We start from the raw sequence: 141,406 nt of genomic DNA, 5'->3' as shown, positions 1-141,406 counted from the left end.
GTTTAGATTTTCGCGTGCATACTTACGAACTACAAAGACTGGTAGATGATCTGCTAAGCCAATGTCTGCACTGGTGACCAAATTTATTCGCTGTGGTTGATTACAGTACACATGATCAAGACAGGTTTTGCTTGCACAGCTAAAATAGGTTTGAAACTTCTTGCCTTGATGACCTATGGAATCTCGGTCTTCCCTCTTTGGTCCAAGTTTAGAACCAGTGTACTTCTGTAATTCAGTCAGTGTCAGCGAAAAGCCCTCTAGTTACGGTCAAGACTCCATACACAGTCCATAATTTGTACTTTGCAGTGTTTTCGATCAAGATTTGCTTTTTGCTTGTCAGGTCTTTTTGTATTACAGTTTTATCAACTTGGGTGCATTTGGTACTTTTAAGTACCAAATAGAAAGCAGTATTTACCCTTAAAAGCCACATTATTGACTACATCTGAAGTTAGCTTTTACTATGACTGAGGTAAAATATCAATTAACCGCTTTTTTAACATTCGACCACACCTCTGTACTTATCAGTCAACCCGTGCATATGCGGGACTTTGCATTTGAAAAAAAAAAAAAAACACTAAGCCCCGAATCCCTACAACAACACAGAATGATTTAATTCTTTTCTCTCTTTTCTGATATATGAGGCACAAATAATTCAATATTTTTTTATTTGCTACGGTTCAATATGATTGTGAGGGTTTGCTGACAAAATTTTTTCTTTCTGAATATAATAGGAAGAGAATTCCAGTTATGAATCCGAACCAAACAGCCCAGGGAAGGTTTTTGTTTGATATAAAGATAATCGGATCAAAAATATTATGGCGGAGATCTAGATCTCAGAATTGATCGAAAACACTGCAAAGTACAAATTATGGACTGTGTATGGAGTCTTGACCGTAACTAGAGGGCTTTTCGCTGACACTGACTGAATTACAGAAGTACACTGGTTCTAAACTTGGACCAAAGAGGGAAGACCGAGATTCCACAGGTCATCAAGGCAAGAAGTTTCAAACCTATTTTAGCTGTGCACCCTACATTTCATTTGTGATGCCAATTGATTGGAAAGTTTTAGCGGTGAGATAAACTCAAACAAGTAAACCTCTTCCGCCACGATAAAGCCGGAGGATCCCTCTTCCATGTAAAATGAACCTAAATGCCACTTAGCCCAGCTGGAGTCTTTTGTGTTGAGTAGATGTGTTTTATTAATTTTTATGTTTCTTATACATTACTGTTGCAGGTATAACACTAACGACACACCATGGAATAACGAAACAGCCCTTCCGCAGAATTCCAATGAGGTAGTCCCTGGCGGATAATGTAAAGGATCAATCTCTGCAGAATACGAACATTGATTAAAAGAATTAAAAGAGAACTGACTTGCTTGGCCCAGCGGTTTATCTTTGCCGGCTTAATTATTTTTCCCACTAATCTTATTTTGTGTGTGTGTGTAGGTACCTTGAGTACTCTAATCTCTAAAATGTCTTGAAAAGCTCAAATCACCAGCTTTGTACATGTAGAAGTGTACATCGGTAGCTCGGACAATGATAAAACTGTAATTGTGACACGAATAACGTTAGGATTAGTTAATTTCCCTGTCTTTTTAGGTAATTTGCAAAAAAACCCTACTTCCTTAATCAGTCCCTAAGGCTACAAACAAAAAATACTTTTTATGTAAACGAGATTTTTTTTATCGCAAATTGAAGTTTTATTACAATGCAAACAACATTGCAAGGTTTATAGTTTAGTAGAATTGTATATATTTTAGAGCCAATCTTTTTGTGAACATAGAAGCAGTAGTTTTGCAACCTTGCATTATGAAATAAGGTTTGACGACTCAATTAAGTCAAATAAAAGCCTAGCGAAACCAATTTGTCCTAACTCCAAACTAGCCCAATTGTAAACTAAAGGTTATTTCATTGTATAATGCTCATACCTGAGCATAGGTTAGTATGTTAGTATAGAAGAGTAGTATTTGCTTTAAGTATGATGCAAAGATTTGGTGGTCCAGTTTTCAGTAGTGCTTTGAGTAGAAAAACTAATTTTAGTAGTTTGAACAGCATGTCGCGTATCCGAGAAGGTCGCACATGGTGGTTTGATTGTAATCTGTATATATGTAATCTCACCAGGTTTTTTAAAATAAAGCGTATTTGACATAGCAAATTCAACGACGAAACTTTATTGAGCCTTTCGTTATTAAAACCACTAGTGTTTATCCTTAATTATCCATTTGCTCTTTAACAAAAAATATTTGCTATAATATCAGAGAGATTTAGAATCCATTCAGGTCAAACGGCAACGTCAATTTTTACGTGACCAAAGGATCATTCTAAAAAATATAAATAAATAAAATTGTAATTTGTAGTTTGTTTTCCCACGGAGCAATTAGAAGTTGTTAAGAACTCGCTTAAACGTGTCCGTACGTTGCGGATCGACTTGGAATTTGAAAAGGTTGGTTTTTGGAGAGAGGGGAAAACCGGAGCACCCAGAGAAAAACCTATCGGCAAAGAAGAGAACCAACAACAAACCTATCCTTTCATATACCTGAAGGAAGAAAAAGGTACCCCTTTCGGACGGAGCCTCCCCACAAAGGCCATTATAGGGAGTAACCCCGCCCCCGCGGGGTAAGGGAGGCAAGAGCCCTCACCACTGCGCCATCCTTGCGCAGTTTTCGTCAGAAGCCGATTCAGTTGTTGTATCTGCACAAAAAAGTTAGTAGTTTCATGTCGATCAGTCTCATGAGGAGACACAAAGGGCTTGCACTGTAAGTATCCCGGAAGGCTCTATACAATCCTTATAATTTTGTTATAAGGAATTGTATGGAGCCTTCCAGGAGACTTTTCTTCATTGGCTTAGGGGCGGCGGATTTTGTCACGTATGATCAGCGCGAGGTGTTTTTCCCGACACCCTCCTGTCAGGAAAATGTCATCATATGAAAGCAAACCAGACACGATCGCGTCGGCAGGCCGAAGCCGGCAAAAATAAAAGGCTTTTCTTCTTCCATTTCAGAGGCCAGTTTTGTTTCGATGTGGTCAAAATAAATCAGGTTTGTAGGTTGTAGGTAATAAAATATTATCTTATTCAGTTCTCAAGGACCTTTAGAAAACGAGATAATTGACTAGAGAAAGAAGCGTGAAAACGCTTTTCTGGAAGAAAATATTTTTTAATTCTCGCAGCAATTTTGCTAAATCGCGAAGCGCAATATATTCAGTTTCTTCCAAAGCCGTCATGATTAAGCAGTGTAATGCCATCACAACTAAAAATGAATTTAGTTTGTATCGCAAAAGCCGCGAAAATAGAGATGAAACAAAAAATGGATCGGAAAAATTAATAAAATTACCAAAAAACCGTCTCGCGGGAGCTTTGTCAAACAAACCGTTGGTTTATTTAACCTAACCTGGAAAAGGAGACGTCTGCACGCAGAATACATTTCATACTACATGTAGTTGTGATTTCGGGAACGGACCTCGGGAGCCTCATTGCCGTAATATCTTCTACATTGCAGAAACTACAGCAGAATCGCCCTGCTCGCGTGCTAACTTTCCGTTCCAATTATGACTATACAGTACCAGTGAATTGTTTCGAAATTTAAAGGGGCGAAATTTATTTCCATCACCGCGTAGTTAGCTAGTTAAGCAATAATAACGCACAGCACTGTAAATAACACGGTTCTAGAATATCTGACGGCTTCGCGTTTTGTTCGTCGCTGCATGCGATTTAATCGCTTATAACCTAACAGAAAATGCATGAATACAAACAAGCTCGCTGTTCCACAACCCCGCACTGAATTTTAAAAGAGAAGGCTTTCTTATAACGGAAGACTGTTGTAGAACAGCTTGTCTCTGAAGGTGCGGCAATAATTATTTTAAAGGAAAATTAAAAAACCTTAATTTAGATATATGTATCTTTACACAAGGCCTAAATGTAAAGCAGGTTTTTTATTGTTATATCGTTATTATTTTAGTTTTTATCTGGTTATATTTCTATACTTGAATGTAAATATACCTAAGGGAAATACCGTGTATTACCTTACCTTACCTCTGTGATGTGTGTAAATTTGTCTTTTGCTATGGTTTTAGACAATACGACTTCTCCTGACTATCAGTTGTGCGTCAAAACAATGTATCAACCGCGCGATAAAGAAATTGTCTAAGTGCCACGGTGTAGCACTTTATGACAAAGTTTTAACTGGAAAACTTGTTGCCATCTGATCTATACCTGTATAATTTATGTTTGTAAGCTCTACCTAAAATAATCATTGGTTACACTGCACCCATGGGTGTGCCACCTAAAGTGCAGTCTATGTTTGTTAGCTCTACCTAAAGAATCACTGGGTTACACTGCACCCATGGGTGTGCCACCTAAAGTGCAGCTTATGTTTGTTAGCTCTACCTAAAGAATCACTGGATTACACTGCACCCATGGGTGTGCCACCTAAAGTGCAGCCTATGTTTGTTAGCTCTACCTAAAGAATCACTGGATTACACCGCACCCATGGGTGTGCCACCTAAAGTGCAGCTTATGTTTGTTAGCTCTACCTAAAGAAACACTTGATTACACTGCACCCATGGGTGTGCCACCTAAAGTGCAGCCTATGTTTGTTAGCTCTACCTAAAGAATCACTGGGTTACACTGCACCCATGGGTGTGCCACCTAAAGTGCAGCCTATGTTTGTTAGCTCTACCTAAAGAATCACTGGATTACACCGCACCCATGGGTGTGCCACCTAAAGTGCAGCCTATGTTTGTTAGCTCTACCTAAAGAATCACTGGGTTACCCTGCGCTCTGTGACGGACGTTTGCCTCGCGCTCTCTTCAGAGACAAAAAAGCTATAGTCTGTTTGGCCAAAAATCAACCTTTGTTCCCCCTAAAAATTTGACACCATATTGGGCCCCGAAAGACGTTAAAAGTTCCTCCACAATAGAAGAGTGTTTTGCTAGAGGTTAGAAACGTTTGGCTTACATGAGCTTCAATATAAAGGTGCAAAAATTTATCAGCATAATTATAGCACACAAAACATTGTCATCAAACTCCTGGCATGTAGCCTGAATAAGCCAAGCAAATATAAATAAAGCATATATCCAGAAATATTCGTCAAATGGTCTCGTTAAGTAAATTATACTTCAATTTGCGAAAGAAGTTTATCTCTTGTATCGGTGTTACGCATCGAAAAAGCGAGGAGTCATCGCATGACATTAGGTAACAGAGGTAATACCCACGGGTTTCACGAATTCCAATTCCACGATTTTTCGCCGAGTAACAAATTTAAAACTTCAATTCTTACCTTACAGTTGTCGGTTCATTTACCTTACATTCGCCAACACTAGTAAACATGGACAAAACGATGAAATCCGGCACTCTTCTTTCAGAATTAGCAAGCCGCATGAAGTAAAATCCACCGATATGCGCTGCATTCTCACCACAAATATAAACATTTGTTGTGGAGAAAATACGACGAGGAGGAAAAAATGCCAGCTCAGGTAAATTAAGGCATGGGTCCACAGCCATTTTCCTGTAAAAATGAGGGGGGTGGTCTATAATATGAATGGTTTATCATGAAGCAGAAAATACCAAAAAATATTACACAACACCAAAATTGATGCTTTAAAATAGACCAAAATTATGCAAATTAGGTCACGTGACCTTACAGCTCCTCAAAGTTTCAAAATATCTTTAAGAAAAAATGGGCACACTTTTTAGCTAAAGTTATCTTACTTTACTACCCTAAGAAGATACAAAATATAAGCCGCTACAAAACTGTGCTTGGCAACTTTCAAATATCTCATCTATTTTGAAAATAAACGGGTTTTTCGACTAGTACCCAGTCTCCCAATACAAATGTATCATTTTAACATGCCTTTCCTTTGAAAACTCTTGACATTGCCAAGCGCAGAAATGACATACTTAACGGCCTTAAAATTATGAAACTAGTAGAAAAATGAAGGAAACAAGAAAAAGTGTGCCCATTTAAGTTCAAGGGTTTTATGGGTGTGGCGTGTCATGTGACCTTATTTGCATAATTGGAGCATACCAAATAGATAAAAACTAGCCTTTTATGTGTCTGACAAGTTTTCAGCTTGCCACTGCTAATGTATCGAAAGATAGACCACCCCCCTACTTTTTGACTTAACACCTGGGGACCCATGCCTTAATTACCTTGAGAGATCTTCGCCTCGGCAATGTATTTCAGCTACCAAGCCGGCGTATCTCCAGAAGGTGGACTCCAAGTGGGACAAACCTTGTGATTTTTTCGGGAACGCTTTGCGCGCAAACTAATTTATTCTGGCGCGAAATGAAGATTAAAAAAATGTATCTGAAATCTAATACACGACAAGAAAATTTTCGCACTTTCGAGGAGCGCGACATATTAAATGGGATTAAGTTTGATTAGCTGCCAGCGGAGAAAACATCCCTGCGTGGGATTGTACTTCCAGTAAAAAGCCTCTGTGTCCTCTCATGTGATCCATAACAATTATTTTGCAAAGTTTGTACCTGTTCATTTCCTAATTCAAGAAATCGAAATGTCACCTTGGGTCTAATGTTTGCCGTTTGCCGTAAACGCGACTCTAAATCTCTCGATTTTCCTTTCAACGACTGGAATCCATAAATTTGGTCTCATAAAAGTTACTGCCGCGATCACTCCCGTCTATTTGGAATAGTAGAATTACGTTGACGTCAAAGTCGAAACATCAGATTCAAGTATTACAGTTACTCAAGTTAGGAAATCAACAGATAAAAACTGAGAAAATTAAATTATCATTACGGATAAACCTGGCATGAATGTCTTTATTTTGGGGTAGTAAAGATGAAGAAACAGAAAGCTTACCAACATGTTTAAAAATGGCGTTAACTGTAAACGTGATTCTAAATTTCTAGACGCCTGCGTTTGCATCGAAGTTCTCCAACGAACCAATGGGGCAGGAATGGTGACAATTCTTTTCGGTCCGTTTTACCATCCCTGCTTTACTTCCAAAAATCCCTATCTGATCGTTTTTTTTAACTACCGTTCATCCTTTGCACAGATACCAGGAAATAAATTTAAGACTTTTCCAGACTTTTTTCCAAAACAATAATTTCTTTTTCCAGACTCAAGGTTATCAAATAGGTCAGTGATCAATAGAGACCTTAAAAAAACGCAGGAACAAAGATTTTTTCATGATAGGCTGCAAACATACGGGCGAAATTAAATAAGATTTGACCAAAACGAAAAACATTTCACTAATAAAGCACTATTTTTTTGTAGCTTTGAAAAAAAAACTCAAGGTTTTTTTACTATTTTTTCAGACTTTATCTCCATTTTCGAGACTTTTTTCAGGTCTGGAAAATTGCTGAAAATTGATGCTCTGTACGATCCCTGAGTTTTGTACAAGGTATTTCACTCCATAACTTGCACGTGTACACCACCGTACAGAGAGCTACTTCGGGTCCACTCGGGGATGGATTTTGATTTTCGTCACTATCCAGATCTTGGTAGTACTTCTGATTGGTGAAGGCAAATTTTTAACCAATCAGAAGAGCACTACCCAGATATGGGTAGTGACACGTCATCAGTATGGAATTTCTGAGCTCGTTGGCCTCAGACGTCATTTCGCGGGGAAACCAGTGGTGGCGTCGCGAAATGTTGGTTGTTTTCTCAGGCTAAGCTGGGTCATTTACGAGTGGAAATGCCACACTTGATGCGCGTATCATGGCACAAAGGCTCTACGTATATACGCGTGACAGAAATTAATGTGCAACGATGCTAAAGTAAGGTGATTATTGGCCTCAACAATGTGCACAAAACCTTTTAGCTAGGTGGGAATGAGGGAAGAAAAAGCCTCCTTTGAAGCTTCATTCTTTCTGCAGGGGGTGGGGAACGAAAACTAGATTGAACACTGGCTTACAGGAGCTGTGGCACGAAAGAGAGAGAGCTGCCAGCAAAGTAAGTAAAACATAAAATAAAGCTTCAAAACACTAAGACAATGTATGAAAACACAGCAAATACAAAAGGACGCATGGATTGACAAACAAGAAGAAGATTGAAACGAAGTATAATTGTGGTTTTTCAAAACAGTTTTTCAAAGCTCGATTTTGTTGTTTGCAACGTTTGATATACATAATGCCTTTTTTTTGTGGGGATATCTCATTGTTTGATACAAAGCTGTGAATTTGTCATCTTCAGGAAAAATCCTGGCTATAATGTCAAGTTTCTATAAAGCGTTGTAGGCAAAAACAGCCGATGAACTACCTAGCTTATTTTCACCGCGAGTATTACACTGTAAATTTCGCAAAAAATCCGAACCTCAGAACAGACGAACAGTAACAACAGAATTAATAATTTTATCGCAAACAACAACAACAACAGCAAAGAAGGATCAACAGATGGAAAGTTTGACGACTTCACAAGCGAGAGTTTGAAGAATCAGTTAACAACGGAGGACGGTTCGGACAGCGAGAGTGTTGCGGTGGAAGGCTGATGGACAAAATCAAACCAAATACTCTTAACTGAGATTTGTCAGTGGAATAACTAAAAAAACAACACTAAATTTGGTTATTTTCTGGATATGCATATGTCTGGTAATAAAAATTTCGCGGGTATTAAATTTCGCGATTTTTCCCAAATCGCGAAAATCACCAAATTTAGCGAAATTTAATACTCGCGAAATTAGAAATTAAGACTGCATTAATTATGTGTACTACAAGAAGTGGGGGGAAAGGGTGAATTGGCAGAAGATTTTTTGGGGGTTTTAAAATTTTTTGAAGGGAAAAGGGGGGATGGTAAAAATTTCTGAAGGCAGGAGAGGGGGATGCTAATTTTTTTAGATGCTATTGAAATATTAAATATTTGTAACATTATTGAAAACCACTGCACAAGTGAAGTTCCTTATTTTTTAGTTCAATGAAGCTCGGATGTTTTTATTATTAATGCACTAAACTGTACTGTCTTTTACTTTGCGCGGTAATCAGCTCTATCTACATAATCATTATCTCCTTTACTTTTATCCTGCTTTTATAACGTCACCGATTGTTTTCATTGTCATGAATATCATTATTATCATCATCACCATCATTAGTAAGTCTAATCAAACGGTGACGAGTGAAATTAGTCCCTAATCTCACGAGTATACCATTACCTATTAATATCATGGGTCGCGAATTACGTTAGCAATCGTGAATTTTTGACATATTTATCCTGGATCGTATCGATCGAGAACTCCACTCACTCACATGTTTAGACCTTAAAATTTTTTGACAAAATACCTGTTAGAATCCTTCTTGATGTGCTCTTTCGTGTGTTCAGGTTTTCTAAAGCGTCTTTTTGTGCCCTGACATCTTCATTCACGGCATTTTAAAACTTCGTCGCCATCTTGATACTGAGACGTACGGAAGGCTACCAAGATGGCAATTTTGTAATTTCACATGTGAAATTACAAATTAACGCTTAAATTTCGCACCAAAATTAAGGAGTAATTCGTCACCTTTGATATTATCATCAAAATTAACCCACCTTTCTCACTATCAAAGCTGTTAAAGTTATGATTACGTCCTCAGCTTCTATGTACGCAAGATTTAAATCAACTTTCGCAGCTCAGAAGCAGAGAAAAGGATCAGGGTTTGTTGGCTCTGCAGTTTAATACGCTGCAATCAGAATGATATACTTGACTACGGACTGTGCACCCTTCTATAATCAGGAGTGATCATATGCAAATTCCCATCAAGTTGACGGCAAATCTTTAGAAAGCTTCTTCGATTTACATCAAGGATGGAATTTCTTAGGATAGAATTTTCTTACGATTGCGGTGTCATTAAAGGATGTCGAACGAGGACTACAATGTCTGAAGAAAGCTTTTCCTCCATTAAGCCACATTCGGAGGCTGGCTGAGAATATGCTTGTTTGAGTCAAAAGACTCAAATTATATTTTCCATTTGTAAAAACTCATTTTCATAGTCCTTACAATTCCCTGGTAAAAGAAAAGTAAAATTGAACCAAGGTAAATTTTGACCTGATGCATGACAAATATCATATTCAGTTTTTTCTCTTTTGACGCAATACTCTAGGTGGCAATTTGGCCTTAATAATTAAAAATAGTGAATTAACTTCCATCTCCTCTTTTGGAGAGATTTGTATTTCATTGCATTATGAATGTAAAGTATGTGGACCTTTCTTCAGAGGTAGGCCGACTTGCAATTCCCTTTTCTTTTTGTGCTTAACTGATCAGGCCATTCAATCGTCGCTCCACAGAGTAACCAAGAAAGGACAGATGGTAAGCCATCCTGCCTTTACTCAGTTTGAAAAACCAATTGAAACTTGAAAAGTAGTAAACTTATTATTAAAAAGTGTTTTATCAGTGAACACCAGGTTTATTTGTGCATGAACCGAGACGACTTTTACTGAACGTTCCGTTAGTTCTTTTCTTTAGACACAAGAAGAAATGAGGACCTTTTGCCTGAGGTTCCAACAACACAGTTAACAGTCGTAAGATATGAAGGCTCTAGTCAAGGGCTCTGGGGGTCGAGATTGGTAAAACCTGTACCAAACGGTAATAATTAGGCACTTGAACAAGAGCTTCTCCCCCTTTATTTCTTCCCCGACCCAGGGCCCCCCCGTAGAGCTTGTTCGTAGTCTAGATGAAGTTTAACCTGTTATTTACACATAATTACAACAACTTTTTAAAGGTTCCACTACTTTGAAAGTTTACGACGCAACTGATACAGATAATTAACAATTACAACTTGTTTATATTATAAATAATATTCTTCTTTAGTTTAAAAACGTAACTGTGTTTTATCAACACTCTTGACTATTACAAACAATGGTACCTATTAACTTCTAACATTCTTTTTACTCATATATTATTTTTATCTTTAGCGAGAAAGAACCGAGGATTGGTGGATTGGAGAAAGGTCAGTTAAGCAACAACAACGGCAACAAGAACGTCAAAATCAAAAAATAGTTAAGTAAGCAAAACAACAACTCTGTACGTGCAAGTCACTTTTTAGTACATTTCCTTGCCGTCACAGCACGACTACGAAATGAAACTTCCTATTGCCACTCAGACGACCAACTTCGAATTTTTCTTTCTTTGTATAAACTTGATAGGGCTGTAACACTGAACTAAACTCCAGAAAAGGTAGCCTATATTTAAAAAGCGAGGTTAAAAAACGCGATAAAACTTAAAAGCGAATAACCTTGATCAGCGACAGGACAGTTTTGTCCCATCAGCTCTTGCTCACTTAATGAACTTTTTGTATTTAACTATTTAAATTATCCGTTATAAATATAACGTAGTTCAACGCTGGCTAGCTGGCTGTCTGTCTAGCAACAACCACCCCGTCACTCTCGTGTAACTAACTGAAGTATTTCCAGACAAAGGGGGAGTATATGTGTATTGGTGGAAAAAGCAAGACTTCAGTTAAGATGTGCTCCAGGCCCTTGTTTCCCTCTTCGTCAAAGTTGCTGCTGCACAACTCGAAAAGGTTGTCTCTGGGCGCGGCGTTTAATGGAAGAAGTTCCATAGTAAAGCTTCTATTTTTCTTTACATAAACAGCCCACCTTAAAAGAGAAGGCAAAATAAATATGAAATCAAAACAGAAACGTACCCTCACAAATGGCCAATGACCCTTATTAGCATGTTTACGTCAGACGAGCAAATTTCACCACCAAGCCTCGTTTTGAAGTTGAAAAGTTGCTACGTTTTGGATAAATAAATTCCCAAGGCAGAACAGTTGAAAAGAATACCGTAAAATTCCGAAAATAAGCTTTGGGGCTTATATTTTTCAAAGGCCCTTAAAGAGGGGCCTATATTCGGAGGGGCTTATCTACGGAGAGAAAATTACGTTTCAAAATCGATTGGGCTAGCCTTTTAGTTGGAAGGAAATTTACCGTTTTTGCTTTGTATTAGGGCAATTTCCAATTACAAGCCCCCCCCCCCCCCCGGGGGGGAGGGGCTTATAGTCGGAGGGGCGATTTAACGGAAGGTTTTTTTGCGTTACGAGTTTGGGCGGCTTATTTTCGGAATTTTACTGTATTCACACCCAAAGAGTGCAAATGCGAAGAGTTTTGCTTACAAACGGGGCTTGGTGGTGAATTTTGCTCATCTGACGTAATCATACATTAGGGTCATTATCCAAGTTGTCCAAAGCCTCAGTTTCAAAGCGAGGCTAAGTGCAAAGCCATTGATATGCACTCTCGTGCAAATAAAACTCATTTTCACAAGAAAGGTTTTGCACTGAGCCTCGTTTTGAAAGGGAAACGTTTTGGAAATCGGAGATGGTCTCTTGCCAAAATGTAGGCCCTTTTGCGTTTTTAGTTTGTCTTATTAGAGATCTTACAAGATCGAGGTTTGGCCATCTTACCGCAAACGGCAAACCGCGGTTTTGAGGTTAGCGGTTTCACGTTAGCCGTCTGCCCATTTTTGGGACTTACGTTCATTCATTCGTTGACGTTTATTTCAGCTAAAAAATCGTCTTGCAAAATTATGTTTCAATGAAAAAGAATTCGGTAACTAATAAGCAAAAGAGTTCTAAAAGGCATTATGTCCTACGTTTGGCAAACATGGGCTTGTGATGTTATAGGTCACATAAGACCTTGGGATACTTCACTAACCTCAACAGCGTTGTCTCGCCGTACAAACGTGAACCTCAAACAGCGAAGCTGACGGCAAGGCACTAGTCACGTGACTTCTTGACGTTAGCGATTTGCTGGAACTACCGAAAAACCTCGAGTCTCAAGGTCTCTATTGACATATGAACCGTACCTGTAACTTCAATGCTTGCGCCGGTGATGTAACTGCTTCTGTCAGATGCAAGGAAGGTAACCACATCAGCTACGTCTAAGAAATTCATCAACGGAAAAATTCACCACCAACAAAAGCAAAAGAAATAGAAAAAAGACAAAGTTAAGTCCTTTTTGAACTGTTTCGTCAACGTTTATGAAAGCATATCATCTGTATCTCTCTCTGAACTAACAAAGGGTAAAGGTAGAACGCAAGAAGAACGCGTACTCAAATCCTACACAGAACAAGAATTTTGGCGCTGTTTCGCAGACGGACTTAACCAGAGTTTAGTTTCATCTGTGGCACAGGCTGCAAAGACCTGAGTGTACCATCAAAATTTACAGAGGTGCCCCGGGTTGAATTAAGTGGTAACTAAAACTGTCGTTGACAGAAAGTTGTCAAATAAGATGAGAGGCTCAAGTGTCATTTCAGTACTATAAGGACAGATAAGCCATCCTATACCAGTGCACCAAGTTAAGTTCATTTGTGTATGGCCTTTTATGGTCTGTAAAGTAAAACACGTGGAAACAAAGAAACTCACACATCACAAACTCTTCAAATCAAAGGTTCACTGTTCTAACCTGATGGTTGGCCAAGTCTGAACATAGGAATCTGTTTCTTTAACTAGAAAAATGAAATAGAATACATCAGGAAACATTTTGTTAAATCAAAATTTTTGGTTAACTGCTTTAATTTGTCACTAGAAACTCATGGGACCGAACCCTTTTCAACCAGAATGACCAATGAAATCTTGTAAGGTGTTTCTCACTTTCGAGTTTGTGAATGAAATCCTATGGTGTTACCATTCAAATGAAACCTCTTCAGCAATACTTTCACATGGTACTATTTATTTAGTATGTAGTTCCAACTTTTGAGTTTGTGAACGGTTTGTTGAATTTTGAGTATGACCACTTTTGGGAGTGAAAACGTTAAACTGATCCAGTGGTCACACACCTTTTCTATGATTTTTTCAGGGACAGCTTCAGTCATCGGAGTTTCAATGAAACCAGGTAGAACAGCATTACATCTAACACCAAACCTGAGACACACACAAAGCAAAAGCAGTGTAAACTGTTAGCAATTTGTTAAAATTACATCAGTTGGTAACAGCACTTCATTGAAAAACAAAAATAGTATTATTATGTCTTTAATACATGTAAGTAACACTTACTGTCCAACCCAGAGAATAGTGAACACCTGAAATATTGCAGGAATGTTTATGGTACTGTAACCAATCACAATATGATCAGGAGATGGAAACAGGCCACAAGACCACACACTAATTACCGTTTCTACTTGCAGCTAAAGTTTTCTCATGCCTGATTGGGTTTTCCTTGCAACACAAAAACAGTCCAGAAATAATTTCAGGTGTTCATGGTTCCCTGAATCTCACAGCAAACTATTAATTTATGCCACTGACTTATTGTGGAATTCACACTCTGGTCAAGATAGATTAATCTTCAGGGCTAGTTAGGGGAATACACCCACACTCCCAAAGAAGAAAATACTTAGAAGACCCAATGACCCTGGGAACCTAAATTGCAGAGTTAAAAACCATTAGCAAAATTCAACAAATCCAGTAAATAATTAAAACTTAGGGTACTACAGGCTGGTGCAGTGTAGAAGGCAAAACATACAAATACTCTCCTTTCTGCAACTTTCCTGCTACCCATCCAAAATCAATATGAACTATGAGACACATACTTAGCAAGTTCTTTGGCACATGACCTAGTGAGTCCCTCGACACCAGCTTTAGAAGCAGCATAGTTAACCTGACCAAGATTTCCAACCTGGTATTGTAAAGGAAGAATGTTTTCAAAGACATGATCATATTGATGTAGTTGTAGGATAAGTTGAGGACTGGAGTTTTGGGTTACTCATGGTGGAATTGTGGTCATGTTGATCAAAAGTCAACTTGCATGACAGCAGTTTGCCCAATTACCTGGATTATTTCAGTTGATTACGACTCCATGAAGCTTTTTTTTTGTTATGGTTGCAGAAAAAAGGCCAGCAGTCTGAACTTAGCAATATGGCAATGACCATATGGAAAATATCCATAAGACAGAACTGAAGTCTACCTCAGTAATTGTAAGGATCATTATGTTGATCATTGAGAGAGATTGTGGTAAATTTTTACTAGAAAAATTAAGCTGTTAATCCACATAGCTGTAAAGTCACTGTCTTTCCATCCTGTGACAAATACACATTGCAAACATGGATTTACGAGTCGTGTTATTAATGGCTTTGCTTGGAAATAGTACGGTTTGACAGTTCTGTGTGAACAATGCAAAAATATTGAACAGCTTAGTGAAAACAAAGTGTCCAGTCAAATTTTTCAACTGATTGAAAATTCGAGCAGTACTGTGTGAACGTAGCCTGAATTAAATTGTTACTAGTAAATAGGGAGTTTTAGCAATGGCGACGGCTATGGCAATGAAAACGTCACTTTTAAAATGAATAAATGAAAATGTCTAATGTAGGCAAATTTCCCTAGAGTTGATTCCTTTGGGACCACACTCAAGCTTAGAAAGAGAAAGAAAATTTCCTCGTCACTTGTTACATCCTTGATAAAACGTGAAATTAGGCATTTTCCATGGCAGTCATGCAGCAACGGCAAAGAAATGTACAAAAAAGCGTGATCCTTCCTGTTTTGATGTTCTTGTTGCCGTCACGGTCGTCGATGCTAAAAATCCCTATTCACTTTCAGGCAAAACGATGGGATTCCATGATGGAGCTTGGTTCCACTGCACAGCACACCACATAAATTTTTCTCACCTTGCCTACTATACTCGCCAAATTCACAATAGAACCATTTTTAACACCTTGATCAACCATAACTTTTGCAACAGCTTGAGTCATCAAAAATGTCCCCTGGAAAGAGAGGCAGATCAGCCATGTAAACAACAGGAGGAGTCAGTTTTTTAAAAAAATATTACAGGAGCCAAATATTATTCTATTTTTACAGTTTGCTTGACGTTAGTTTTGTCATCACTTTAAGTCTGTTCACCGTAAACATTGAAAATGGTGTCAAGTTGACACCAAAACATCATTCTTTCTTATCCACATTATTTTTTACTTGTTTCTGATCCATTTTTAACCTATATAATAGCAAGAAATCCCCAGAATTTTAATGGCTGATGTTATTAAAAGAAATCTTGGGTTATATAGCATAAAAATAGTAAGATGCAAGCATATGCATAAACACACTTAAATGTTTTGGTACATGTAATTATTAATGTTGGCACTAAAGAACTGAAAAAAAAAAGATGAATCCAACATAGCAGCACGTTTTTCCTGCTTGTTCTTATGCTTTTCTTTGCATCATTCCAGTTTAGTTATAGCTTTCTTGTGCTTAGAAGTATGCTTATATCTAAGATATATAAGCCAGCAGTTCTGCACATCAACTGAAATCAAGTAGATCAGTCTTTAACAAAATGAGTGAAGAGTAAATGTTAATTTTTTCAATGCCATTTGCATGGATGGTTAAAGCCACTCACCTTGAGGTTGACTTTAATGACCTTATCAAACTTTTCCTCATCCATTTTCAGTAAGAATTCATCACTAGTGATGCCAGCACAATTGACTAAAATGCATGGTGGCTTCTTATACCCACTTATAATATACTCCAACACCTTATGTATTTCCTCTCCACTTGACACGTCTAAAGAATAGTTTTTGTGTTTTAAGCTGGCATGTTGTGATAAGCTGTCTACTGTTTCCTGAGTCCCTTGACTGTTAAGATCTGTTACAACGACACCGGCTCCTTCTGTGGCTAAAGCTTGACAGACAGCCCGACCAATTCCACTGGCACCACCTTCAAAACCAAATGCATCGTTAATAATTTTTTAATTTGAAAAACAATAAGCCTGCGTTGTATACATAATCTAAACCTGGACAGTCTTGTTACTGGCCTCTAACAGATTCAACAAATTACTGGAAATTCGTTTCAAATTTCCTTTTAATCTGATTGGCAAACTGACAATGGCTATTTTAGCAGGCCAATAATGGCGGAGGGTGTAAATTGCAGGTTACAGGCAGCAGGTTAGGGTTGCAGGTTGCAGGTTGCAGGTCAGAATTTGTTATAATGACACAAGGTCACACTGTAAGTTAATACCACGCTTTTAAGGTATTTGCACAGGCAAATTTTCAACATTTTATTTTGCCCTCAAAATCTTTCTACAGTAAGTTCAGATGATGTAATATGCATATCTGGTGTTCTTTTTTGAATATACCTTGGCATTTAAGAGAAAATCTACTCAAAAGTTGACTGATTTACCGGAAGTTAAAGAAAAATTTTCATTTCCGTTACTAAGGAAAAGGACAGCAGGAGCGCAATATTTGACTCCTCTTTCCAGCATCAAGTTCTATTGATGCGCTGAACAAAATCTATTCACTGCTTGGATTCATTGACAAACTACAGCCGCTGTGTGTCCAACTTGATTTTTCTTGCTTCTGTTAAAGCTGTGATGACTAATATTACTTGCTTCTTGTCAAAATTTGTTATGTTCTTGAAATACACTCCGTTTTCCAGGGCTTATTATTGTTTTAAATTTACATGACATTGGTGTGTCTTCTCACCTGATATTTTCTGACAATTTTGCCGGGAGAGTAAAACGTTTTCTTGGCCCCTAATCCTCTGGTCTGTTTTTCTGCCAATTTCTTTCACTTTACAGAAGCAATTCTTTTCAATTTTGAATAAAACTCTTCTTCAATCTTCATACTTCGGCGCGCTGACACTGAGTAACGCATCTTCCGGAAATGCGTCACACCTAGCAACTGGTCACGTATCAAAATCCAAGGGGGCTATAGAGAGGTCATTTGGCATTTTCTTAGGCTTCCACGAGCATTTTACACAGCGGTGATTCAAAATGGCGGGCAAGAAGGTCTGTAATGGTAGTATCGAGGAAAAACAGTTGATTTTGAGAATTAAGAAAATAAGCTTTTTCACACTGGAAAAACGTTAATTACCGCGTGACCGATTTACCTTGACTTACGGGAACCAGTTTTTTGGAGGAATGGATCATTATTACTTCGTGAAATTTGGCAAATACACAAACAGCATGTTAATGAACAGATCTGTGTTTGACTAAAGGTTAGAATTGCCGTACAGCTGAGTTATTGATGTCAAAATATGGGTCAAATTACAAAATAGCAAATTGTGCCCTAGAGGCTGGATTAATTGGAGCTGTGTCGTGGTCAAACACAGAATTATTCTATCTTACGTCCTTATTTGTCTTACATTTATTTTTTAACAATAACTCTAAGGATTCTTCTGAAATTTTGATTTTTCTCTTTCCGTGCCACCCTAGGGGTAATTAAATTAACACCTTTTGGGTGACATAACATAGTTTATTTTGATATATTCTAGTTCCTCAAGAACTGAGGAATACTGTCAATGTAGTGACATATAGATATTATCCATAAAACAACCACTAAAAATGATGCAAAAATGTGTAAAATTTGCCTGTGCAGATACCTTAAAAGGACAAAACAAAAAGAAGGTATCCCAAGAGAGCAATGCATACATTCACTGATGGGCCAGTGATGTAATTTGGCACAAAATCTGCAATAACATATGCGTGACACTGTGACGATTGGTTACTGGAAATGATTCATAAGAAGTCTGTGAAAATAGCATCTTCTCCCAGAAAAGACCAGTTCCCCATCACTATCGCTACTGCCATACCTACACAGGAAATCATACAGCCATGGTGTCACATATTTATCTGTGCAACTCAATTATACAAAAAATAAAGTGTCATATTAGTTTAACAGGAAAAAGAAACAAACAAGGCCAGTTCACGTACCATTAAAAAAATCCATGTTGGGTCCACGCCATGGATAGCCAGCATGAGGAAAGTAGATCATTAACCACCAGAAATTTCAACATCCAGTTTTTTATCATTCATATTTTCTTTTTTGTGAAGTGACGAGACAAAACAAAAATATGATAACGAGTTCTGGCTGCACTTGAATTTAGAATTCTGATAAAGAGGGTTACGAAATCTAATCCCCTCCAAAAAATTTTAGAACCTTCCTTCTTGTCTCGAAAGATCTGGGAATCGATGTAAAGAACTGAGATCTGATATTTCAGGTTTTGCGCATGCGTGTGACCCAGTGAAGACACCTACATGTATGACATCACCAAAACATCATTGTAATGTCCTGTTTTAGGGGAGGTAGCCAAACATCAGCCATAAACCTTTTTAAACCCTGACCTGCAACCTGCAAATTACACCCTTCGCAATAATGCTGCGTACTCAAATTCTGGTACCCAAGTGGCTCAGAACAAGGATTTTCTGTGCTGTGTCACAGATGTACTTAACCAGAAGTTTGGTTCCGTCTAAATTAATAATTATATTTCTTGTATATTCTTTTAGTTGTCTACAGTGGAAATAAAAATGTTGTTGTTGATGTTGTTGATGAACTATTAATTCATGCAATTTTTATAGAAAAAATCACGTTTACATTAAATTCTTCAGGAGTAGACCCATAATTTATGGAAGTCTTCAGGGGTGAATGCATTGTTATTTAATTTTGCAGGCCTAGAGGGTAAGAAGAAATTAGGTAAGTCCTCAACAGAAGCCTGGCTAGGGTATGGATGTTATTAAAATGCAATAGCCCTATGTGAGTGCAAGCCCTAAAAATTGCCTCTGTGAAGAACAAAGATGAAGGAGACCTTAAAAATCTTTCTCTCCATTTATTAATCCTAAGAGAGACCTTATTAGCATCACAAAACAAAAACTTACCTGTAACTAATGCCAGACGCCCAACCAAACTTCCAGCAACTGCCGCCATATTGTAGAAAGGCTTGGAGGCATAGTTTTCTTCATGTAAAATTACTGAAAAGTGGCCATCATTTTGTTTGAAGGGGTAGGACGAGTGCAAGTGGGACGAATACAACGGCCCGGGATGGGGGGGTGGGTTACTCAATATAGTTTTATATGGGGAGGCTCCATCCCTTGCTGTTTGAAAAGGTCGTCATTAACTTTTCAAACTGCAGGGGCGGATCTAGGGGGAGGGTGCAGGGGGTGCGCACCCCCCCCCCCCCGAGATGACCTGCGGTTTTCTAATACAACTGGTATTCTGCAAAAAAAAAAACTAGGTGGTTTATTGGTGTTGAAGTAGAGCCGCAGAGACGAGTGCACCCCCTCCTATAAAAAATCCTGGATCCGCCCCTGAACTGATTTTCGGGAAGAATTTCATCTAGCTTTTTGTAAATGGTAAACAACCACCATTACCAAAAAAAAAAACACTTCTTTGGGTTTTCAATGAATTGGAAGAACATTTTATCAAGCGCGCGGGGAACAGGGGCCGCTGACTAGTAAATCCACAGGATAGGATTTTTTGGAATACAAAGTTATACCATCGTTAAAAGCTTTGAGCTCAAAAGAATAAAAAATGCGAAAGTAGTTCCAAGGATGCACTTTTAGGCGTCCTATATGCCCACCGTGGAAAGAAGTACCATGACTTAATTTAATTGTTTTTTGTATTTGTGGTAGACGTAAAAATAATTCTCCTGATTAGAAATTCACAATGTTTCTCCGGTTCTGAATGGATCAAATCCCCCGACTAATTCTTCATAACCAGGCTTGAAACACTTGAGATATTCGATAAAATGACGTCAATAGTACAGGCTATCGCCAGAAAAAGGGAGGGGAACAGAGAGGCTATGGAACGAGATTGCGTGAGCTCTGTTGTCTTGGTAGAGCTAGAGAAAATGCCGGGAAATTTCGCACCTTTTGACAAAAAGAAATAGCCAACCTTTCTTCAAAAAGCATAGAAGGAAAAAAAGCGAAAATATATATATTTAACGGATGACAACTTCTATTAGAAGATCTCGAATATCCGCTAGGCTAGCCTGTTCCAGGCGTTCAAATTGTGGGGATAATTAAGAGATCAGGGGCGGATCCAGGATCCAGGAATTTTTGTGGCAAATTAACACTTTCAGACAGAGACGACCACGTGTTTCTTCAATCTGTGAACGCCGGTCGCCGTTGGCACGGCAAATACGGCTTTGCGAGCAGAGGAGAACAGATCATAGGAGGGTGCCCAAAAACAATTACATTTTTTAGTATTCCTGGAATTTAGTTTAGTGGTAGGGGGCGGGGGGTCCGGAGTTCCCTGGACCCTCCCCCTGGATCCGCCACTGGAGATAGAGGAAAGAGAGAGCTCTCCCTCTCCCTCCTAATTTAAACCTCGCTCTCTGACTTCGCACCGTTTTCCACTATCTAAACGCCTCGAACAGGCTACCACTGGGCTAAACATCCTTTTATTATCCTGAATTCACCGATAACGGGCAAATGAAGCGGGCAACTTAAAGTGATTCGGGGGGGTACTCGATCAATATTTGGATATAGGCTGAGGGTTTGAAACCCTGACCCTGTTTAGGATAAAAAAAAGAAAATCCTAAATACATACACAGTTTGGGACAACAGTCTGAATTTTATCACCCTGTTTAGGACAAACGACAAAGTGCACGCCGTCCTGTTTTTTAAGCCATTTATTGGCAATTGCAATGGAGCAAATGCACGTTACAGTCATTGCTTTCGTATAGTTTGAGTGCAAAAAAATTTCATCCTATTTATAATTAGGACAGACTTGCACAAAATCTTATACCCATTAAAAGACAGCGAGGTAAAAAAACTGCCTTGTCCAGTGGCACAAACCTGAATAGGCCATATAAGGGAGTACCCCCAGGACAACCACCACCAGAGCGCCCCGGAGAGCTTGCTCGCAGGCTGGAGTAGCTATTGTTTTCAACCTCTTGGAGAGTAGACCATTGTTTGGATGGACCCCAGGTTTCATTTCGATAGTTAACGAAGCAAATGGCACAGGTAACAGTCACTTGAAACTTGCTTTGTTTAGTCACCGAAAATCCAAAATGTAATGACTAATATATCTTTACGGTGGATCAACTGAATTTGCAACATAGGCATAATTCCGCATAAAGCTGTCGTATATACTGCCCTTTGGAATGCTTTACTGTTTTTAAGCTGCAAGTAAATCCTCCCTTTAGTTTAACGTCTCGTCCACACGAATCCGGATTTTAAAATCTGCGGTTTCAAAATACAAATGTACGTAAAACCTAGTACGTCCCAGGGGAGGGGGTACTCCTGAGAATTCTTGGCGGGGGGCTGCCGCCCGGTTCTCCAAATTCTGACCCTATTTCAGACCAAAAAATGTCATTCTTCACACCCGTTTTCAGACCTGGTCGCTGAAAAATTATGCCATTATTATTACTTAGATTAGAACAGCAACAAAAAGAATTTCTTAACATCCATTTCGAATTCGCATATTTATCTTTCTTTCGATAAACGATAAATATGTTCATACACTCCCGTAGTTCCCTCGAAAACCATACCAGATTCCAGACCAAAATAGGCAAAGTGTATACCCGTTTTCAGACCAAAATGGCGCAAAACCCCCCACCCTTTGGGGCGCCCCCCCCCGGGAAGTACGGTGGTTCAGTGCTAAAATTGATATTGGTTTAAAAAATATCGGGATTCGTCTGGACGCTGCTTTAAGCATAACTTGACCGTATTACACATTATAAGCGTATTGCCATAAGCATTACTATATACACAATATTGGCGTATTGCTAAGACTACTAGACACAGTAGGGAGCTTTAGCAACAACGACGGCGACGGCGACGGCAACGGCAACGGGAACGTCAAAAAAGCAATGGGCTTATTAAGCAAAACAACATCTTTGCAAGTGCATCACACTTTTCTTGTACATTTTTCTGCCGTCTCCGCACGACTACGACGTAACAATGCCTAATTTCACGTTTTATGGAGGACGTAAACAATGGACGACAAATTTTTCTTTCTCTTTCTAAACTTTAGTGCGGTACCCTAGAAATCAACTCCAGGGAAATTCGCCCACGTTTGACATTTCAAGCGAGCTGGAATAAACGCGGAAAAGTTTGTAAAAGCGCGAATTCATTCTTCAAGTGATGTTTTTGCTGCCGTCGCCGTTGTCGGTGCTAAAGCTCCCTATTATCAGAGAGTGTGAGTGCGAGTGCGAATGTGAGTGCGAGGGGCGGGGAAAGAAAGCCCCCCCCCCCCCCCCCCCCCGAGTTCGTCGAGAAAGTTGGGACGAGAGCCAATAAGGGGAATGAAGGGGGGAGAGGGGAAAGGTTTCCTCTTTCCCCTTCCCCCTTCCCCAGGCCCTTCTTCATTTGTTTTTGGCTGTTGCTCCAACGTTCGCGCAATATTATGAAAATAACTCAATTAAAAACGCTGGTTACGCAGGTCACTCGCAAAGTTACTGTTGCAAAGTTCGAAAACTTTCCAAAGACCGAAGCTAGTCTTTAGGCACGGCGTTTTGTCAAAGAAGACTCTTCAGTCAGTTACTTCTTTACGCTTAGAAAACAGGCCACCTAGAGAGAGAAGACAAAATGTACAGGACGGGTCAAAACCAGATTTTTTTCTTCAGAATTAATTTAATTACGACGTTTTTAGCTTGGCTTGTCTGTCGCGTATTAACCTGCAGTCAGGCGTTTTTCTTTTTCGTACTTTTTCCCTCGTCTCCAAAACAAAAAGGGAAGGACACCTGATCGCCGGTTAGTCGCGTAATTGATTTGTTCACGCCCCGTGTAAACAAACCAACTACGCCACAGACAAGCCACGCCGCCACGCGAATGACTTCGTAAAAAGCCATGCAAGAGAGAAACCTCTGTTCGCAGGGTATCCCATACTGGTGTCATGCCTGGAATTTGGAAAAGTATCTTTTATCATTAAAAATAAGTCCGCCTATTATGAAAAATCTGATTGATTTTCGTAAAATGGTGTAAATTGGTGTGGATCGGCGATCCGCGTCTGCAACGGATTACCCAATGGAGAGGTTCAAGGGGGCTCTGAAAAAAATCCATATTTTGGGGGTAAGAAAGTTCTTCATATTTACGGTTGGCAAAAACGTACCAAAATGTTTGTACTGTAGGAGAAAAGTAAAGTGTTCTTCATTCAATTTAAAAAATGGGTCAGTTCATTTTGGGATGACCCATTTAAAGGATTGATAAGGAAGATATATAGACTGAAAGTGACTAAGTTGGGATCGCGAAAATTACATATTTGTGTCTATAATTGGCCACAGAATAGATTGTAAGGGGGTGGGGGCTCTGAGAGGCCAGCAGCACATACCCAAGAAAAATTAACCCAAATACACCCCCCCCCCCCCCCCGGGTGGTTTCACACGAATCGGCCTTCTTTCCACTCGAGAGCAGTGAATCCACTCACCGAAAATTCTAATAAAACTATTGAAAATGCGACCCCATTACCAGTCAATCCAGTCGGGAAAAGGCGACCCCATCTAGTGGCACATCCCCATAAGCCTCTTGTAAGGAAGTACCCCCGCCCCCCTCCGCGATAGCCTCCCACGCAGGCCTTTTATTTTTTGTCCCTAAAAAAGCCTGCGTGGGGGAATAGTATATAATAGGCAGGCGCAAGAAAGGAAGAAGAGCGCAAAAGGGAAAAATATCCGAATTTGAAAGGACGGGGCCTTAATTCGCCCGCATATCAACTCCATACTGTTTTGTCTGATAAAACTAACTGGAATTCGCTCAGTTTTCGAAATGGAAGCTTCCGACATTTTGCCTAGCAAATGAGATATCCATTGGTGTTACTTTTGTAATGGTTGTCAGATCCAAAATGGAGAAAACGCCGGATCATGATCGTTGCAAGGTCAAGCACATCCACCCGCTACTACAGGCCTTGCAGGTGCTGCTCGGTAGCCTCGGACAGAATATTACTTTAGATCGTGAAATTTTTAGTAACCTTTACGAGATCATTAGCGTTTTTTTAAATTTAGGCCATTTGTTGAGATATTCGTATCTAGGTTTATCCGATTCCCAAATTGCGCGCCTTTTTTCAGTGTATTCTGCGAAGCAAAAAGTTCAAGTCTATTTGAACTTTGGCACGGGTATCTTTAATTAGTAAAATCCAACTAGTGGTCTATTATCAATGCTGCCTTCTGATTGGTTGAGCTACTACTAGGCTATATGTTATAGCCCACTAGTAGCGAAAAGCGCGGGCTTTTTGGCGGCAAAAAGGATTAAAGTCTAGCTTTAACCAGCTAAAATTTTTTTATTCTCGATATTTTTGACCAACTAGTTGGATTTTACTAAAACAATTATTCCTCTCGCCCTCATGGCCTCTGACTAATGACTCAGAGCCCATTCGGGCTCGAGGAATAATTGTTAAACACCATACCTGTAACTGCAATGCTTGCACCCGTGACATAACTACTTTTATCAGATACAAGGAACACAACCACATCAGCTACGTCTGAGAACATTCATCCCCAACGACAGTAAAACATGTAGAAAAAAAGGAAATGGTCAGTCAATTTGAAATGTTTTATCCCTATTTGTAATAGAAGAGATGAAAGAGACTATTTTCCCCAAAACTTCGGGTTCATATTAAGGGCAAAAAAAACTCGCCATATGGCAAGTTTCATGGGTTTTTATTTCCACTTTCTGGCAAATTTCCAGACCTAAACTTCGCCCATATGTTCAATAAATTATATTAACTCATCTTACATGAAACCCACACGTGACACAAATAGTGAGCCTGGGTTTTGTGGGTTACCTGTGCTCTAGCTATTTCCTGCGTGCTTTACGGAAAAACATAGCACAGTTAGGGCTTCTTTATTTGTTAATCATGAAAGCATATTTGTGCCTCAATCCACAGCAATACATGGAGAAGATAGAACGGAAAAGTGGGGAAGCAAAAAGATCAGAAGAAAAAAGGTGGAGAACATACCGTAAAATTCCAAAAATAAGCCCTGGGGCTTATATTTTTCAAAGGCCCTTTTTGAGGGGCTTATTTTTGGAGGGGCTTATCTTCGGAGGGGCTTATCTACGGAGGGAAATTTGCGTTTCAAAATCGATTGGGCTAGCCTTATAGTTGGAAGTAAATTTACCGTTTTTGCTTTGTTTTACTTTGTATTTGAGGGCAATTTTCCAAGTACAAGCCCCCGGGGGCCTTATATTTGGAGGGGCGATTTAACGGAGGGTTTTTTGCGTTACTGGTTTGGGGGGCTTATATTTGGAGGGGCTTATTTTCGGAATTTTACGGTATCTGCAACTCCTCAAACTGAAAGTCTACAGTTCGTACCTGATGGCTGACCAAACCTCTGCAAAGGAATCTGTTCTTTTATCTTTAAAAATGAAATAAAATAAAATAAATATTGATAGCATAAGCGGGTTGGAACTAGCCTGGGAAAATAGAGATATCACATTCAGGATTAAACTCTCTCACCAAAATTTGCTTGCAATATTTGTTCGCATTTTAAGCAAAAACGCTTCACAACTCCCAAAATGTTTTCAGACACCAAGTTAATGGCAAATACCATAAAACCTCTGTTAATCCCCCCAGGGACTTATTTATTTCAAGCCCATTAGAGGAATGGACTGTCTTGATAGAGATGGGGGCTTACTCTAATTTAGAAAAGACAATGGTATCAGTTCTCCATAAAGAACTAGAATACAAAGTGGAAAAGCTCAAGAACAAGAAGGTTGCAGGTCATGCAGCCGAGGATCAGAATCAAATCCGAACTTCCAGTTGGTAAATAAACCATCCTGGATTAATCCACACAAAGTTTTACAGTCGTTTACAGTTGTGATTGACTGATACAGTCTTTCATTTATTAGTGAGGAATAATTTTTTCTTTCTTCCCCTGACAAGGCGGGGGGGGGGGCCCTATTAGAGGGAGGGGGCTTATTTGGGAGGGGGGAGTAGGGGCTTGAGATCTGATTTACGGTATCGCAAGGAAACAAATTTCACAAAAGTAAAGACTTACAAAGAAACGGCAAAGAAGGCCCTCGAGAAGGTCGCAAATTTAGCAACAATTGCAAAAGTAACAAAAACCTTTCGTTGTAAAAAAAAGACAAGTAAACAAATATCACCCTGCCCAAGGAGCCCCCTGCCAGTGGTCGCATACTGGTCACATACCTGTTCTTTGACTTCTTCAGGAATGGAATCTGTTGTCGGAGTTTCAATGAAACCAGGTAAAACTGTGTTATACCTTACACCAAACCTGTGTCACATAATGGAGAAAAAAGTTCAGATTGTTCAAATTTAATCAGCAAATGACAGCACTCTAAAAGAATAACATCTGTTTTTAACAGGTAACACTGACTATTCCCAATCCATTGGCACTGCTGCCAAGTTTGAAAGTGACATGTTGAAACTAACGATGATGATGCTTCACAAAGTCATGAAATTTTCAGACTCACCGTTGTATAGTACGTTACAGTGTGAAGGGGGGGGGGGTACCCTTTCAGCAAAGCTGTTCAATCGCTTACTGGAATCTAGCCCAAAAAAATGTGCATAAAGCAAGGAAGATTTTTGTTGAGCACATGCTCCTTGTTGCTAGAATTTTTGTTTTAAAACCAGACACATTTATTTCTGCAAAGGTGATTGTACAACGTGAAAATTAACTTTGTAAGAAATCAACATGATACCAAAAGGACCTGGGGTTGTAGCTGTAGACAGCTGTTTCGCCGTTCTGGGGCTCATCAGTACGGCACAATAAACAGAGAAGCTCTGTTTTCGGTTTTTTGTTGTGTTGATGTCTTGCAAAGTTAATTTTCATGCAGTACAATCACCTTTGCAGAATTCAATCATGTGTCTACTTTACATATTTTTGCTGATCAGGGCTTCTATGGATCCTACATTCTACGGCATAATCGTTTGCGGTCCTTTTCGAAACCAGGCCTAATAGCTGTGAGCTTGGTTTAGTGGCTCAGTTGTGACCTTTGCTTTATTAATAAATGGATGCTCGTACTCAAGAAACCAGTTTGAAATGAGAAAACAAGAGGGCAAAGGTGTGTTCATCAAGAAACTCTCCCTCGATCTGCCACTGTTTTAGAGGAGATGAAACATCTGTGTGAGAGGAGAGGTACTCTCCACAATAGCCTTCACAATGAGCCTCCATCGTAACTAACTCCTGTCAGGAAACATCCCTGCTATTCATGCAAATATAGCGCAGCTTTCACGCACATGCATAACCCAGAGCGAGCAACTTCCATGTGCTTGTGTCACAGCGTTTCTGATGGACCAGTTTATTTTTAGAGCGGTTTTGGCACAAATTTTCAATATCTTTTTAAATTCCACAAACCAGTTAGTAAAAATATCTACAGACCTAAAAATAATATTTTTTGTCCTTTAATAACGTTTAGTTTTCCTTTTTGACATATTATACTTTAAATGAGCTCATAGACATGTTGAAGGTTCTATTTTTGGTGGAAAAAAGTGCCCTAAAATGTGTCTAAAAATAAACTGGTCTGTAAAAACACCATGACATAGGCCTAGTGTGGGAGTTGCTCGCTTCAGGTTATGGGCTCCCGGTTATCTATACAACCAAGAAAATTTTGTCCGTCTGTACTGCAGGCAAACCAATGTAAAATGTCACATTTTTTAGCGACTGTAACATGCATTTAACTTGATAATAGACGAGGTTTGTCCAATACCGTCTACTTGAATCCAGTCATATCCCCTTGCTTTCCATCGGAAAACCGGAAGTCATAATAGACATCCATGTTATGGGCAATTGACAGCTTTTAAAACAGGGTATCCGCTGACCAGAACTACATGACCATATCACAGGCTCAAGTCTTAACTTTTCGAAGTCACATGCTTTTTGAGCTTGTCTGCTGACCAGTTATTAGCTTTTGAATGATCACAGGCTCAACTGCACGTTTTTCAGCTAGTTGTTAAAAGTCATATGGTTGTCGTATAAACATAACAACTTTCTTTAATTTTTTATGGTCGTAAAGTTAAGTATAGATTTGTGGATTTCTTTGCAAATGGTTCTAAGTTCACTGTCTAAAACAAATTATAAATGCATAAATGGGAGCTTCGCTTTTATTTCTGGCTAAATCTATATATTTACCAATATAATCTATATACTTTGAACTGTGAAAAACAATGTACATACTTTCCAAGTCCTTCAGAAATTAACCGTGTTAGAACGTTAATTTCAACTTTGGAACCAGGAAAATTTGCTTCACCAACATCTACAACACGCTATTTTAAAGAAGAAATGATAATGTTAATGTCATACTACTAGAAATACATGTATCGCAGAACCTCTCAATACCCAGGGGAGAACACCCATAAAATGTCAGGGATAGGAGGGCAGGAGAGAAATAGAGTAAATTGTGTATCTGGGGCAGGCGGATTTTAACACTGGCTCTAACACTGGACAGTACGATATACTCAATCTCCTTTTGGTTGGAGTAAATTTGAACCCAGTGCTCTAGCGTTCAAAAGGATCTGGGACATTAAATGTGGTTGCTGTTATTAGGGAAGGGTGGCCAAAGCTGCATAGGTCCCTTGCTTGCACTGAAATTCATGTTGACAAGCATTCTCGCTCCATAGGAGTCTCAGTGAAATATCTTTCGTTGAGGATTTCCAGCCACTTGGTGAATCCAGCATTGTTGTGCTCGCTGTTGTGTGTCATTTGCATGGGAAAATTCTCATGATTCACCCACAGACAATGAATAAACGCATCAGCCCTTCATGAATGAATCGACAGCAAAGTCTATTAATGTTGCCTGCACACACAAAATGCTCCACAACGTTACCCTACATGATGTCATGGCAGACACCAAGAGATATATTCATAAGTAGTAAGAAATATGGGGCATCAGATTATGCAGTTTGCTAAGACAACGCATGTTTTGTGTGCGAGGAGATAAGACCACGTGCTCTTTGCGTGCAAAAAAAATTCAAATCATCATCATCATCATTATTATCACTATAATCAACATTAGATCATGTAAATTTCTCTCACCTTTCCCAAAAAATTAGCATGTAAATTCACAACAGAACCATTTTTAACACCATGATCAACCATGACTTTTACAACTGCTTCAGTTATTGTAGTGGTCCCCTGGAAAAATAATATGCCACAGGAATATAAACAACATTGATTATTAATTTTAAAAATAATTTATCCAGAGCATATCTGATTACACAGTCATATCTAGTAAATATATCAGGAAGTCAGTTTGAAAAAAACACAGCAGTAGGTCATATGATGAAATATTTACTGACTGAGTTAGGTTGGGCCAGATGGGATTTATATTTGGGTCTCCTTGATCTGTAGTGTACGTCCTGACCTCGAGCCAAACATTTTCCTCTCTGGTCCTCCCACTCATTTAATAAGTCCTAAGAGCATAGTACCTTGAGATTGAGTAAAATGTTACCAGACTTCTCTTCATCCATGTCTAGTAAGACGTTATCACTGATGATGCCAGCACAATTGACCAAAATACAGGGTGGTTTCTTGTACACACTTATGATGTTCTCTAACACTTTAGAGATTTCCTCCTCACTTGACACATCTAAGGAATAGTTTTTGTGTTCCAAACTGGCACGTTTTGGTAAGCTGTCTAGTGTTTCCTGTGTCCCTTGACTGTTTTGATCTGTTACAATAACACCAGCACCCTCCGAGGCTAAAGCCTGACAGATGGCTCGCCCAATTCCACTAGCAGCACCTTAAATATCAAACAAATTTTAAGAGATACATGTAATTAAATCAGAAACCCATAAGGGGTTGAAACGTGTAACTCGCGTTCAATGCTCGTAAATATTCGTTTTGACCATATTTGGAAACCTTAGTGACGGATACCCATTTTCAACAAAATGGCTACTGCGCAATCACCATGCAGATGTTTTAAGACAAGAGTTCTGCATTTCAAGGTTAAAAATACACCGTTAAAAGACAAAAAATGGAAAGAGAACGTTCAAAAGAATGCTCAGCTTTCTTTTTGTGGAGAAAGGGAAGCTTTTCATCAAGAAATCGTCCTTCGAGGAATTCAACCTTGTTTTCTTTACGGCGGAGCCCATGGTCTGTTTTGAAATGCAACCAAGTCAGAGAAGTTTTTGCTGAATTTTCAGGTACATTTTGCACTCTATGGCCAAGACAATTACGTTTTTGAAAGGGAATTTATGTATTTTTAAATGTTTCATAGACGTTTTATAAATTTTTCTCTTCGGCGCTAAAGAAAAATTATAAAATGTGCCCCGATTAATTGAGATGGATTTTGAGTTGAATTTTGCCATGTGCTTAGCCGATTTCACTTGCGTGAACGGATCCACGATCCAGATAGTGTTTTCCGAATTGCTTTAAAGGATTAACTTTTTGGACTTTGAATAAAAATTTTCAAGAAACGCCTTCTCTGTCTATTGTTTTGAGTTTGCTCATTCATAAAATTAGCTCAAACACGATCGTGACTACAACATCTAAGTTTAATTTAAGCTTTTAAAATGCTTCTCACATTCATTACAAGCATCACTTTTTGCGAAGATGTCAGGTTCAGGTTTTGGACACTTTTCGATAAGCAGCTAATGAATTTTATTCGAAAATATTTTTCACTGTTTATTCTTGACTTTTAACATAAGAATTTTAAAAGCCTATTTGCAGTATAAGTTTACTGTGCAGAGGGTCAACGAGGCATCATATTTTGAAGTGACAACTTCAAGAAGTTGCGAGGCCGTCAATACGTTTCATAATGTTACGTTTGGCCCGGGTGGTAAGGCAATAATATCCTGCTCAGTGTTTCAGTAATATTCCTGGTTTTAACCTTTGAAAGCTTTCTCGGCTTTCGGGAGTTTTTCTCCCGTTTGTCGGCCATTTTTTTAAGCGGGCGCGGGAACCTGAAGGAAAATTACATCACGTTGTTTACAAAGTTTGATTGGTCAGTTATCTCTTCTTCTCGTTCCAAATATGGTACTTTCTAAAATGAATAATCACGAGCATCGGACAAAGCAAACATATGAGAGTTACACGTTTCAACCCCTTATGAGTTTCTGATTAAATCCAATCAGCAGTGTTCTAGCAAGAATAACACTTAATTAAAGCACAAATTACAGAGGAATTTTTAGTCACTTTTATCATCAATAACACTGTTTTAGTTCCTTGCATCTTGGGTTGACTGCAATAGCAGGAATTTCCTTTAGTACTCAATATAGGCTCCTTGAAGGGCCCTTGTGTTTCTGGAACAATTTAAAGATGGCTGCCGATCAAAAAAACAAATGCATCACAGCTTTGAACATATTAATTCAGTGGTAAATCACCTTTAGCAATAACTTGGGAGAAAACACACAAACAAATGCACCAGACAATGTTTCATCAACTTTATTGAGTGATTTTGTCTTTGAAATACCTGTTGCTCCGCCTAGCCTAGGGAGAACACTGATTCAGAAGAATGGTAGCCTGCATCACAGTATCTGCTGGGCCCACAGATAACCCAGGTTCACTATTTGTGTCACATATGGGTTTCATATAACATGAGTAAATATAAAGAACATATGGGGTGAAGTTTAGGTCTGGAAATTTGCTGGTGAATGGAAATAAAAATCAATGAAACTTACCATGTGGCGAGTTGTTGTTGTCCTTAATATGCACACGAAGTTTCACCAGTACGTGACACAAATAGTGAGCCTGTGTTACCTGTGCTGGGCCTATATCCTTTATCTGGGCACCCAATGGACTGAACAAATAATTGGAAATACATTGCAAATTACTCTTCAGCCTGATTAGCAAATCGTCAATGGCATTTTAAACAACAGGCCAATCATGAATCATCTTGGGCATGCAAAGCGAGGTGCTGAAGGTGCCTTGCCTCAAGAGGTTTATCATCTTGTTACGCGTGAAGTGCGTGTACTGGGCGTGATGTTAGTGACCTGCAAAGTCGGCCAGCCAATCTGTCGTATGTATCGTGATGGTGTTCTTTAAATGCCATGTAATGGTTTACGTAAAGTTTTCACCATCAAAACAGCAGTCATTCTTTGAAAAATATCTTTGAATTTGTGTTTAATAGCTCTCAATCAACATTATACAGGGCGCGCTGGTGGAAGTTCAAGGGGAAAGGGTTTTAATGAAAATTTTCGATACCTTCGCAGTGTGTTCCACGTGGCATAGTGGTAACGATACGACCGAGGGTTGTCCAATACTCACAAATAGACTCCATTGGTGTTAGTGGTGATGAGAAGGGTCTCCATTGGTACCAATGGTACGATTGGTACCAATGGAAAAGCACCCTACTCCATTGGTTCTATTGGTGAATATGCATCTCATTAAGGGGACGTAGATTATTTTCGGATGTGGTCTAGCTGGGTACAGGGCAATTCCAATGGTCCATTGGTACCAGTGGTACGATTGGTACCAATAGAAAAACACCCTATTCCAATGGTTCTATTGGTGAATATGCATCTCATTAAGGAGACTTAGAGTATTTTCTCGTGTGGTCTAGCTGGGTACAGGGCAATTCCAATGGTCCATTGGTACCAATAGAAAAGCATCCTATTCCAATGGTTCTATTGGTGAATTTGCATCTCATCAAGGGGACTTAGATTATTTTTTGATGTGGTCTGCCTGGGTACAGGGCAATTCCAATGGTCCATTGGTACCAATGGTACGATCGGTACCAATAGAAAGCACTCTATTCCAATGGTTCTTTTGGTGAAGATGCATCTCATCAAGGGGACTTAGATTATTTTCTCATGTGGTGTGCCTGGGTACAGGGCAATTCAAATGGTCCATTGGTACCAATGGTACGATTGGTACCAATAGAAAAGCACTCTATTCCAATGGTTCTTTTGGTGAATATGCATCTCATCAAAGGGACTTAGAGTATTTTCTCATGTGGTCTAGCTGGGTACAGGGCAATTCCAATGGTCCATTGGTACCAATGGTACGATTGGTACCAATGGAAAAGCACCCTATTCCAATGGTTCTATTGGTGAATATGCATCTCATTAAGGGGACTTAGAGTATTTTCTGATTTTCTAGCTGGGTACAGGGCAATTCCAATGGTCCATTGGTACCAATGGTAGGATTGGTACCAATGGAAAAGCATCCTATTCCAATGGTTCTATTGGTGAATATGCATCTCATTAAGGGGACTTAGAGTATTTTCTCGTGTGGTCTAGCTGGGTACAGGGCAATTCCAATGGTCCATTGGTACCAATGGTACGATTGGTACCAATAGAAAAGCACTCTATTCCAATGGTTCTGTTGGTGAATATGCATCTCATCAAGGGGACTTAGATTATTTTCTCATGTGGTCTAGCTGGGTACAGGGCAATTCCAATGGTCCATTGGTACCAATGGTACGATTGGTACCAATGGAAAAGCACCCTATTCCAATGGTTCTATTGGTGAATATGCATCTCATTAAGGGGACGTAGATTATTTTCTGATGTGATCTGGCTGGGTACAGGGCAATTCCAATGGTCCATTGGTACCAATGGTACGATTGGTAACAATGGAAAAGCACCCTATTCCAATGGTTCTGTTGGTGAACATGCATCTTATTAAGGGGACTTCATAAGAATTATAGCGCGCTTTTACTTGGAATACTTGGAACGAGGAATATTCATAATAATTATTACCGCATTTCCACTTGGTGTAAACGAGGAATATTCATAAGAATTATAGCGCGCTTTTACTTGGTGTAAAAGCGAACTTGTTTTGCGTGGTTGGCTTATAGAACGAGGAATATTTATAATAATTATTAGCGCGTTTTTACTTGGCTTATAGAACAAGGAATATTCAAAAGAATTATAGCGCTCTTTTACTTGGTGTAAAAGGGAACTTTTTTTGCGTGGTTGCCTTATAGAACGAGGAATATTCATAATAATTATTACCGCGTTTCTACCTGGTGTAAACGAGGAATATTCATAAGAATTATAGCGCGCTTTTACTTGGTGTAAAAGCGAACTTGTTTTGCGTGGTTGGCTTATAGAACGAGGAATATTCATAATAATTATTAGCTCGTTTTTACTTGGTGTAAAAGGCAAACTTGTTTTGCGTGGTTGGCTTATAGAACGAGGAATATTTATAATAATTATTAGCGCGTTTTTACTTGGTGTAAAGGCGAACTTGTTTTGCGTGACTGGCTTATAGAACGAGGAATATTCATAAGAATTATAGCGCGCTTTTACTTGATGTAAAAGCGAACTTGTTTTACGTGGTTGGCTTATAGAACGAGGAATATTCATAATAATTATTAGCTCGTTTTTACTTGGTGTAAAAGCAAACTTGTTTTGCGTGGTTAGCTTATAGAACGAGGAATATTCATATGAATTATAGCGCCCTTTTACTTGGTGTAAAAGCGAACTTGTTTTGCACCAATAGAACCATTGGAATGGCATCATTTTCCATTGGTACCAATCGTACCATTGGTACCAATGGACCATCGGAATTGCCCTGTAACCAGCCAGACCACGTCAGAAAATAATCTAACTCTCCTTAATGAGATGCATATTCACCAATAGAACCATTGGAATAGGGTGTTTTCCATTGGTACCAAACGTACCATTGGTACCAATGGACCATCGGAATTGCCCTGTACTCAGCCAGGTCACATGGGAAAATAATCAAAGTCCCCTTAATGAGATGCATATTCACCAACAGAACCATTGGAATGACATCCTTTTCTATTGGTACCAATCCTATCATTGGTACCAATGGACCAACAGTTTGACGAATCGTATCCGTTTGTGTATATTGGACATGTGTGATACGACCCGGTGCTGAAGGTTCTGAAATTCGATTACGGGTAGCACCTGTTTTTCTTTTTCTGTTCTCTTGTCTTCTCTTCTTTTTTTTTTTCTTTTCATTTTCGTTTAGTTTTCTTCTTAGTTATTATACTTTTGTTTTGTTTCTTTAAATAGCTTATGTTTTCTTAAATTTATAAATTTTCTTCCCTATTGCCTCATTTCCCTTTCAACTTCTTGCCCTTCCCCTGAAGTCCTTCTCGAGGTCCTGCGCGCGATTCACGTATTTCTAGTATAAAATATCTTTCTCCCCTTTTTAAATTCCTTAGGGATAGCTCATTGGCATCTATATAATGGGAAACCGTTACAGATTAAAGTTGTAGATGTAGATCACAAAACAAAGGCTTACCCGTAACTAATGCCAGACGCCCAACCAGACATCCTGAAGCCGCCATGTTGGAGGAAAGCTTGGAGGTATAGTTTCTGTTCATGTAAAATGACTGAAAAATGACCATCACTGGCCCCCTGACAATTTCATTGGTTTTCAGCCCCCACTGTGAAAACCATTAATCCCCACTATCTAGGCAATAAGCCCCCGATATGAAAATCGATAAAAACTAACCTATGTTACCGGAGACAAATATGATCGGTTGTTTCATTAATTCATTAGGTACCACAAATGCAGACCTTTTTATAGCCAATCCAACCTTCATGCTCTATTCAAGGCTTCCGGCCCAAAAAAGCACCAAAATGTTTAAGACGCTAAATAATGAAATTGCCTGACCCTGTTTGACTTAAGACTCCGAAAACCATACCCTGTTCAGCGGCACTATACCCGTTTACTCAAAAAAAGATAGTGGTAATGGCTCCCAAGGAGGGTCACCTCTTGACGAAAACGAACTGATGTTTGTTTTGTCCGTTTGTTTGTTGTTTGCTTTTTAGCTGTTCTTATGGTCGATTATGTTTAAAATGCTGGCGAAAACTGTGTATCGTGCTAAGTGTGTATAAAATGTGAGCAATGCAGTCCATTGAAGACTCATTGAAAAAAAAGTACAAAAAATCGAAAACAGTAGTATGGAAAACATAAACTAAAAGCTTACCGTTGAAAATGAGGGTTAAACGCTAAACAACGCTTAATCCTAGCCCTAAAATGAGTGCTTAACCCCAATCCGTAAAATGAAAGTTTAACCCTAATCAGTACATGAGTGCTTAACCCGAATCAGTATAATGAGTGCTCAACTTCTTAATGTGTAAATTTGCAGTTTTAACTTGTTTTTTGTTTATTTTTACCGATGGCTCGCGTGACTCGCATGTCTCGCTGGTAGGCAGTTTGTCAAGACCCCATCGTGCTACCGCTCTATTGCCAGCTTGGGCAAAAAGTGAAAGTTTTAATTGGAATTTGTCCATCAGTCGTTTAAACCGCAGAAATTCATAGGAATAACTAAGAGAAAGACCTACATAAAAGAAACAAGGGGATTCCTTTTTCTGTGGACTGCACATTTTGGTGTACTGTACATTTTGGCTCACTGCCATTTCACAACTTTTTGTATGAAAAACTTTGTTGACTTGTTGAGAAGTTTGAGTGCGCTAGACATGCTGCGTGTGCGAGACACAACCAGAACCGACGAGAAGCACTACGGTCATCGGAGAAATAAAACTGAACCGCGGAAAGATGAATATTTAACTCTTCTCTTAAAGCACACAGTCAAGCTGGGCGTTAGTCTCGTTCCCAGATCTCTTGTCACGAAGAGATCTGTGAACCGAGAGCTGCGAGAGGCCGATTTTCCAGTTCGATCCGAGGGCAAGCGAGCCAAGCACACAAATGCTCTGAGTTATTCTAAATTACTTCACCATTTTACACCGCCAGCAGATGTTGATTAAATTATTCACACGAGCACCAGTAGTTGGTATTGACAAGATGTCCGATTTTTTGACGGTTTTGACAAAGGTTACCACCAATAAAAGTAAAATATGGAATGCAAGGCGGATATGCACGATTAGTATTTACTCATGTTCTTTGCTCGCTATATATTTTAGCCAAACGAGGGCCTGATTTTAGCCTTAAACAAAGCTCATAACATACTCTTCTTTGTAATATTCTTCAAACAAAACTTTGTAACACTCAGTTTGAGAAGTTTATGAGCTTTGTGCCGTCGCGTTTCTGGCACTCCCTTCAAGCGCCCTTTTAGCTAATTACATGCGCAGTGAGGACATAATTTGGCCTAGCTTGCGTGATCTTCCGCAAAACCGAATGGAAAAGCACATTTGACACGTCAAATAATATTTAAAAATAGGATGGCTTCATTGCGATTGGTTAAATTCACTTGCATAAAATTAAAGCTGAATTTTAAGCGAAACGGAAAATCCTCTGGCTCACATCTGAAACTACGGATTCGAAGCTGGAGACCGTTGCCTTTCTCCCTCAACAAGTTGTTCATTTGCTTAACGTTAGCTCACTTTGATTGCAAGTTCCACTCAAAATGGTAATTGAAATATTAGCGCTGTCTTATTTGACTATATTTTGTGTATATATTTACTTTAGAACCAATGAATTATAGTATTGTTATTATCAGGATTTCATCCACAGCATAGGACGTCAACTTTGTACCACCTGAAATACCAGCTCAGTTAAGCTTCCCTTTAAATAGTGTACTGTATTTGGGAATTCATCCACAGAAAGGCTCAAAAACTACTAGCTCCTTAAATATATCATAATAAAAAGTTTTCGTCCATCTTGCAAGCCGTTTTTGGTTGCTTTTGTTTCAGTGATCGGCGATAACAATTTAGCATTTCAGTCGACACAGACGCAAAAATTGTAAAGACTCTTGAAAACATTGTAAACACTGTCTCTACTGAAATGAAACCGGCTAAGGACTTGAGAGCCCACTTTTGATTGTGTTTAGGGGCGCATTACAGTGAATTCGATGAATGGAAAGTACTCCGCATTGTCTGTTGAAACAAGACTAAGGAAAATTGGACTAACATTCAAATCCGTGACTACTGAGCCGAATACCGCGTTTTCAGGCTACTGAGGATATTGTCGGATCTTTGTAGGAAAGAATTCAACACGATATGAGACTCCACAAAAAACGCGATATAGTTAAAATAGGATCATAGTAAATAGTTATCTTTAATAAGTGCCTCATAGCAGCTTTGAACTCTCGGTAATTGAAACAGTAGACCTAAGATGAGCTATTTCTACTCCCAGTTTCTATTATTCTACCTATCTTTTACTTTTTCTGTATTTAGTTGTGTAAAACCAAGCGATCTCAGTTTTTACTGAATCTTTTTCATTTTAGCGTGAATGTATTTCAATACACGTTGGCCAAGCTGGATGCCAAATTGGCAACTCTTGCTGGGAGTTGTATTGCCTGGAACATGGAATTCAGCCCGATGGCCAGATGCCGAGCGATAAAACAATTGGTTATGGAGATGATTCTTTCAACACGTTTTTCAGCGAAACTGGAACAGGAAAACATGTTCCTCGAGCGCTTTTTGTCGATCTAGAGCCCTCTGTCATAGGTAGGCTTTACGTGTTTATAAAGTACATCTTATATGTATGATTTTGCAAGCCAGATTTCATCAAGCCACTTTGCATGCAATAGTGTTTGCTTTAGATTTCAACTTGGTATACTTGAAACAAAAAGAATTTCAAAACTACTAATCAGCTTCCCAAATGCAGTGATTTTCAGTTTTGGTTTCGAACAAAAATTAACGCAAGTTTTTATGTATGTGCGTGGATTCGTAAAGGGATACTTTTAGGCCACGTGACCTCTGCGTTTAAACATGCTAGTTTAAACTAAATTTAAATGTAAAAATTTATATTGTACTTCTTTTTAAAGTAGTTATTATAATCACGCTGTCATTGCCCTCCCATGAGATAACGCATTTGTTACCTGCAAAAAATGCTTGTCACCTTTAAAATTCATTGCGTAGTAATTTTTTTTACAATTCTCTATCTAATATATCTTCGCCTGAGTATTTCACCCAGTGGAGGAAAAAAAAAGGTGAAAATTCATTTGAATTTTATATTTATGGATGAGCAACTGACAACTGAGGTTGATTCGTTGTTACTGTCATATACTGTTTAGGATCAGTGCCCACAGGGCCCTTTTACCGAAAAGACTTTGTTTGTGCAAACGGAAGATCCTTCTTTTGATTTGCATCTATACTACCGGTTCATTCGGTTCCAAAAACATTTTTGACAGCTGGTTATATTCATCTGCTGTGATGCTTTTTTCGATATATCCTTGGTAACAGTAGTTTTGCTAAAATATTTTATGCTAAAAAATTAGCTCATGTTAAAAGGTTGCCTTATAATTACTTGCGACACTTTCTCCAAACGGAACGAATTCAATTTGCAAGTTGCTCTCACCACCGCTCTTGGCGGAATACCAGCTAGCTTCTCCCGAAAACTCCCTAAAATAAAATAATGTTAGGGCTCTGCATTCTTTATTAGAAATATCCTATTTTGTAATTGGTGATAATACCCTGCGAGAAGAGGCTACTATTTCGCGCTAATCACCGGCGGCGAAAACAAAAAGCCTCTGCCGACAATCGTCTCATTTCGTTCTAGATCTTGCGTGCGTGAATTTCCTCAACTGCACTCGATCGCGATCAAATGGCGACGACCGACGTTTCTTTAACTGTTTGAGACACAACTTGTCGCAGCATATCAGCCGAAAATGGTTTTAAGTTCTATTTCGTAGATGAAAAACAACAGGATTTAACCACAAAACCTTTTTTGCGACAAATTACTGATAACTGCACACGCTTAACGTGTTTTGCGATCGTGCTAATGCGCAGGGAGTGAGCAGATCAAACGGGAACAGTAGCCGACCACACAAATAGACGGCATAATATCCAATCCGACCTAGAGTTATAATTAACGAGTTATTTTAAATTTATTCGTCAATATTTTAAGATAAGAATGGACAGTTGGCAGCAGAAGTTACTTTTCTCACGCAAGTGCCCAGGACGAAAAAGTAACCTCTGCTCGCAAGGTATTTTATATTAAATTTAAAGAGATAATCATTACAAACTCAAAAATGGTTGCTGTCTGACTGCTGCCTGTCCTACCTCGTCCCGATAATTTTTGAATATATTAAGCTTTGATAATATATATTTATATTGAACCCACTTCTGTCTTTCTCGTTCCCGTCTAGCCTAGGGAAACAGCCAACATTTCGCGACGCCACTACTGGTTTCACGGCGAAATGACTTTGGAGGCGAGAGCAGAGAAATTCCATACTGGGGGGTAGTGCTCCTGATTAGATGCGTCGCGAGGGTAATTTGCTTCAACCAATCAGAACCACAACTCAGATCAGGGTAGTGACGCGTCATCAGTATGGAATTTCTGCGCTTGTTTCTCAGTTGTTATTTCGCAGGGAAACCAGTCGTGATGGCTTCGCAAAAAGTCGGCTGTTTTCTCCATCCGTCCTTGTAGTTGTCCCACCACATAACTATATATATATAAACATGGTCTAAAAATATTGGCGAGGTTTACTAACTTTCTCTCACGAATTTATTAGATGAGATCCGTTCAGGGACTTATCGCCAATTATTTCACCCTGATCAACTTCTAACTGGTAAAGAAGATGCTGCTAACAACTATGCTCGCGGGCACTACACTGTTGGAAAAGAACAAATTGATTCAGTGATGGATAAAACTAGAAAGATGGTAATATTAATTTAAGTTGCTTATATATCAAAATACGCTAAATTTTGTAAGCCAGGAAAGTGAAGGGCGACTCGGATTAATAAACTGGGCATTTTGTTCGGGTGACTACCTGCTGTCCTACGACGAAGCTAATGTGCAGACTTCTAGCACCCGCTCTTTTCATAAGTCATTAGAGTAAGTAGAGTCTTCTTCACGGTAAATACGTTATTTTTGACATTTTGGTTTGTCAATTGGGAAATGCCTTGCCTTTTTAAATTGGTTAATTTAACACCCAGGGGGGTACGATGAATTTTCAGGTGACAGGGATGTTCGAATGGGTGCAAAAATCAATACCTAAAAAATTCCCATGCCAAATTTCCGAGTCTTATTATCTGGTTTTATAAGTGACAGATACAATGAAAGGCGTTAAATGTTAAAACAGCCACAAAACAACGTTTATGGCCGGGAAATTCGAGTACTACCATGAATCTTAAGATTGTTTTAAACCAGGAGTTCCTGTTTGAACCCAAAAATCTCCCTACTTAAATCAAACCACCCAAAAAAATACCTGTCAAATTTTCCAACCCAAGAAAATCATCCGGGAATCGAAAATTTCAAACCCGAAAAAAACCTTCGATCATCCCCGTTATCGTGAAATCTGGAGTACCGCCCCTGGGATTTAAAAATGCTAGGAAGGGTATGTTGAGGACGGGGGAAGAGAGGGCATCCCTTTTCACGCCCTTTTCTACATGTAATTAGTCTTGAAATATTTTCCCCCTTATCCTTTCTTGGTTCAAATTTATGATCATTATTATGATGTTTATATGTCCCAAAGTGGGTTGTAAAAGATGGCTAAAAAAGTGACATTGACAGAATCAAGATTCGGCGGTTGGGACACGGCATTACATTGCAAAGAAATATTCTTCAACACCAATAAAATGAGGGTACGAATAACAGCAAACGTCATCATTTTGGATGGGTTCCGAAAGCTCTGTCTAACTTTTAAGAATTTGTAATCTGTACCCAGATCACGCACTGTTTTACACTGAAAAGTGGCCGTGGTAGATCTGGGTATGAGATTAAAGAATTTGTTGATGCCGTTCGGGAAAGAGTATTTCTTTGCAAATTTGATATTAGTTGAAAACAACTCGAACATTCCGGCTAACCAACTCACAATCTATTGAGTGATAGGCAGTGAACAGGGTACCGGTGTTGTGAACAGGAACAAAGCAATTCAAAGAGGACAGACGGCAAGTTGTTGTTGCTCGAAATATCTAAAAGTCGTAACTGCTCATCAATAGGATGCCTAAAATGTATGCAATTCCACAATTGGTTTCAGTTCCAACGACAGCGTCTTTAAGTGCCCAGCCTCGTTACGTGGTCCTCTAGCTTTAAAAAATGCGGAAAGACCTCGATCGTCCCTCTTTTACCTTTCCAGTTATAGGCCGCTCTGCACATGCAGTTCGCTATAATCGTACTTATCGCTCTACAATTGCCATGAGTTCTCTATACAGCTGAAAACGATTACTGTGCGCGTTTGCTCATTTGATGTCGTTTCTCCAACGTTTTTAGGCAGATCAATGCAGCGGTCTGCAAGGTTTCCTGATCTTCCATTCCTTTGGGGGAGGTACAGGGTCCGGTTTTACCTCGCTACTCATGGAGCGTCTCTCAGTAGACTATGGCAAGAAATCAAAGTTGCAGTTTGCTATCTACCCGGCGCCCCAGGTCTCTACGGCCGTTGTGGAGCCGTATAACTCTATCTTAACGACGCACACCACCCTGGAGCATTCCGACTGTGCCTTTATGGTCGATAACGAGGCTATTTACGACCTGTGCCGTCGGAACCTCGATATCGATCGACCGTCGTACACCAATCTGAACCGTCTGATTGGTCAGATTGTGTCGTCCATCACTGCCTCGCTTAGGTTTGATGGTGCACTGAATGTGGATCTGACTGAATTTCAGGTTAGTTGCTATTTTCATTATTACTAGAAATACGTGAATCGCAGAGCCTCGCGAAGCAAAGGCTAAGTAGCCTGCGTAGCAAGCGTTTCGTGTGGTTTCGGAGCAAAGAAAGACCGATGAACTACGATTTTAGGTTTTGGCCTCGCGAAAAATGAAACGGGAGCTTTGACTCTCGTTACTTGTTCTTTGCGCGGAGTTGGGTTGCAGTAACTTGCTTCAATTCAACTTAATGCGCTCCTTGATTTTTTTTCCCGCTTATCGCCAGCCATGTTCAAATATCCGAAATATTGCTCCAATTCTTTCTCGAGCCTTGGGGCAAAGTTCTAAGATGTGGACATTCAAATGCAAGTCCCCACATCGGAAACACTTTTTAGTTGATACTGCTTTCTTTTTTCACAGTTAAGGAAATGAAGTTTTTCCTAACCTGCGATCAGAAAAAAAAACGGCTGATCGCAGGTTAAGTTTGTCCTTGATATCTTTAATGTTAGGCTTGTTAGAAAAATGTAAAAGAAATTGTATTAACCCATGGTTTTAAATCATCTTTGCAGTAGTCTTTGGACTTCTCGTTCTTGGTTGACTTATAAGGAACCCCGAAGAACTCGTTCGAAAGTGTTTCGTCTGCGCATGCCTTTCAGGTCGAATTAAAATCTGAAAGCGTTTGTTTTTTTAGGAGAAGCGAAAACCAGAAATTTCGGAAAAGATTTTCTCCAGCTTTACAAGAACGAGAGCCAACTTCAGCAAACTTATGTCAAAGAAGCCGAAAGTAAATTGAATAAACAACAACTAAGGCTCTTGTTCCTTCCCTTACTTTTCAGACCAATTTGGTGCCATATCCCCGCATTCACTTTCCGTTGGCCACTTACGCTCCAGTTATCTCTGCCGAGAAAGCCTACCACGAACAGTTGAGTGTCGCTGAGATCACAGCTGCGTGCTTTGAGCCTGCTAACCAGATGGTGAAGTGCGACCCTCGTCATGGAAAATACATGGCCTGCTGTCTGCTGTTTCGTGGGGACGTGGTACCGAAGGACGTTAATGCAGCTATTGCGAGTATTAAGACCAAAAGAACTATTCAGTTTGTGGATTGGTGTCCGACGGGATTCAAGGTACATAGCTTTAATCAGTTCCTAGTGATCAGTAGACTTTCCTGCGCGTCCACGCGTGCGGACTTCGCGTTCTTGGTTTGCAACAGAAAAAGCCCTGGCAACGAGGTTGCGAGCTTGGCTTTGGTAGCTCGTCATGGTTTTAAGTCTGACTGACCAGTCATTGGTCAACTTTCGGTTTACTCCACAGAATCAACCCAACAAAGTATGAACGAATAGTGAAACAAACGAATTAATTGCGCATGCAGTGAATCAAACCACAGGACAGTTAAGTGTTAAGTGTTAGTGACACGTTACAAATAAGAAGAAAACTGGGGCCAAAATGCGTCCCGCAATTGCTTCTGGGATCGTCACTGGGAACACGCCGGTCAACTATTGGCCAATAGTAACAGCCCCAGAAGTCTTCGCGAGAGTTAACTCGCCCCAGTTTCCTTCTCGTTCTCAATAAGTCGAATAAAATACGCAGTATAACTCAGACTTTTCCTTAAAACTAGGTTGGAATCAATTACCAGCCTCCCACGGTCGTTCCTGGAGGCGACCTCGCTAAGGTGCAACGCGCAGTGTGTATGTTGAGCAACACCACCGCTATAGCAGAGGCCTGGGCACGACTGGATCACAAGTTTGATCTGATGTATGCCAAGCGTGCTTTTGTCCACTGGTACGTGGGAGAGGGGATGGAGGAGGGAGAGTTCTCTGAGGCACGAGAAGATCTAGCAGCTCTGGAGAAGGATTATGAAGAAGTTGGCGTAGATACAGCGGAGGGGGAGGAGGAGGACGTTCAAGAGTATTGAGGGACCGGTTTATTAGATTCAGGCTCGATAAATTTAAATTAAACAAGGTTCGTTTTCTTGGCTTGTCTAAAAGAATAGCGTTAAATCAATGTAAGAGAAATTAAAATTGTAGGGAAAAGTTTCAGGAGTTTGTTGATTTGTTACAAATTAAATGTATCTTGGACTTGCACTAGAGCAAAATAAAGGCTCTGTTGTTGGAAGGCAAAACGTCCTTCATTGAAATTGAAAGTTTTGATCGTGAAGTCATATATATATTTTTGTCACGGCCTCTACAGAAACTCGCTAATACTGCGAAAGCGTTACTCAGGGGCACCCAACGGCGGCTCGGAAGAAATACTTCAAGCACTTCTTATAGGAGTCGAACCTATGGCCTTCTGGCTACTAGTCTAGATCAGGGGAACACAACGACGATTTCCTCCTTATTTATACTTTGAGAACACTTTTTGGGTTATCCAGAGTAGTTTTAGATCTCTAGAAATACCTTCTAAGTGGCGCTATAGAATTTCTATCTGTTGGGTCATCCTAGGAGACTTTGAGCTTTTTCGAAATTATTAGGACTTCAGTATTGTCGAAAATTTTAGACGCAGTTAATCGTTTTACGAATGTGAGAATTTTTCTGATTCCTATCTCAATCACATTTTTGAATTCGAAAATTTTCGGTTTCCTTCTTCTACGAAAAACAGCATTACTTGGGGAGTGAAGTGTGAGAAATTAACCTTCAGAAAATTGTAGGAAATTTTTAGACAAGTTTCGAAAATTGAGCATGAATGGAACGGTTTAAATCGGCCCCTTCCTCAAGCAATAGAAAATTCAAGGCAATATTTTCTTCTCCGAACAGATTTTTGACAGAAAACAGTCCTTGGGTGTCCCTGCTAGATGCTCTGTCACTAGGCTACAGGCTGGGAGACCCGTGCGAACTATAAGGCCACTTAACCACGTTCATAAAAGTTAGCATCAAAAAATTTATATCGATCGGATTGAAATCTGTAGGTAAAATAAAGTCCAAGGAGCCAGAAGGAGGACAGCAACATACGCTCAACCAAATGATCATCATTCTCCTGGCCACCTGCTTAAGAAATAAGTCCTGGGTTCAAACCTTTTACAGTTTTACACGACGTTTTGTTACGATTGTGGGTCCAAGCACATCACGATCAACTTTCCAGGCATTTTTTCTTTCTGTGTTCCTCTTTCCGCAGAAAAAGAAATACAGTTTGAATGGAGACGTGAAACCCCCCTTGAAAATTCCACCAACTTTATTTAATATATAAGCAAAGTATTTAACAAAAAGGACGTTATTGCTGGTCCTAGGAGCATCGACTTTTTTGAGCAGTCAAACAAAAGGCCTCACACGCCCGTAGGGCGTGTGAGGCTCGTGTGCTTCGCGCCACGCTTTACCGATTTCTTTACTGATTTTGCGAAAAAAACCGACTGTTTTACAGTCTATCGTCGATTTTCCAAAGTAAGCAAAAAGCATGCCCAGTAGAAGAGGCCAGAACTGAGCAATGCATATACTGTGAGCTTAGGTGAATTTGCAGCATCTGAAAGGACATCGGTTTTAGGCTAAAATTTGCCAGTTAGGCCCTCTATACAAGAACCTGTTTAGCCTAAAATATGAACCAGGTTCTTACTTTCCAAAATGTGTAAAACATTTCTATATACTTTGGCAAATTAGACCCTGACCCTCTCACTGAGGAATATACTGGCCTCACGTGACATTCGGCCGACTATGAGGTTCATGAAGGCTGTGACGTCACTGATTGTTTTAAGTTATTTATATGTACGTCAGCAGGTTATGGGCTCCTGACGTCAGCAATAAACCGCGGTATATTAAGTTTACATGCAGCTTAAAATTAATAGGGCTCGAATCGCCAGCAACATTTGACAAGACGAGTCAATATTTTGAAGGGCACAAGGTTAGCACATGTGCGACACGTGCTTAGCAATATATATCTACCATCATTGTACAGGGAATCAGTGGAAGAAAATAATGATAGTTTGAGCTTTGATATTTAAACAGCATGTCATTTATATCTGCTTCTGTGCATTGATCCAAATTGCTTATTTGTGAACCTTTGGACGGGCGCTAGAAAGAGTTTCTTAACTGCATGTGCCTGTTGGTCGTTTCGAGACTGAATTCGGTTTGAACAGATAACTATTCGCAAAATTTTAACATTCTTGAATAGTACAAAGCAGTGGAATAAGATCCAATAATAAATAACGTATGCCTGGAATTAGACCAGTTTTGAGGCGGGTTCAACCAATGAAATTGTAAAACAACCGGCACAGCAAGTACACTTCACAAAATTTGTTGATTGGACTTTAATCCAAATAAAATGAAATGCTCTAAAATTCAAATGCAGTTAATATACTAGAACAGATATTCAAACTACCCCGGGCTGTTAGAGATATTAGAAATAATATTAAAGACAAAGCAAAGCTAGTCACCGTGGCGTAAAACAAAAGTTTTGCTTAGTTAGGCATCAGTACCGACAAATGGCCGGTATCGTATAAGTGCAGACTGAGTGACTCGTCGAGGGCAGAGTTAGTGGGATCGTCACCTCATCGTTGATCTCTCTTCCAAGAGGCACAAAGAAATCTGACGCCGTACCGGTAAGTTAAGGCAATATTACACAGTCTATACAACTGGATGTTGGAATGATGGAAATGCAAATCTAAGTGAGCAGAAATAATTTTCCGTAAACGTGGCACTATAGTTGTTGAGCAAAAATTCTGCTACGATCCGGGAGTCAAAGTGATGAGTTTGATGCGACTTTTTTTCGGGGCAGGTTGCTTTAGAACTTACAGATTCTATAGTATTCAAGAACGAAAGTAAAAAGATCAAATAATCAGCTTGAAACTTTCCGCTCTGAACTTTGCGTGTTTACTAATAGGCCAACCAAGGTAAAATTTATTCATGAAGGCAATATTCCTTTCAAAGCAGTTGTTGATCGTATATCAGTGAAGTATCCATTCTTCAGAAACTGAACAACGTAGTAATGCCTAGTTTTTTCTGTGGGTCATTTTTACTACACTCTTTTAACCCCTCGCCGAGACATTCCTCAGGCGAACTGAACCGAAAGTTTGTTTGTTTGAATCTAAAATGAAGCAACTTGAAAATTCTTTCACTTTAATAAACGTTGCAAGTTTATATATTGCGTGTCGCAAACTGAGTTCGAAGGATATTCAGTCACGGGTAATTAACTGCAAACACCCAATCAAAGAGGTAAAAGCCATTCGTGACCATGTAAGCCTGGCCCTCAAAGACGGCACTTAACGAGTATCAGCAATGTAACCGTGGTCAACCTTATTTTATCATAACTTGGCAACGCTAGTCGAGCGGCACACTGCTCGTACGCCACTTACGTCAGCAGCGTCGTAATGGACCATCAGGACTGAAAACGCCGGTGTAAGGTTGGTGAACATATTCTATGTCCCTGGCCAGTTTTGCCGGTTCTGTTTTTGTTCAGAGTTCATGCTTATTTCAGTTAATTTGTCTCCACCATTTTAGTCACGCGAATTTTCTCTCCTAGTACATTGAAAGGGAAAATGGGCGAAAATATGATCGTGTAACCAATTACTAGTACTAAACACGTGTAGTCGCGGTGAAGAAGTATCCATGTCTCGTCGTAATCAATTTACCCCTGGCCAATTCTGTACACTGACGCGCAAAGATGAGCATTGCCTCGATAGATTAGGTTCCTATAGTGAAAATAATTTAGGCTAGAAGGTTGGCTGGGCTTCTGAGTTAAGAAAATATTTTTTGTCGGTATTCGACTTATTTAGTGGTTTAGCTCAGTCAAATTTGTCGCTAAATCTTGGGTTATGATCTGGCGTGGTACATTAACAGAATCGTTAAAATCGTAAAATTAGTTTACAGGAGTTTATAAGCCTTTTTTGGACCGCAGAAGAATATGAAAGTGATTTACACGAGGTTTACTAATATTTACTTTTTCTATATATTGAATCAGAAACTCGAAACTGACCAAAGTATGCTCAATGACATTGTCTTGCCAAAACCACGAGACTTCAAGAACCCAATACGTCGCTGGTCAAAAATAGGTTGAATTTAATTTTACACCTGGGTTTTATTAATAATTCTCTACTTCGAACAGACAAGTTTAACTGTCTGTTTAAGCCGGTTATTTCTATCATTTGTTTCTACTCCCCCGCTATATTGCCTTGTTGGGTAGTTTGGCAGGGAAGGACTCTATTTTTGGAAACTACGCAATGTCACAAGAGGGGGCTAAGGCTATAAACTCGTTTAAAAATATTTTACCCTCCCCTCCCTGATAGGCTTTACGCGCAATATAAATGCGCGCGTTCGCGAGCGTGTGAGTTGACATGACAGCCGCTGCCGGCTGGTTAACGAGAACGGACTCACATTTATTATGATTTGTTTTTAGCAAAGACCAGCGAAGGTAGTTGGCCGACTGGTGAAAGGCGCAGAGTCAAGAAAGAGGGCTGAAGGGTTTGAAAATCCAATGGATTCTGACGCAACATCGAAGCAACCGGCGGGAGCGAGCGAGAAATCCTCTTTGCGCTTCAACGTTAACCAAGTACATTTAGATCCAAATGAAGCTGACGAAAAGGAAGATCACAGTCCTAGAATGGATTTCCCTGAGCCCGAATCGCCAGGTCGTCCTCTCTCTCACGATGCTACGTCGACCATCGGTTATGCGACACACGATGCAGTTCCCATGACAGTATTCTACAGAAATGAGAATTCCAACTCGAATCCGACGAAAAAATCGCGACCGACACTTCGCGAGTTGAGGAAAGGATTCGAAGAAGACCATGAGCAACAGGTATGCGAACAATTTCCTGCCTATCAATTTAAAACAGCGATGATATTTTGTTTGGTGCGTACACATGTAATTCTCCTCTCTATAAATGCATGACTAATAATGCCATCTTCCCGTCAAATTCGCGCGCGAACCGATTTGAAAAAAAATTATCTTTTTGTTTCGGCATCACCCGTTATCGAGTGCATTAGCTAAACCGGCGTTTCTTTGCGATTTAACTGGGAATTAATCTTCGTGCAATACATGTAGCTTAATACAAAACGTTAAAATTGCTCAATAAAAACTTCTTATTCACTCCTGTTTGCGTTGTCAAGAGTGAAACGTCTTTCCACTGGATAATTTGTGGTCGTATTCAGCTGTCGTATAGCTAGATTATTCTTATCGATTATTTATGACATAAGGCATTAGACTTCCATAACGATCGAATGCTAGTCTCGAAATTCCGGACTATATGATGGGAGATAAAAACTAGAAGTGTACACTTACAGACTTTTATAAAACTTGTAAGCTTAATTAAAACCGGAATGTACCACATTAATAGTTGGGCTTTCATATGGTAAGCACGCACTGAGCTTTGAAACATGCTTAGATGTAGATTTACTTTTTTTCACGACGACTTTTCTTTCTCATGGTTTCACTGCAAAGTTTATCAAACATAGCTTTCGACCAATCAGTGGCGAGAAATTGCTCAGTTGTTGTAAAAAACAATTTTGAACACATAAAGTACAGAAAATGTTTCGCATGAACCAAAATTTCTTGTTTTATAAACCAAACCACTCTTTTGACCTTGACTGAATCGACAACTTGTTTCAAAACAACTTTTGTATCAAAACAACAAGTAAGCATGCCAGCTACAGACGACTTATGCTGGACAAAACATTCTTACTTTGTTTATAAGGTGAAATTAAATAGCACTATCCACCTGATAAATCTCTATTCAGAGAATTAGTTTTAGAGAAAGAAAGTTTTACAACTCAGTTGTAAAACACAGTTAATGGAGCGTGACCCCTCAATCAGCAACGTGTAACACAGTGTTATGCTATAGTCCTTATCAAATCTCGTATAATTTTACTTGTAGTAGGTGAAAGTACTGGGTAGTATGTAAAGTCACTTCTATAGCTGGGAAATTACTGGTACAGTAGCAATCCTTGTTTTTGTTGCAGTTGGGGCTAGTTTCTAATGTATTGCTCATTTTGTATGGCTAGTAAAAAATAATATTCTTCCTCATGCATATCTCGTGGAGCACTTTAGGTGCACGCTCTATTCTAGGGGTGGCGAATGGTAAACTCAGAGACTCGCTGAGACGCCGAGATCCTAGTTAGAAATCCGAGCCCGAGACTCTTTGGTAAAAAGTCTTGAGACTCAAAAAAAGTAAAAACAAACGATGCAAAATCAAGACTTCGAGACTTATCAAAAACACTTCCGAGATTTCGAGATCCTGCCAAAATTTTCCGAGACCCACATTTTTTGGGGTACCATTTGCCACCCCTTATTCTGTAGTGCAGTATTTTTCATTAGCTTACCTTAGGATAGTACTCGGACTATAAAAGGCCGAATAAAAGTCCTGTGTCTCATTCTGATCTGTATTGCTAAGTTGGAATAATTCAGTCGTCCTAATTACATGCTTCGCACGTATCAGTGGCAGTTTTAGTCTCACGGCTTGTTCCCCAAGCTTTAAACTTTTATATTTGATTGTATTCCAGCATGTGCTGGCAGAGTCGGCTCATAGTGCTGATAAGATAAAGTTCCTAGAACAAAATAATTATTTGCTTACACAGTTCCATTAAGTTACACGATGCTGGCCAGATGTTTCAGCTTATAGTGCCTGTTTTGTGATGAACTATCTGTTAGATAAAGCTTTATCTTGGTGATAGCGTTATCCACCTTTAAGACAACGGGGGTGTGGTTCTTTGGTAAATTATGGCAAAATCAGTCACTTCCAGCAATAAAGTTGCTCTCTTCTCCTCCATTTGTTTTTTTCTCTGATCACCTCATTTGTGCACTAACTTGAGCAGAAACACTTGCTACGCAGACTTCAAGCCTCAGGGTGCAAAGAGAGTCAGTTTTACAGCTGTAGCTAGCATGTACTAGACCAAAAGTCATTTCAACTAGCCTGTAAAATTTCGTTTGGTCCACAGGATTAATGTTACAGTTCTTCTGTAATTTAAATTCCCCAAAAACTTTCTTGTCAGGCAAGTTAAGAACAGAATTCACTAGCTCAATAGTGAAATCTACTAGCCCTAAGCTTTCAGATGCTACTTTCTTTGCATGCTGTTAAAGCTTACAGAACAGTGCCAATCCAATTCCAAAAATCGATTTTAGTATGGCTGTCTTAGCAAGGGCTGGCAATTTATTCTTGAGTCTCCTAAGATTAATGTTCACTGGATGTTTAGGTGAACAGGGAAGAAGAGGTCAAATTCCCCATTTTATTGTGCCTGAGTGGGGGACTCCTGTTAGGGTAGAATTTCGACTAGTGACACGGCCTCGAGACAGCAACCTAAAAATAGATGAAAGGGCCACAAATGACATAAAGATTCCTCATACCAGGGGAATATGAACCCCACCCCCCTCCCCAACACACAAAAGAGTCTGCTGAGTGAGACTAGCTTTTACTGGCAAATGATGTACAGTCAAACTCTTTTGGCAGACAGTCCTTACATTAACTTTCCTTTAAACCTCTCCACAACATCAGCCACTTTCTTCTGTGGAGATGTTCAACTGTATATAAAATTGCTTACGTGACCAATACTTTACTTTAATTATTAGTCATCTTATTATATTATTTTGTTTCACAACACAGCCGCTGGAAGTACCCCATGATGTAGAGAATATTGAAAATGGTGGCGTCGGCAGTGATGAAATTGTCATCCAGCCCAAGAAGGATAAGAAAGCCAAGGTTGCCCCCAAATTTGGTTGGATTAAGGGCGTCATGCTGCGATGTCTTCTTAACATCTGGGGAGTCATGTTGTACTTGCGTCTAACGTGGGTTGGAGGGCAAGCAGGAATTGGCTGGTCAACAGTTATCATTATTCTTTCTGCAGTTGTAACATGGTTAACAACTTTGTCAATGTCAGCTGTTTGTACAAATGGTGAAGTTAAAGGAGGTAAGAACATTTGGAAAAATAAGACTTGTCTTTCATTAGAAATGTCCTGAATAAGACACAAACTATCCCGTATAAACAGCACAATAAGACGCGAATTAGCTAAGATGTGACTTATCAAAGAACAGGTGTCAGGGGCTGTTCTTAGATAAGACGCGTCTTAGCTAAATTTAATGTGGCTAAATATCATTTAGGCAAAGTTAAACTCGAGCGAGCTGGCTAGCGGTCGTCTCCCACTTCAGTATGTGACCTACGGGGCGGCCCGTGGGGAATTGCAGAGCTCCTTGTGTACCTTTTGCTAGTGTTGCTTTGCACTGTAGCTTTGCTTACTGATCGTAGTGGATCAAATTTTTGTCTACTTGCGAATCATTGCGGATTCTTGCTCCCTCTCCTCCCTCCCTGCCTGGTGGTTTGGTAAGTATTTTCTGAGGTAAGTATTCTCTTAGGTAAGTATCTCCACTGAATTTATTCAGTGTGACGGTGCCGGTTAGTGGCTGCTCTTGGGATGGTTCCCGCTTCCAGGGTTGCCATGGATACCTCCTCTCTGCTTATTGCATTTGGCCCCCTACTAACCTTTAAGGCACCTGCTCCCAAGCTCATCATTAGCGATGAGTTTAAATATGAAATGTGCTGTTAATACGGAATGTTTTCAGTCTTATTTAGGACGCGTCTTATGTTTCCTTGTTTAAACAGCCCTATTACTGTGAAAACTTTTTATAGGTTGCAATCCTTTTTTACTACAAGCTCAAAATCTCAAGGCTTAAATTCACTTTATTTCTTGATTCTTATTTGTAATGTGTAATGTGTCCTAAAAAAATGATCTCAAAGTACACACTAGCATCTAATCTAAAATCATTCACAAATACTAGTTCCCATTGACTGTATCCATAATGACCGGCTTTCGAAGCAGTCTCTGATTTGTACACCATCTTTTAACGAGTCAAGACTTGATGCCAGAGAAAAATCTTAGTGCAAACATCTGGTTAGAACTGTATTAAATTTGTTCATGAAACAAAAGAACATTTTCATATGAGAAGATAGTTCATTATCCTCACTGTATTTTTTGGCACACCAATATGGCTGCTCTCTCATTTTTGGTACTAACACCATTATAGTTGTTGTGACATGATGTAAAAAAAATGCTGCTGTTTATTTTTGAAGAGGATATCAAACAAATTTCATCAGGAAGCATTAACCATAATAATTTAGTAACAGTGTCAGATTTTTGCAGGCAGAGCATTTTAAAAAAAGTTGAAATAGTTGGCCCAATTTTTTCAAGTTTCAGTCCATGTTCATAAACGTTATTGAACTGCAGCATATCAGTACATATGTACTCTGTGTTCAAATTTTATTGAACTAAATTATTTGATGCTTTTCTGTTAGGTGGTGCATATTATTTGATATCAAGAAGTCTTGGTCCTGAGTTTGGTGGTTCCATTGGTTTAATCTTCTCAGTGGCCAATGCTGTAGCTGTTGCATTGTACGTTGTTGGATTTGCCGAAACTGTCAAAGATCTGATTAAAGAACATGGCGGCGGTGTTGAAGTGATTGGTGAACTAAACATCATCCGCATTGTCGGTATTGGTACTGTGATACTCTTGCTCTGTGTCACCTTAGTTGGCTTAGAGTGGGTTGTACGCACACAGATGTTTCTTCTTTGCATACTTTTGGTCTCTATTGTCGATGTTATGATTGGTACCTTCATAGGACCACTGAATGAGGAAAGTCGAGCTAGAGGCTTTGTCGGGTTGAGTCTCAATCTTTTCAAGGAGAACTTTGGGCCAGCGTACCGAGAGGGTGAAAATTTTTTCTCTGTATTTGCAGTCTTCTTTCCAGCTGCAACTGGTATCTTGGCTGGGGTGAACATCTCTGGTGATCTGAAGGATGCGCAGAAGGGAATTCCCAAGGGAACCCTTTGGGCCATAATCATCAGTACAATTGTATATGTTGCTCTTGATTGGTTGGCTTTAGCCTGCGTGTTGCGAGATGCATCAGGTATACCGGTAATTGCACTTGCTAATCAGACTATAGCAAATGTTACCAGTGCCACACCACAACACTGCTCGGTAGACTTCAGCTGTGAATATGGACTAATGAATGATTACCAGGTATGGTACTTTGTATGCTTGGAAAATGATTACAATATTTATTAAAAATGTTGTTCTCTTAGGCGTCCATCGCAATATTTGCACAGTCTTAGGAATTCAAATGACAATCTTTTACTTAGTTATCCTAGTTTCATATCCAAAGCAGCACTTGGTGATAGGTCCTTCATTTTAATATTTAGATCTTACTTTGTTTACTGACTGTCATGCACATTTCAGCAGTTTTTTGGATACTAGACCCATTTGCATGATGGCGTCATTTTACTACTATGATCAGAATCCTTTTTGTTTTTCCTTTCAAAAATTAAAACTGGTAATCCTAGTGAGGAATAAATAACAAAAGCCACAATTTGCACAAGAAAGCAAAACCCTGAAGGATTCTAGTTGTAGTAGTAAAGTGACGTCATTGTGCAAATGGCCTATTGGGCACTACAAAATGTATTATTATTATTATTATTATTATTATTATTATTATTATTATTATTATTATTAAAACCCACTGAAAGGTTACTGATGTGTGGTCTTGTAAGTGAGTGAGGGGCAGGCAGAGGCTGATGTGGACCTACTAAAGTACAAATAATAAAAATTAGAATAAAGAAATAAATAAAAATAGCATATAGACAAGAAATAAAAACTGTTTACAAAATTCAATTAAGATGGAGCTAAAAATATTGAAACTAGAATACAATATTATTATTTCATTAATTAGTTTTAAAATAGATCTAAAAATATGTTAAAAATAGATAAAATCCTTTGATTTCAACTGATGCTTCTTTGTTGAAAGAAAGGGCCTCCAAGTCAGCTTTGATTTATTTTTTTTTTTGTTCTCAGATCAGACTGACCTCCCCTACTACCTTTTCTTGTTGTCTCTCTAGGTTATGGAGAAAATTGCAGCTTGGGGACCAATTGTTACAGGGGGAATCTTTGCTGCAACATTGTCCTCTGCCTTGGCTAGTTTAGTTGGTGCACCAAAAACATTTCAAGCGCTTTGTAAGGATAATATCTTTCCTGGAATGCATTATTTTGGTGTTGGGGTAAGTAATCATGTAATAACATACCACTAGAAAGCCTTTGATGGGCTGCCAATAAAATTAATCTTGTGATGTTTGAGTTTTGTTTGAGTTTTGTTTTGAGTTTGGTGTCCATAAATGTCGACGTTCCACATGTTCTGTTTTTTAACCAACCACAGGATGCAGTGAATGTAGTTTAGACTCACAAACAACCACGGGATGCAGTAAATGTAGTTTAGACTCTCACCAAGTCTTTCTTGGTTAATGGAAACTCAAACTCTATCTCACACTTTGCATTATGCTCACATTTTTCTTGCCCCTTGTGTGCTCCTTTCTTTTGTGCCTTGCAGTAAGAAAAGGAGGATGGAGGGAATTTAATTCCTTATATAAGCTTCATAGGCATTGTGGTCACAAAGTTTTGGATTACTTTTAGTCTGAAATTGTGTTTAGGTTTACGTTTTTTGCCCTCTGAAAACAGGCTCTGGAATCGAGTCAATTGTTTTGTTTTCAGGGTTCATACAGAGTCTTGAATTCTTGAAAAAGTCTTGAAATTTTTCACAAAAGTCTTTTCAAGAAAGTCTTCACAACCCTTGCCTTATACTCCCACCCAAATTTTTTGTACAAATACTCCCCCCCCCCCCCTCCCGCTGCTTTTGTGCAAGCCTATTGGTTTAGTGCATCTGCCAAAGCAAATTTCTTTGTCTTTTTTATATCATTAACAGGTTGGCCCTGGTGATGAACCTCGTAGAGGGTACATCCTGACCTTTTTAATCGCTGGTGCCTTTATAGCTATTGGAGAGCTGAATGTCATTGCTCCAGTCATTTCAAATTTCTTTCTTATGTCTTATGCTCTCATTAATTATGCGGTGTTTGCGGCCTCTCTCGGGAAGTCCCCTGGATGGCGGCCCTCATTCAAGTGGTACAACATGTGGGTGTCCCTGGTTGGGGCCTTGGTTTGTGTTGTCATCATGTTCCTTATCAATTGGTGGGCCGCTCTAGTGACAATTGTCATCATCATTGCGTTGTACAAGTACGTGGACTACAAGAAACCCGAGGTTAGTTTTTGTTCACGAATAAATCCTTTTCCTTTTGCACTTTTTAAGGGAATCCAATTCAGTCTTGGATTCTGATTTCCACGCCGTGGATTCCGAATTCTTTGTCAGTGGAACTTACATTGTAGTTTCTGATTATTCCAATCGTTAGTGTGATTCCAGAATTCCTTGAGCTGTATTAGGAATTCCGAAGCCCAGGATTCAGGATTCTACACAGAAAGACTTCCCGGATTCCGGAACAAAATTTTAGGGATTCCGGAATGCGGATTTCTTTACATGGGGCGATATCTTACACTAGAAATAAATGCATTTGCTTTTAAACAGGTATAGCTGGTGGTAATATGCCGGCTTAACAACCGAACAGGAACGTCAGTTGACGACGGGAAAGCGCGGAAAGAACTAAAGGCGACTTCCGGTGCCGAATTTGCCGCTCTGCGATTAGTCAAGCCAGTTGTTTGATTTGCGCGCACCGTCGTCAACTGACGTTCCCGTTCTGTTGCTAAATTAACCGAATATTGGCTTCGTTGAAGGATCTAACAGAAGTGGTTTAGCTGCCGTTTTAGCTCATACTTTGTCGCAAAGTCTCCTATTCCCAAAATTTGTTTAATGGTAGCGAATTCTCTGGGGTCGAATACTTAATGCACCTATCAATGTAATGCCGGCGGGGGGGGGGGGGGGGGGAGAGGGTGGGGAGGCAGGGCATGGGGTGGGGATTTGACTTTTTTCAAAAATTTGCAATCAAATTCCCTGCCCACGGGCAAATCATTCCAGTCAAATGCAACCAAATTTCCCCACCCCAGGCTGCACATTGCGGTCAATCCCAAGAAAGGCACAATAAAGATATCTCCAAATAAAACTCTGCAATCTTTAATAAACGTACCCAAACTTTTTCTACAGCTGTTTCTACTTTCTTCAACCTTCCTCTGCTTTCAAAATCAACGAAGGCGGTCAACTACAGGATTGAATTGGTCGGCTTTCCCCCGCCGGCCCTTCTGTGATCTCACCCTTGTAAAAGAACCACTAGCGAACGTAACAAAGTCTTACAGTGCCCAACCTGCCCCTCCTGGGTTTTGGGAATTGTGCCAGGGTACCTCGTGGGGGACTTATGAGTTCCATTCCCACTCGTGCTCAGCCCCCCCCCCCCCCTCCCATTGGCTAGGCCTGGGCCTAGTAAAGCCGAATTTGTCCCTCTCACCACGGTATAATTCCATTAAGGCGGCTATTTATTTATTTTTTATCTCCACGGTATATTGCTATTAAAGTGGCTGTTATCTTTTTACCTCCTTTGAAGGTTAACTGGGGCTCTTCTGCGCAAGCTTACACGTACATCCGTGCCCTACGTTTTACGTATCGTCTCAATGCCGTGGAAGATCACGTGAAGAACTTCCGTCCCCAGTGCCTCGTGCTTACGGGGAGTCCCTCGTCTCGTCCCGACCTCGTTCATTTGGTATCGCAGATAACCCGTAACACGGGCTTAATGGTTTGTGGTCAGGTCAAGATTGGCCCCTTTGGCACCGTCTCAGGTTATGAGGATCTCTGGCTAAAACAGCGCAAAATCAGAGCATTCCATACGATTTGCTCAGGTAACCTAGAAACTTCTCTCACGTTGCGATTGAATGCCATTTTTCTACCACACGACACTGCAACAGCAGTTTATTCACCAGAACTTTCAACATCATTTAAGTTTACAATGGACAAAGGAGACTTGAGAAAAAGCGTCCTGAATCTAGTACACTTAAGTCAAAAGACGCATTCTTTTTTGTAGCAAATTAAAAGCTGGTCATTAATTTTTGTCCACTACAAATTTAATGCAATTAAAAGCACGAGTTGAAACTTTCTTGAATCCTGCGTAAAAAAATACGCTGTTTTAGTTTTCTGTTACTGATTTTCGTTTCGTTAAACCTCGTTTAATTTAACATTTTTGTTAATGTGAAGGGTGTATTAGTATGTGTAATCAAATGGTGACGAGTGAAATTAGGGAATAATTTCACGCGCGTTTTGTCCAAATCCTAAAACGCAAGTAAAATTATTCCCTAATTTTACGAGTATACCATTTGATTACCTATTAATATCATGGGTGACGAATTACGTTAGCAATCTTGGATTTTTGACATGTTTGTCCTGGATCGTATTGATCGAGAACTCCTCTCTCTCAAATGTCTAGACCTTAAATTTGGCTTATAAAGCTCAGAATTTTTCAGACTTTTTCGGCAAAATACCTGTTGGAATCCTTCTTGATGTTCTCTTGTGTTCAGGTTTTCTAAAGCGTGTTTTTGTGCCCTGACATCTTCATTCACGGCATTTTAAAACTTCGTCGCCATCATGACACTGAGACGTACGGAAGGGTTGACATGGCAATTTTGTAATTTTACATGTGAAATTACAAATTGACGCTGAAATTTCGCGCCAAAATTAAGGAGTAATTCGTCACCTATGATATTAGTAGGCGGTAACACGCACAGAGTCCGAGTGGTGGAATGGGGAGAAGACGCGAGAAATGAGGGTGCTGATGTAATTGCCTTCTTTACCCTTCTTTCCTTAGCGCCCAGTTTCCGAGAAGGTGTACGCATCATGCTGCAGACGGTAGGCCTGGGAAAGTTGAAACCCAACACGCTCGTGCTGGGATTCAAGCGAGACTGGAAGATGCTGTGGAAGGACCCTTCGGGAAGAGGCGTCGTGGAGGAGTATGTGAATGTGGTCCATGACGCTTTTGAGTTGGACTACGGTGTGGCGATTTTGCGTTTGAGAGGTGAGCTTGATTTGCAAGAGCTTTCAAAGTACGAAGTTGAAGACTGGCTGGCAATGGCGGACGATGACGAAGCGCCAATAGAACACATCATGTCAGGCACGAACTTCAACGAGAGGACGGAAGACACCGAGTTTGGTTCCTCTGAGGTTCAGAGTACTGAGAAGCCAAGCACGCCTTCGCCCGACAACGAACAACAAAGTCCACAAGTTGTGAAGAAAGGAAAATTTAAAGTCACTGTCAGTAAAATGCCAAATGAAGATGAAGGATCCGAAGGAAAAGTCGATGAGACGACCAAGCTAACGGACCCTGTGGAGCCGCAAAAACCCCCGAGTGAAACTGAAATTGCTTTTAAAGAAAAACAAAAAGGAACCATTGATGTGTGGTGGTTCAGGGACGATGGAGGCTTGACAATCCTTATTCCTTACTTGCTGTCCATTCACAGTTATTGGAAAGGCTGCAAACTGAGGATTTTCACTCCAGCGTCGACCCACAAACTACAAAGCAACGAGCTAAGAATGGCGAACCTGCTGAAGAGATTCCGCATTGATTTCTCAAGCATCGTTGAGGTCGAAGGAATTAACAAAGCCCCCTCTAGCCAGAGCATCCAAACCTTCATGAAACTGCCCGTAAAAGACGAATTCACAGACTTGAGCACTCTGGAGAAAGACCGTAGGACCATGCGTAATATTCGCCTTGGCGAGCTCATCCGGGAACATTCAAACGATGCCAAGTTGATTGTCCTTACCCTGCCCGTCCCCAAGGTGGAGGTGATGTCACCGTTGCTGTACATGAGCTGGCTGGAAGTGTTGTCAGCGGCTTCCCCTCCAGTGCTGATGGTCCGTGGAAATCAGCAAAGTGTATTAACCTTTTACAGTTAGTAACGTGATTTTATACCGCATCTTAATTATAAAATGAAGTTAATTGGACCTTGTCGTTTTTCAGTGTTTAAACCAACGGTTAGGGTTGTTTAGGATGTTGTAACTGAAGCTCCTTCGCTTCCACTTAGCCTGCGTAGCTGGAGGAATTGTTTCTGCTCGTGCGAGAGTTTTCGCGGCGAAAGCGAGAGAAAATTCAAAATTCTAATTTCTAAGCGTCTTCTCCCCTTTTTCCGCACGGCTTCGTAGCTCCTCTGCCAGAATTTTGCTCACACTAAAATTCCGCTGGCTTCGCAGGCTACATGGAACTTCTTGAGGGCTTCACTAGCTATCAGAAACCGGAAATTGATGAGATCGGCTGGAAGATTGATAGTGGAGTGAGATGCGTGTTTGTTCCTTTAGGAAGGCTACAAACGTAGTTTCCCATTTTGCACTGTCCTTAAAAACTATATTCACTTAGAGTAGATATATATTTGTGCCTCTGCAGGGCAGAGCGTTTTTCGTTATAACATAAAAGGTTAAACGAAGAAAAATGAGCGTTATTTAAATGATAAATAATCTTACTAATTCAATCTCGCAATATGGCGAAGCAAGCGTCCTTGTAATTGTGAATATAATTGGATTGTCAATTTTAAATTGAAATGGCGTCATATCCATAGTAAAAATCTTTTAAATGCTTCGTTGAAAAATGATCTGAAGTGTAAATTAATTTGAAATGTACGCGGATAGCTCGGAAGAGCTTTAATTAAGAATTCGAGGATAAAAGAACTTTTTGGATTGCTTAAAACTAAATCAACTTTGTAGCTGAACTTTGTTATGGAGTTTCAAACACGAAATGTTTAAAAATAATTCCATTGTACATTGATATTCTATGTATTTGTACCGTTAAAAAGAGTTCCATTAACATGGAAAACGAAATTTGCTGCTAAGCGTTGAGTGAGTTTTACAACACAATTAATTAGAGTGCAGAAGAGCGATTTTCCTAATGCTTTAGAAACCTTGATAAGCTTGGTTAACAAAATATCGTACGCTCTAAATTAGGCTTCGACCAGTTGAATATTCGTACGTTTGGGTGGTCTGTTCACACGGAACCACCTGAACCGTACTAAAATTTAGACAACTAGGCGTTCAAAGTTCCGTTGAACAGAGCAAAAATATTGAACTTTTCCCGTGTGAACGAAGTGATGTGCGGTCAAACTTTTCAGCCAGTCGAAAATTCAACTGCTGCCGTGTGAAAGTACCCTTTGATTCTATAACGCGCTCGCTCCCGAATTTGACAACAGCTAGCCAGGCGGGGTGAACCGTCTTCACATTTTCCACATTCTTGATCTGTTGAAAACCGCTCTTTTGTATGAACACTAGCCTGCTTAGACAGCAAAAAAATATTTACTTAATTTTTTTTATAATTTCATACCACATTTTCTTAAATCGATATTTATGGGATATGTAATTCTGTCCTCATTTTGCCGGCCCCAACGCGGTTGCGAAATTAAAACGCCGGCCAATGGGTATTTCTGTGCAGGTGTCTCTCGTAGCATAACCTGCCATGTAAAGTGGCTCTATGTCTGTAAGAGAGAGGTGTCCGTAGAAAAAGCCTAAATTTTGAAGCAGGATTTATTCAGGGGCATAGCCAGCCCATAGAGCTGTATGCCACGGCCTACAAATTTTTGGTTTGATCACTCTGCCGCTTGTAATAAATTATGCGTTGTTGGGGTGAGCTAGAATGCTTTAGAGGTCAAAGTGTTGGTGAGGTGAGGGCGTACTGGTCATGCATGCAATTTTCAGGATATGTGGAAATGAAAGTCAGCCACGCCTACAAATCGTCGAAAAGCTGGCTACGCCCCTGATAGCTATACTAAATACCATTTAGTTGAATGACGGGAAAAGTCGAAAAGTAACCACTTACAATCCACTTTAGTAGCCGTAGTTATGCGATCCTTTACGTCTCTAATGCGGCAAACAATTCATTCCCGAAAATCTCGAAACTTCTTGGGCCTACAGTAACAGCCTTGTTCATAAGATTCGCCGGATCTTAAGTAAGAATCGGATACAACAAATTATAAGTTAACGAGCGAAGCAACTACTGTTTTAGGGGATAGAACCTGCACTAACATTCTTTGGTTCAGATAGTTTCAGGAAATCCCCAGGCCGGAGAAGTTCTCATAATTTCCTAGAAACTGGCCTCGGGAACGATTTTCTCGGGTATAACATACAGTGTAATTCGAGCTGAAAGGAACTTAATGAGTTGGTATAACTTTTTATATAATTTTTGTAGTTTTCAGTTTTGTGCACTTTTGTACCTGAGAATAAAACCTGCCAGTTTGGTAAAGCAGCTTGTATATTTGATATGTCTACACCAGAAGACTGTCATGTGACGCCTAGTCTGCTTCTCTGAAGTCTTACCCCTTTTGCTAGTTCACTTTTAGGTGCATTTGGCAGTTATTGAAAAAGAAGAAAGACCTGAAGTTCATGCGGACTACAAGTCCATACCTTAGTTTGAAAGTTTGCGCCATCACAGGTTCGGCACCCAGTGAGCAAGTTGGGCCCCGTTGTAATGGAGAAAACCTGTCCGGGGTAAAAGAGTCAAACTCCCGGCCAAGTCAACTTTAGAAAAAGTCGACCTCCTTTGCCGAAGCCAACCGCACTCATGCATGCTCAGATTGTCTGACCTTGACGGAGTTGACCTGATTGGGCGCAATCTCGTACCCAAAGTCCTCCACTGGCTTTTTGGTAGACAAGTTCGCCCAAGATCCCATTATGGCTCTTGGTTCGCCAGGCTAGAAGGGTGAACCTATACCATCATGAAAGGGTGACCCTGCTAGGTGGGTCACGCTCCTAGCCGAGCTAAATTTTTTGTCCCTTATGTAAATGGTTCGCTACGGTTGGCTTGCCCAGGGTAGCTCGGGTAGGCGGGTGATCTTCCCGAGACCCGGGACAATTTTTTTTCATATAAAGGAGCGCGCCGCGGTGAAAGCAACCGCCTCGCGCCATTGTGCCTGGGTTCAAATTTCGCAACCAAACTGAGTTTAATACGTTTGTCGATGCCAGTTTCTCGTTGTTGCTTCCCTGATAGGTGCTCCCTTCTCTTCTTAAATTGAAGCGTTTCCAAATTTCACGAACACGAGTAACCAAGTTCTTAGGAGCTCTTCCATTGCTAGTTGGAGAGGTTTTTCCATTGCTATCTCAGTAATCACATGCCAAAACATAGCAACGGGAAGAAATGGCTTGGCAATGAATCAGCGTGCGCATGAATGTGGTTAAAAATTAAGGCCAAATTTCTCCTGCCAGTTACACCAGGGGCAAATCCTCATTATTGGGGCAACATGAGAGGACACAGAGGCTTTTTACTGGAAGTACCATCCCACGCAGTGATGTTTTCTCCGCGGGCAGCTAATCCGACTTAATCCCATTTAATATGTCGCGCTCCTCGAAAGTGCGAAAATTTTCTTGTCGTGTATTAGATTTCAGATGCATTTTCTTAATCTTCATTTCGCGCCAGAATAAATTAGTTTGCGCGCAAAGGGCTCCTAAAAAATCACAAGGTTTGTCCCACTTCGAGTCCACCTTCTGGAGATACGCCGGCTTGGTAGCTGGAATACATTGCCGAGGCGAAGATCTGGCATTTTTTCCTCTTCGTCGTATTTTCTTCACGGCAAATGTTTATATCTGTAGTGAGAATGCAGCGCATATCGGTGGATTTTACTTCATGCGGCTTGCTACTTCTGAAAGAAGAGTGCCGGATTTCATCGTTTTGTTCATGTGTGTTAGTGTTGGCAAATGTAAGGTAAATGAACCGACCACTGTAAGGTAAGAATTGAAGTTTTAAATTTGTTACTCGGCGAAAAATCGTGGAATGGGAATTCGTGAAACTCGTGAGTATTACCTCTGTTACCTAATGTCATGCGATGACTCCTCGCTTTTTCGATGCGTAACACGGATACAAGCGATAAATTTCTTTCGCAAAGTGAAGTATAATTTACTTAACGAGACCATTTGACGAATATTTCTTGTTATATGCTTTATTCATATTTGCTTGGCTTATTCAGGCTACATGCCAGGAGTTTGATGACAATGTTTGTGTGCTATAATTATGCTGATAAGTTTTTGCACCTTTATATTGAAACTCATGAGCCAAACGTTTGTAAACTCTAGCAAAACACTCTTCTATTATGGAGGAACTTTTAACGTCTTTCGGGGCCCTAATATGGTGTCAAATTTTTAGGGGAAACAAAGCTTGATTTTTGGCCAAACAGACTATAGCTTTTTTGTCTTCGAAGAGAGCGCGAGGCAAACGTCCGTGAGTACAGTGTAAGCCAGTCATTCTTTAGGTAGAGCTAACAAAGTTAACGTAGGCTGCACTTTAGGTGGCACACCCATGGGTGCAGTGTAACCCAGTGATTCTTTAGGTAGAGCTAACAAACATAGGCTGCACTTTAGGTGGCACACCCATGGGTGCAGTGTAACCAAGTGATTCTTTAGGTAGAGCTAACAAACATAGGCTGCACTTTAGGTGGCACACCCATGGGTGCAGTGTAACCAAGTGATTCTTTAGGTAAAGCTAACAAACATAGGCTGCACTTTAGGTGGCACACCCATGGGTGCAGTGTAACCAAGTGATTCTTTAGGTAGAGCTAACAAACATAGGCTGCACTTTAGGTGGCACACCCGTGGGTGCAGTGTAACCCAGTGATTCTTTAGGCAGAGCTTACAAACATAGACTATACAGGTGTACATCAGATGGCATCAAGTTTTCCAGTTAAAACTTTGTCATAAAGTGCTACACCATGGCACTTCGACTATTTCATTATCGCGCTTGTTTTGACGCACAATTGATAGTCAGGAGAAGTCGTATTGTCTAAAACCATAGCAAAAGACAAATTTACACACATCACAGCGTTATGGTAAGGCAATACACGGCATTTCTTTCAGGTACATTTACATTTTCTGTTAGGTTATAAGCGATTAAATCGCATGCAGCGACGAACAAAACGCGAAGCCGTCAGATATTCTAGAACCGTGTTATCTACAGTGCTGTGCATTATTATTGCTTAACTAACTAACTACGCGCTGATGGAAATAAGTTTCGGCTGCTTTAAATTTTGAAACAATTCACTGGTACTGTATAGTCATAATACTTATTGAAGCGGAAAGTTAGCACGCGAGCAGGGCGATTCTGCTGTGGTTTTTGTTATGTAGAAGATATTACGGCAATGAGGCTCCCGAGCTCCGTTCTGGAAATCACAACTACATATAGGATGAAATGCATTCTGCGTACCAACGGTTTGTTTGACAAAGCTCCCGCGAGACGGTTTCTTGGTGATTTTATTAATTTTTCCGATCCATTTTTTTTTTCAGCTCTATTTTCGCGGCTTTTGCGATACAAACTAAATTCATTTTTAGTTGTGATGGCATTACACTGCTTAATCATGACGGCTTTGGAAGAAACTGAATATATTGCGCTTCGCGATTTCGCAAAATCGCTGCCGGAATTAAAAAAAATTTTCTTCCAAAAAGCGTTTTCACGCTTCTTTCTCTAGTCAATTATCTCGTTTGTCTCGTTTTCTAAAGGTCCTTGAGAACAGAATAAGACAATATTTTATTACCGACAACCTAAAAACCTGATTTTTGACCAGATCGAAACAAAACTGACCTCTGAAATGGAAGAAGAAAAGCCTTTTATTTTTGCCGGCTTCGGCCCGCCGACGCGATCGTATCTGTTTTGCTTTCATATGATGACATTTTCCTGACAGAAGGGTGTCGGGAGAAACACCTCGCGCTGATCATACGTGACAAAATCCGCCGCGCCTAAACTAATTAAGAAAAGTCTCCTCGAAAGCTCCATACAATTCCTTATAACAAAATTATAAGGAATTGTATGGAGCTCTCCGGGGTACTTACAGTGCAAGCCCTTTGTGTCCCCTCATGGATCAGACTGTCCCGTTTATGGGTGTGAATTGTAGATTTCGGTGTGAAGAAGAAAGAAAGCAGAAGAAAATCAGAATTTTGGCTGTCCGTCAGGTAGAAGCCACGCCCAAAATGCCCCTAAAACAGCGGGGGTTCAACTTTCCTTCGCAGCGGTATTATTTCATGTTTTTTGTTCTTTTGTTTTACGCCATTTGTGTCCGGTACACAAAGCTCAGCGGGAGCCAAAGAAGGCATATATTTCTCGTTGCATGTGTAAGTCTAAGTAAAGGCTAACCGTTTTAAAGTTTCATCGTATCAATTAAAAGACGATTAGGTTCTGATAGATTATGCTCGCAAAAGTAGCATTATAATAGGACATTTCAGAGTTTCTCCGGGCCTCTGTATCAAAACGAGGTTAAGTGCTCAGTTTTAGATATGGAAATGATTTTTTATTCTCCTGCAAATAAAACTCATTTTCACAAGGAAGGTTGTGAACTTACACAGTACACAGCACTTGCACAGTTATGCACAGGGTTTTTGGAACTCGGAAGTGGCCTATCATGCTTCTTCTATCAGTGCTCATATATTTCTAAAAATAATTAATTATGCCAATAGTTATGCGCATACATAGAGTGGAATCCAGGTCCCACGAATGCGACAACAAGCAGACGAAAATTGATTTTGTTTCTTAAATTTGTCCGTAACACTTATAATTATTTCGGGCCAAAAAAAAATGGCTGCATGCTCACTAAAAGACAATTTTGGGCTGCAAAATTAGCCAAAAGTGCAAATTATGCTTGTAGTGCTTTTTTCGGGAAATATATGAAAAACTACTCTCGTAATGACGAATTATGCCAAAAATTATGCTTGCACAATCTTTCAAAGCCTATAGACGATGACCCATGATCTTCACGCAATACGAAAAATTTTGTTATGCCCCTTGACAAGTACAAATCTGGGCGTAACTCAATGGGCTTTATGGCTCCTTTAGGACCCATTTTTCAACACAGTACGGACAGAAAATGTTTTTTACTAGATACAGTCGATACAGGTATTTCTGAGATTTATTCACGCCTTTATGGGTAAAAGGAAATGCTTGCTTTCTGTCCCGACCCCTACCAAAACGTCTAGAAGTGACACCAAAATCGGCAATTCATACCCGTAAGCGAGACGAAGAACATCCCAGTCACTTTTATATGGGAGTTCCCCCTGAAAACATGTCAACTGACCTCAAGCGCGAAAAGACTGGCGTGTGCGCAATTCAAGATTACTCTTATCATAAACACTTCAATGTCAACATCAGCAGGGAAAAGCTGATGCTTTATTAGCTGTTGCTTTTTGTATTTTACTGTTAAGAATTTTGAATTCTTTATAGTTCCAGACCACTTGTAAATTTTGTAAAACTACGATTGTAGTCTTGTTATAATCTGTAACGGTCACACAGGATCCGCTCCTGCGGTCACTCTAGATGACTTTTGAAAATGTATGATATTGCTTTCGAAAATGTGATTGAAAACTTCTCTTACACTGGAAAACTACTATCATCTGTCTCCATATATGGCTCCAACTAAAGATTTCCTCATACCGGTATCTCCCTACTGCTTACTCAATTTCTCTTCGTTTTGCTCCTTGGGTGGGTCTGATTGGGTAGAGGTACGCGCCGCCCTGTTGTAGCTCAAGTTCTCCTTCCCGGGCTCAAATGTCAAGAGAAAAATTAGAATTCAAGAAATAATTTTTGCGTTTTCGTGGATTTTATCTTCAGATCAATGACATTCCCAAAGGATTCCCTCAATTCCGGCAGTCCTGTCCACATCAATTGTTAGAATTTCCCAAAATGCATGTTCTCCCATGATGCTTTGCGACATCTTATTCATTCCTTTTCTCTCTCAAGTAGGAGCAAACGTTTCTTCTCGAAGGTAGGTGGCAAAAATCTTCCTCCATCGCTGTTGTTAAGTACTTAACCAGGTACGTAGTATTTTTAAGAGTTATTTCAGCTACTGTTTCATTCGATTCGTTAGTTATTTCGAGAATAGCAGCCAAGGTTTCTGCGATTTATTGATGTGTTGTGGCCCTTGTTGCAGATGACGCCTGCCGTAGAAAACCCACCGGCTGAAGAAGAGGCTAATGCCGAAGGTAAGAAAAATACTCCGAGCTTGAAAATAGCATTATTTAAAATTTCAACGTTATTACTTACGTTTATGTAAAAATTTTGGCCTGAAACGCCGAATAGTTAAAGATTTTACCGAGTTTATAAGTTATTTTCGACAGTGACGCAATCTTGCCTTACCGATGTCGAGAAAAAATGAATTTGGTTTCACGGACAGTGAAGGGTTTTTGCTTTGCATTTTCAGTAAAAACGGAACAAATGTCCTTTTGTTTTGCTGAAAGCGTTTTATTTTATTGGCCTGGAAGGTCTTGCTGACATACTTTCCTGTCGTCGTCCTGAGCAGTTGGATTGCACGTGCAAAACAATTTTTGCCACCATGTGTGTTCCATTCTTTTGCAAAAATAACATCACTAGGATTGCGTGTACTCCCTTTATATAAATCAGCAGAAACGGTTTTTGACGATTCTGTGTTCTCTTTTTGGTTGTTTGTCTTCTCAATGACAGCAAAGCAACATTTGCAACTTTGTTGACATCAAGAGGAGCTTTCAGCAGTCATGCTTCTTTAGGCCCATGAAAGAGTTAACTTTAATCCTTATTGTAAGGTGATCTGTTCCTCCGTTTCGTGTTTCTGCTCTTACTTTTTCTGTAAATTTAACCAATTTAGCCACATGTAGTGGTGCCCTTGTATGCTGATGTCTGAGCTTACTACCCTATTTTCTTGAATAAGGAGGGAGACCTTGGGGGTACCCAATACCACAGTACCATACACAGGGTTTGCACGCACCTTGAAAGTCCTTGAAAATTGCAGTTGGTGCTGGAAAGTCCTTGAATTCCAATGCTAAGTAAACTTTATAGTTTAAGTAGAACTCCAAAGAGAAAGGAGCAAACACAGAAAGACCTTCAGAATAAAATTACTCATGTCGTGAAAGAACTAAAAAAGACATAGACTCAAGGCTCTTTTTTGCACTGAATGGAGTCCTTAAAAAATGGGAAATGTGTCCTTCAATTTTTTGTTCAGAAAAGGGTATGGCCTGCATACAAAAAATTGGCAATACCACATCAATGATCGGTCACACTTACTTAAAGTTGTATCTATCTTGCATGTTTGTATTTTCTATGAAGCATGTTTGCAGCAGAAATCAACGTTAGGGAGTTTAAGATACTGCGACTACGGACTACGACTACGGTTAAACATGCTACTGCGCATGATCCAAACCACGTGACTGTTCATTTTTCCCACGTAGTCCTGCGGCTACGGTGAGTTGTTGAGCTGTTTTGCCTAGTCCCGACTAAGGAGAACATGTTGCTCGCATTTTGCCGTCTCGGTAATTCAAGAATATCGTCTTTTCGTAAAAATTTTTTTAATTCACCTGCTTTAAGTGAGAGGGAAGCGAAATATGTAAGTTTTGTCTAATTTCTGCTCACATTTATGCTTTTAATCCACTGTTGTGACTATATTTTTGTCTAGCTAAGCTCATATTTAAATAAGCTTAGCTGTTTATAAGCAGAATTCAGATTGACGGCCGAGGAGAGGAGAAATCATGCAGGTAATTTACTTTCTCTTCACACTTGAAAAGTTTCAATGTTTGTTCGAACTGATTAGTGTGTCTTTCTACTTGTTTAACCTTTTTTATGCGAGTTTTTGTATCGCATTTGCTGAATGAAAATGATGTAAACATCTTCGAGACAATCGAAACTCGGCATTTCAATACTTCAAACTACATCAGATCAGTAGTCGGAGAAGTCCATCTTCTAAATCTAATAAATGGGCTATTACTATTTCTGTCTATTTCTTTAATATTTGACATAAGTAGTCAAGTATGGAAGAATTTGCTCATTGTTCTAAAGATAAGATCACATGCAAAACTGACTTGCATTTTTGTGAACTGTGATGAAAACAAGAAAATCTTTGCGTGTTGTTTCCCTCTCCGCCTCTTCGCTCGTAGTCTACTGTCTGTAGTGCAATCTTAACGTTCTATATTTGCACGACTCAACCCAGTGCTACAAACAAAGGACAACGCTCGTCCAGCCGTAGTTCGTAGTCCGTAGTCTCTGTATCTTAAACTCCCTATTAGCTATTGCTAGAAAATGTGAGAAGACCTCACTTTTATCAGTACATGGACCGAAAAGCCTGGTCATTGCATGCATCAAAAATTCCACTGTAGGTTAACTGTCAGAAATTGTGGTATAGTTTGCCATGATGTCTAAAGACTTAAAAATATTATTTTTATTAACCAGTATAGCTTACTTTGTTTTGTTGCGTATTGCATTGACCTGTATTAGACAGGAGGGTGCATGTGAACAACACAACAATAATGTGAAGGATCCTCTTTTACTGAATACCATCATCCAAAAGGATGTTAAACTCATCAACAAGATGAGCTCGGGAGCAGGTGCCTTAAAGGTGGAAGGGCCTGTAGTGTAAGAGGGGAGCATTGCCTTTGAGGTAACCATGGCAACCAAAAAAAGAGAAAAGAAAAAAGGAAAAAAGAAAAAAACCATGGCAACCAAGCGAGCGCCAACCACCTGGTACTATCACACTGACAGAGTTCAGTGAAATATGTGCCACAAACCATACTTACCTATCTGGGGGTGGGAAGAGTGGGAGCAAAAGCAGCAGATATCACAAGCTGTGAATTCACAATGATCCACAAAGATCAGAAAAGCAAAGCAAAGCAGAGCTGAGATATGCAATAACATGTCGGCCTCTGCAGACCAAGTGGCCACCCCGCACAAGCCTGCCTGACTGGGGCTCAACTGCTGACCTGCTAGTGTTGTCTCGATGTGGCAGATGCAAAAAGGGAAGGGAAATGTGGAGAAAGGGAAAAAGGGAAGGGAGCACCTGTTATAAGAGCCCGTGTTTTTGTATTCCTCCTACCAACTCCCTAACTAATCCGATAACATCAACTGTCAATACGTGACCAATCACAATTAAGTAGGGGGTGCTAGCATGCATGGTCCAAACTTGCATACTTTGTTTACCAGATCTAGAAATTATCAAGGTGAGATGCTTTTTTCAAATGATATCATAATTGTGCAAAATAAAACATTTTTACTGTTCTTGCTCAGCAAACACAACAAACAGTGATCAGTTTGGTGTGAATACTGAAAAACCCTTTGGTCTTGTGTCAAAAAATAATTCATTGACGCAAAGTACAGAACAGTCGCCACCCTGAAATGCAAATAATTTTTGAAAGGAGAATTATATACATTTGTCTAAAAGCTCAATGGATAATTTTGACTGAAACTTAAGCTCTTTCTTTACAACCATTTCGAAGATCATTCAAGGCAGTGTATTAGTTGCAGAAAAGTCATACGTCCGTGTTTGGAAAAATCCAGTATACAAAACCTCCTGAGCATCCACTGCCCGCTAAACAAGCTAGGTATTCCCCCAACTTAAATTTTTGTTTTCAATATATGGATCTGTTTTAATTCTAATGTTGTTTCAGGAACAGAGAGTGACAGTGATGATGAACTGCCAGAGCTTGAAGAAGGAGATGCTGGACAGCCCAATATAACAAGTGATATAGCAGCTGCTGCTGGATTGACCGAAGAACCAGTTAGCAAAGCTAAACAAAGCCGAAGTGAGAAGAAAGCTCGCAAGGCTATGTCAAAGCTAGGACTCAAAAGTGTGTCAGGAGTTAAAAGGGTAGCGATAAGAAAATCCAAGAATATATTGTTTGTTATCAGTAAACCTGATGTATACAGAAGTCCAGGATCTGACACCTACATTGTGTTTGGAGAGGCAAAGGTATGTACCAATACTGTATGAATATTACTGTTCTGTTTACATCCAAGGATTTTGTTTCTCAAAACCCTAGAGTAGTAACATCACTTTAAGCTCAATCGTTACAAAAGGCCTCCTTGCCTAGAATGAGAGCCATATAACTAAATCTTAAACAAAGAAGTTCAAGATTCGTTGTCCCCCACCCCCCTCCCTTCTGAATCCCTACTTGGGATTTCAAGTTATGGGGATGATCAAAGGATTTTTTGGGGGTTAAAAGACATGGAGTAGTTTTGAGAAACAATAAAAGAAATAGTTTTGTGCCCGATGACGATAAAGATGCCTTATGGTGAGGAATGTCTGCCTGGCTTGGAAGCCTGCTATCCATTGTTTGTGCCTGTTGTTGTTTTTTGTAAACATGTGTCCTGCATACAAATCTACATTTCCGTGCTTCATGTTGTAACTTCCATACATGGTGGACAGGTCAGGTCAGAAGTGGTCCTTTGATCTAAAGATTATGAGAGCTGAGGGCACTGTTTTTTTTCTTCAGTAGGAAGGTAGATGGTAGATTGTAGGGTAAAGGGAGGTAATTATCACAAGATTATTGTGAACAAACGTAAAAGGATATTTTCAGTGAAGAAAACGTCATTTGTTGACATTTTTTTAAATTTTATCAAATAATGTATTTTCAATATTGTTTAATTTGTTCCAAATGCAGATTGAAGATCTAAGCCAGCAAGCACAAGTGGAGGTAAGCATTGAAATGTACTGGTCTTTTGTTTGACATTTTGTATATTGGGTTATTCCAGAAAAAATCCACACCCCCCCGACGGATGGGGTCCTTTTTTAACCCCCCCTCTCACCTGGATTTCCTGAAGCACAAGACCCCCCTCCCAGCTGGATTTCCAAGGTGGAAGACCCCGCTTCCCGCCTGGATTTCCGGGAAAAAAATAAAAGGCTTAAATTTAATTTATTTTTAATGGAAAATACACGCAAACACGTCTAAATGTTTTTGTTTTAATTTCTAAAGCTTCAGCTTATATTAAACTAAGAATTCTATCGCATGGAACTAAAAACGAAAGGAACAAAAAACAAAAATGCGAACGACACCTGAACGAGTGACTTTACATAATTTCTTAGCTTATAAAAATCAGTGACCTTCTTCTTTCTTTGCGCTAAATATGAATATCCATTCCTTTACGAGACATAAGGCAGCCGGCAGCATGCGTGTCAGTCTCGTCCACTGAAGATCGAGATTTTGTAACTGTTGTAAATCAACGAAATCTTTCAAAGAACGAAAGTCTACATTTGTTAATCGTTACAATTATTTTCTAACTTAAAGAATGGATGACTTCATTTGCACATCCTACCTTCAAGATCTGTAGTTCTACTGTGCACTGGAAGGGAAGTTCAAATTCGCGTTATAAACAGCTTTCTTAGTCCGCCATAGTTACAAAGGTCGTTTCGCTTTCGTTTAAATCGGAGAGGCAACAGTCATGCTGAAGAGAATGCAGCCAAGACAAAAGCACTTGAAATAGCTCCCATTCACGAAATGAAATTTTAACATGTTCATCCAACGAATTATTTTAAAACCGGATTAAGATGGCTTTCAGATTCATCCAAATACAAACATACATGTTTGTTGCACCATATATTTGCAAATAAACTCGTTCTTGTCGTTAAATGTTCACTTTTTTTCTGGTAAAGGTAAATACGAAATAAATTGTGGCTGTAAGTAATAAGCATCTGTTAAAGCAGAAGCTAGTACGGCAGCAGAGGTCTCGGAGGGGTCAAATACACAAACCTGAGGGAAATTATTTAGCCAGAAAAACAAACCTTGCAACAAAGACACTGGAATTTGACGTTTTTCTTTCAAGGACTTTTTAAATATTTGAAAAAGAGGCAAACTAGGCTGATAATTTAAAAAGTAAACCTTAAAAAATACAAAGTGCGAATGCGTGAACGTGAATCAGTTGTTTTTTTTATTTTTATTTACACCAAACAACCGAGATTTTAAAGTTATACACTGTGGCGCGCAGGCTCTGGGTACGAGTAGAAATGTGTCAGGCGTTTCACGCTCTTCGTGCGCGGGCTCTGGGTACGAGTAGAAATGTGTCAGGCGTTTGACGCTCCTCGTGACAACAACGTTGCGACGAGTTCCTTCAGGCCCGTTCTTTAGTATCTTGTTCGCGTTTTCTGCTATAAAAGGACCTGTAAAGCAACTTAGATTATCATTTATGTCAGGTGAGAAATATATGAACAAAACATTTTGACTATTTTCAGGGTCTGAAAGCGCTTAAGTGTCATCGAACTAAACGTTTGATTTGTATCAACTATCGGTCGAAATGACTCCTGCAGAAGACTTTTTTAAGGTCAACCCCCCCTCCCGCCTGGATTTCCGGAGTCTTCAACCCCCCCTCCCGCGAGAATTTCCAGAATCCCATCCGTCGGGGGGGTGTGGATTTTTTCTGGAACAACCCATTTCAAGTATATGGTAATAATATTTTTTTATCGCCATATTTGTGATGCTTGTGTTCCATGTACATGTAGTAGCATTCTAAAATCTGGAATCTTCCTCTGAGTGTGTGTCAGCTATTCATGACAACAGCTCCTGATCCTGCACAAAATGAGCTTTCCTTTCTGTTTTACTATGACTAGGCTGCTGAAAAATTCAAGGCCCCTCAACCTGCCCCTGTTGTGTCTGAAGCTAAGGCTGCTGCCATTGAACAGGAAGAAGAATCTGATGAAGAAGAGGTAACTTAAATCTTCTGCTTGAAAAAAATGCTGTTTTTAAGATTCGAGACCTGTACTTTCTAAATATAAATCTCAGTTTTCCGCCTTGTTTGTTTGAATAAATTGCTCTCAGGTTAATATTTAACCCTTTCACTTCCAGTGTGATTGATAGAGTCTTCTTGTAAGATGGTTTTAACTTTTGAATATGTGGATGAAATCTTATAGTATTACTATTCAAATAAATTCTCTTCAGTGCTGCAGTATTTTCTCCTGGTACTATTTGGTTTTATTTTGGAATTTTACAAAACAAAAGTAATAAAATTTTACAGAACTTTTGTGACTTCCGGAAATGAGAGGGTCAAACCGCCAACTTTCAGGTATTAAAGTGATCAGTCCCAAAAATCTATTCCTCTTTCTATCTTATGTCCCTTTAACCTTATTTTTTTTATGTGACAATGAATTGTTACTTTACAATGTATTTTGTAGGTTAATGCAACTGGGGTGGAAGAAAAAGATATCGAACTTGTTGTACAACAGGCAAATGTCTCGAGATCAAAGGTCAGTTTAATAGATTACTTTTCATTCATGTTGTTGAATTTATGTTTACTCTCCAAGGGTTAAGGCAAAGAAAACAGTGAAATCAAGTCCAGATTGCAGCATCCGTAGTTTTGTTGTCAACTCAAAAAAGAAACCGTGCATAGCATGTTAAAAATGTTATGGTCAGTAACTGACCATAACATTTTTAACATGAAGTGCCACATTAGTGCAGACAGAAGGCCAAACCAGAGGGGGGGGAAGTCAGATGTCCCTGGGACGAATAAAATTATCTAAAAAGGTGCAACTTAAAATCTATTGACTATAACCTTTGTTCTTTCATCTTTTTCCTTATTCATTCAAAATAGACTTGTGTTCCCATTATTTCATTAAATTTAGTGTTGATGAAGTCATTTTTTTGTTTCTTACAGGCCATTAAAGCTCTCAAAAACAATGATAACGATATTGTCAATGCTATAATGGTAAGGCTCCTTGTCATCTGAATTTTGTCAATTTTTTTTTACTGCAAGGTTTTGTTGCACATGTGCATTTCATAGTGAATGAGAGGGCTGTCGTTAGTAGCCAGCAGGTGGCTTTGTTAGCCAGTTACTACACTTTAATCACCTTACTATATACTTAAAATTTTTAAGGTTGAAATTTAGTCGAACAAATGACAGGCACTTTAATCAGTTGGCTACTTTCCTTGAGAGACCAGCCACTTACAACCTTGACAGCCCTGGGATCGATTTTCCCCTACACTCTTACTAGAAAGGATATCTTGCAAGCAAGCTCTCCATTTCAATTCACATTATCCCCCAAGCAGCAAGCTTGCTCATCTGCCATGAAAAGGATAATGACTTGGTATTTTCCTATGTTCATGTAAATAAAGGTTGATGGCCTCCTGCTTTAACTGTAGAGGTTTTTTACTAAACTTTCAAGGGTCAAAGTGTTACAGTATCAGCCAAAAAATAGTCGGGACATGTCCACTGGGTGCTGTTCTTTTCCTCCTGCTGCGTCTCCCCTCCCTCCCAATGATGTTAATCACAGTCAATTCACCAAATCTTGTGTGCAAACATTGGGAGGGCGAGGAGAAAGTAAAGTGTCCCAACAAGTTTGACTGAGACTGCAGGTCTCACCATGATTTGGAAGCAATATTCTATAATATTTGGCTTTGCCCAGGGAGAGTTCCAAACAAATCCAATCCGGGCTAGTATTCTAGAACTTGGCAATCATTTGGAAAGGAGTCTTGATCTTATGTCTAATCAGCTTTAGTGGTATGATTTTTGTTTGAAACTTTCCAAGGGTAAATCTTATCAGCAGTCATCATTTGCATGTTGATCAGCTAAGGCCATAGTTATCAAATTGGAAGATTTTATTCACAAAGTTCAGTGTTAAATTTATAGCCTGAGAAAACAGCCAATATTAATTTAGCGACGCTACCACTGGTTTCCCCGCCAAATGATGTCTGAGAAACCAGTGCAGAAATTCCATTCTGATGATGTGTCGCTACGTAGATCTGGGTAGTGCCTCTAATTGGTTAAATCAAATTTCCCACGTGGCCAACCAATCAGAAGCACCACCCAGATCTGGGTAGTGATGCGTCATCTGTATGGAATTTCTGCCCTCGTTTCTCAGATGTCATTTGGTGGGAAAACCAGTGGTAGTGTTGCCAAAGGTCAGCTGTTTTCTCAGGCTATTAAAACTACAGCTTCTTTTCTGAAATGGAAAGTGTTCTTAACCCTTAAACCCAATATAAGCATACAAATTCTCCAGACTTACCTCTATACATTTCCTTTCATAGTCAGTTGGGAGAATTTGATAAAAGATCATGGCATTTTTCCTTTGGTGATCATTTTATTAATTCTCATAACTTTTTCTATTGATTATGTATTAATAATATTAGGGGAAAATTGATGTTTGTCACTCTTGAGACTCTTGAGGGTTAATGTGTATGTCTTTACTTTCTTTTTTAGGAGCTGACAATGTAAATTAATGATGCCACAACAACTTTTTACATATTATATACCTCTGGTCTGTACAGGATTTCAAGTTTATCTTTGTTTTCTGCTTGCAAAAAAAATGTGGGAATAAAGTAGCCGTCTAGAAAAATGGAAATAATTATTATTTGTCCCTAAGTGTTTTGTTGTTGCAAGACTACTGTTCTTTCTAGTAAAAGTGTTTGATTCATTAGGAGAAGTAAAATTCACTGGTTTCGAAATAATTTTGAAACCAGTGAGTTGTACATTCAGAGCATTTAATGTTCTGAATGTAACATGGGGAAGACTAAACTTGGGGGAAGTAAGGGCACTTAATCAACCCTTGTCAAAATAGATTCAGAAAAGATACATGGAAACGTCGATAAAGCAAACAACCAAGGCACACTTTATTCCCCCCTCCCCCCCCCCCTTTGTGTCTTGCAAGAACCTTATTCTTTTTCAAATGTGAAGCAATGTGGAGGCGAAACACTGCCAGTGATAATTTCATGACTTTGCAGCACTTACCAGGCCTTACATCATTTTCGTGACTTCTAGTCATACATTTTACTGTCAAAACAGTTCTTAAGCTATGTGCAAACAGATGCAACATTGTTGGATGTTACAGATTGCATCCATTTGCACACCCAGTTGTTGGGAGTTGTTGTGCAAAGTTTGAAACAGGTCAAACTTTTTAGCTTCGTGCAAACAGACGCAACATTGGGAGTTGTTGGCCAACAATGTTGTTTCCATTTGCACAGGGCTTTAGGCAATGAATTTTAAGAGTGGAGAAAAAAGCTGAGTACAATTTCACCTCTTTACAATAATATTATTTATTCCACGCTTCCAAAAAAAAATCTCAGGAGATACCTTGTGTCTAACCCCACCCTGCCATTAACGTCTTTCTTTTGCTTGCTTGATTTTAATCAAGAAAAACTGCATGTATTGATAAAGATCTTTGTTTACACTTTGTGCCTCATTCATATGCTTATCACTATCTGATGACGCTAATAAAATAAAAACTCTAAATATAGAAAGGGCACAACAGTTTCAGTTACCTCTGAAAATTTGAGCCCAATACACCAGATGGTTTCGGAGAAATTCTCTTCTAAAAACTCGAAATTTTACAGAGAATGTTTGACTCGTTAACTTTTTTGCCACACAGCAATTTCACAGTTTTTGATGGCTGATATTTCCTTCAATATTGCTTGCGAAGAGCTGAAAATTGCACAAATTCCTCAACTCAATCAGCTCTTTCAATTTTTGCGTTTAGTTCATATCTACGACTCTCTTGTTTGAGTTGAGTCGTATGCTAATGAGGAAAAATGTAAACAATGACAGAAGAGATTTGCCTATTGATTATGGTCTTTGTTGAGCATGCAGAAGTTTCGACTGCTGTGTCTTCAAAGGCTTGACATGATTCAGGCAGAGCCTGCTTTTCTCTTGCTCCTCCAAGAAGACAAAAGGAGTCTCTGCTAACAGGGTGGTCTGACCCCAGCCCCAATATTATAATTATCCGTTTTCAGCTTAGGCCCTGTGTAAATGCCATACTTCATTAACTACAGTTGAGTCAACCAGAATTATTATATACGGCTGTTGAGACCTGGTCATCATGCTGACTCCAGCCATGAAGAAAGTCTCAGCCGATCCAAATGAAACTGATTAGCCAAACTAAGTGGGTTTCACACTAACCTGACTCGATCAAGTTTAGCCAATGTGAAGTAATGGCTACGCGTTTCACCCGGGCCTAAAACCCGGAAGGGAGCGGGGAGCTATAATGGCCTTCACAGGGAGGGTCCCACCCAAAAGAGTTAACTTTCTGAGGGTTCATTTATGTGAAAAGGTAGGGATTACACGAGTTGAAGTGTATACAATGGTAGGGAAATCTGACCTTTTGGTCTGTAGAGTGATTTTACTTAACTCTTGAAATAGGTAGTAGAATACTATGCACTATTATTGATTAATAATATTACATTGTTTTCTTTTGTTTACTTGTTGCTACTTTGAACCAGCTGTTAGTATCTGTCACTCAAAAAGGACCTAAAAGGGCTAACAGATGCTTTTTATTTGGGCATCGCCCAAATCGAGTTCGCTTGTTTTGATTCACAGTTGCAATAGGCAATAGGCACGCAATACGTGCGAACGTAAACAAGCCAAGCGACGCGAATGTCTGATGCGCGCTGTGTCATAACACAGCATTTGTCTTCGTTACATACGACCCACATATAACGCACGGCAAATAAATCGGCAATAGAAAACAAACTTTGGAAAAAACAAGGTACTCTGAGTGAAACAAACTTAAATAATTTAACTTTTCCCTTTGGAAAATAGTTGTCCTCCCAGCACACGGAGTGAATGGTTTGGCTTATTGCGACTTCCGGTGCTCTCTTTGTCGCTCTGCGATCGGTCAAGTCGAGTTTTTGATTTGCGCGCGTCGTCGTCAATGCGGTTACTTTGTCTTAAAATCTGCCAATTAGTACAAGAATGAGTCAATCTTTAGGGAAGGACTATTAGAAAACTTATGGGGGGGGGGGGGGGCGGGCGAAGTACAAAAATAATATTCGCGCAAGGGAAAATTAAATGAAAAAAATTCTTGCACGCTAGTTAATCCTAAAAAATATTCATGCTATGGCCTAAAATAAATTCATACAAGGAATTTGATAACGAAAAAAAATTCCTGCGGCTCGAAAATTCCCCTCCACCCCCATAACTTTTCTAATGGTCCGTCCCTTATAAGGGACTTGTCAGAAATTAGCAGGGGGGAGGGGGAGTGGAAACAGAGGGAGGGTCACAACTTTTTGAGACTGCAGAGAAGGGAGGGGTCATGAAAAATGGGCCGTTAAAAGGGGGAGGGTCATGCAAACATGTGTCCGTGATCATGCAGAGGTTCACCCACAGAAGAAAAAAAGAAGTTCTTTATTTTGTAGAAAAAACCTGGGAGAAATAGGAGAGTCGAGTGATCAGCTGTCAGAATCAGAGTCGGACTCTAAATGCTGTCATCTAAAATGTATGTATTTGGCATTACAAAGAACAGATTAGAAATGTATTTTGAGCTTTCATGATACTGACTCACCCTAGTGTATTGCAAGAACTAGATTTTATCGTTTATAGAAGAGGGGGAGGGTCATGATATTTTTGGCCAAGGTCAAGGGGAGGGTTAGCAAATTTCACTCCCATTGCAGGGATGGGTCACCTCATTTCCGAACCCAGATTTAAAATTCCCACCGCCTCTTCCCCCTGCTAACTTCTGACAAGTCCCTAAGAGATTTTGAAGCCATTCAAAAGACTCGCAGCCGTGTATTTATCAGGTGTAAAAACCCTCGGCTTCTCGTCGAGTTTTTAAACCTGATAATACACTCAACTCGTTTTCTAAACCGTACCAGTGCATTTATGACAGTTTAAAGGGATGCAGTTAAACTAGGTATGTGAAAAGAATACCGTTTATCAAAAGGGGTATCCTCCATGTCAAAAATGGTATGTAAAAGCCTTAGGGGTTGGACCTCGGAACCTCGCTGTTTAAAACTTTGTTGGGTGCGTCCTCTTATGCATTAAGGCCCCACCGATCCGCAGAGGCCCTTTTTGTGTCGTAGGGAGGCTGGGGAGAGGGAAAAAGAAAGCGGGGGAACGATGCGAAGGGGAAAGAGCAGACTCGTACCCAGTCGTTATTTAAGTGTTTTTTGGGATGAGAGAAGATTGGGGATTAGGTTGAGACGCGCGCGGGGTCTCATGGAAAGGGAAGAGACCCCGCGCGCGCCTCAACCTAATCTCCAATCTTCTCTTACCCCCAAAAATACTTAATTAGCGACTAGGTACGAGTCTGGGGAAAGAGTGGAACCGAGGCTTTTCCCTCTTCCTATCGTCACCCCCTCGCTTGCTTTTTTCTATTATTTGCTTTTTTATTGGGACACCCAGCGAAATACTCTTCGGAGAAGAGAGCCTTGAAGCTAATTTGCCCCCTAAAAGAGAGTGCTTTTCACCTATTCAGATCAGTAAATGTTAGGACCACAACAATTACGATAAAGATTTTATTATTTACAATCTACGTATACATTCAAAACGTTTGGTCATTAGAAAATCTACATTCTTCTCGTACGTTATATTACTTCGTAAATGCATCTATCGTTTTGGCGCCCAATTCACCTTCAAAGACTGTTGAGTTTTGGTTTAGTGTAATAATCAAACGAAGACGTTGGTTTTCAGCCGGTGCGATAGCTCAAACGTGAAATTTGACCGAGTTAGCTCTGTCTTTCACAAAGGGTTCATATGAATGAAAAGTTTGATATATAATTACGAGATGCCTTCCAAAAAGAAAGATGTGCTTATCAAAAATGCATAAATAACTTGAGAACAGCTGAGTCTTCAACAGCCTGCATGCAACGGAGAATTACTGCGCTTTTCACAAACATGCGAATTCTGAAGTTCAAAAGCCAACTGACGATTGCGTTTTTCGCTGCCGTCAATCATCTTAACGGACCTCTTAGGAAACAAAACTTTACTTTAACGGGTTCAAAAGGTCAAGGTTTGTGATTTGTGGTTGGTGGATTTCAATCCGTTTTGTGTGTTTCTGTGTTTCCAGGTTCGTTGCTTGTGATCGTATGATTGACCGCAGCGAAAAACGCAATTGTGAAGGCGGCTTTTGAACTTTATAGTTCGCATGTTTGTGAAAAAGGCAGTAAAGGAGACGCTGAAGGAGCAGAGCTTCTAATTCCCCACATCAGTAACTCTACGGAGAATGGGTACTAGCTTTGGGCGCAATGATTTCTGGGATTGTTTGGGTGGACAAGCGTTAGTTATGATTGGTCGATCGTATTCAACCATTAACCAATCATAAGTAACGCTTGTCCACTCAAACGATCCCAAAAATCATGGCGCCGAAAGCTTGTACCCATTCTCGCTCTAGTTTCTGGAGTGGGGAATCTATTCAGCCTGCCATCGCCCTGTTCAGCTGCTGTCCGTGTTTGATTGAGGGCAAACATGCCAAGATAAATAAGTTCCTCTTTTTCAGAACGACACAACTTCAACTTCGCCATCGGCATCATCATCTTCTGTGGGGACTTCTTGAAGGCCATCATCATTCCACACTAAATTATAATTGCTTTCTAAATCTTGTTGGCGTCTCCTCTCCTTCCCGGCATCGGGACTTGCACCCTAATGTTCAAACAAATGTGGAACGTACAGTTAGACAGCTGGAAAAGTGTGAGGATTGAAGAAGGAGATGGGGTATTGAAGTTATGCACCAGTCATTTGACTCTCTATAAGACGGGCACCTCTGTAAAAGGGACACCTAAAGTTGGTCCCTGCCTTTCTGTACTCCCTTTATTTGACTCTCTATAAGACGGACACCTCTGTAAAACGGACACCTAAAGTTGGTCCCTGTCTTTCTTTACTCCCTTTATTTGACTCTCCATAAGATAGACACCCCTGTAAAACGGACACCTAGAGTTGGTCCCTGCCTTTCTTTACTACCTATATTTGACTCTCTTTAAGACGGACATCTCTCTTAGTGCCAGTCCCAAAGGTGTCCGTTTAAGAGACAGTTGACTGTAATACAAACACAAAAGAAAACGAAACTTTTGCCTCCTTTTTAACCGCTTTGATCGTTTTTGTTCCACATGGAACGATGCATATTTTCCTTCCTGGACCCATTTTGCTTTCGGTTTTTAGCTTTTATCATAGGCAGCAACGTCAGCAAAGATAGACCTTTCCACCGATACCTCGTTTTGGATATTCTGACCAATCCTGACAGAGTTACACACACAAAAAAGTAACATTTTAAGGAAAAATCCACTGCCAGAGAGAGAGAAGGAAAGATTGAAATAGATTCGCAAGTGGTGTTTTGTAGTGTAACCAGACGTGTATGTGAAACAACAAACAAACAATCACTGAAACTGATATAAATTCAATGTGACAAACAGCGATATGAAGAAAAAAAGATGATTCAGAGGTATGCTCTGTGACGGATGCTATCTTTTTTCCATTGTTTAACGTATGGACGGAGCCTATATTATATACCAACTGTAGAACTTTTAGGAGGGGGAACGCACGATGTGAGTACGGTTACTGACAGGACATAACCGTCTGATGCATGTCCTTGTTTCCAACACTTACCAACAAACCAAGAATCATGTCTCTAAACTGAGTTTCTTCTCGCTCGCTCAGTAACTTCAAGTCATTTTTCCCGTCCATGTTCTCCAGTGCGTCCTTTGACGTCACTATTTTGACTCTTATTTTCCCTACGAGAAAAAAAAAGACGTCACGATTGCGTTTTTGACACAATTCATTCGGCGTGACTAATTGCAATAATCTGCATCATAGCAGATGTGCAAATGTGCAAGTGCTAGTGTTAAAATATGAGACAGGGTACGAGTGTTACAATAAATAATAATAACTGACTGCTCTTCAATGACTTTATCTGGAAAAGAGTCCTGGCCTCTGAATGTGCGTGCAATAAAACTTTGTTGGTATTTGTTTGTTTTGGCACTGACTTGAACGAATTTCTTAGGATGGAATTACCTAGTGCCCTGGACTAAGTTAAACTCTCCACCCCGTCATACGAGGGACCTTAAGATCTGACGACGAGCAACGGCAACGAGAACGTCAATAAAGCTATAGGTTCAATTTTTAGATTAACGAAAACAAATCTCGGATGGTGCATCACACTCTTTTGTACGCGCTGTTTCAAAACTTGAATGTGATTGGTGTTTTGCCCTATGTATCTCGACCTCAAAAAGTTACTTGAATTTGATTCGTAAGGGCAGCTGAGCGACAGACCGCAGGGGCAATTTCTTACTCTTGTCATCAAAGTTCAAATTCCTTTTTCATTCGGAGTTGTTGCCCGCACAGGGTTCCGGCCCAGAGGCCGGAAGCCGAGGAGGCACGCCTAATGTCCCCCGTGTAAAGAAAAAGTATCGTATCGTCGTACTCTTGGTACGCAAAAATTTTCTCGATTTGATGAAACTAGGCGCGCACGGTGGTCCCGGTTAATTTTCAGCATGTGCGCCTGGCTCAGCAACCGCGCAAACTGGGTTTGGCAATGAGTCGCATTCGCCGAATTGTGTCACGATTTCATTCCAAGCTATAAGGTGACTATATCTTGTAGCATATCAATTTTCCGATTTCTTTTAATTAAAAAGCTATTCAGCAGTACTGGAATTGTTTGGTATTAAAGAACTTGATTTGTCAGACACAAATCAGCAACGTGGATCGACAGACTCGATTCAAACCACATCAGGAATAGCTCAAATATTTCAAAACCCAGTCAAAAACAAGAAAGGTGCTAACGTGAAATAACCGGATTTTGTTCTACATTAAGGTATTCAGGATTTAATAAAGAAGAGAAAAGGATCAGAGAAAGTGAACTGAGAAAGATCTCAAAGGTGAGAAACTTGAAACAGTGGTCCATGTGTTTGTAGGGTTAGTTTATTGCGAAATCCCGATTATTTTATTTGATACAAGGATCAGAAAAAGTGAACTGGGAAATATCTCAAAGGTGAGAAACTTGAAACAGTGGTCCATGTTTCAAAGGTTCATGGCAAATACAAGGACAACTATCGGGGGCAGATTCAGTGACAACTATGACTCGTTGTTGATTTAGCCTCCCACACAGGCGTTCTTTGGGCTTCGTCACTAGGTCGAGCCAAATTGCTGATCAAGTATTTTTTTTTTAAGAAAAAAAAAAAGTTTTAAAATAGCGTACGTCGGAGGCTTTCTGGTCGTTTTTCTATATTTGGTTTGGTTTTCTTTGTGCTCAAGTCTCTTCTGGGAATTGCGAGACTGCAATTTTGTCCGTAAAGCAACGAAATCATGTTAGAATTTTAATATATCGAACGTAGGCTATGAATAGCCTGCGTGGCTGACAGGGTTGTATGCGGGGTGATCTTGGCGGTTAAGCCGCCACGCGCGCGGCAAGCGATTTTCGAGGATTTTCGGGATTTTCGCCCGCTAATCCGGCCAGCTTCGCAGAATAGAAATTCTCCACTTCAATATTTATCTTGATTAAGTTTTTTTTTCAAACCTGATGGCACGACTCCAGAGTCTCTCAACTGCTCCTTAACCATTTCTTCCATTTTCTTCGTAGCCAGTCGTAGCCGTTTCTCCATGTTAAGCTCTTCCATTTCTTTAGCGTCAAGATCTGTTTCTTTCATTTCCAAGTCGTCGTCATCGTCGTCATCATCCAGGACAACCTTCTTGACTTTGGAAACTCTGACTTTTACTCCAGAATCCGCTCCCAGATCTGACTCGGAATCTTCATCCCGAACACCAGCTGTAGCCGTGCTTTCGGATGTTGCTTGAGCGCTTCCAGTTACCTACATGAACAATGCAATTTAGAAAACGCCTGGGCCCGGTTCCTCGAGAAATGGTTACCTTTAACCCAGGATTAAACCAAGAACGTGAGGATCAATTTAGGTTCTGTTGAACTGCCCACCTACCCCTCCCCTAAGCCACCATGTTGCCCTAAGATAGAAGTAAGTGTTAATATCAGCTTAGGGGAGGGGTAGGTGGGCAGTTTCCCAGAAACCTAAACTCGAGGGTACAAACTACTGTTTAGCCTTTACTCGGAGATACAGTAATGATAACACAAAATGTTACTCTAAGCAATACATAGAAAAGTAAAATTAAAAAATGGAACAAAATGGTAATCCTAGATTAGCGCTAATCGGCCTTTCAGGAGCCCGGCCCTCGTCTAGTCAGATGGTAGGTAGCGAATACAGCCGCCTCTCCTCCCTCCTCGCCTCTAGTAGCCCCGGTGTACCAGGCGTTCCGATAGTGGAGGGCGGAGCGAAGTTAGAGAGCGGGAAAGAAATATGGAGGAAGAGAAGTAGAGGCAGAGATAAACTCACCCCATATCCCTCATCTCGCCGTCCCTGAACACCTGGAACAGGCTAAGCCGCTCGTGAAGTTTCGCGGGAGAGAAGTCTGCGTCTCAATGACAAAAGGGACTTCCGACGACGCGATGGCAACGAGGACGGCAACATTTCTTCGCCGCTTCTGCACGACTACGACGTGAAATTGCCTAATTTAGCATTTTATGGAGGACGTAAACAAGCGACGATGAAATTATATTTCTCTTTCTGCACTTGGATAGGGATCCTAGGAATTCAACTCTAGCCGGGGGCGGGGCGGGGGGGGGGGGGGGTCGCCTACTTTTGATGAAGTAAATGGGTAGGAATAATCGCGATAAAGACTGGAAGAACGTAAATTCACTTTTTAAGCGACGCTTTCGCTGCCATCGCGTCGTCCGATCATTCAGTCCCAAGAAATTCCATACTGATGAGGTAAATCAGTGATGACATAATTATTTTGGTAGTCATGGGTTCCAAACGTAAATTTGTTCGAGTTGGAGTTTCTCCTGGTCTATTGTCGTAAAGTTTTAAAAGTTCTTTCGCGAACAAGCGGCAGCAAAACTCAAATGCTTCTTCTATACAAGTAATGTAAGAGTAAAGACACTTAACAATACAAATTTGGCAGCGTCAAGGCATATTAGAAGTGAAAAAGCCCTCACTTCTGGATGACGTGCATCGCTCATTAAAGCCTTTGCACTAGCTCCCTAATGTCGTCACCAGAGACTGAGGTCTCAACTGCGCATATTCCAGGGTTCGCCGGGGCCCTTCTCGTCCTTGGTAATGAGCAACAGGAAGAGGTCTGGGGTCGAGAATGCGACTACTGATAAAATAACACACACACACACGAAAAACAAACAAACAAAACAAAACAAGACAAAAAACATTTACCCCGCCTGGTTTATCTTCAGTTGAATCAAGGTCATGAATCATTGTCTTCAACTTGCTTATAACTTTATCGATTCCACTCTCCCGAGGATCTATAGTAGCACCGTCATCGTCGTCATCTTCACGATTAGCAACCTTATTGCTCATTGTTTTGATGTACTTTGCTTCTTGCTCCAGCTGAAAGCGTCGTAACAGGATCTTTTTAAGCAGTCTGTTAGTCTTGACTGACAGTTGTACCAGGTCGGCGCGCTTGGTGTCACCGCTATTCTTGTTTTTAGCTACGCTGAAGATCTCGGAATTAAGCTCCTTGATCTCGTGCATATCTTGGTCCAACTCCCTGTAAGTACAGAAATGTACAATTGCAAATGATTTTTCCTATTTTCCAGACATCAGGGCCGGGTTATTCAAAGCTGGGTTAAGATAACCCAGGGTTAGGGGAAGATTTGAATTCATATTTGAAAGCTTAAAAAACATTTCAGTTTTAGTTCTTTTTGTCTACAAGTTGATGATTGGAAGCTCTAAAAATAACAGAGAAAATTAACAGAGAAAATGTTTTTGAACACAAGAAAAAGAAATCCGGATTAAATTTAACCCCGGGTTAAGCACTACTCGCGCTTCGAACAACTGGGCCCTGGGGTAACTTGACTTTGTCCTGTAAGTATGTTCCCCGTGCTTGCTATCATAAAGTGAGACCTGAGAGGGGCTACAATACTCGTCACAAATCGTTGAAACAGAAGCCGTTTCTCTTGAATTTTCTCCAAACTTCTTACATTCACTCTTCATACCTTTGTTTTCACTCAAATGTGCCCCTCTCCTTCCCCAGTGTTCAGAGCCACGCGTATTTTGGAGCACTGAAACGACTGTAATACCCAAATCAACATTGAGGAAGGGGAAACGCACACAAATGTGACGATTATTGTCGTTATTATTACTAGCGGGGTGGTGGCCTGGGGGTACTCCCTGATGTATACATATGTACCGCTAAGTTTTTGAGACTGTACCTGTTCCAGACAAAAAGAGATGAATTTGCCACCCTGTTCCAGACAATAATTTTAAAAATAGGAAACCTTTTTCAGGCAGCAAAAACAGGGGAAAATAATGGCTTACGTAAGAAGAACTCACTGGACGACGATGAGAACGTAGTTTCGCAACAGAGTTTGATCAAGAATAATCAGGAAATATGGGGAAAAACTCGATCCTGTCCCAGAGTCAAACTGAATTAAAACATACGCCCCTCCTCCGGAAATAAAGTTTTATTCTTATACCCTGTTTCAGAGTCATAGAGGCAAAAAGAATCCACCATTTTCACACAGATCATAATGCACCTTGTTCACCTCCCAAAATATTGAATAACCATTGTTTCCAATTTCTCCCGGGTATTTAAGTCGTCCGAAGAGAAATCGAAGACAATGGTTACGCAAAATTTTGGGGGGCAAACAAGGTGCATTATGGTCTATGTGAAAATGGTAAATACTCTGTTGAGCGGGATATGTTTAGGTAGAGTGCAGCTGAAAATAAAACAACTTGAACCACAATAACTCGTGAAGCTAGTACAAGATAACGCCAAGGGGAAAGGAACGAAGTCTAAGCTTGGTTGTATGTTACCTGATTAGGGTTCCATCTGGGGTATTTGAGGGGTAGAAGCTCCCCCCCCCCCCCAAAAAAAAAATGAAGTTATCATTACAGTATATAAGTAACCATATAGGAAAAATCATCCATCAAAATTGTGTCTCAAAATGCACCAGATTGCATCTCAGCGCATATTAACTTCAAAAAACTTCCGGAGGGGAGGGCATCCCCCGGACCACCCTAGGAAGCTCGTGGCCTTTCGGCCACTCGGGACTACTTTCCCAAACCATAAATCCTAGACTGAACCCTGGTAATGGTCATTTTTTTCCACAAGCAAAGTCAGAGTTCGCAGTAGAAGTAACTTACTCGTTAGTTTTTTCAAAGCGATCCATGGACGCTTTAATCTTGCTCATCGTTTGACCAAGCTGTTCATTCTTTACTTCGCTCATCGCCTCCGCGTCTTCAATCTCTTTGATTTTCGCCCTCATTTCTTCCACATTGCTCTTCATTAGAGCTCTTTCTTTGTTAAACTGTCTCTCCATTACAGCTTGTGTCTCGGCGGCAGCATCCAATAGTTCTTTCATCATGTCATTATTTAAGAACTAGTAGTACAGATAATTCCATGTATTAAAATAGAGTCCTAGCGATGACAGTATTGGATTTTGGATTCTACGCTGTGGATAGGCCTTTTGCAATACAGTAAACACCCGCATATAAGAACAAATGGATGAAGAACATCAGGCTGAAATTTGACCCATAAAGCACCATACATATAAGAACCAGTTCAGCCTGATAAGTAAAACATGTTCTTATACAGTAAGGGAGAAGGTGTCGGAATAAGAAAGCAATGTAACTATGGTTGCTGCTAGACAAATATAATTATTTTATTTATTGATTAACTGATTTGTTTACTTATTTATTTATTTATTTATTTATTCATAATTTCGGCGGCCGTTGCAATCGCTACTTTTGAGATATAAGGCTGAAAATTTGGAGGTTACCTAATTTTAATATGCTCTTTCAGCTCGTGCGAACAAAATATTTCAAAAGTAAACTGTTTTCGTGTTTACAGAAAGTTGATCACGTGATCAACTAACTGGCAAAAGGCCTATTCCGGATTCTTTGTAGGTGGAACTTGGATTCTCGATTCTGGATTCCTTGAGCTCTATTCCGGTTTCCAAAGCCCAGGATTCCAGATTCCACAGCAAAAATTTCAAGGATTCTGGATTCTGGATTCTCTTCCTGGAGTCAATAATGAATAATGATGAAGTTCTAATCACAGGTAGACCACTCATAGTGTTCAAGGTAGCGTGATGTCACGCGCGTTTTGATGATCTCCTAAACTAACTTACTGTATTTCGTAACTGCGGATGAGATCGAATGAAATGCTTCCTAAAAACAGAATTTTGCATCTTTTGATCCCAAATGTTGATATAATGCAAGAAAGATAAATAACGTTGACCTACACTATACTATAAAACCGTCTACCTCATTTTTGGAGCAGAACACGGAACTACTTGGATCGTTCTTTCATCTGTTAGCTGTCGAAAATCTCTTCAGTCATTAGGGACTTCAAGATCCAACGTCGCGACGGCGACAGGAACGTCGCTTAAAAAGTGAATTTGCGTTCTTTCAGTCTTTATAGCGATTATTCCTACCCACTTACTTTCTCAATTATAGGCGAACCCTCCTGAAACTGAATTTCAAGGGACCAAATTCAAGCTCAGAAAGAGAAATAAAATTTCGACGTTGCTTCTTTACGTCCTCCATAAAACGCGAAATTAGGCATTTTCACGTCGTACTCGTGCAAAAACGGGAAAGAAATGTACAAAAAAGTGTGATGCACGTGCGAAGTTGTTGTTTTGCTAATTAAACCGATTGTTTTTTTTGACGTTCTCGTTGTCGTCCGCGTCGTTGGATCTTAAAGTCCCTACTGTGATTTAGGGAATTGATGGTAACCCAACTGAATCAAAATTCTTCGCCTAGATCGTTTCTTATAAAATACCAACAAACAATTTTCCCTTTGCGAAACTGAGTACTGCAAAAGAGGTTTTAGAGTGGAAACATTAAAGGATTTCGTCTACAGACTCAAAAGTTAGAACACAGTCCGACCATTCACGCATCCCCTCAGTCAGCAGTAAATATGACAATCACACTAGAGAAGACTACAAAAAGCTACGATACCTTAGCTATGTCTGTCAAGGATTTCAAAAACGGGTCTTTTGTTGCACTCTTTTTCTGTTTCTCTGTTTCTTGGGTTGGCTTTTCTTCTTCCTCGGGTTCTTCTGTTTCCTTGTCATCAGCTTCTCCGTCCGCCTTAGGTGTGCCAGTTGACGATTCATCTCGTGTGGCGGTTGAAGATTTATCGTTTAAGATTTTGTCGCTCCCAGCTGTTCCAAGTTTTTCTTTGAATTTCTGGTCTAATACTGGTAGAAGCACAAATTACAAGAGATAGGTGAAAAAAAATAAAAAGCCTGATTTCAGAGGACCACAAGTACATCTCGCAGTATAAAACTTTGGAATGCTGTCCACATTATGAGTAGTATAGGGCGCGTAACGTAACCAACACCACTTGAGAAGCTATACTTAGAAGTAAAAAAAGGTCGGTACGAAACCTAATACGATCCTAATATACATATTGATATGAATCTCTCTAATTAAAAAGCCAATTTAGAATATTATTAAATTCTTATACTCTGTAAAACCTACGCAAAGACATGATGATATAATTATCCCTACTAGAAACCTATTTAGAAAATTATTCAGTTTTTATGCTCTCATTAGGGAACTTAAGAACCACGACGACGACTTTGTCGACGACGACCGGAAGTGAGATACCGTGCACTGCGCAAGCGCGGTTAACAAATTTCGTCGTCGTGGTGTCGTCGACGACGCCAAACACAGTAGACTCACGTCGTCCTGCAATCCACAAGCTTCGGCAGGTATAACTCCCTGTTTTTAAGCGATTTTTCAAGGGCTTTGTATTTTTTCACCTCGTAAATCCAGGTGTCCTTTCTTTTTTCTCCTAACAAGCGATGTTGATTGAAAATTTGACTGATGAATTGTGTTTACTTCGAAGACAACACTGAGCTGTGCAGGCCGAGCGAGCGAACCCGTAAGTGACAAATTTATTTGTACGTATTTAGGTCGGGCAAATCATATATCTTTAATATAGAGGAAATGAAGTTCATATGGAAAACAGCCATCGCATCAGAATGTCTCTTTTTCAAAATCTAAACTCTGACAGACGCTCGGACTCGGTCATGTCATTCAGGTTGAAAGTTGAATAACCTTCGTACGGAAAGCAGAGATTTTTCCATTCGAAAAGGTCAGACAACACGAAAAATTCTTCATCGTCAATGAAAGTAGACGTACGGCTTATAAAATAAGATCTTGCATCGTCTTAAAAGACGCCTTTGCGAAAAAACTTTGTTGAGAACGAACATCACAGTCTACATGTTTGTTTACATTCAGTGTCGTCGTCGTCGACCTACCGGTCGACTGCATCTTAAGTTTCCTTTTTCACGCCGAAACTGACGTTCTCGTACCAGTCCTTTCCCAGTCAACAGACGTCGTCGTCGTGAACTTCGTCGTGGTTCTTAAGTTCCCTATTATCTCTTATATACCTAAACGAGACCATCATAATGTGGTTATCTCTACTAAAAGCCTATTTAGAATAACATCAAACTCTGATACTCTATAAAATCTAAAGGACAAGAAGATCGAAATTAATCGAATTATCATTATTGTTGTTATTATTATGAATATTTTTAGGCCCATACGTTTCATACTCAAATTCCCGACAAGCCGCCCATAATGGGGGTTGAACTTTCCTATGTCTAAATCCATATCCAGTGGAACCTCGATATAACGAAAGGCTAAGGGACTGGCAAAACGTGTTCGCTGTAGCGAGGTGTCATTATAGAGAAGTTCTTTTTCATATATTTTACTATTTCTGGGGTAAAGAAAATCGTTCGTTGTACCGAGGACTTCGTTATATAGAGGTTCGTTATATCGAGGTTCCCATGTAGTCAAATCCGTAGGACGTTCAGAATAGGTTAACTGTCGAATCACCTTCAGGATCCATTCCTAGTTGGACAAGCTTTCCTTTTAGGGTGGACCTGAGTTCTCGCAATGTGTCTTCCATCTTTGCCTTCCATTTCTCGTGCAAGGGATCAACTTCCTTTTTAGGTTCCTCTTTTTCGATCTTCTTGTCCACATCAGCTGGGGCGGTAGCCTTGTCTTCTCCACGATCCTCTGATGCACTTTCTTTTTCCTGGACAATAAAAACAAAGCAATGGTTTATTGGAATGCCTAGACTTGCTACAAGTCAACCTCTTGGCGAGCGGAGCGAGCCTTTTTTGGCCGCGAAGCGGCCGACCGCGAGCGACGAAGTCGCGAGAGGTCCCGCGCCATATGAAATCCGAAGAAGGACTTTTTGGAAAGTCTATGGAATGCCCAGTCGAGTAAATAAAGATTCGACCGACACTGGTTCAGGTACTAAGTCAAGATGACATCACCAAAATGGTGGTTAATTTGGAGGCAGCATGGCCCAATGGTTAGAGCGCCGGACTTTAAACCGGAAGCCCCGAGATTAAGTTCCGCCCTAACCACTAGCCCGATTTGTTCTCGGTAGTCCCGCGTTAAACTCCTCTACCACGCTTGTAAAATAGCCAGCTGAATATGTATTGATATTTAAAATGAAGATGACAACGTGTACTGTGGAAGTACAAATTTAAATGATATGATTGTATTTCTGCAGCCCACATTATCATTTCATACTATGTTCCACTCCTATCACGGGTTCAGATGAAATTCACAAATTTATCTGCTCCTACTGGGCGTCCATGGCATGGCTCAGTTGAAAGGGCAGTAAGCCCCACGAGGGGGGGGGGGGGGGTATAAACATCAGCGTATCGTAAATAAGAATCCCCCCCCCATCCTCTCACTGGAAATCTTGTCCCTAATGTATTAAGAGGCAGCCTTTTTACCGAATCTTTTTCCTTGTTGTCTTTGCCGTTGTCTTGTTTAATAGTAACTGAATCCTTTTGTTTGGCTTCATCATCTTCAGTCTGGGCTTTCTTCTCTCCGTGCTGTTTTATCTCCACTTCGTTTTCTTTTATATCATCACCAACATCTCCTTTCTGTTTCTCCTCCACGTTTTCTTTTCTCCTATGAAAATAAAGGAACAAGATGCAACCGTAAAAATCTATACATTGTGATTAAAGCGCTAGAAAGGCTTTTGTTAACCCATTTACCGCTAGAGAACCACCTGTAACGGCCAATGCAGACCACGCCCATTGAGCCGCTTGTGACATGGTCAGTTTCAAAGGTCAAGGACAACTTTATCATCTAACTTGTGCAAGGTGAAGAGATCTTTCAAACCATACCAGAATGAGCACAATTCAGTCGAGGAGGACGAAGTAAAGCATCAAAGACCATGAAGGGTTAACTCAAAAATTCCGATGGAAATCTTCTTCCAATACCCGTGTGCACTTCCTTCCTTCTAACCCCATGATACTAAAAAGCTTTCCCAAAAATGAGCTGTTTAACTTTTTGTTACAGAAGTCAAAACCAAGTCCCGAAAGTAATGACGCTCAATCTGGTTCCTTGGGTCTTGGAGCGATGGAAAGACTGAAGAGAGACCCGGAAACAAAGTCGACCAACACCCCGAAAGTAACAACCCTCCAAAAGCAGAAACCTCAAAAGTTATTTCACTCTTAAGGACGAAACGAGAGAGATGATAAATGTAAGCTGCAAGTATACCAAATGGAACTGAGATTTACATTTGCGTTATTGACCAAGCTTGTTTGGTCAAGATGACTCGATATTGACTATTTTCCAATTCCCCATAATACACTCTGTTTGCCCCCCAAATTTTGCATAACTTATTGTCTTAAAATGCTCTTGGGAAAATGCAATACTCCCAGGAGCATTTAAAAACAATGGTTTATGCAAAATTTGGGGGGCAAACAGAGTGTATTATGGGGAATTGGAAAATAGAGAATTGGCCAAGTTCTTTACTGCCTTTTTTATAGAGCGAGACGAAATTAAAAGAGAGAATTTTTTCTCACGGGAAAAAGGCGGGAAATGATGGGTCCATTTTGCTCGCCGCTCACTGGTAGCCAATCAGAACGCAGGATTCGCTTCAACTTGCTGGCTCGTGGATTCAGCCATATAATAAATGTAATTCGAGGTTTCATTTGGAAGGAAATCGCCTGGCCACCCGGACTTTTAGAAAGAAAAAACAACAACAAAGTCGTGTCCTTTTCGACGTTATTAATGATGTTTACTCTCACATGGATAACAGAGAAAGAGCTAGAGCGGGGGAGACGAATTTCGTAGGAAGAAAAACATGAAAATTCAAAGAGACGGTGAGAAAATGAGAATTGCTGGCGGCCAGAACGTAGCGGTCAGCATGGTGTAAATGAGGGCCAGTGAAAAATAAAAGAGAACATGGACACAGGAAACAAAATATTGGGTAAGCACATACGACAATTCCTCCATAAAAATAATGCGTAACTAGGAAGTTTGATGTTTTAGTCGTACAAAACAGCGTTGTAGTCGTGCAAAACAACGACAAAGAAAGACAAAAGTGCGTGCTGCACGTGCAAATTTGTTTTTTTGCTAATTAGAAAAAAATAGTGTGCCGCACGTTCAATTTGGTTTTTTGCTAATTAGATATGTTGATCTTGATGCCATTTTCATTGCCGTCCCCGTTTAACATTAGACGATTTAAATTTTTTTGTTTATAAGTATTAACCGGAGCTTCGCTTTTAGCCCTGGGTAAATCTATACATTAAGGCAGACGAAGATTCGGGAAAGTAAAATATTACAACCCATTAGGGTGGGCGCTAGGAAAAAAGAAGGAGATGGGGGAGCTGGACGGGAGAAAAAATGGTGTTTCTTCTTCTCTCCCTCCCTACCCTCCCACCTCACTCACTCCTTTTGACTTGCCTCAGCTCGTCTCCGTTTTTCGGAATTCATAATCTTAAGGTACGGAAAATTAATGCAATTTGTTACGCAACAACGCTGCAAAACGAGTTGAATAGCGTTGTTGCGTGTTTTACAACCACATCAGACCTGTCTTGCGACAAATCAGGTTGCTAACAGCTTTGTTACTTACAACTTGTTCAGCAGCAATTTTGCAAAACAAGTTGCACGTTTTTACCGAAGCTTTACTGTGGTTCAACCTAGTGGTTGCAAGTACTAACGTTTTTGCACCCAAAGAAAATGCCTGCACTACAGGCTACATAAACACTACCTTTCTTCTCTCTTTCTTTGTATTTTCTGGCTCATGATGCTAAGCCCTTCTTCCGAGCGTTCACCTTTCTCGTTGGTTTTCTGGCCTTTGGTGAGGTCATATCGATGCACATCAAGCTTACTGTCCTCAATCCTACCATCAATCCACACTTCATCTTCGCTTTCAACCCCTGGATCCTCCCATGGCCAAATCAGGCTACGTTTGGATCGCTTCTTCCTTTTCACAGTGGAATCTCCGTCTTGTTCTATGTCATCTTCGGCATCAAGATCTGCAGCAGCAGCAGCTCTCGCTTTCTGAGCTTGAAGTCTGGCCGCCTCGGCCTCTTCTTTAGCCTTTTTCTTGGATTCTGCAATTTTCAAAGATGTTTTTAATATTTTGCCTATAGAATGTTTAACCCTTTAAACACTAATATCAAAATTCAAATTCTCATTTGTTATCCCTATACGTTTTCAATAGAAGTAGTGGGGATAATTAATTTTGTTGAAGTATCAATAATTAGATTCTTCTTGTGTGATCATGTCTTCAATTCTCATCAGCACTCTGTTTTATAAAGCAGTGATATTACAATGAGAAATTTGAAGCGGATCACTTCTAGGGCTTAAAGGATTAACAGAGCTTCTCAAAGGGTGCAATAAAAAAATCAGAAATTATGGGGTATTTTCAGGGCAGATTGTGGGAAAAGAAAGGTCCATTGTGCGAGAAAAAATTGCATAATTTGCGTGTATCGTATTTCGTCAAATAATAGCCAGGGCGATTATTCGAGGGGGGTGATTATTTCAAATATTGCTCACTGGAAGTCGTGCGTTAAATATTTTGTTTTATTATCCCTTAAATCAAAACATTATCACATCAAATAAATTGAACATTGCCTTTTAAAGTGTTCCAAATTTGGTTCCTTAAATAAATTCTCGGAGCTTGAATCATCACTGATAAGTTTTGCTGGATCAGATTCCCCTTCATCTTAACAGGGACTAGGAGGTGTTAAAAGAGCAGATGGTGACGGGGAGGGGGGGGGGGATTATTCAAGGGAGGTGATTATTTCAAATAGTTCCATCAAAGGGGGGCAATTATTGAGGGAGGCGATTATTCGAGAAAATATAGTAATTTATCATGCAACAGGCCTTTCTCTTCATACAAGTTACCCTGAAAATGCTGCATAATTTCTGATTCTCATCACACGTACCAGGAGGCCTGATCATATCACAAGCCCTTGTTTAACTATCAAATGTGGAATAATTAGTTTGATTTTGGACACTCTTTTGAGTACATGTACAATGTAGGTTTAAGCATAATATCAGAATCTCCCATATAGAGATGTGAATTACTTTTCTCTGTATCTGTCATCATAAAGATCTGATTTTACACATTCATATTAACACCACTCACAGAAAAAGTAACCTGTAAACAGTTTCACTCACCAACTTTTTCGATGTAAATCTTATAGCGATCTTCTGATAGGGCAGGTGAGCAGGTGATAGGCTGGGGTTCCTGTGCATTTGATGACCTGAACAGGCTGTGTTTGCACAGCTTGCCAGTGTAAACTGTGATCACATAGAAACATGATGACGGCTCATCTACTCTTAAAACAAGGTCTGCACTGCCTTCTTCACAGAAAATCTTAAATAAACAACAACATAAAGAACTGATGGTGAATTTAGAGTTGAGAAAACAAATGTACAGCTGACCAAATAAGAGGTGGTATGTAAAAGCTACCTAGTGTATGTTTTTTACTACAAAAACGATTTTTGAAGTATCTCTAACATCGTTTCCAAAGGAAAAGACTTTGGAAAAGTAGCAACACTGAACTTACTGACTTATCTGTCACTTATTAAGACATTCTTGGCCATCATCATTTGGTTTTAAAAATTTAAACCTTTATGACCAAAATCAATTTTCTTCTAACAATAATAATACAGAGTCAAGAGAAAAGTTTAAAAGACTTAATGAAATGATCAAAAAAGGGAAAATCTTTTCAAGCTCTTTAATATAATTCTCGTCACTAATTCTCTAGGAAATGTATGGAGATCAGTCTGGAGAATATGTATGTTGATATTGGAGTTAAAACAGTCATGATGCAAAATACCTTGATTTGTGTTTCTCTTGCTTTGCCTGTCAAATCACACTCACTGCCATTCACATAATATTGAGAGTGAAACTTCTTTAGAGATGTCTTCTTTCCTGGTTTAGGTTTTACCTCACGAATAATGAAAAAGCTGCTCACTACAGTTGTACATTCAATGAACTTATAGGGAGCCCTCTCTTTTGTGCAAAATATGAAAAAGGGAGGGTTTTCATTAAGAATCCTAGTAGCAGGAGAAAGGTGTAACATTACAGGAGATTATTTTGAAAGAGGCTCCACGTCTGACTAAAAAATAGTCATAAGCTACTGAACGTTAGTCGTAGAATTCTGCGTGGTAAATGGAGAATTCTCCAATCTCCGATGCCTAATGAACACCCTGAAAAGAGACATCTCATCATTTGTTTCCCAAGATTGGCCAATGCTACTAACACTGTATGGTGTTACAAAGCATACTATGTGACTGTATACAAGTGAATTGCGGTTCATTTTCTTTGGTGTAAATTGTATTTTTCCTTTAGTTTACCAGTGTTTGGTACACCTGTATTGTGATTTATGATACTATTCATTTGCAACAAAGGAAAATATAATCTAAGACAAGAATAAAATTGAACCACAACAAAAAAATTTTCTCTTAAATTCTTACCCTCTCTATCTTTTCTTGGCTCCAGTCAGTTTCATTACTAAAAGCACCTAAAGAGATCTTGTCCCCCACAATTTCATTAGCTGGAAGAGGAAAAAGAAACAACAAAGATAACAGCGCTTCTGATATTTTGCACGGTCACGGACCCGCGAAATTCAGGTATTTCCCCAAAATCCTGCGAAATTCCCCCAAAAACGCGAAATACCGCAAAATCCGCCATAAATATTTCCAAATACTTGTCGGCAAAACATATTTAATACTTATCTTGGCCATTAGACCTGTTTTATTCACCCCAAACGTCCAAATTTATCTTGAAACTTCATCACTGCAACGAGTGAACAACATCCCAAAACTAACAGACGTTCTTAGATTAATGTTGCGAAAAACTGGGCACTAACCATAATGTTAATAGCTTTAGCATTCGCTCATTTCTCAAGCAAACTGTTGTTGAAAGAGCAAATGATTATCCCTGTTAAAAAAACAACGTTAAACAACGCTGGTCATATCGACGCAGAATTGATCGATTTTAGTGAAATTTGCCAAAAAAAATCCAGCGAAATCCGCTGTTTTTTACTGATTGTTTCTTGGCGAAGCTTCCCCCCGAAATTTCCCGTGAAATCGGCCGATTTTTCTAAGAATGTGCCCCTGAAAATCCTTCAAAATTTGACTTTTTTCCGCTAAAATCCTGCGAAATCGAACGATTTTCCGGCAAATTTGGACTTTTCTCCAGCGAAAATCCTGCGAAATCGGCCGATTTTTCCACAAATTTGCCCCTGAAAATCCCGCAAAATTTTGCTTTTTTTTCCGCGAAATATCAGAAGCCCTGTAAGTTAGGAATATTAGAAATAGCTACTTGAGTACTACTCCCTCTAATGTCGTACAAGCATTACAGATACATGTACCTTCTTCGTGATATTGATAAATGCCTTTCCCAAAACATACTTCATATGTCCACCAGCCTTTGTTCTGCAAGGTAAGAAAAAGACTGGTCACAAAAAATATATTTTGTAACATGTTGTTAGTTTCAGAAGAGTATGTTTACTACATGTATGTTACATAACTGCAGAAGTATTTAACGCGTGCTTGTAAGGTGTCTCAAGGGGCTGGTAGACTATTTAAGGTTTGTTTAGGTATGCAAGAGCCATTCGAGGCATCTCTGTCAACCCTCATTATTATATTACAGTTGTAATTTTTGAACGTGAGCATCAAAAAAAGTGATGCCAGCTCCTATTCTGTGTTTTGTGGTTATTTAGATTAGTTACAAAATATTTTATAATCGTTTCAGTGTGATATAATAATGTTTTGCATGAGTATCTCTAGAACATCAAAATTCATGCTTTTATGTTAAAAATTAGCATGCCAAAAATTTGGAAAAACAGCAGAAGCCAACATCTTTTGTCAAGAGATTTAAAAAGATAGATATTTTTTCATCACAGGTAGCGACAAAAAAACAAAAACAAGAGGAAGCTGTATTCAGAAGTTTAGTTAATGATTCTGAGCATGATGACTTGCCCAACCCTTATTTGTTTTTGGCATAATAATGAGTTTCCAAAGTTACTTATTGTTATTATTTTTTTACCAGTAAGGTCTACCCTTCGAAGCCGAAGATTGACGGCGTGGGATCAGCTAAATATTTCAGGCTGAAAGTTCTGGTTACCATGTTGGACAACTGCTGACCCTACTTCCTTAGCAAGAAAAGATTCTACTTGTTCCACACAACCAGGCAAGACTCTTTTTCGAGCCATGCTTTATTATTACTTATAACTTACGTTATACAAACATTTTTTCTTCAAAGGTTCCAATAGTAGTGGGATTTCCTCTTTTGATAAAATATGATTATCTTCATTCTGTTTCTCTAATGTTTCCAATTCAGGTAAAACACACTGGTACTGTTGTCCATGTTTTGAAGATAACAGCACTGTATTCCCAGTTGTTGGATTCTGCAGAAAATGAAAAAGCTGGTCAATATCAAAAGACACTTTAAAAATAGAAATACAAATAAGTTGTCAGAAAAATGAAGATAGAGAGCCATCGCCTGTTGGGCCACCAGCTGGTTAGCTCGATTGGATAAGCACCAGTCTGCCGAGCAGGTAGCCACAGATTATACAGACTGGTGCAGTGAAATTTCAAATAACAACCAATCAGTGAGTTGAGGGTAGCAAAGGGTGATGAGGCCAAAATTTGGTGTGTGACGTGAAATTTTTTATAATACGAACGTGATCCGTGAAATCACGTATGGATATGAAGCGTGATTTATCTTGTAAGATATGTGGAATTTGTGAATTATTTGTCCCACAAAAAAACTAGAACCTAAAAACCGCATGCGGTCATATAATCTTTGACATATTTCAATATGACCACCATCAAAGTCTCAGCCGTGATGACTGTGTTTTTGGTCGGTGGCCTCTTTGATTAACGGGCAGGAGAGGTTGATGACTAAATTCATGACTCATGAAAACTGGTTTATAAAGCACGTGATAAGTGAAATTTGTCAAAATTTGCACGTGAAACAGGACCATGACTCCCCCTTTGCTGCCGTCTGAGATTTGATAGCTCAAGGTAAAAACAATGTCACTCAGCTAATAGAAGTACAGATCATAAAATCATGGCATGAACGATTCTAGCAAAGTGAGAGTGGATATTTCTGAGTACTGAACTGCGAAGTATAAAAGGTCATGTATAAAAAATTTCCAAAGTAAAATGATTTATTTAGAAATAACAACCAAGGGAAAAATTTCTTTCGTAACTTCAGAAAATATAGTTTAAAAGATCAGAAAGTAAAACGAGCTAAAATAGGGTTTAATACTATCCTTCCTTTACACTGACATAATGAAGAAAGCTACCTTAAAACACTTTTCCCTCAATATCATTAACTGATGACATGCAACATTTTTGGGATTGTAGATAAACCACAGTGCAACAAGTATCACCGTAAACAAACAGAGAAAAGAAGGTCTTAAATTAGTGTAACGTCATGCGCCAAATGGAAACGGTGTCGAAAGCTTGTCATCTAAAGGTAACTTCTGTTACTACAGTAGCTATTTAAATTGCTCGCCGCATATCTTTTCAAGTCTTTTTTTTATCTTCAATGATCCTCTTTTTGCCAATTAAGCAAGATAGACAAATATTTTAGGATATCGAGGAATTCTAATTTCTCACTGCAGGTGCCCGCTTTCTTGAACCAGGCAGCTTGCTGGAAGACCCGTAAGGAAGTAGATGCTAAGACGTTGCGTTACACCATTGGCGCAAATAAAAGAAGTTAAAAAACTTACCTCTTTTAGAAGAACAGGTTCCTTTGAAATCTCAAATCCATACTTAACGCCATAAATTTCTTCAAAGTTAAAATCTGAGTTTACAAGAGAGATGCAGATCCCCAAAAAGTTAAAAATAAATAATTCTACATGAACTTTCGAACTGCTCGCCACCATTTTGTTTTGTTGATGAACTCTCCCGCTTGGATTTATGGGAGAACCTGTGTAACCGAGCTTTGAATTGGTAGCCAGGCTAAAATGGCTTGGTAACCATCAAACATGGCGGATGCTAGTGGCTGCAAAGTTTGCTTTCTTCTTCACCCGGCCTCTTTGCGCCTAAAAGTTCAGGATTGGCTTGCCGAAGACACTCCAAGTTTCGATTACGGTGGCTTCGTTGTAGGTGAAAGCGAAGAAACTGCAGTCTTGCTATGTAAATCCCGGGGTATCTTAGCAGGCGTGCCGTTTTTCGACGCAGTATTCCAAGAGCTAGGTTGCAGAGTGGAGTGGGAATTCTCCGAAGGGGTACTGGTCGAACCTGCAACCACAGTGGCCAGGGTCACAGGAAAGGTTAACAGGATTCTTATAGGCGAGAGAGTGGCCTTAAACTGCATTACAAGAGCTAGTGGAATCGCAACGAAAGCTAGAAATTTGACGAAACTCAAAGCGGAGCACAAGTGGCATGGGGAAATTGCAGGAACTCGAAAGACAACCCCCGGTTTTCGCATGGTGGAAAAATATGCGCTTCTTGTGGGCGGTGTTTCTACGCATCGTTATGACTTGTCGTCTATGATCATGCTCAAAGACAATCACATATGGACAGCTGGAAATGTTGAACGCGCCGTGACGGACGCGAGAAAAGTTGGGGGATTTTCTATCAAGATTGAGGTGGAATGTCGCAGCATTGCAGAGGCAAGAGAAGCTGCTACTGCTGGAGCCGATGTGGTAATGTTAGACAACTTCGATCCCGAAGCACTGCACAACGCTGCAGCAGTTCTAAAGGAAGAGTTTCCTCATTTGTTGATCGAGGGAAGCGGCGGAGTCAAAATAGAGAACGTTACGCAGTATTTTGGCCCTCATGTTGATGTGATTTCAATGGGCTCTCTTACACAGGGCTACGAATCTGTTAATTTTTCCCTAAAAGTTTTAAAGGAGGGCCACGACCCTCATAATCCAACTGTCAAAACTTCCTAAATACTTGTGTGCAGTATTTCTTTCAGATATCGCTGGATAGTACTGTGACAGTGGAGGTTCACGTCAGTAACTGAGTGTTTATTCACAAGAGACAGAAAATTGGTTCAATTCTGCTGAACACACAAATCATGAAACCAAAATCATGTCACAAGAACATTATATTGTAAACCTTTTAAAAGCGACGAGAGTGAATCAAATTTTGTTTGTTATCAGTAATATTGAATTCAAGTGGACATGTTTAATAAATAAAGCAAAGAAGATCGTTCCTGCCAGGCATGGTGTATTTTAAAAAAATATTTTCCTTCAGAGAATTTTGTCCTTTGTTGATTCACACCTTAGTTTTCCTAATCTTTGTTCGGAATGATGTCCACGAAATTAGGTGAACAAACTATTGTTTCTTTTTACACAAGAATATTTCTCCAAAATATTTGTCGCAACTGCAACAAAATTAGAATCCGTCTAAAAGTTATAGAACGACAACACAATGAAAAGAAATTGATAAACATTTAAGAACTTTCCGCTTCATCCGGGAGAGTCTTTTGGACGCTTGGGGATGACGGAGTAGTGCTCCTTCTTAAATTCCGTGGGGGATTTTTTATCCCAGGGGACTTGTTCTTCTGCGGGATGTGAGGAAGCGTCGGTGGAAGGCCTTCCAAGAGCCCCTTGTATATGTGTCCGTCTTGTCCGAGGATATCCACTGGCTGAAAATCTTTCTGGGGAAGTAAGAGGTCAAAGTCGTCCCTATTAAGCTGTAACCCACGAACAACAGCCTGACTGTGGGGATAGGTGAGGGTGTGGACTCCCCCGCATGCTCTTGCTGTGACTTCAGCCAGCTCTTGTAGATTACGCGCACCGCTGATAGACAAGAAAGAAAAAAGTTTAAGATTCCACATGGGCTTGCAGACCTTCGTTATCCCACTACAATTTCCTGCAAGTATCACGCTTGCTAACACTGAACATATCTTTGTAAAAGTCGCGGCAAATTCGCACCTGTTGCATACTTTCTCGGATAAAGCTGCTGATTTTTTGAATTCGATTGCACTTTTGGGGAATGAGGAAGAAAAGAAATGTACCAAAAAATTACCAAACCTAGAGAGTGGTAGTCTTTCTTCAGTTGCATTTTTTCTACGTTCATAATCCCATGACCGGAGTGCCGCGCCCCTTCCGCGGGCAGGGGACTAAAATTGCTCCTCGAGTGTCATGCAAGCGTCTTTTTTTATCTCCTAGATACGCGGATGGACTTCCCATTCATTACGTAACCTCGACGGAAACGCGCTGGCATTAAAGTCAAACTGTATAGATTTCTTCGTATATTTGTTGATTCTCGTTGATATTACATATATGTATTTTCATACTTCCTACAAAGGCTTCACACATCCACCAAATATCATCAGTTTCTGTCAAATTTATCATGACTTTTTTTTGCCTATGTGCTGGATTTTCATACCTGAGTCTTAAAATTTCTTTCTGTAGTTTGTTCCTTTGCCTCTCCAACAGCTCAAACCTTTCCTTGGTCATCGCCAGTCCTCCCTGCAGCATGTGCTGACGTATCTGCTCCAGCTCGAAAGTGGTGTAGGGACGGTTCGATTTGGATCCTGGCATAGAGTGCATTGTGGGTAACGGAGGAAAGGTTCCCTCTCGGGCGTACTTCACAGGACGGTCACATGAGATGCAGTTGTGATTTACAAGGAACTGCTTACGAATCCCTGCGGCCAACTCTTCCGGAGGGGGCTTTTCTATTGGTTTCGGTTTCATGGCCTCCATTCGCTTTTCCAGGTAGTGCTTTAAAGGTTCCACTTCTTCTTTATCTAGCTTCTTACCGACATCGGAGTTGAGTCCTTCAAGAGCTCGCCTCAACGCGTCCTCCTAAAAAGTAGCCAAACGACAACAGTGACGATTTGAAAGTTCTTGAGAGAGAGAGAGGCTTTGTAATTTTTTTCTAACTGCAAAAAGGTCAAAAAAAGGTTAGATTGAAGGGTTATAATAGGGAATTACTTTTTGTCTATTGCCACATTTGCAGATCGAATGATATGAGAATTGTCAGCGGAATTTCTTTGCCATAGAACCGCGCTCTCAGGGGCTCGCTTCGCTAACGCGCTGTCGAATTGTCGAAAAAAAAAAGAAAAACGTCTGAGGTTAACCAGTCCTATGTTTATAACAACTATGCTGTAGTAAAATAAAACAACAACTTACCTGTCCATCTAGCCTCTGCAGTAGATCCCTCAATGATTGATCTACAAGGCTCATGTAATGTTCAAAGTCCTGCCGTCCAATCTTCGCGTCAACTTCCCTCTTGTCAGCTTTCATCTCAAAACCCATGCTGAGAAGTTCCTTATCCGCCTTTACATCCCTTAACTCATCGATCAAATTATAAAGGTCGTCCAAGTGTTTCTGCTTCTTGTAAAGTTCGTCACTTAAGCGCATGTCTGTTTGCTTCAACTTATCTTTCTCTTCTTGCAGATCAAAGATCATGGTCCTAATTAGACTCAGTTCATCTCGGTCCACACTGTGCGTGCGGCGCCTGGGAGCAGGCGTTTCTGCTGGCTCTTTTGGCTTTTCTTCTATTATTACTGAGGGAAAAAAGTCAGAGTCAGATGGCGGTCCAGTCTCTGGTAGTACTCTCGTGGTTAATACATTGACAATTAATAAAGAGCATTTTTTAAATTATATCGAACGTAACTTGCACCCAGCGCGGAAAAAAATGAATTCTGCAAAGCAGAGGTCAGTGTTGGACAACGTACTAATCACAGCAGAGATAAATGAAGTGTGTCACTATCTACACTGCATGTGACAAATGAAATATGTTATTATTATTATTATTATTATTATTATTATTATTATTATTATTATTATTATTATTATTATTATTATATTAATAACATTAAGATTAGAATGCGTTCTGACGAACGCGATAAAGCACTCCCTGGTTGTTAACAACGCTGTATTAAAACTGTAACATACTTCTGATTGGCTATTTCTAATAAGGATGGCTAGCTCTCCCTACCTTTACTCTTTTCCGCTCCCTCATTCGCTTTCTCCGGACTTTGGCGCTGCAGAAGTGTTATCGTATTCTTCAGTTGATGGATTTGCATTTCATTGTCCTCGATAAGTGACTTGTGATTCTTGATTTCTCTAGTCAATGACCCCAGTTGGTCTCGGGTGTCGTTGACTCCTTTGGTACACGCTTCAAGTCTCACTAACACATCGCTTGCGGCTTGCTCTGTTCCACCGAACTTAGCGTCCGTTTCGTTAATTTTTCCTTCTATTAACTGAATTTGAGCTGCTAATTCTTCAAGTTGCTTCTCGTGTTTTTCAAGTTTTTGCAGAGCTTCGGAAACATCGGAAGGAGTGCAGTTTGTAGGTTCTTGGTCTTGGTCCTTTTCATTTACCTGAATCTTTTCCTTACAATTCTGTTTGTTTTTAAGTTCTTGCATGGCCGCTTTTAGCCTAGTAAGCATGCCCTCTAATTCATCTAATTTCTTCTCGCTACATGACAATTTTTGCAATTGCTGTGATATTTTCTCAATCTGACCTTCATTTTTGCCCTTCTCCTCTTTCAGCGCTTCGAAACAATTTTTAAGTTCTGCTATATTGGAAGTAGCATCACCTGGAGCATTGCTTGCACTGGCGATGAGTTCCTTCAGTTCATTCACATCAGAAGTCAGGGCGTCAACCATCTCACTTAAACCGTCAATAGAATTCTCTGATGCTTCGAGCTTTCGCTTGATGTTTATTAATTCCACAAAGTCATGTGCAGGAGTCCTGCTTTCTTTTCTAACTAAGGACGCAGCAGACTTAACGGGATCAGGCATGGGAGCGGGCTGCAACTCGAGAGTCTCCACTCGTTCTTGGAGCTCAGAAACCATTCTCTTCAAGTTCTTAAGGGAATCTGTTCGCCCGACCAACAACACGGAACTTCGAGTTGCAGGAGAGTGATCTCGTACAGAAAGCGCAGTTCCAGGTTTCGGAGATGAAGTCGCCCTTTTTGATTCCTGCGTACTCTCCAGCTCTGGTGATTTTTTCTCCTCCACTGCTATAACAGATGTTTCGGTTGTCGACTGCTCTTCCTCGTTTTCTTCCTTTGCTATCTCTTTCTCTGGTTCAGTTTCAATGATGGCGATGTTTGGCTTCTGGGCTGATTCTGGTGTTCTTTCCCTACTTTTTGAACTAATTTCAAGAAAGCCATCTTTAATGAAGTCGTACGCCGATTTGAGTTCTCTTTCAAAGTTGTCGATATCCACAGCCTTATTTTCGATGTTGAGGTGTTTCAGAATTTCTTGTAGAAACACGCGCAAAATGTTAAAATTTACGGTACCTACTTCTGGTGTTGTCAGCGCAATGTCTAGAAGCTGCTCTAACTCAATAAGAGTAGGCATGTTTGACTCTTATCCAAAAAAAAGTCAAAGCAGAGAGACCCTGACTAATTCTGTCGACATTTTCGTTTGGAAAAAATGTTACCTGTTAAGTGAAATTTAATTGATTACGCCACAAAGGTCCTTTTAGCGCGCGCCAATCCTATTTTAAACTAATCATTTTAACGACGTCGTAGCCATTAGAAGGAGCTTTAATTCGAACCTTTCTAAAATGACCTGTACTATTACTTCAGTTTATAAGTGTGTAGTTTGTTATAGAGCGACTTTTGTTTGACCTCAAAAATGGCATGGTAAGTGTTCGTTTTTTATTTCATCGGCGAGTGGTTAAAAAGATTTAAACACGCACTCGTCGTCTTGCCGCCCCCAAAAAATTAAAGATGGAAACAGCATCCCACGTGTTCGATTGTCAGCTGCCCAGTCTCTTTCGCCTAAAGTTATGAACAATCTTTTTCGGCTGATAATCTGTTGCGTGTTCGCTAAACCAATCAAAATCACGCACATTTCACTTTGATTCGCTCTATTGCATTTTTTTAAGAAACAGGAAAGTACTCGGAAAATAAAAAGATTATTACTTTTTCTAATTTGGAGGTTAAAAAGCTGAACACCCTTGGTCGTCTCTTCATAGCCGCAGTACTGTCAATAGACATGATAAACGTTCGTAAGAAATCACAAGCAAAGGCCGATCAGCAAATGGCGTAGTTTAAATCCGTCAAACTTGCTCCCTACGCCCAGGTCCCGAAGCCTCAAAGGGCATAACTTTCCCCGCTTCCGCCCACTCTCCACTGCCCCCTAGCCACAAACACAAACAATCAAGTCACAAGGAATATTGAAGTATTCTGCCCTCGATATGATAAGTGGCATGGATATTTATGACAGTTATTTTTATCAGAACTTGTATTGGGGCCGGACCTAAACTGAAGTTGCATGGAAATTACCACAAAGATTTTTCGCGCTGGATTCTTTAACTCAGTCTGTAGACGTTTGCGTTTGAGTGACCGGTTTTTAAGGCTTACCAAGACACATGAATTGTACGCGTCTTCTAATTCTCTTCATAAAATATACCACCTGATTCACGGCCCGAAATTCCCAGTGTGTTACCTGAAAAATATGAAACGCCCTAATGGTACTAGGCAGAAAAGCATGTCAAACACCCCCAGGGGGAGGTATTCCCTATCATGGCCTATACCACGGGGTAGTTCTGCCCGAATTCGAAAGGGATACCTTATTCGGGCTTCAGGTATATGAAAGGGTAGAGATTCCACTAGCAGGGAAATCTGTCTTTTCGGTTAGTGAAAAGGCCCAAATGGGTCCAGTTGCATTTTATGTCTGCGAAAAAGTCGAGAAAACGTTTTGGTTTTCTGATTTATTCATATATGAGAGACAGTGAAAAAGCCCAGTTCCTGGTTTACAGCAGTTAAAAGAAGTGTAAAGTTTTAGGGTAGGTATGTGAAAGGGGTACCATTTGTCAATAGAAGGTGCACGTAAATTGTCGGCCCTCTGCTCAAAAATAGTATATAAAAGGGTAAGGGGTAAGACCTCGGGGCGGAGCCTCCCTGTACAAAACTTTCTTGAGTACCCCCCGGGGTTACACAAGACACTCGAGCATCAACAATGCAAGTGTCAAAGAAACGAAAAAAATCACCTAGCTTCGTGTCCTTTTGGCAAACGTTTCCCTCGGTTCAGTGAGAAATCAAGTAGCCCGCTAGTTGCGCGGTTTGACATAATTGTTTCCCTGATCGTTTTTATAAAGAGAGAGAGAGAGAGAGAGTTGACAAGATTCTCGGTTGTGCCTTTTTGACTCAGTCAATCCCTACGTGTCTGTCGCCCGGTTATTTGTCGGGGGTTTGTCAAGTCCTGTGTTCCCACGGTGGGACATTTGACATTTTAAAGTCTGAGCAGGGGACAAGACGTTTGTGGTTATTAATTTCATAACTTCTACCACTTTAAAATTCTTCGCGAAGCTTCCCAAACGCAGAGATAAATGGTCTTTTCTCTTAAGCGTTCACTGTTCATTTCAAATCCGGGTTTTGCAGTGGCCTCGACTTTCCAATGGTTAGTATTTGATAGGTGGGGCAACATCATTAATAAATGCTACACTGTTTGCAAAAGAGTGACAAAGTGGCACCTTAGGCGAGAAAAGGTAGTTTGTGCGTCGGGTCTTATGCCGTTCAAAATATCTGGATAATTCGCAAATATCCGCAGTATTATGTGTTAATTTTTATCAAATTAAGTATTCTTTTGCCGGTGAGTTTCATTTGTGAAGCTTATATTTAGTGGTACATTTCTTCACTGTGTGGGTTAGAAACTGACATATTTGCTGTTTTTTTTCGCCGAGGTGGGGCAATTGCTCACAGTTTTTAGGCGAATCTGCCGGTCGTGGGGAATTTTCAGCTCAAGGGTAAAAAAATTACAAATGCCCTTTGCGAGGGTAGGGGAGAGGTCAAAATAGGTTGAGTTATTAGTTTTGAAGGAATTTAAGGAATCGAGAAAATCAAAGCTAACCTCTTGGCTGTAAATTTTGACAATATTGTTCACTGTATAAATGTAAACAATTGGACCACCCAACCAAGATGGTGCCAACATTGTTAGAAGAAGGATCAAAGCTAGCCAGACCAATTGCAACATGAATCGTAGAAATCCCAACCTGTTTTTCGTTATACATAATTTAGGGTCTTTGTTTCCTTTTCTCTAAGTACACTTGATGTCCTTTTATCCTTAGTTCATTTCACAGGTTACAACAGGAGTGAAGTTTCTCAGCTGCTAAGGAGGTAAGAAATTTTCATCAGAACTGTTGGGTAACAAGCGTGCTTCATCTCCACTTTTTGCCAGTAACTAGGGAGTGGTTTTTGCTTTTCTCCACGTAATAACAGTCCAGCTTGATATTATGTAAACATATTTTACTCATTTAAAGAAAAATGTTAAACAACGTTTATAAAACGCTATCGTGCAGTCACGGATAATGAAGCGAGAATTAGAAGCGTTTAACTGGAATCGCCGTACAAAGTATCAATAAGATTATATTTATTTCTCTTTCTTTTCTTTCTTCTTTTTTTGGCATAAACGATACACGAAAATTCATTGCCCATATTTTCTGTCACATATGCTTATAAGAACAAAGAAACAGGCCTTTCTGTTTCAAAAAACATCAATTCAAAAGCTTACTGATGGAGAAAAATCGCTCTCGAACGTAACAGGGAAAAAAAACAACGAGATGAAAGGGTGAAATTTGATCAGCCACTGTGGCAGCAATGTCATCATCATCGGCCATTACATTACTTCATGCAAAGCGGTAAATGCATCAATAGTTTGCTTTATTCATTGTTATTACTGATGTTTAAGAAATAGTTACTGTTTGTATATTCGGTCCTCTACTGAGCCGTACTCTTTTTTTCGACCTTGTCAGTAAAATTTCAGATGCTATTAATAAAATAACTACAAAACGTGTTAAAGGTTTTTCAGAATTAGTTCAAACAGAAGTGACCAGCTTGGCACGATACGCAAATTTTGTGCGGAACCATAGAGCCAAATCAGGTCGATTATGTTTTTAATATCTATTTCTGATAGTACAAATTTGAGCAAAAGTTAATAACCGGTAACTGATGCTAAGTTGAGAAATCAAGACTCTCAGTGACTGCAAAATGCTGTAGCCTGCATGAAACTTTCCAACGCATTCAACCTCTTCGACATGGTGTTTGTTGTAAACTTTATAACACAGTTTGCCTAGATTTTTGTAATAGAATAAATGCAACATATCCTTCGTCTTAAAGACCATGTTCAATCTTAACTCCAAAACAGTATTCTTTTTCAATAGTATTGATGCCTTCGTATGCAGACCTATTTCTGCTTTTATCTTTCAACTAAAATGCGACGTATGAAACATCTTTTAGGAAGACACCTGTGATCTTTATTATTAATTTCTTTCTTTTTATCATTAGCTGTTATTTTTATTTTGGGTAATGCCATGTAATTACTTTAGTTAATTCAGTGTTGTACGTTGCTGTTGCTTCCTCTTCTTCCTCTGTTGCACTAAGAAAAAGGACGACGTCCCTTTTCCACGTGCCAAAGGAAACAGAAGACAATGTAGGCAGGTTACAGGGGCCGATCCAACGAGAATATAGTTCAAAAGCACATAAACATAGCATTGTTAAATGTGCATGTATTTTAGTATTTAAACGGTAGATATAAGCATATTTGTATCTCCTAAAAATTTTTCATCTGTTCGGATTTCCTAGCTGAAAGTCTAGTGATCCGAAAATTATAGGGATCAAAACTTACCTTTTCGAAAATTTCAGCCAGAAAAAAGGCTCCCGAAAATTCTAGCTGACCTTTTTAAGGGTAAAAATCCGTTAAAATGGGCAATTATACCATTTTTTGGATGTTCGAAAATCCTAGGAGAGGCAGGCAGGCAAGAAATTTTACAACAAATGTTCCGAAAACTCTAGATCTCAAATTGTCTTCCGAACAGATATTTTCGGAAAATTGACGTTGGGTGCCCCTGAGGATATTGTAGTTGTTGTCGACGAAGCTTGAATTAATATCTATTTTGAAAAAACTTTGAGTGCTAAGAACGTTTTTTACAAGATCACACTAAACTTAACCCAGAGTATTAATTTCATGTAAAAAATGCACTTGACTTAAACCAGTTCTCAAATTTCACCCGTAGTCAAACAAAGTTGTTCAAGCGAGTAGGTTAACGCGCACAACAAAATCTAACAGCATCAATAACAACAGCCACGAAGGAATTAATCTCTATATTGAACCGTTTATGAAATTATCCAGTCCTTAGATCGCTTACGAGACTAAACGTTCACAAGATGGCTTTCGCACTAACCCGTGCACGACCATGACTAATATATCACCTTTTGTTTTCTATTGTTGTTCAGAATTATCATGAAACGGTCAATTTTCTTGATCGCCTGCCTTCTGACTTTGAAGCTGATGGTAAGTTTCACAGAAGCAAAACCTGCCGCGAAAGAAAAAGTGGAGGAAACCACCCATGATGCCAAGGAACCTGACTCACAAGAAAACGATTCAAAAGTAGTGGAAGAGGAAGCGGTAGATGATTCCTCTGGAAGTGGATCGGGCGATGGTAAATATATACATAAACAGTATCTTAGTCGCCGTTTACATGGACATCCCAGTAGAGACATCTTTACTTGAACAAGCGTTTACATAAGGATATAAAAGTTGACCCCTTTGCCCGAGCCAGCAGCGCTTGCGCATGCTCTGATTGACTCGCCTTGGCCGAGTTTTGACCGAGTTGACCCAGCGCTGGGCAAGCCAAGTGTTTATATAGAGAAAGGTTGGCCTGGCTGGGAGAGTGATCCTGCTATCGAAAAAGAGTGAACCGACAGCCGAGCCAACATTTTGTTTGTCGTGTGAACGGTTCGCCAAGGTTTGTGAGGAAATGTATGAAAAATTGGTGAAGCAGGTGACTCTTTTGCTCCTTAATAAGACTCCCCTCAAAAGAAAAGCACAGTAGAGAGGAAAGTGTGACGCCACAATACCATGGTAGCACCATTTCTGGAGGACAACAAAATCAACGACGACGGCGACGGCAAGGAGAACGGCGAAAAATAATACGTTTATATTAACAAACAACAACTTTGCACGCGCATCACGCTATTTTGTACTTTTCTTTGCCGTCCTTGCACCACTACGTCATAAAACTTCCTAATTTCACAGGCGAGCCCGCTTAATGGAGTAGGTGAACATAACAAAAAAATTGTCGCTTTCTTTTTTAAAACTTAGATAACAATTGGTACGCTCCAAAAGAAAATTTCGCCAAGATTTGGCAAATTAAATGACATTGAATAAGATCGGTAAAGTTTGAAATAGAGCGAAAAGTCTTTTAAGTGACTTTATCGGTTTGTTGTCATCGAAAAATTTTGCTACCATGGTAACGTGACGTAACGACTTCTCCTCTCTATGGAGAAGAGAAGTGATGACATCACAAAAACTAAATTTGTGAAATTATTGTATAGGTTGGCATATCTAGCAGTGGCGGATCCAGACCTTTCATTTAAGGGGGGGGGGGCGTCATCCATACCCTGAGATAAGGAGGGGGGGCGGCCTCGAAAAAAATTTTTTCAGCCCTTCGGAACTTATTTTCGTCTAAAAATAACGGGAGGACCGGGCCCCCCGTCCCCTCCCTGGATCTGCCACTGTCTAGAAAGAACAAGATGAAAAATGTCCACTTGCCAAAAATGAGCCTTTTAGTGCAAATTAGCGGGGAGATATAGGCATTGTCATGCTCCGATGACTCCTGGAGTCATCAGTGCCTAAAGGTGCCTAGTCTCCCTGTCAATTTGCACTAACAAGCTAATTTTTGGCGAAAGGGCTTGTCTTAAATAAAGTGTCTTTTTTGTTCCTTTTATCAGGCAGGAAGGATGCGTGTGGTAGTCCCTGCGGGGGTGGGGGCTATGGCCAAGGACAGTACCCATACCCAACAGGACAGTACCCCCAACAAGGACCGTACCCTCCACCATACCCCCCACCGTACCCCCCACCGTACCCCCAACCAGTACAGTACCCGCAACAGGGCCAGTACCCGGGACAGCAACCATATCCATATGGCGGCGGATACGGCTACGGCGGATATGGATACGGTAAAAAATATCACAAAGGTGGAAAAGAGAGAAAAGGTAAAAAAATCAGTGATGAAAAGAAGAAAAAAAAGCATCAGGACGAGGAGTAAGATCAATGTGAGCCATCACCACAACCAGGACAACTTATCATCACCGATCATCATCGTGGATTATTGATTTGACGAAAATGACGCCTCAACAACTCACAGTCATCCATGCACACATTTGCTTTTATCACACCTTTAAAACTTGTATGTTTTTCATTGAATGGGAATAAACAATTGTAAAAAAAGACAATGTTTTCATAATTTACGCTAGTTGCATAATTAATAAGGTACTTTCAGGGTAATATTTTTCACTTCTCGCAGTTGTACCACTGTTAAGCTCGCTCTTTAATTATAAATTAGTATGTTAGCAAATAATTTATCAATCTCATGAAGGGGTGTTTCATCTTTGGTATCAGAACACCAAGAAGAAATAATAGATCAGACAGGGATCACAGCATTTTCTAGAAGTGTTCATCCGATGTCCGTTTCTCGAAAGTCCCGGTAACTTTTGGGGCCCGAAATCAAGTATTCAGTCAAAACCTGAAGAGCGGGTACTAGGCAACAAACAAGTCAATTTTTGTTGTGTTAGCTGACATTTTCATCATGTTATCTGCAAAACTTTTAAAACCTTGATCTTAAATGTAAATAACAACAGCTTTCGGAGCCCGATAACTGCTGGAAATGGGCCCCAGACCCCTAGAAGTAAAATAAAAAATAAAGAAAGAGATCAATTTCAAGGTATTTGTGATACTGGAGATCAAACTTTCTTTGCCAAACAACTTGTGGATATTACGGGAAATTCCTTTTGCCAAATCACTAGCAAACCTTAATTCGCTAAATTTTCTGAGCTGGTAATCAGAATCAGAAATTCACCGTGTCTGGTACAAAAAAGGGCATGGGGTTGGATCAGGGAGTGGGGGGGGGGGGGGGGGGGGCGCGGGGTGGTTAGGGTTAACTTCTTGAAATAAAAGCTTAGCCTCGATTTCAGACCAGCTTTTGCTAGGTTCTCAGAGTAGGGACGTCGCGAAAATAAGACAAGCAAAGAGAAAATAAGATGCGTAATCTACTCTCTCTCAACTTCCTGCGCTTTTTTCGCATCACTGTTTTTCTGAACGACTGCACTACTATCTTTGAGCTTGGAATAGGCTAGTTTCAAATATGTGATTTATCCTACCCCATTTCCAACCTGACAAGTGCTTTCAAGACCTCCGATCATCCCGTTTCAGAAGCACACCGTGAAAATCATCCTAGCTAACAGTTGCGGTGGGCGTTTTGAAGAAAAAAGGGGATTGTGTCGTGCGAGAACAGGAGGGGGGCCTGCCGGTTAAATTTATCTCAAAGCCATACCCTTTGGCGCCGCTTATCTATGCAGCTTGTCGATAGGGTGGAAAGAACAAAAGAAGCTACTTTCTATGATTAGGTATGATGTGGTAATGATAGGCGAGATTTGGCTTGATTAGGCAATGATTAGGGAAGACTTAGCTTTCATTAGGAAATGATAAGGAGAGATTTTATTTGATTTGGTAATGATTGAAGTGATTAGGGAAGACTTAGTTATGGTTAGGAAATGGTTAGGCAAGGATTTGCATTGATTAGGTATTGATTAGGCAATGTTTATGTTAGGTCAGGATAAGGTATTATTAGCTAATGCTTAGGCAAAGAATCCGTTTTATTAAGGAATGATAAGGTAATCTTTAAGCAATTATATGAGTTATGATTCGGTAATTTTAAGTCAAGGATAATACATTTTTCAGGTTGTGATTTGGCAAAGTTTAGATATGATTTAAATGATCGTGAGTTAAGGCATGATGAGGATTAGTATTAAGTTTGGTTTGGCCATAATTAGGCAAATTCTATGTTTGAAAAATTACGAACAGCTTCCAACTCAGACGTTCTTAGGGCTTTGTAACTCTAAACTCGTTCCCAGGGTTCTCTCCCCGCGCAGTGACGAGTAGGAGAGAACCCTGGGAATGAAGTTGTTGTAAAGCGTGACGTTAACCTTAACACCTTCAGCGTGACGAAGCCTTAAAGCGTCTGTGTGGAAGGCAATTTCGTACTCAGATCTCTTGTAGGTTTCGTCCACAAGAGATCTGATCAAAGATGTTCACCGGCATTAAAAATTGATGACAAGCCTACGGTTAACAACATTCCTATTCCGGTCAGGACTACGTTCACCCTGACGGTCATTGCATGCTCAACATGTTTTACCTATAGGTGGTTTTCATGCAATCTCGGGAGACACAAATAACAATGGTGAAATGAACAAATGCTGGTGGACAAACAAAGCGAGCTAATGAGCGATCTTTTGTTTACCCTCCACCAGCATGGCGGCGATGACGTAACGTGAAAACCACCTATATAAATGTAGGTACTAGGGTTCTCTTCCGCAGGAGCAGAGTGACAAATTCAAAGGATTCTTTATGTCACTTATGGTATAGAGCGGTTTTCATTTGAGTGTCGAAAAGTAATTGGTTTTGCACTTTCTACACGATGCGATTGGCTTAAAAGATTCGCGCCACCTTTTCATCCAATCAGAAGTAAAACCAAAGCCAATTGTGACGCGCTCGCATGCATTTTCCCGCGCTTTGCGTCAGCCACATGTAATTACTTCGAGTTTTGATTGGTTCAATGTATTGTCTGTGTCCTATGTGATTGGCCAGAGTAATTACTTTGGTTTTGGTTTTACGACACTCAAACGAAAACCACTCTATGCATAGTGATGCCATACACTCCTTAATCTTTTTGCTTTTTCGGGCAGTCTGTACACAGATGACCTAATTCCCATGTGGTATGACCTTTAGTGCCATGAAATTTTTATAGAATTTTTGTTTACGGGTATCTAAAGTTTAAATTGTTATGTCCGTAACCATTAAATGATGGACCAGCCTCTATTTTTTAGGCTTTCCAAAGAAGGATCGTTTCACTTTTTCTAGGAAAAGACGAGCAGTTGGTCAGTATTGGTGTAAATAAACAAATCGTGTAAAGCGGCGTTTTTAAGCAGAAAAAGAAATGAACCCTTTAAACCTTAAGAGAGATCAGAATGAAATTTCTCCTAATAATGTCATTGCTATATAAAATAGTATGGTATAAGAATTTAGTACCGGTTCACACAAGATTGATTCAGTTGATACTATAACAACTTCTCCCCACTACTTCTATAGGTAATGTAAACAGACAAACTGATGAGAATTGAAATTTTGATAATAGGGCTGAAAGCGTTAGAGGGTTAAAGCAGGGGCGTAATCAATGGACGGCTTAGAGTACCACACTTGTTGCCTGCCAATAGTTAGAGACTGATATGAACCAAACCCGTCGATTTTTATGAATAATTCATTTACCATGATATTAAACTCATAGGACAGAGGATCCAATTCACAGACATCGATCAGCAAGGCCAAAGATTCATCTTTACGACGCCACGAAGGGTAAGAGGCAACGAGTTATTTAAAACATGGATCTTCGATTCACTCATATCAGTTCTTGCTAGACGTTTTTCGTTTTAAAGGGTATCTCTTCATCGTTTACGTACCATATCAAAAATGCTTATATTTGTATAAACATTCCATTTTATTGTAACAAAGTTTGAGTATCACACCAAATATACAACGATTTCCGAATTTTAAACGAAAAGAAACCATAATCGGCCAGAGACATACAATATTGATATTATCGCAACTTTTAAGTTTAAAAAACTGGATTAAAAACCCATAAAGGTCACATCAGTTATTGATTAATGTAGACGTTAAAAGTGATAAAAGGAACGAAAAATGTTTTGTAAAATTCGGTGCCAGTTTTCATACCGGAAAGGCTTTATGCCGAGACGTGTCAATTCTACAGTAATATATGTCAGTATAGTCACATCTCTTTTTTTGTATTGACTTTTATATCTTTGCAGAAACCAAAAGCTACCATGAAAGGAATCTTTCTTTTGTCTGCCTACCTTTTGGCTTTGGTGTTCATGGGTACTTTAACGGTGGCAAAACCTGTCGCGAAGAAGGACGAAAAAGCAACGGAAAATCTCGAAGCCACTACAAAAGGGGAAGACAAAAACGATGATGAAAACGAGAACGAAGACAAATCAGAGGACGAATCTAAGGGCAAAAATCAGTCAGGAAGTGGCCTAAATGACGGTAAAGAAATAGTTAAATGACCAATTTGTTCATTTATCAGGGGCACCTAACGAGAATATAGTTCAAAACCGCTTAAACATACCATGGTTAAACGTATTTTAGTATTTAAACGGTAGATATAGGCGTACTATTATCCCCTAAAAATTTTTCATCTGTTCGGATTTCCTAGCTGAAAGTCTAGTGATCCGAAAATTATAGGGATCAAAACTTACCTTTTCGAAAATTTCAGCCAGAAAAAAGGCTCCCGAAAATTCTAGGTGACCTTTTTAGGGTAAAAATCCGTTAAAAAATGGGCAATTATACCATTTTTTAGATGTTCGAAAATTTTACAACACATGTTCCGAAAATTAAAATAGTCTCAAATAGTCTTCTGAACAGATATTTTCTGAAAATTGACGTTGGGTGCCCCTGATTTATTCATTTAATCACTTCCACCATTTGGTGCGGAACATACGACAGAGCGAGGCTCCAAGTTAAGTGCTTCCCTACAGATAACTGACCCACCCAGCTCAGGAGAGTTTGGTCACACCACCATGCAGGGTGTATGCCCCCTACTCTTTTCGAACAGTAGTGTGGGTTCTTTTACGTCCCACAAGAACCAGATAATTGAAAATGCTGTGAGATAAGACCTACGGTTTTTCGTTCTTATCCGAGAAGACTAGAAAGTCTAACCGTTTGCAGATGTCATCGTAAAGGCAGCACTTTCTCCTCAGTTACGTAAAGACTTTGAGTGTTGGTCAGGCCGGGATTGAACCTGCGACCACCGCTCTGCAGATCGGCGTTGTCCCTTGGAACTGAGCTAACCATGCTGCTTCATTAAAATATCAGTTAGGCATAATGACAACAGAACCCTTACATATAGTCTGTGGGGGAGCATTTAGAAAGATGTGGGAAAAAAAGATCTAAAATCACCTCATCTGGGCTCACAGAGTAAAATGTCTTAAATAATGAGAGCATGCATTACTGCCATGTGCGAAGAAAAAAAATGGTCAGAGGAGCGGATGAGACGGTTTCAAAGCGTTAATGTATGCGGTTAGAAGCGAAAATGGGAAATAAATTACCGGAGTAAAACGAAGACAAGCACGGGACTTATCTCAGCCAAGAGGAACCACCCGCGTAACCAAGGCGCCGTAATGTTACGGGTACCAAACTAGAAAACCCAGAGACTTTTAAGTCTCTGGGGGTCCAGAGACTTTTAAGTCTCTGGGGGTTTAAAAAGCTCAAGAGCGGTCATTGAGATTGGCTAAAGGACGGGAAAGATAACTTTTCGATGAATTAATAACTAACATGTCATCTTGTGTTTGTTAAACCTATTTCAGTTTATTTCACCACAAATAGCCGTGGGTGTCTACGAGAGTTTACTAAAGCGGAATTTTTCTTTTTTTAACTTTCAAATTGTACGGTTCTTTTCGGTGGAACCTGGAAAAGATAGAATTCCTCAGAAGAATTTCACTTTTTTTCCACTGGAATGCCTCGAATATTTTCTGTACCATTTTTTGATCAACGCTTACCCGACGCTTCTTGCTAAAGCCCAATGTTCGAGATATCTACGGTATTTTCCACCATAAGCCTAAGGCCCACGTTTTCGTTAAAGAGTAGACTGCTTGCAGTCCGCCTTTTCCCCTAAAATCCGTCTAGTTCTTGATCCCATCCAGCGCGATTGCAAACCACGATGTTATTATACAGGGATCGAGACGAGACGACTTATTTTTTCTTCTCGGGCTTACGCCCTCGTTTCTCGAAGCAAGCGGCTTCGCCGCTCGCGTGCTTAGGTTTTGCGTGTAGTAACTTTGCAAAGAAAAATAAGAGACTGCTCACAGTCTAGTTAAAGAGCGCATGGAAGTTGCTATCGCTTGGGTCGGGTTATGGGCTCCTGCTTAACCAAATAACCGATTATGTCATTGTTATTTCCCTTTGTCTTTCTTCAGCTCATCATCACAACTACCCGTTCCCAGGCTCCCCATATCCTCATCCTTACCCTGAAGCGGGGCCTGAGTCCTTTCCAGGTCCCTATCCTAAGCACGTGCCGTACCCAGTCCTTCACCACCAGAAGAATCAAGAAAACGACAAAAACAAAGAGAAGCAGAAACTCGGAGACGAAAAAGAAAGAAAGGAATCAAAGCAGCACTGACTTGACCTATCGACCGTGAATATGAACCACTTTCAGTTTATAGAGACCTTTAGATTCCAAGACGAGAACGACGACGAGAACAGATAATTTTTTTTTTTCGCCATATACACCCTAGAAAGCGTCATTGCAATTTTTATTTTCACCCGAAATGTTCACTGTATAACACTGGTTCATGCGTGCGCACTACTTAGTATTAAGAAAATCTCGTACTCGTAGTCGTCCTAAAGCTCTCTATTTTTCAAACACTCCAACAAACCCGCAGCAACCTGGTGTACTCAAGTATCTTGATATAATGAAGTTATTTAAATAGATGGGAATAAAAATTTAAAAAGTGGAGGATATCATCGACTGTGGTACATTTCCTAATACTCCATGGTTTTATCAAATGAACGCATTTTTACCATCATTGTTTGATTATAGAGTGATTTTACCTACTCCGTGAAATAGTAAGTACAATACTACGCACTTAAATCAAGCACTAATTCTATTGTCTTCTTTTGTTTATCGTTGCTATTTTGCACTAGTTGTTACTGAGTATCTGTTTCACGGGTCAAGTAAAATCACTCTAATCTTCTGTTACATTGCTTCGCGTTTACCTGGCGGAGAAAAAAAGCCATGAGGGGGCTTTCATTGACCGTGACCCAGCGGATAAGGAAAATGAAAGGAACCTGGAAGCTTGAATTGATCACAGGAAGACGAATTAAAAAAAAATTCAAAGAAAGCTAAAAGAAATAGCTTTCTTAACCTGCAAGTTGGTGGCCCTCAGGGGCGGAGGCTATCGATTTCCAAGCAGTTTGAATAACAAAATACAATGGTCATGTAGAGTCTCGGACTGACAGTACTTCTCGCCCTACCGGGGATGGGTTTGGCTGGATCTCGGGTACCAGAGAACATGTGAAAACTGGAGTCTGCTGACAACTCTTAAGACAATATAAGGATAATAATAATTAATATCATATCACACCTTTGCTTGAATTAATCACTCAGTCTTCCTTATAACAATAGAGGGCCGTCTCTGGTATCGCGAGAAGTCCACAAGTTGAACCCGTTTTATATTTTTAAATATTTAAGTTCAGTTTGTATTGTTGATTTATAAGATCTAGTAGATGCAAATAAAATTTTAGTTTGGGGTTTTTTAAGGAGAAGGACTACACATCTGAGCTATTTGTTTTTAGAAATCTTGAAAGGTAAGAAAATGAAGGTATATTCAAACTTAACGATTCCTGTTTTTTTTTTCTTTTTTTTAATTTCACAACCCCCTCTTTATACCCTAAAAGTTAAACCATGTATGGTTTGATTTTCGAGTAAATTGGAAAAAAAAGAATAAGTAGCAAGAAGCTGAATATCAATTCTTAATCTTTTTGTGCTATAACAGAGTATTTCTCTGGATTTCATTTGTGAACTTGGCGATTCATGATATCAGAAGTGATGGTGTTTTGACTTCCCTTATGGCTTCAGGGCCGTAGCTGGACGAAACATTTTACCCCCAAAAAAATTGGAAAAAAGTACTATAGTCGTCTTGGGAATATTTTTTGTGAGGCACACATGAGAGACTTAATACGTGCTATTAGCGAAATTCAACTGCTTTGGTCGGCTAGTACCAACTTATATACAATTGTTGCTACTATCTGAATGCCTTTACACTTTCACGTATAACACTATTCATCCAATGAATAACCTTACCACTCTTGTGTCTAACTCAAGATTGATATAGTTAAAAAAAAAAAAGAAAAGAAAAAAAAGATGTCGACAGAATTCTGGCTGGAGGTTAACAAAGTATTTCCTCATGCATTGAATACAGTGTGAATTAATAAGCACTCCAACACAATTTCGGTCAGGTTATATAATTTAAAAACAATTTAATTAAAAAAACAGCTTTCGAATTCGCTTGATCAGATGATACGAAATTGCCAATACTTATATACAAACACATTTTTCTTTAGTTATACATAACAAAATTCTTAGGCTACGCAGCAGCCGCTTGTTGTTGTTGTTGTTGTTTTTTTTTATCCTAGGGTGATGATTAAGAGAGAAATTTGAGGACGCGCGCGCACTGTTCACTTCGCGTGCTCTATAGCAACCAACCAATAAATTACTCCGATTGAAGGGCGATTTAGTTTTTAAAAATCAATTGCTTTTCAACTTTTTAAGAGCTACAATGAAGAGATCATTCCTCGTAATCGCTGGCCTTTTGGCTTTCATGTTAATGGTCACCTTAACGGAGTCAAAATCAGGAGGAAGAAAGTCCACGGAGAATGACGAATCCCTCACGAAGATGAATCAAAAGCACGAGGAAGAACTCGAAGAGGAACCGGAAGCCGAGCATTATTTCTCCAGTGCATCTGGTGAAGGTCAGTGAATCTACCAAAGCCTTTATCGATTTTCTAATGAAGTAACAATATCCTGTGTGCCACTGAGGCGTTTGAAAGGAAAAGAAAATAGGGGCAATTAAGGCGAGCGAGCACGTAAAGCTGAAGTGGATACAAATCTTCAAGCAAGTGGGGGTCCCGTTCAGCCATGACCCTAAGATAAGGAAGGGGCCCCGGCCTCAAAAATTATTAGGACCTTAAGAAACTAAAACTGCGACGTCAACAGGAACTTCAAAAAGGCAACATGTTTAAAAAGCAAAACAACGCTTTTTTGTAGATTCTCCGTCGTCCTTGTACAACTGCGGCGTGAAATGACCAAAGTTTAGCTTCAAGATTAAGTTCTCTTGAGAACGGGAACGGCAAGGTGATAAGTTTTACAGTCTAACCTCTCCTTACGGACACCTCTCTATTACGGACAATTCAATTGGTCCCATAAATACCAAAAACCATACATTCCCTACCTCTATAATACGGACACCTCTGTAAAGCAGACACTTGATTCTGTCCCTTTGGTGTCCGTATTAAAGACGTTTGACTATATTTCTCAACCTGCGGGCTTCACTGTGACCTAAAATAAGGTGGGACCCGGGTCCTTCGCTGCCGCCAGATCGGCCAATATTAAGGGAATTCGAGGGAGGAGGGCGGAAATCGATGTGATTATTTGAATAAAACATTTCTTACGCCGGGTAGTGTCTGTTTGTAAGTACAACACGAAAATTAGAATCTTTCCTACCTTTCCTACTTTTGATCTGTCCTTTGGAAGGAGTTTAATCAAGTGACGTGAGAAATAGTATAGAGCAACAAACTGTTATGTACCTCAATTGCAAGGAGAATATCCGGGCAACTTGCTAAGCGCTCAAATTTAAAAAAAAAACCTAACTAGTAAAGTCAAGTAAAAAGACAGATACAACTTGTCTGACCCAACAAACGGTCTTAACTTAATTTAGATAGACCTAAATTAGAGTTTGATTCGTCTCATGAAGAGTTCGACGTTTGTTTGACCTAGGCCTTAGACTCTAACGGTCCAACACTTATCCTTCCATATTTTACCTCAACTGGCAACGAATGCATCAACACACAAATATCAACATTTGATCATCGAATATGGTCAAAGCGAACATGGATGATTGTTTTGTTTTGATTGTTACCCCAACGTGGGAAATTTAAGAGTCAAGCCTTACTCAGCGCTTTGCTTCACATTTATTGCATTCTGTTTTCCCGAAGCCTTATTCTCCACACAAATTCAAAAGCTTTTATAACCGGTTATTAACCAGTCACATCTTTCAATCCAACACAAGTTCTTACTCTAGTCTTGAAACTATCGTGAAATTTTTGGAAAAGATCTACCATGTCCTTATGATTTAACAATTTTTATTTTTCAGGTTCTGGACACAAGTCTGACCCGAATATGGCGCCATACCCAAGACCATACCCTTACCCTTACCCTTATCCCTACCCCTATCCCTACCCTTCTCCCTACCCCACCCCCTACCCCACCCCCTACCCCACCCCCTACCCCACCCCCTACCCCTCCCCCTACCCTTATCCGTACCCTTATCCTTACCCATCACCATACCCTGCACGGCTTAATGGGCATCGCCAAGAGAAGAATGGGAAGAAAATCAGCGATCGAAAGAAGGAAAAGAAACAAGAGAAGCAACATTAATTTAATAAAGCTTGGCTCTTTGTGTTCTAAATTAACAGACCAATTCTTTTGCCTTGCTAGTGTGAACTGTTTCCGGTATTAGTATAGGTAATAGCATGACTTGTAGTTGAATTTGGTATAAGTACCACGAGTGATATTTTGAAATTGTTAAACGTAATTTCACGAGCCGTTAGGCGAGCGAAAGTTGAGACAGTTTTGAAATATAACGATCACGTGTGGTCGTATTTATGCTAAATAACAAGTACAAATCAAAGACATGCTATTATTTGTTTATACTACTACCCGCAAAGGTTTTGTAATTTTCATATGTAGGTATTTCAACTGATTTCAGATTAAGCTGAAATACCACTGCTCTAAGCAAGTCAAATTGCAGAAATTTCCCATTAGTAGTATATTAGTAGAAATAAATTGTGATTCGCCTGAATGAACGCCATTACGTGTTATGTATTATTTTAACATAAAACACTGTTTGGTTAGCTTAAATGCAGGTCAACTGAGTGAAAACGCCCTATAACGTGTCCTCTCTGATCCACTTCATTCTATCGACCACTGAGTGTATGCGATGCGGCTAAACGTAACTCTTGGAGTTGTTTGCATATTACGCCTTCGATTCCCTAGTCAAGGTGATATAATTCATGACTCCTGTTTTGAAAGCCAGTAGGTTTTCATTTCACCCTTTCCCTGAAAAAAAAAGAAAACGAATTGGAAAGAATTATAATATGGTACAGACCAACCTTCATGTTTAAGATATCTGCATCTTATTTAATAAGAAATCATTTTCCTGCCAATGTTGATCTCCTCCATGCCAGACCAATAATTGTTACAGTAAAATTTAATTGCTTTAATTTTCATTTTTACATAATCTGATGTCTAGTGCTCAGCACATCCATATGATTTCCCACGTATATGACTTTTTATCTTACCTATACAGGGTAAGACCTGAGTAGGGGGACGTTTGCCAATAATCCCATGCATTGCATGACCGAGTAAACGGAAACGCCTGGGAACTACCCATTTTAAACTTAGAGCTTAATAACCCTGCTCCAAAGGCTCTGCGGCTTTTCTTCTGCGGAAGAGGAGTCAATGGGTTTCGAGGAGAGCCAAATAATCATGCAATGGAGAACTTAAAATCGAAGTTTTTCGGCACCTTCCGCGAACCGCGAATGTTAAGAAGTCACGTGACTAGTGCCTTGCCGTCAGTTTGCGGTTTGAGGTTCACATTTGTGAGGCTAGACCACGCTCCAGAGGTAAGTGATTTACCGCAAGGTTTTTGCACCCTAAAACATCACAATCCCACGTTTGAGAACAAATACGACTTTGTAGAACTCTTTTACTTATTGATTATGTAATTCTATTTTAAAAAAGCGTAATTTTGAAGACAATTCCTGAGCTAGAGTAGAAATAAATGGGTAAATGAAAACAAACATGGCAGCAGCGAGCTACTACCCGCGAATCTTAATACCAAATATGGGCAGACGGGTAACATGAAACCGTTAACCGCAAACCGCAGTTCGTCGTTTGCAGTAAAATAGGGAACTTAAGAACCACGACGAAGTTCACGACGACGACGTCTGTTGACTGGGAAAGGACTGGAACGAGAACGTCAGTTTCGGCGGGAAAAAGGAAACTTAAGATGCAGTCGATCGGTAGGTCGACGACGACGACACTGAATGTAAACAAACATGTAGAAGTAGTACAACTGTGATGTTCGTTCGCAGCAACGTTTTTTCGCAAAGGCGTCTTTTAAGATGATGCAAGATCTTATTTTATAAGCCGTACGTCTACTTTCATTGACGATGAAGAATTTTTAGTGTTGTCTGACCTTTCGAATGGAAAAATCTCTGCTTTCCGTACGAAGGTTATTCAACGTTCAACCTGAATTACATGACCGAGTCCGATTGTCTGTCAGAGTTTAGATTTGGAAAAAGAGACATTCCGATGCGATAGCTGTTTTCTATATAAAGTTCATTTCCTCTATATTAAAGATATATGATTTGCCTGACCTAAATACGTACAAATAAATTTGTCACTTACGAGTTCGCTCGCTCGGCCTGCACAGCTCAGTGTTGTCTTCGAAGTAAACACAATTCATCAGTCAAATTTTTCAACATCGCTTGTTAGCAGAAAAAAGAAAGGATACCTGGATTTACGAGGTGAAAAAATACAAAGCCCTTGAAGAATCGCTTAAAAACAGGGAGTTATACCTGGCGAAGCTTGTGGACTGCAGGACGACGTGACCGTACTGTATTTGGCGTCGTCGACGACACCACGACGACGAAATTTGTTAACCGCGCTTGCGCAGTGCACGGTATCTCACTTCCGGTCGTCGTCGACAAAGCCGTCGTCGTGGTTCTTAAGTTCCCTAATGAACAAACCTAGATCTTTAACAGCCTCGTACCCAGGCCTGTTCGCGCTATCCGAGTGACCAGAGGAGGCTTGGAACCGAGCGCGATAGCGCGAGGCCTGGCAAAAAATGGCAAAAAAGTCCCAGATCGACGAGAAAAAGTCCCAGATGATTTCTCGACGAAAATCCTTTGTTTTCTGCGACGATCACGGAATATTTCGGACTCATGAGATTAATACATCTCTTCCGAGCATCTTTGGACCGTTTCAACTGATAGCAACGAAATGTGGCGGGCATGTTTTCCCAAAAACACTGGTAAGTTAAGCATATTGTTTACAGTCTTGTTCGCTACACGAAGCTAGAAGAAAGTTTCTTCGTAGTTGGGCATGGGAAGATCACTGTACACTGTATGTACACTAGTATCAAAGGCTTCATTTTCATTGAACAAAATGGGCGTTGATTTCCTAGTTACAGGGCTATAGTGGGCTTATTTTGCCTTTGCTGTTCGAATTGTTGGTAGAAAAAAATCACGAGAACCATTTACACGGTTTCGCGCGAAAAGCAAAAAAAAAAAAAAAAAACACTACGTACCATTTTCAGCTGTTTGAATATGCTTTTTGCCCTTTATAATAACTTAGTACCTTGAACTTGTACCTTGCAGCTCCCAGTTCATGCAGAACATTCTAATAGTCTATTTTGAAAATAGCACCAGTAACTCATGTAATATTCGGGTGTCTTAGTTTTACCTGATTTTTAATGATATGACTATCATTCTGTCCTTTATATGATTTCGACTTAGAGCGATTTTACTTGACCCATGAAACATTTAATAACAACTATTGCAAAATATAGCTACAAATAAACAAAAGAAGACAATAGAATAAGTGCATGATAGTGCTTAGTATTCTACTTCCTGTTTCATGCATTAAGTAAGATCACTCTGAAGGAGTTTGCAATTTTAGAGATGGGAAAATTTTGGATAGTTGACACTTAATCTTAATTTACCTGCCTGACAGGCATAATTTCTGAGCAAGGTATTGTACATCAAATGTTTAGTTTTTTATTATATATTATTGTCTATTTTTTTTACCTTCCTTTACATTAATTTTCAGAAAGTTTTGAAGGGGATGAAAGGAGAGTATTTAATAGATGACACTGGGGATGCGAAGGATACAGGAGCAAAAGGAAAATGTAATTAAGCTGAAGAAAACTTGAAATGGAAATAAAGATATGAAACCATGATGTTTAATATTGAATTTCTAAGGTTTCATCAAACAAAACTGTATTGATTTTATAAGGAAATTAGATTGATTTCCTTACAAGCCATAGTTTTGAACACTTGTGAAATTTGTTAAGAGACATTTTTTAAACCTGCTAACTACTACTTCTTGTCTTGTAAAACTTGTTGTGGGAATGGGTTGGGGAAACAACTTCAAGACCAACTCAAGACCTTTTTCCACTTAATTTGATGCCATAATGGTACCATTGGCTGGGCCAGCTACATGCCATTTTCAGCTCTTTGAATATGCTTTTTGCTCTTTATAACAACCTAGTGCCTTGAACTTGTATCTTACAGCTCCCAGTTCACGCAGAACATTCTAATTGTCTATTTTGAAAATAGCACCAAAAACTCATGTAATATTATTTTTAAACTTATGACTCACTGGAAGACCACTGCTGTGAAAGTGTTTCGAGGTAAAAAAGAAAACAGAAAAAAAAGGAAAGCACTTAATTTGAGTGTCAATGTATTCAGCACAAAGGTAATAATTGGGGACACTATTTTATGTCTACTACTGCCATTTTATATGGTCATGCATCCGAGCCACGCAAAGGTCTAGCCATTTGCAGCAGGGCAAAGGTAATACCTTCATTTCTCAGTCATTTTAAGATCCTGAGTATTGGTCCAACCCCGGGAATTGAAATTGTGACCTCCCACTCTGCAGTCAAGCACTCTACCAACTGAGCTAATCCTACCACGGTTGAGATAAAGTTTACATAAGATAGTAGTACAGTGGAACATAGAGCCTAGATATGGGCTCGTGCAACAACAACAATAGAAGCAGACATTAATAGAAACAGAAAGAAAGCTTGACTGAAAGTTTTCAACAGTCCCCAAAGGATCATCTCATTTAAATTGTGGGTAGATACACTGGTTGAAGATAACTTGGATATGGAATTAAATTTTATTCATGCTAAATGCTATAAAAGCATGGACACAAAGTGTTTTACATCTGATGCCGTTTCAGGATATTTGAACGCTCCTGATGTTACTCAGTATGTTGTAAACTGCCCCTATAGCTTGTATCTGCCACATTGAGGCGTATTCAAAAGGTTGACAGCACTTCATGACTTCTGTTTTGTATAGTTAATGGACAAAAGCAGCGTCTAAGACTTGATCCACTATCGTTTAGGACTACACCTAGGCTAGAAGTCTCTCTTGAATTGCAATGCGCGCAGTGCTACGTTTCGATTAACAAGTTCTGCATCCGCTAGATAATATGCTGAGTACAGAGCTAATTCGATGACACATCTTTCACGAAGTTCAACATGGGTTAACTCATTCCCGACAGGCAGCTTCCTTCCCCAGGTACGTTCAATGGGACATGTAGACACTCCTGAGATGCGACGATTTGTTGGGCTGAATTAAATCCATATTTTTTGATACAATCAACACTCGAAATTACTGACCTAAGATAAGAACAGGTGTACACGCGGAACGATTCCTTGAAAGAAAATTCTCCATCATCTCTAGGTATTTGATGGCAAACGTTGATTAAAGAATCCCAACCTATTTCCGACGCTTTTTTCCATTTCTTCAAGAATCTTGGCTGAAGTCGCAATCTTGGCGCCGCCATTTTGGATTTGCCATTATTTGCCAGGCGTCCTAGGCGAATTTTCCCGACAAGCTTGACAGGTGACGTCACATCCGAAATCCCCGAGGACGACTGGGAACGAGGCTGGATCTTTAATATCTCTTGGCAAACGAGCTCGAGAATGAGGGTAGCAACGGGTTTATGCGTGACGCGTGATTAGGCCGAAATTTGGCATGTGACGCGTGAAATTTTCCATAATACGAAAGTGATCTGTGAGACCACTTATGGATATGAAGCGTGATTTATCTTGTAAGATATGCGGGACTAGTGAATTATTTGTCCCATTTCGAGAAAATCAATGGTATAGAAATTATAGATTGAACAGCGCCGCCGGTTGCATTCGTTGCGTTACGTTTTTGTCCTGGTTAATGATTACCAATAAAGAACCTAAAAACGGCATACGGTCAGTGTATACAATGTATATCTTTGACATATTTCAATATGACAACCGTCGAAGTCTGATCCATGATGACTGTGGTTCCGGTTCGTAGCCTCTTTTATTAACGGGCGGGAGGGGCTGATGACTAAGTTCGTGCCTCGTGAAAATTTATATGAAGCACGGGAAATTTGTCAAAATTTGGACGTGAAACGGGACCATGACTTCCCAGTTGCTACCCTCGAGACTGGGTAAACTTGTTTTGGTTTTATTTAACAATGCAAATTCTAATGACTACCATTGACGATTTGTTATGAAAGTGGTGACGGGCTTTGCTCACCAAAAAAAATTATGCAAATTAGGCTAAGGGTAGATTGAATCTACCCATGGCTTATGATTAACTGAAACGGGAGATCACAATTCGCGCCTTCATACGACTGAGGTGTTACTTTGGAATCCTCGGTAATTACTTTTTTCGCACTTGCCGACATCCAAAAACACCCGGCGTGGGAATCACGAGACGTGTAAATAAGACATTTCTTGACATAATAAAAAAGTTTTCCAGATACGGACGCGCATTTGTTGGCTTTACTCGCGTGGAGACACACGTCAACTGTTACTTCTCACGCGAAATAGTATTCAAGGCATGGCTCTACTGTAAAAAAAAACCCGCTCCTTGTTGATCGCACAACCATAATTATAAAAGGCGATAGCAAGGAAAATAACTATCACTCGAATGGGATAATCGAAGATCAAGAACCAAACCTTAACGAGAGCGGGGTTTATATCTGTTACTAAAGAGAAAATGGAAATGAAACATAAAACCTTTGCCGACTCAGAAAATATTACGAGAAGCTAAAGTTTACCACCCGAGAAACATTTTAATGACGGCCTATAATCTCTTCTTACGGGAGGAATGAAATTATTTGCAATTATGTCGATCTAAAAGTATACTATCTTCTGTCTATTACTGTGTAGTCGGCAGGAACATTACACAAAACGGCGTCAGCAACGAGGTTCCGTGTGATAAATTAAGTTCATTTACTTACCTGTGATAAATTAATGTTTACTCAATGAGAATGATTTAATCCCAGAGAAACTACGATTCCCGAAACAGGAGCATTTGGAATTCTTGGACATCAGTAACTACAAACGACTTATAACAGCTTCATTTTAATAGCGACTTGATTCTGAAATAATAAACCGTGAGATCTAACGCAAAGCTCAAAGGGCACGGCAAAGGGAAGGCAACCAGAGGGTTTGAAGTAATCTGGTGGCCCAATCTTTTCTCCGGCACTAGCCACGGGAAGTTAACCCTAAGATTCTATTTTGCTAAAGTAATGCTTTGATTTATTTAACGTACGATAATTGACTCGGTTGTGTTTTACAAACACATTTTTTTGCAACCCAAGCTTCTTAATTAAGCCAGAGAAGGGAAATTGTTGTCGTCGATTTTCATTGACAAAATCATTTGTAAGAACTAATAGACATGTGAGTGTTATAACTTTTCATTTGACGTTTTACAGTACGGATAGCTTGGTAACAAGCGGCAAGATAATTTCATTTTTACATACATATATTAGCATCGTTTGAAATTAACGAATAATACTAATAATAAAAACGTTTTGATAGTGCTATCATGATTTTGGTTAAAACAATTTTGTCACACTGTCGCTGAAAGTTTATCTCAGTACCCAAGCAATAATTGTAACTAAAGTAAATTCTATGTGAATTTCTGAAAGAAAACTAAAGCAAAGCAGACATGTACACTCCATCACCTGCTGCAAATTATAGCCCTGTATCAAAGAAAAATAATTTTAAATCACTCAATAATGATGTTGATAATAATAGCAATAACAATAATAATAATAATCCGTCATCAGGCAACAATAGCCCATAAATGAACTGACCACCCAAGAGAAACAGAACCAGTTAGTACAAAATGAAAATGATGAAAATTAGGTCCTGTCATCAGATAACAACAGTCCACCAATGAACTGACTACCCAAGAGAAACAGAACCAGTTAGTACAAAATGAAAATGATGAAAATTAGGTCCTGTCATCAGATAACAACAGTCCACAAATGAACTGACTACCCAAGAGAAACAAAACCAGTTAGTACAAAATGAAAATGATGAAAATTAGGTCCTGTCATCAGATAACAACAGCCCACAAATGAACTGACTACCCAAGAGAAACAGAACCAGTTAGTACGAAAAGAAAATGATGAAAATTAGGTCCTGTCATCAGATAACAACAGTCCACAAATGAACTGACTACCCAAGAGAAACAGAACCAGTTAGTACAAAATGAAAATGATGAAAATTAGGTCCTGTCATCAGATAACAACAGCCCACAAATGAACTGACTACCCAAGAGAAACAGGACCAGTTAGTCCAAAATGAAAATGATGAAAATTAGGTCCTGTCATCAGATAACAACAGTCCACAAATGAACTGACTACCCAAGAGAAACAAAACCAGTTAGTACAAAATAATAATGATAAAAATTAGATTTTGCCATTAGATAACAAAAGCCCATAAATAAACTGACTACCCAAGAGAAACAGAATAATAAAGCTAAATGTTTTCTTTAAATTGAAGTGACCAGAAAACAGAAATACCTTACTGTATTGTGAATAATTTGACTAAAAACAAACTTACCTCGAGTCTAATATCACTAATATGTAACTTAAGTCCGTTTTAGTCTGACCTCTACCTTAAAGAAAAACAGAATTTACAAGGCCATCCGGTGGAATGCTTTTCTGGCGAAGAAGACCAGTGATCAAACGGACGTGGAAGCGACGTAGACAGTAGCTGGCATCATGTTGAATTCCACTACGGCATCATGAGGCCAATTTGGCGGGTTCAAGTTCCCGCGTTGCCACGTCTTTCGTCAGGAAATCTCCTAAATATTTCATTTTTGGAGAAGCTCGTCGGACGGACTCCACATATTTCTTTTTTGAGTGCATGCCAATGCTTTTGGGGGTTGTAACCCTCGACAGACTCGAAATGGGAAACGAAGACTCATACCGTCGACGGTCGCCTTCACTTCACATGGTTTCGAAATCAAAACCACAGCGCTTTTGAACTTTGCAAGTCTAAGGTAGAATATTAATTAATTAGTAAGAATTTAACTCGTTTACATCGCATGATCGCTGCCTGACCCTCAAAAACAAAAAAAATCGTACATGTACGCTGCCGTCCATTCATTTGAGCGGCACTGGAGACAAGTTTTTGCGGCGCTTTGTCACACACGTCACGTCATGTCTCAAGAGGGATTTTCTGACTCCGGCACTCGAGTATTTAATATTTCCACATGAAATATGGGTCGCTCCTTCAAAAATTTTATCAAAGTGACAAAGGAAACATAAATGCTTTAACGTAATGTCTTTTAAGCCTGGCGTGCCCCGTCCAAATCACCGGCAGTCCGATCTGGATTTGTTTATGGGTTTTACAGACTAACAGTAAGTCTAAATTCATGTAAATTACTTTCTACGGGTAGATGAAGCGAGCTTTTATTTTTAAGAAGATACATTTCGAATGATCAAAATCTTTTTCATTTTAAACAGAAAGGTCACGCCGCAAAAAAACCGTTGCGTGGGATGCTGGCTCCTCGCCTCTTGCCTCGCGCTCAAATGACGCGTTTCTCGCGGATACTTGGCATCTGGTTTACTTATTATGTTCCGGTCTTAATTAATTTTATGACACCAAGCAAACACCTTTCTATCGCGTACCAGGGCATCAATTTACGGCGCCTGCTGAGATTTTTTTTCTTGAGCAAAGCTCGTCATGGGTCACTGAAATGTAAAAGCTGAACAAAACCTTACTTTAACGCTGACAAAGCCTCTGAACTCCAACGTAAATTCACTCATATGAGTCAGCATATTCGTAGTGTCTTGGCTTACATGAATCTTCTGCGCTGAAAATAGATGAAAACTAGTGTTGACCTTCAAACATATTTTTAAAGGGTGCTCTTCGATATGGGTGAGCACCGGTGAGATTGAGTTTAGGATTGTTTTGTCCTTAACAGGGTCAGGGTTTCAAACCCTCAGCGGCTCAACCATACCCACTTGGGGCAGCGATTGCTGTAAGACTGAGCGTGCCAAGTTGATTGTTAAAACAGACTACTGAGTAGGCGTTTGATTCTTAATTGTCCTTGATCCACAGAAGCTTAGCATGCAGTGAACTATGACAAGAGAGAAGAGGCGGATTCTTCCTCTCTTTCCTCTTCCCATCCAATGTTTCTCCTAGGGCTTTTCCCTTAAAAACAAGAGGAGCAAAGTGCTTTGATTTTACGCTAATCCGATTGCGACAGCTTAGTTTATTACAAATTGCGAATGGACCAGTTCTTGCAAACTGCGACCGCTTTTTTGTGTGTGACATGGTTTATAACAAATTGCGACGTGTATTGATTTATGGGATGATATCGATTTTTAAAAATTGCGACATTACAGCCTTTCTCTACCCTGTCTACCGAACTAACAGTTAGTTTGTCATGTGACTGGCGTGGGGCTTGAACTGGCCCGACCCTATTGACATCATGCCTACAACACAGACATCATTATTTAAGACGTTGCCGCGCTGCTGTTTTAAGCCTGGTCATCAACGTTGGTCAAATATTGATCAATGTTGGATCACTCATACTCACGCATTCCTGTTGTCTGCATTCGTGAGGCCGTGTTGACAGTGTCACCAAACAAACAATAACGAGGCATTTTGATTCCCACAACTCCTGCCGCACAAGGGCCTGAAAAATTTCATTGATAGATGATATTCTTAAGAACATAGGTTATGTCCTTAAAACGTAAGCGTCCTTAATATTAATTTAATATTAATTCCTTAATTACCATTTTCAGGTCTCTAAGTTTCGTTCACTGGTTTTTGGGACTTAAAGGATATTCTAAATTCGCCCCAAAATCGTTTTAAATATAAACTGGTCGGTAAAAACCCAGTGTCACGAGTAAATGAAAGTTGCTCGCTCCAAGTTATGGGCTCCTGTTAACGTGAATTAATCTGGCTGCATGTACCCTTCCAAATGAACTCGAAGCGGATTAATTTAGGTTTCTGGGAAACTGTCCACCTACCCCTCCCCTAAGCTAACATTAACACTTATTCTCATCTAGGGCAAAACGTTGGCTAAGGGGAGGGGTAGGTGGGCAGTTTCCCAGGAACCTAAATTGATCCCCAGCCACTACTGGGTCATGTTGTGTTGAATTCATCTTTGGGACTGTTTGGACCTTTTAATAGTCAGTAACCCCAGAACATTCCCATGGTGCAATTCGATACGACATCGACCCAGTCTCACGCGAAACTCAAATGGGATCATATTACGTTTCTAGGAAACTGCCCACCTACCCCTTCCCTAAGCCAACATTTTGCCCTAAGAAAGAACTAAGTGTTAATGTTGGTTTAGGGGAGGGGTAGGTGGGCAGTTTTTTCTTAAATGGTCTCAAGGAAGAGAATTAAAAAAAAGAAGGGAACAAAAAGCACCGTATTTACTCTAATAAGCGCCGCGGCGCTTTTTAGAGTTTTCACGCCTTAAGTGCGGCGCTTATTCGAAAGTTGGACGCGTCAAAGAATTGTATTAATTACGGTATTATTATTTTTTGTATCAAACTAACAGATCTAAAGTCTTTTGATTTTGATCACGGCCGCGGCACTTATCTTTTTTATCCCAAATGCTGCGCTTATTCGAGGGCAGCGCTGAATCAGAGGCAGCGCTTTTTCGATTAAATACGGTACTTGAAACGATTTAATGTACTTTTGACCTCTACTGTACTTCGGTTCGGAATAAAACTTACCAGTGTGTATGCCAATTCTCACGCAAAGATGACCGCCTTCGATTTCGCTCACAGCAGGACTCAATCTTTCCATAAGACCCACCAAATCAAGTGCCATCGAGGCTATCTGAACCACGTGATCTTGATTGGGTTCCGGAAGCCCAGACACCACCATGTAAGCATCACCAATCGTCTCCACCTTATACACGTCGTATTTGTCGATTTGATTGTCAAAGAGCCCGTAGAGCCAGTTTAACATCTGCGTAACTTTCATCGGCGAAATACTGGCGCATATTTGGGTGAAGTTGACAATGTCACTGAAGAAGACTGTCACGCTTTCGAACTGCTCTGCTGTCACGTTCCTTCCGCTCTTTAGCTGCTCTGCTACTGGGTGGGGCAGCATTTGATAGAGTAGTGTGTCAGCTCTTTCTTTCTCTTCTTTAAGATCTTTAGTAATTCGATGAAGCTTGGCAGCGTAGGCCTGGATCGTATAAACGCTGTACACAAAAAATGGCATCAAAATGAGAACAACAAAACCAAACACTAGAAGCTTGAGAATCAAATCGCGGTCGCTTTCACTGACGTGGTCCTTAACTTCTTCGAAGATCAAGGTGCCAAGTTGCTGCTGAACATCAAGCAACCCGTCTATGTAAATCGTCATGAGATCGAACCATTCTATCCCCGAATCAACGGATGGGACTTGTTTTTTATTGCTCAAAATGACTTCTCTTTTCTCTTCGATCTGTGACAAAAGTGTCTTGTTCAATGCCTTATGGTAGAAACGTTTCATGCGAGGCTCTAACGTCAAGCTAAAATTTATTTTTTCCTTTCCAAGAAAGTTTTCTTTGGCAAACCATAGGAGTTTTGCGGTTTCATTGAAGTGTCCTTGAATGAAATAGGAACCCCCGAGCGCGCGTTCGATGCCTGTTTTCTCCTTTCCCATTAGTAGTATTTCGTAGCTTATAAACTTTGGTAGATCATCGTAATCGGACAAAAGAACGTTTTGGAAGGACCAGTTAAACAGGTTGGAGATAATACTGGAGTAAAAGAGAATCTCGTTTTCAATGGTGCTATTGTTAAGACCATGACGATGATTATTGAGAAGTGTCATAAATGTATCTTTGCTGTTAAATGGGTATCGCTCCAAATCTTGTGGCCAAGTGTCCAGATTTTTTGCCACCTCGTCTGTCAAATCTTCTGCGTCCTGTACCTTTTCATACACGCTGGCATCTCCACTCGAACTCCCGAGCATAACCCTGGACCCTCGCTCAATTTGTAGTCTATGGACAAGCTCTGCGACTTCAATGCTTAAATTTACACTAGACTGTAAGTTTCGTAACCTGATACCTTTCTGTCTTGCTTTAACACTGTCCAAAATTGACACAACTACTAAACCAGTAATGGCAATGACACACATAGCCGTCATCACTGCTATCCGACGGCGCCTTCGTCCACGAGAAAGGTTTCTTGTGGGCAGGACCAGCTGCTGAGGCTCGGACTCTGTAGGATTCACTTTCACACTTGTTACCATGACGACGCTTCTCTACAAGGTAAATTAAAAAATGTAATTTTTTTTCACCTGGCAACGAGAGGGAAAAATGTATTTTTTTCTCTCCTTTTAAAGACATCCATACTTAAAATTCGTTATTCTTCGTTTTAAATTTCACACTTTAATGTTTTGATGTCATTTCCCATCCTTTTTTTATTATTATTTTTCTGTCCGCATTTTTTCATAGGGTCCATAGGCCATCTGCGAACAGCCATCTGCTATCAGAAGTACAGAGACCGGATCCACTGAAGAACAAATGAAAGCTAATCAACAAGTTGGAGATAAAGTCAGAGGCGATTTTCTAAATATCAGTGAAACTTTTTCCACTTGTGAAAAAGCGTGAAACTCTGCGGAAAAACAGTCGCATGCTCTGGAACTATCTGGATTAAGCCAGTGCGACTAAAGCGGAGAACCATGGAGAACGTATTTAGCAGGAGTCACATGCTTATATAATCAAATCAGGGGCACCCAACGACGTCGGTTTCCTCCTAAATACATTAAACACACCTCTTAGGCTATCCAGAGTACTTTTAAATATCTAGAAATGCATTCTATAAAATTTGTACCTGAGTGTTCGGTCATCCTAGAAGAACTTGAGTCTCCTCGAAATTACAGGGGCTTTTAAATATTTTTTCCCCGAAAATTTTAGATGCAATTTAACGTATTACGAAAGTGAGAATTTTTATGATTGCTCTCTTCACATTTTTGAATCCGAAAATTCTAGTTTCCTTTTTATTCTACGAAAGGTAGTCTGACCTGGGGGGTGAGGGAATTTATTAGATAAACTTCGAAAATTGTACATGAATGCAATGGCCATCTAGGATTGATTAGCCTTCCTCAAGTAATAGAAAATGTTCAGCCGTATCCTCTAACCTAGTTCAAATTTAACCCTCGGACGTACAGGGGGGGGGGGGGGGGGGGCGAGGTTGCCACCACCACTAAGGTTTTTCTGATTTTTTTCCTAGACGATAAAACACCAGCACCTGAAGTTTTTCTGTAAATGTTCTTTTATCCCTTGCGCGCAATTTGAGGCAAGTTTTGTGATGGTCAGTTACTATGGTTACGAGATATGACGTCATAAGTAGCTTCAAAAACTCAAGGGGGGTTCCATCAACCCCCCTCTCCCCGTTCCCCTTGTACTACGGTGGGCGTATGACTTTGCGTGTGCGTCCGAGGGTTAAACGGTATTTAGGAGAGTCTGCCTCTCAGACCAAAAGACCTATAATCGGAAATCATTTTCCGATTCTCATTGTCCCGGCGGTGCATACCAGAAGTGGAGTATGATGAGACGTACGAAATAACAAGTACAAGAGTTTAAAAATTGTTGGATCGCATATTTCAAACCCAATCTGCTTACTTAACATGACACCATACATTATACTAGCGGAAGACAACACTCTTAAAAGGAAAGTCAAGGAGGCTATAGAGATCAAAACCAGACTCTCCCTTAACCGTGATGTAGAGCGAGAACTACCAAACATCTATGAGGCAATAGGCCTTTTGCGTTAGTTAATCACGAGATCAACTTTCGGTAAACACGAAAACAGTTCGCTTTTGAAACATTTTGTCAACACAGGCTGAAAGAGCATATTAAAATTAGGTAACCTGTAAATTTTCAGCCGTATATCTCAAAAGTAGCGATTGCAACGGCCGTCCTGAGGTCACGTGACTACTATGTAATCGTGCACTCACTTCGACTGGTGAAAGCGACGCGATTTAGGTGAAATATCTAGTAGCAAATATTTTATACGTTTTTAATCTATAATTTTTTTTCATTGATGTCAACCGACGTGAAATGAAGTTTTTCACTCCTATGAAAATAGTTCGGGAAATGAGAAAATCTACGAGGAGGAGATACAAACCACTCCTGAGACGAACCTGGAAGATGATACTCGTACTCCAAACATATCAATGACACATATCTCGGTGAAGACGGTCTCGTAAGAAAAACCAAAACAAAACAGCAACTTTAGTCTATCACCAACCTATTCATAAATTGGGCGTTTTCGTGACAAAAGAAGAATTAATTAACCAGACTTAAGCTATAGAATTGAATAAAATACAAAACGTACCTATATGCTCATTTACTAGCTGCTCAATCTACCACTTAGAATACTTTTGATTTCCGCACTCGGGCACCTAAAGCGTTTTGCATTCCGCATAATTTTACACCGGCGTCAGTGTTTAAAAAAAAAGTCATGAATCAGATTTTCTTCGGTCTACAGTTTACTCAGCTAGTACGAATATACCTGCGATCAGGCGGTCCTTCCTCCCTTTTGTTTGGGAGGCGGGAGGGAAAGGACGCCTGATAGCGGAGCACCATGGGTAACAAAATTTGGTAAACTATTCATCCGAGAAAATTTGGTTATGACCTAGCGTACGCCCGCCCACCCGTACACACACTTCATTATGTCACAATAGATCTTGCACAACTTGACTAGCCTCTCAGTTATGTAAGCCATGCGTATGAGTACGATTAGATTGACGGCTGTCAAAATCAGACATCCGCTGACAATTATCACATGACCATCTCGCGGGCTCAGATGAAAGACCAGTCGTTTTGCCCCTACATATATAGAGGATATTACACGGTGGCGAGAAGATATGAATTTTATGTTCGAGTGGCAAGAACAATATCTCACGAGTGAGCGAAGCGAACGAGTGAGATATTGTTCTTGCCACGAGAACATAAAATTCATATCTTCTCGCCACCGTGTAATGTTCTTTTTATTATATGGAGAAACCAATTCAACAAAAGCAAAAGGCGGGAATCGTGACATCATTGAACGATACGACACTCACAAAGGTGACATACGGAAAATACGCCACTCGGGTCCCGGATGAAGTGGCGTATGGAATCTACGAGTGGTTTAGTTCCCAGTAAAACACTCTCCTCCATATAATAAAAGCTGATATAATATGTCACACTTACCAATTCAACATAAAAACGAAACTACGCCGGGCAAGGCTGTCAGTTGGCTGACAGTCGTTTAAAGTTATATTGGCCAGCCAAATTAAGATCAATTGACAGCTGTCAAAATGGGACATGTGCAGACCATTATCAGAAAACTAATAACGTGGGCTCAGGTTCGCTGAGGTACACGATCTGGCATTTTCCGCCACAAGCCGGACGGATATGCCTTACTCACACTCGTAAAAAGTATGTTTAAAAGGCTGGTTACACGCCACCAGATTCGTCGCCAAGATTTACTTGTATACTAAACTTGTCGAACACAAAAAATCCGGCCTGATTTTTTATTTTGGCCTCCCTTTTAGACAGAGGAATGCAACGTGTCAATTGGCTGCCACCACGGATTTTCGTGGCTCGTGTGTGTCTTAAAATTATATTTCGGGGTTGTCCAATTATCCATAGTCTCTCAAACGGAGCATTGTTGGAGAGACTGGTGAATGCCACATTATGATGCAACAGCTAATGCAAATTTATGCAAATACAATACACGAATAGGTCTTTTTGTTTTCCAGGCCTAATCTACTGTTATCGAACATGATTGCTATTTCTTGTTGTACTATAAGACTATTAACTCGATGTAAAATTTGTTTCACTCTTGGACTGTCAAATTATTTTTCTCTAAAATCACTTAGCCTTAATTTGCCTCAAAAGTCACATGAATGTGCCCTATCTGCGGATTACAAGTTTATTGTTTGATTTAAATTATGAATTCATTAAACGGGAGCTTCGCTTTTAGCCCTGGCTAAATCTATATATTAAATTTACTTTACGCGTCGTCTGCCCCTGGTCCAGAATCTGGACTGTTGTCTGATTGGTCGAAAAACAAAAGATCCTTCGGATCGCTGCGCCGATTGGTCAAGCAACAGATTTGACTTCCTGTGCTATTAGGTAGGTTTTGTCACCTTCGTCTCTTCATGACATAAGCCACGAGATGATCGAGGAATTCTTCTTAAAACAGCTAGACTACGACCAGTCTCTCTTTTTTCTTGGTCCGTCGAGCAAAACGTGCAAGACACGCAAATGACTACGCGCGTGA

At 39.9% G+C, this 141,406-nt stretch overlaps 12 protein-coding genes across 16 annotated transcripts in view; 7 read left to right on the top strand and 5 right to left on the bottom strand.

Moving 5' to 3' along the window:
• The window catches only part of LOC140930395 (uncharacterized), a 114,714-nt gene extending 112,601 nt beyond the window's left edge, over nt 1–2,113 (top strand). The window contains exon 3 of the mRNA XM_073380079.1: nt 1,235–2,113. The gene's annotated coding sequence lies outside the window, so the exon portion shown is untranslated. The remainder of the gene's footprint in view (nt 1–1,234) is intronic.
• An 8,841-nt stretch (nt 2,114–10,954) lies between these two features.
• Nucleotides 10,955–19,547, bottom strand: LOC140930394 (estradiol 17-beta-dehydrogenase 8-like). 2 transcript variants are annotated; one of them, XM_073380078.1, is made up of 8 exons: nt 19,499–19,547; nt 16,247–16,563; nt 15,525–15,620; nt 14,454–14,539; nt 13,704–13,788; nt 13,331–13,373; nt 12,732–12,806; nt 10,955–11,527 (listed from the first exon to the last, which is right to left on the bottom strand). In XM_073380078.1, the coding sequence occupies exons 1-8, from the start codon at nt 19,545–19,547 to the stop codon at nt 11,511–11,513; spliced, it is 768 nt and encodes a 255-aa protein (XP_073236179.1). In that variant the 3' UTR covers nt 10,955–11,510. The 2 variants fall into 2 exon arrangements, with proteins under 2 accessions (XP_073236179.1, XP_073236178.1); XM_073380077.1 differs by lacking the exon at nt 19,499–19,547 and adding an exon at nt 18,557–18,665.
• Nucleotides 19,548–22,817: 3,270 nt separating this feature from the next.
• On the bottom strand, nt 22,818–35,730 carry LOC140930391 ((3R)-3-hydroxyacyl-CoA dehydrogenase-like). 3 transcript variants are annotated; one of them, XR_012164849.1, is made up of 9 exons: nt 35,674–35,730; nt 29,943–30,256; nt 29,551–29,649; nt 28,693–28,781; nt 26,706–26,790; nt 25,869–25,911; nt 24,963–25,037; nt 22,984–23,134; nt 22,818–22,952 (listed from the first exon to the last, which is right to left on the bottom strand). XR_012164849.1 is itself a non-coding variant. In XM_073380074.1 (8 exons), exons 1-8 carry the CDS (start codon nt 35,717–35,719, stop codon nt 23,097–23,099), a joined length of 789 nt encoding a protein of 262 aa, XP_073236175.1. In that variant the 5' UTR covers nt 35,720–35,730; the 3' UTR covers nt 22,820–23,096. The 3 variants fall into 3 exon arrangements, 2 of the variants coding, with proteins under 2 accessions (XP_073236176.1, XP_073236175.1); XM_073380074.1 differs by having other exon boundaries at nt 22,820–23,134; XM_073380075.1 differs by lacking the exon at nt 24,963–25,037 and having other exon boundaries at nt 22,818–23,134.
• A 1,865-nt stretch (nt 35,731–37,595) lies between these two features.
• Nucleotides 37,596–45,007, top strand: LOC140930390 (tubulin alpha-1A chain-like). Its single transcript, XM_073380073.1, has 6 exons — nt 37,596–37,747; nt 38,564–38,786; nt 40,796–40,944; nt 42,496–42,888; nt 43,704–43,991; nt 44,483–45,007. Exons 1-6 carry the CDS (start codon nt 37,745–37,747, stop codon nt 44,777–44,779), a joined length of 1,353 nt encoding a protein of 450 aa, XP_073236174.1. The 5' UTR covers nt 37,596–37,744; the 3' UTR covers nt 44,780–45,007.
• Nucleotides 45,008–48,042: 3,035 nt separating this feature from the next.
• Nucleotides 48,043–62,802, top strand: LOC140930393 (solute carrier family 12 member 2-like). The gene is made up of 8 exons (XM_073380076.1): nt 48,043–48,190; nt 49,183–49,584; nt 52,382–52,685; nt 54,066–54,790; nt 55,663–55,821; nt 56,520–56,852; nt 58,141–58,432; nt 59,392–62,802. The coding sequence occupies exons 2-8, from the start codon at nt 49,261–49,263 to the stop codon at nt 60,474–60,476; spliced, it is 3,222 nt and encodes a 1,073-aa protein (XP_073236177.1). The 5' UTR covers nt 48,043–48,190; nt 49,183–49,260; the 3' UTR covers nt 60,477–62,802.
• Nucleotides 62,803–68,200: 5,398 nt separating this feature from the next.
• On the top strand, nt 68,201–77,593 carry LOC140930389 (nascent polypeptide-associated complex subunit alpha-like). 2 transcript variants are annotated; one of them, XM_073380071.1, is made up of 8 exons: nt 68,201–68,293; nt 68,459–68,510; nt 71,934–72,235; nt 72,927–72,959; nt 74,867–74,962; nt 75,428–75,499; nt 75,907–75,957; nt 77,449–77,593. In XM_073380071.1, the coding sequence occupies exons 1-8, from the start codon at nt 68,216–68,218 to the stop codon at nt 77,461–77,463; spliced, it is 699 nt and encodes a 232-aa protein (XP_073236172.1). In that variant the 5' UTR covers nt 68,201–68,215; the 3' UTR covers nt 77,464–77,593. The 2 variants fall into 2 exon arrangements, with proteins under 2 accessions (XP_073236172.1, XP_073236173.1); XM_073380072.1 differs by having other exon boundaries at nt 68,262–68,342.
• Nucleotides 77,594–81,454: 3,861 nt separating this feature from the next.
• LOC140930388 (uncharacterized) lies at nt 81,455–102,161 on the bottom strand. The gene is made up of 15 exons (XM_073380070.1): nt 102,002–102,161; nt 100,499–100,669; nt 99,632–99,695; nt 98,733–98,812; nt 98,093–98,203; nt 97,428–97,626; nt 96,010–96,355; nt 93,737–93,917; nt 92,820–93,021; nt 90,930–91,171; nt 89,112–89,347; nt 87,180–87,513; nt 85,463–85,754; nt 83,557–83,681; nt 81,455–82,596 (listed from the first exon to the last, which is right to left on the bottom strand). The coding sequence occupies exons 1-15, from the start codon at nt 102,155–102,157 to the stop codon at nt 82,450–82,452; spliced, it is 2,886 nt and encodes a 961-aa protein (XP_073236171.1). The 5' UTR covers nt 102,158–102,161; the 3' UTR covers nt 81,455–82,449.
• A 92-nt stretch (nt 102,162–102,253) lies between these two features.
• LOC140929350 (nicotinate-nucleotide pyrophosphorylase [carboxylating]-like) lies at nt 102,254–103,437 on the top strand. Its single transcript, XM_073379150.1, has one exon. It carries the CDS (start codon nt 102,260–102,262, stop codon nt 103,169–103,171), a length of 912 nt encoding a protein of 303 aa, XP_073235251.1. The 5' UTR covers nt 102,254–102,259; the 3' UTR covers nt 103,172–103,437.
• A 42-nt stretch (nt 103,438–103,479) lies between these two features.
• Nucleotides 103,480–107,616, bottom strand: LOC140929349 (uncharacterized). The gene is made up of 4 exons (XM_073379149.1): nt 106,176–107,616; nt 105,365–105,711; nt 104,619–105,037; nt 103,480–104,026 (listed from the first exon to the last, which is right to left on the bottom strand). Exons 1-4 carry the CDS (start codon nt 107,545–107,547, stop codon nt 103,678–103,680), a joined length of 2,487 nt encoding a protein of 828 aa, XP_073235250.1. The 5' UTR covers nt 107,548–107,616; the 3' UTR covers nt 103,480–103,677.
• A 2,565-nt stretch (nt 107,617–110,181) lies between these two features.
• Nucleotides 110,182–114,428, top strand: LOC140929348 (uncharacterized). The gene is made up of 3 exons (XM_073379148.1): nt 110,182–110,312; nt 112,428–112,633; nt 113,925–114,428. Exons 2-3 carry the CDS (start codon nt 112,435–112,437, stop codon nt 114,239–114,241), a joined length of 516 nt encoding a protein of 171 aa, XP_073235249.1. The 5' UTR covers nt 110,182–110,312; nt 112,428–112,434; the 3' UTR covers nt 114,242–114,428.
• Nucleotides 114,429–117,528: 3,100 nt separating this feature from the next.
• Nucleotides 117,529–120,778, top strand: LOC140929347 (uncharacterized). The gene is made up of 3 exons (XM_073379147.1): nt 117,529–117,603; nt 118,074–118,308; nt 120,237–120,778. The coding sequence occupies exons 2-3, from the start codon at nt 118,089–118,091 to the stop codon at nt 120,437–120,439; spliced, it is 423 nt and encodes a 140-aa protein (XP_073235248.1). The 5' UTR covers nt 117,529–117,603; nt 118,074–118,088; the 3' UTR covers nt 120,440–120,778.
• Nucleotides 120,779–125,107: 4,329 nt separating this feature from the next.
• Nucleotides 125,108–137,381, bottom strand: LOC140931526 (uncharacterized). The gene is made up of 4 exons (XM_073381333.1): nt 135,872–137,381; nt 134,719–134,817; nt 133,898–133,989; nt 125,108–125,155 (listed from the first exon to the last, which is right to left on the bottom strand). The coding sequence occupies exons 1-4, from the start codon at nt 137,379–137,381 to the stop codon at nt 125,108–125,110; spliced, it is 1,749 nt and encodes a 582-aa protein (XP_073237434.1).
• Between the last annotated feature and the right edge of the window lie 4,025 nt (nt 137,382–141,406).

This window comes from Porites lutea, chromosome 3, assembly GCF_958299795.1.
Source record: "Porites lutea chromosome 3, jaPorLute2.1, whole genome shotgun sequence".
NCBI lineage: Eukaryota > Metazoa > Cnidaria > Anthozoa > Scleractinia > Poritidae > Porites > Porites lutea.
This window is presented reverse-complemented; position numbering and strand designations above follow the sequence as displayed.

Bases quoted from the DNA above. Each gene is read 5' to 3' on its own strand.
- LOC140930394 (XM_073380077.1), bottom strand. From the start codon at position 18,617: ATGATCTACTTTCCTCATGCTGGCTATCCATGGCGTGGACCCAACATG. The intron at 15,621-16,246 runs GTGAGTGGCTTT...CTCTCTTTCCAG, and splicing joins TCATTAAAGTCAACCTCAAG to GGGACATTTTTGATGACTCA. The intron at 13,374-13,703 runs GTGTGTGACCAC...TCATTTTTCTAG, and splicing joins CTGAAAAAATCATAGAAAAG to TTAAAGAAACAGATTCCTAT.
- LOC140930391 (XM_073380074.1), bottom strand. From the start codon at position 35,719: ATGGCGGCTTCAGGATGTCTGGTTGGGCGTCTGGCATTAGTTACGG. The intron at 30,257-35,673 runs GTAAGCCTTTGT...TTGATATTTAAG, and splicing joins GCGTCTGGCATTAGTTACGG to GTGCTGCTAGTGGAATTGGG. The intron at 25,038-25,868 runs GTACGAACTGTA...GAATGTTCTCAG, and splicing joins GAGGTTTGGTCAGCCATCAG to ACGTAGCTGATGTGGTTGTG.
- LOC140930390 (XM_073380073.1), top strand. The intron at 40,945-42,495 runs GTAATATTAATT...CAACGTTTTTAG, and splicing joins TGGATAAAACTAGAAAGATG to GCAGATCAATGCAGCGGTCT. The intron at 43,992-44,482 runs GTACATAGCTTT...CCTTAAAACTAG, and splicing joins GGTGTCCGACGGGATTCAAG to GTTGGAATCAATTACCAGCC.
- LOC140930393 (XM_073380076.1), top strand. From the start codon at position 49,261: ATGGATTCTGACGCAACATCGAAGCAACCGGCGGGAGCGAGCGAGAAA. The intron at 52,686-54,065 runs GTAAGAACATTT...CTTTTCTGTTAG, and splicing joins AAATGGTGAAGTTAAAGGAG to GTGGTGCATATTATTTGATA. The intron at 54,791-55,662 runs GTATGGTACTTT...TTGTCTCTCTAG, and splicing joins GACTAATGAATGATTACCAG to GTTATGGAGAAAATTGCAGC.
- LOC140930389 (XM_073380071.1), top strand. From the start codon at position 68,216: ATGTTCTCCCATGATGCTTTGCGACATCTTATTCATTCCTTTTCTCTC. The intron at 68,511-71,933 runs GTAAGAAAAATA...ATGTTGTTTCAG, and splicing joins AGAAGAGGCTAATGCCGAAG to GAACAGAGAGTGACAGTGAT. The intron at 75,500-75,906 runs GTCAGTTTAATA...TGTTTCTTACAG, and splicing joins CAAATGTCTCGAGATCAAAG to GCCATTAAAGCTCTCAAAAA.
- LOC140930388 (XM_073380070.1), bottom strand. From the start codon at position 102,157: ATGGTGGCGAGCAGTTCGAAAGTTCATGTAGAATTATTTATTTTTAAC. The intron at 98,813-99,631 runs GTACATGTATCT...TTCCTCTTCCAG, and splicing joins TTATCAATATCACGAAGAAG to CTAATGAAATTGTGGGGGAC. The intron at 93,022-93,736 runs GTAAAAAGGCTG...TTTATTGTCCAG, and splicing joins ACAACAAGGAAAAAGATTCG to GAAAAAGAAAGTGCATCAGA.
- LOC140929350 (XM_073379150.1), top strand. From the start codon at position 102,260: ATGGCGGATGCTAGTGGCTGCAAAGTTTGCTTTCTTCTTCACCCGGCC.
- LOC140929349 (XM_073379149.1), bottom strand. From the start codon at position 107,547: ATGCCTACTCTTATTGAGTTAGAGCAGCTTCTAGACATTGCGCTGACA. The intron at 105,712-106,175 runs GTAGGGAGAGCT...CAAAAGAGCCAG, and splicing joins GGGAGCGGAAAAGAGTAAAG to CAGAAACGCCTGCTCCCAGG. The intron at 105,038-105,364 runs GTAAGTTGTTGT...GCTACTTTTTAG, and splicing joins TGCAGAGGCTAGATGGACAG to GAGGACGCGTTGAGGCGAGC.
- LOC140929348 (XM_073379148.1), top strand. From the start codon at position 112,435: ATGAAACGGTCAATTTTCTTGATCGCCTGCCTTCTGACTTTGAAGCTG. The intron at 112,634-113,924 runs GTAAATATATAC...TCCTTTTATCAG, and splicing joins TGGAAGTGGATCGGGCGATG to GCAGGAAGGATGCGTGTGGT.
- LOC140929347 (XM_073379147.1), top strand. From the start codon at position 118,089: ATGAAAGGAATCTTTCTTTTGTCTGCCTACCTTTTGGCTTTGGTGTTC. The intron at 118,309-120,236 runs GTAAAGAAATAG...GTCTTTCTTCAG, and splicing joins AGGAAGTGGCCTAAATGACG to CTCATCATCACAACTACCCG.
- LOC140931526 (XM_073381333.1), bottom strand. From the start codon at position 137,381: ATGGTAACAAGTGTGAAAGTGAATCCTACAGAGTCCGAGCCTCAGCAG. The intron at 134,818-135,871 runs GTAAGTTTTATT...GAAATTTTTCAG, and splicing joins GAGAATTGGCATACACACTG to GCCCTTGTGCGGCAGGAGTT. The intron at 125,156-133,897 runs GTAAGGTTTTGT...TTTTTTTTTCAG, and splicing joins GAGGCTTTGTCAGCGTTAAA to GGAAAGGGTGAAATGAAAAC.